The sequence below is a fragment of the Streptopelia decaocto genome (genome assembly GCF_964273445.1).
Source record: "Streptopelia decaocto genome assembly, chromosome: 7".
NCBI classification, from domain to species: domain Eukaryota; kingdom Metazoa; phylum Chordata; class Aves; order Columbiformes; family Columbidae; genus Streptopelia; species Streptopelia decaocto.
This window is the reverse complement of record NC_138661.1, coordinates 33,500,743-33,632,377: the sequence shown is the minus strand read 5'-3', so window position 1 is coordinate 33,632,377 and position 131,635 is coordinate 33,500,743. Positions and strand designations below refer to the sequence as shown.

Here is a 131,635-nt window from a genome sequence, read left to right as displayed (position 1 = left end):
GGAGAATCAGTGGGGATTTTGCCATGTACATTAGGAGTCACTGGGAAGGCACAGAGAGTAGCAATTGTTTCCAGCAATCTGCTGGAAATCTCTGGTACATTGTTCTGTAAACATGCTCAATTTTGCATGGTTTCTTCATCTACTTAAGTAAGAGGGTTTGGAGTGCAATAGGAATAGACAACAATTTTTCCACTTTAAACTCAAGATTTATGCAAAATATTAGGTGCTTTGACCACAATTCATTAAATTCAATGAGCAAAGTGTTGTCATACTTTGTTAACTGTATTGCCCTTTTCCTGTTAATCCTTCATTTTTTTTTCTTCTAATGACAAAACATTGTCTAGCTAGATTTATAAAAAAATTATCCACCTATTAGTCTTTATTGGGAAGTAATAGAGAACTCACTATTAAGAACTAAAGCAAGCTAACAGGAGTACGTGCAGTAAAGAGGTTGCATGGAATGACAGGAAAAGGGCAGCAGCAGCTTTAAATTAGGAAAGGAAAATGATGTAATAATGATTAAACCACAAAACAGAACTCCAACACAGTCAATGAGCAACGAAAATAAGGTAATAAAAAGGAGTACTGAACTAGCTCATGAGACATGTTATTACAGTGAACATTACGCTAGCACTGTTTATTTTGCTTAGCATTATGGCCACCTTCAAGGTTGCTATGACAAATGTGTGTGAGCGTTTAACGGAAAGTGAACATTTTTTTTTAGCTAAGAAGGCATCCACCAGCTCTCTGCCTACTCAATTTCCTAAATTACGTGCCACATAAATTTAACTTTATTGGCACTAGACAAATGTTAACATTAACCACTTATGGGTTAAAATAATTTTGGAAACATTCAGTGTGTTTCTTCGTTGACATTCCTCAATTCATACGTTGAAATCTATGCAGTTATGCAGTTTTGCTTGAAAAAAGTATTCACTCAGAATGTATAACCTAATAACAGCACCTCAATAAGAAGTTCTAGATGAAGGGCTGATGCAGAGATAAAATTAATATATACAGCTTCTACTGGATTTAAGAGAAATTAAAGTCGTTTTCATAACTGACCTTTCAATGACATTTTTTTCAAGGTCCTGAAAGGGTCTTATTCATGTGTGACTAAGTGACACTAAAATTTATGCAAGCTTTTTGCAGCAGAGGGGGTTAAGGAGGAAAAGCACAACAGGGTTTCTCCAAGCAACTTACAAAAACATTATCAATGTAGTTCGTTAATTGAGCAATGACAAACTCAGAGGCCTGTTACTACCTGCAATGGATGTAGTGGACCAAAGAAAGAGGGAAAGTGGAATTGGAACAAGCACAGCCTGAAAGTCAGTTAAAACCAGAGCACAACAAGGCCATTGGAACACAACACGCAGGAGGGCCGCACATCTACGGTGCCACTTTCCAGGTTGTTATGTAGGGATCCAATTTATAAAGACTAAACTAGGTATTTGAGGGCTTTGGTGATATAGGAAGCAGGTGAGGGGTTCCCACCTGGCCTATCAGGACCTGTAGGGGGGGGCAGTAGAAGGCTAGATTAGCTCTGCGGCATTTGAAGCTGTGCAGGTAGTGCTTAAAAATGTATTTAAATAATTAAATCACTAAATGGAAATAGAATAGTGTCACAATGGAAGTTCTGAGGCAAGAAGAAAAGCTGGTGTGGAAAAAAAAAAAAAAGAATTTGAGATCAGGGAGCCTGTCTAATTAGATCTCATCATTTCAAAAGGAATGGATCCACTTCCTCTGCTGGGACCTCAAGCTGAAGGTACACTGCCCTCTAACGTGGTAACTAAAGAGTTTTGTAACATTGTTGGAAACCTTGTTATCCGCTTTCTCTTTCCTGAAACGTTGGTTAGGAGATGGGTTTTTTTTGTTTTTTCTCTTTTTTTCCTAGGGGATGATGGGTAGAAGACTCTGTCATGGCCTGTACATCTTAGCACAAGATTGCAGTTTCATTGTTGAGGTGCCTGATGAAACATAACACTGTCACTGCTCAACTAACAAAAAGCATCAGGAGGCTTCAAGTCACACCACAGGAACCTGCAAGACTACAAGTCATATCGATTGTGTTCTTGTCTAATGCTTGTTGTCAAAGACTCAGGCTCATACCCCTCCTAAAGAGCTGTCCATGAACCTGTCAAAAGGACTCGAAAGCAGCAGGAGACACTTCTACAAATGTTCTCAAAGTTCATGTCCTTCTAATGCTACATGTGGCAAATAGCGTAAGAGCCTATGTATAACTATGTACATTGCTGCTCAGGGAACAATATATGTAAGCAAACAAGGGACTGAGAACAAGAAAAAACCAACCAACCAACCAACCAACCAAACAAACAAACAAAAAACACTTTGTGAGATGCCCTTGGTGACGAGAGAGGAGCAGAATCACCTGGCTGTGGAGATTTTGCTTGAGGTACCATATTCTGTTTCAACATGGGAATGAATATTTTTTCCATTCGTGGGGACAGGCTGTGGTTCACCAAGCTCTGCCCCACCAAAAAGAAACTTTTCATGGCATGTCTCTGCAGAGTGCTGCGTGAGATACTTGTGGTGGTAGAAAAGCTGGAAAGGCTGTGATCAAGTTGAATGCAAGAGCAGAACTAATGCAGAGGTTGAGCAAGGCTGAGTATCAAGCTGCCAAGGTAAACACTGTCTCAGCTCTCTCATTCTAGTCCATTAATACCTTGAAAAATGGAAGAAACATTACACAGTTGATGCTTAACATCAGCCCTCAATAACTCATCAGGAGCTATTTCACCTGAAGATGAATGTCAATAAGCCATTTTAAGATCTTGTCTACAGTGTTACCCAGCTGACTGATAAACTGCTGCCTGCTCTCTGACATAGCTACAGGACCTAAAAATCTTCAGTAAGCTGAAGTTATCGAAAGAAACCAAGACTGTGCACTCAGCAATTCTTTATGTTCACCACATTGTGTATAAGCCCAGTTAATTTCTTATGCAATTTACATCCCAAATGCCTAATATCTATGACCACTGTAAGGTGCTATATTCCAATGTATACTTCACTTACAGGATGCTACTAAAAAAACAAACCAAAACAAAACCAAAACAAAACCAAAAACATTTGGGAAGAATCTTTGCTTCAGTCCTGATTTGACATCACAAATTACTGTCAATTGTCATCTTACAGTCAATATCATAAGCAGAGAAAGGTAAGACACTTATTTTTCAGGTATTGTGATGATACATGATGACATGGCAGGCGTTTGCATACTTCTGCATTCTAGCTGTGTGCACTGACACTATGAAGCACCTGTTGATACTTTCCTCCTCTTGACTAGCTTTCTCCACTTTTGTAACAAATCAAGATGAGTCAACTGACAATCTTTCATTATCTTCTTTAATCTGTTGCTGTAGATCTGTTATTGACAACCTACTTACTGTCCAAAAAAGGAAGCAAATAACTCACTGAAAAAACTATATCAGCATGTTGTTACCAGCCACATTTCAGAAGATGTTTAAAGTCTGGTGACTATCCAAATGTGTTGTCAGCTGCTGAGATTACTGCAAGTAGAGTTGATCTTCCAAGTCAGAGATACAGTTGAGCCCTTACTACACCATGTAGTAGAAACAGAAAAAAAAATTCTTTGCAAGATGGGCTGTTGTTGATGAGGTGCCATCTGATCAGCCATGTAAATATGCAAACTGAAATTCCCCTTGGGATGCATCACAGATGTCAAAGTTCCACCAAGTCCTGGCAGCATGTTCACCAAATGCTCTGACAGCCAAGACTTTCATCTCAAGTGATGTTGTGGTAGTATGTCAGTCGCTCTGTTTTTGCAGACATGAATCACTCATGATGTCAACCCTTCCTAAATGGCCTTTGCAACACATGGGAGCAGTTTCATTTAAATGTTCTTACATCCAGTTACCACACACAATTTTGAACTGGGCATGCTTAAAGATCTTTTCTACAACATAATTATTAACTACGCAAAGTGAGATTTCTCACACATGCAAGATTTTCAGAAGGCACATAAGCCTAGAAGAGGTCCACACACATAGCAGGACCTAGTTTGCCCATTTACAAATCTGTATCACTTCAATATCTGGCAAAGGACAGTTCTTTAACCAACAGCCTGATAAAGAAGCCTACATTAGCTAAAGGCTCGTTTGTGGATAAATGATGGTAACATGAACCATCACTGATTTAGTACATGCTACTTGTCAATTGAAGAACAAGCCCATACGGTGTTTCTGTTGAGGTCTACAAAAATACTCCACTCTATTACCTAAAGAGTGCCTGCTCCATGAAGGGGAAGGCTTCTATATCATCCTCAGGAGAATAAAAGTAGATTTTTCAAGTGCAGATGCTTGGGAAGGGAGTGAAAACATACAAATCAAGGGATCAGGGACTTGGAAAAAAACCCGCAGTTGCCAAGTGCAGGTAGCTTTGCACTTGAGATGTAAGTGAAGCCTAAACCCTAGGAGTATGTTAAAGGTAACTTCTAGATCATGCTTCAGCAGATTTATAGCCAATTAGAAATACCTGCACCAGACAAAGCACATTGTAAATGTTAGTTTGGAAGATCTGAAACTACTCTAAATCATCTAGACTAAAGCACAACTGGTTGATTTCTAAATTCTTCTAAATAATAGTAACTGTCCTAACACACTGTTACAATACCAGTCTGCTACCATTCTCACCCTACTTTTCCCACTCAATGTAAATGTGTATGTTAAAGGAATTGAACTGCAGAAACAGAGAAGCTGAACAGAGAATAGAGAGAAGTGTTGCAGTGAAGGAATTTCAGCAGATACATGTGTGCCACAGTTTAGGGTGTGAAGTCAGAGTGAGTGTTACAGCTCTGGCAGTCACAACTCTGGTGCCTGTGTGTCCTCTCCTCCTGCCCAAAGCTTTGGTACAGTAAGACTGGGCAGTCATAGCATGGAAAAGTACAACCAACATGTCCACTCCCACCTTTCCTCAGTGTACCTCCCACCTTGCTGGAAGGAGAGACCAAGTTGCTTTACACGATTTTGTTTTGTTGATTTTGGGGCAAAAAACCTTCTACTTTCCTGCCACTATGGTAAGGCCTCAAGGCAGGGTTTACCAAGAAATGAGATCTGCCATTAATAAATATAGGAAGACAGTATTGTCAGTGATCAGAATTGCTGCCACAGTCATGATTGTTCGAGTCTGTTTAGAGGTACCATGCTGAAGGAATGAGGACAGAGAGGAAAGCAAAGAGGTGACAGGTCAAAAGGGAAGAGAGACTTCAGCAAATAATTAAGCGTATTTTGGAAAAAACAAATCAATAGAGAGAAAAGCTACAGATAGTATGAAGTCATCAAGGAAGTACTTGAATCATGATCAGCCTGTTAGTGAGTAAGCTGATGAGCCAGAGTTACTGCTTCAGAACTGGCTGGAGGTAAGCTAGCAGGCATCCATAGACAACTAGATACCTGATGAGCAAATGATGCAGTTCAGGTACTTCTGGATTTTCTAGAAACACAAAAAATGCCGAGGTTTTAAGAATATTTCAGTATTCTAGACTTTATAAGAGAGAAACAGGACCAAGAAATGTGAACTGGCAATTACATGGTTGAAATTTATTCTAGTAACCACTTGAGCCAAATGTCTGTCTAAAACCGGGATGGATGCTTGTGTGCAGTAAAATTAGTGTGGTTTTTTTAGGATGTGCATGAAGGAGAATGACTCAGTCTTCTCAACTCCCCACCCATCCTTTGGGCCTGGCTACTGAGCACCACATAGATGTTGCAGTAGCTCCAGGGTCCCAGAGGCACAGCCATCTCTACTTGGTGGCTCTGTATGCACAAGGGCACTGGTGACCAGGCTCACCCTTTGTGTGATGCTTCAGTCTGAGCACATGCATGTGCCTTCTAAGTATTCTCTGCTCAGGCATTTTTGCCTGGCTTTGCACAGAAAACTTGCCTCAGATTCCAGCCGGGTTTTAGAGATGCTCTTAAGATAGACCGGTATATCTAGAAAAGGCTTGGAGGGCCTTTTTTTTTTAAACTAAACTATCTTAAGGTTAGTTAGAAATTCTGGGAAAACATTTTCTGTGCCAAAAGAGCATGTGAAGCAGCTGTTCAGTACTTATGCAAACACCTGTGCATATTTTTAAGCTTACTAACAGTTCAAATAACTTTCCCCCTCACCTCAATACTGTGCTAACACCTATTACTTATATTGAAGCCTTTGTTCATTAACTATATTCATATTTTAATAATTCTGTCAGTGAAAAATATTGAGGTATAATGATGACATGACTAAAATGACAATCCTTCTATGGTACTCAAAATATTCAAGATTTAACAGTAGAATTTGCCTCCAAATCAGAGACAAGATTTAGCACAAAATCGCATGTTTTCTGAGACTGCTCTCTTGCTTCTTCAAAATCTTCATTTCCTTGAGAAACAAGCCCCAGAGTCACTGATGTTGCGACTTCTGGATACTGCCTAGACAGCCCCACCTGCTCAAAGCAGGGTCAGTTTGAGCAGGTTACGCAGAGAGATGCCTAGGTGAGTTTTGAATGTCTCTAAGGATGGAGACTTGTCCACCTCTCTGGGCAACCAGCTCCAAATGCTCTAAAGTCTTCTAGATACTCCTTCACAAACATGACTTTAGAAATATAAATTTACTTTATTAACAAAGCTAACACAGAGATGTCTATGCAGGTCTTCCACAAGCTAGAATTATTTAGAAGCCTGAATACCACCACCACTTTGGAACAGGGTGTTAATTGAAATGTCTGGAGAGCAGTCAGCCTTCAATATCAATCAATTAACTGTTCATCTCTGTGAATCCCAGACAAGCACTATTTGCAAAGAGGAGTGTCCTGTACTATGACCTAGTGGATTTCAGAGACAGTTCCTATTATGGAAGAGCCAGGACCTGGACTGTAACAGACTTTACATATTTATTCAGGTACACAATGAGTCTCAAAGGCTCATTGAGGCTGGGGAAGTCAGAACCCACACAGCTGTATTCAGAAAGTTTGAAGTCTCTTGTGATTACTGTATTGCTTGTCAACTCATCCTGAATAAATTAATTTTGTGAACAGGGCCCAGAGGATGCTTCTATTCCTCTGCTCTCCTTCTCCATTCCCATTATTCCATGCACACAGAAAGTTTAACCTGTGTCCCACACCGTACCTCTTCAACTCAGGGATCATCATTCTTATATCTCCTGCCTCCACCAGTTTTCAGACTTCTAAGAACTCACTGAAGACCACCAGGTCACTTCATCATCCTCATGACAGAAGTAGCCCTGAAAGAAAAAGAGCTCTCTCCTTCATAAGCAGCATTTTTAAAACACAGCTGTAATGTAATGGAAAACAAGAACAGAGGATCCTGCACAGCTGGTGACTCACCAGCATTTTTGGTGCTGTTGAAGGCTAACAGTGACAACCCTCCCAAACTAATTTGTTCCACCATATTGGTTTCAACATTGTTTCAACAACTGTTAAAATCGTTTAACTGTATTACTGATGTTATTGTTAGGGCAAGAGAGCAAACCAAGAGTTGCTCAGAGCTTCAGGGTTTGGTTTTCCCCCTCCCCTTGGAAAGAGCTGCCCAATAATGTACTGGAGACTTCACTCCATTACCTATCTTATAGGCAGTTAAATGCAAATAGGCAAGACACAAATGAAAATTTAAATAAAAAACACTATCAGATTCAAAACCCAATTAATTGGATTGGTCAGCCTGTGGCTGCATGCCCACACAACAGAGAAGACTTCTCAGCATTACTGCATTCAACGGAGATGCGATATTTCAAGCTTTCTTGGCGCAGCCCGTAAAAACCCTATATATGCTGGCAGAGAAAGCTGAAGAAGACTTCATGCAACATAAAAGGAAAAAGGAACAAGTTATGGAAAAAACATGGGAAAGATCGAGTCATGCTAACACTTCCCTCATAGGCAACTTAAAGCACATTGGCAGGTACAAAGGGACAGTCATCTCTGGCAAGGGGACAGTGATAGCTGCTGACAGCAGTAGTATGTTTTCACAACCCCCATTTACTTCAGAAATAACAAATACAGTCTCATATCCTCAGTTTGAAAGAAATGGTTCACTCTGGTACTTGCTGTTTACATGGGATACAAAATTACCTACGTTGTGGGCTAGGAGGTCTTTAATACATGTGAAAGGATGAGTTTTCTACAAATGTAGTAGTGGAAGGAGAGAACTCATACAGGAATGGTTTGGCAGGTTGCAGTATTGGAGGAGATCAACCCATAATTCAAGGCCAGTTTTGCAACAGGAAGTTTAACCATCTTAACAGACTTTCTTACAGCTCATTGACTGGAGAAACAGACTTGATGGATCGATACTGGATCTGTGCTTAAAATGATAATTCTTTCTCTTTCAAACATTTCTTGTTGATCCCACTAAATATAGTTCTACCATCACAAGCCCCTCAGTATTTTCTATTGTTAGCAAGCTCATTAACATCTGCACATTTTCCTTCATGGTAAAATCAGAACTATCTCATAGCAAGTTTGCTCATTATCATGGAAAACAGCTAAATCTTTCTATTAAGTCTCCATTTGTAGACAGGTCATAATGCAACAGCTTTCATATAGGAGCTGTTTCATAATCTTCATAATCTACCATACAGCCCTGAGTAGGAACTAAAAAGAGCTTTCCTTTTTTTGTTTTGTTTTGTTTTTTTTGGTTAGCTTGCCTTACCCCAATACATATTACTCAATATCAGAATGCAGAAGAGTTTTGTTGTTGTTGTTGTTGATAGTTAAAAAAAAAAAAAAAAGGCAGTAAATGCCAAACATGAAACAATTGTTCCTGTGCATTACACTTCAGATTGACATAAATAACCATACACTGCTAAAAACACATCAGATATAATTTGGTGGGTACCAAGATGTGCCTGGAGTCTGCCAAGTCACCACTTAGCTGAAATCACAATTCATCTGTGTAGCTTATTCTCTCAGCGAAAGTCATTATTTTCTTAAATACTCCAAAATTTCTCCAGTCAGGGCATGGATATCTAGATGTACAAGCTTCTTGAAGAACTTGACTTCTCTCTGTCTTTTCCTTCTAGGTAAAAGCAAATACTGCTAGTCATTCACATTATGCAGCACTCAAAACATAATTTAATCAGAACCCATCATGTGTGCATGCATGCACTCTCCAACCTCAATTTAAAGGTATGAAATGTGGGATTATATTTTATTCTCATCCATTTACTCCTTATGTCAGTTTCCAAGCTATTGAATTACATGTTCCCAAATGATGGAAGTGATGATATAACCCCACAGACTAAAGTCTTTCCATTCTGTTTGCAGGAGCACGTAGTGATCCATGACAGTAACCCAAAAGGTTTAAGACAGTGATACAAAATGCTGAGTATTAATTACTGTATGACAAGGATTAATTGGGGTATTTTGATGAACTCACTTCAGAAATTGGCCATTAGCTCTGTGGCCTACAGACTATAGTCTGTGGATTAACTTCAGTTTTTGATTTGATTTATAAAGCCCAGCAATGGAGTTTGACTTACTTGTTAAAAACAAAACAAAATAAGACAAAAGAAAAAAGAAAAAAGGCAAGCCCCTTATGCACTTTTTCTTGTTCCAAACCAGAAGATTGTGCATTAGGCATGATGTTAAGGTGGATTTGACCAAGATCTAACATTAGGTTTTTATGAAACCATGTTTAATGCTGAGTCACTTTCTCCTATGTGGTCTTCACATAGCCTTAGAACATTCTCTCTTAACCCCGCATCTTGTCAGTCACTTAATTCACTTGTCTGTTCCCTTTCTCTGGTAGAGCTGCATTTTCAAATCATCAGTTAAAGGCTCAAGCATCAACAGTTAATAGTCCATGTAATGATTACACCTGTCAATGATAAAATTCAAGTTAGAAACTGATAGGATGAACAGTGAGAATTACTTTATTGGTTGTAAACAATAAGAAAACATTTGCAAAAGCTGGAGGCAAATACAATTCAATTTGGAATAATCCATCCTAAACCCTGACCACTGAGCTTTCAAATTAGTCTTACAGATTTCTGTTTATCTTAATTTTTTCTTCCTGGACTGCTTAGTTTTCCTTCCTTTCCTGATGTATATCTTATTCTTTAACTTGAACAAAGCTTAGAATTATATTCAGAGATACATGTTTGTGGTGGGATTGAGTGGGAACTTAAATAAACAAACATGATTTATATGATGCAATCTTGAGCATGATGTCAGGGAAAGGTTCTGCTGTAGATACAAAGCAAGCTGTTACAGGCACATTTTTCTTTAAAACATTATAGCAACTCTTAAAGATGCTGGAGTTTGAAGATAATACAATGTTTGTTTGACCAGTCTTAAAAATCATAAAATGATCCAATGAACATTTTGTTCAACCAGTAAGCAGAATACTGTGGCAAAATTACCTCTATTTACATCTTTTTATTCTGTTCTTGAGCTGCAACATTTTATTTCATATGCACTGTTCTGAGTAATCCCAACACAGAATTGAAAAAAACATGTCCATTGTTTCATTTCAAGATAGTTTTAATCAGGTAATTACAGGGAAAAAAACCAAAAAACCAAAAAAAACATGTAAACATTTTTATGGTGTTATCTGCTATATCAACTTACAAGGATATGACGTAACAAAGCAGTTACAAACTTAAAGGCATATTTACATTATGTACTCAAAGTAACAAGCTATATTCATATTCATAAAGGAAACACCTATGGGATGAGTAACTAAATTACACATCATTTAGTAGAAATAGCAGTTGAGGTTTAATGGAAACAACATACACGAGGCACTTTGAGGTCATTAGGGTGGAAAGCAAAGGGCACCACACGAAAGAAGGGAAACTATGTACAGCTTATCCTGCGTCTTTGAACATGAAGGGTTCCTCTTCACTGAATGCTTTGATTTCTTAAATTAACCACAATTTTTGTAATTAAGAAAGAGAAGTTTTTCAGGAAAACCAAACAAAATGACCACCCCGCCCCCCACCGCCTCCCCCTGCAACCCTCCTCGAATTTATCAGTGCACTGAAGGAAAGGGAATTTCCATCTACCCAGCTGCTGGACCAACAGTACCATAAGGCACCTTTTGAAAGTTATCAGTCAAGCCACCATCTGTTATTGCCATTTTATTAATATGAATGTATCACTGTGCTGGCTCCATACTGTGCCATAAGCTCTGAAAAGATTTAAAATCTAATTTAAACTTGTGCATTATTTACATGGGAGTTCAACATTATCCTCCAGGTACAGGTGAACAGATCGTTCTGGAAAGAATACATCTGAAATGGGAATGTTATAGTCTAACATCATTCTGGAGAGAACACATCTGAAACGGGAATGTTATACTCCAACATACAAAATGAAGACATTCTTCAAAATAACTTTCTTTTTCTAGAGGAAACTGCACTGGTTAAGGCAGTTTGGAACATCCCTTACATAAGCTCTGGAAAGGCATCCAAGCTTTATGCCATCATTTGCTGCTGTTTACAAAATATTTACCATAGTAATTGTAGATAATTATCAGAATATTGCTTTAATCCTGCACACAGCTGTAGGTATACCCGTCATAACTACTGAATTGCATTTGTGAGGGCAAAGACCCACCTTTGTGTACTAAAAATTTGATTCATATCCCAAACCGAAAGGCCAGATTCCCTCTGCATGAATAATAGAACTCCATCACTTTGCTGTGGGAAACACTTAAAGGAGAAAAATAAAAAAAAAAAAAAAATAATCTTTCTTATGAACCCAGTGACAGAATCTGAAGAATTTTCATTTCATTCCTGATTTTTATGCTCTTGTGTAACAGGGACCGCTACTATTTTAAACCTAACAAAATGTACGGTTAAAGCATTTTTACTTTCAGTCAATGTTAATAGTGAAACTTAAGAAGAATAATGAGATAAAGAATCACAGTAAGAGTCCAAATTACTGTTTTGTAAATTCATAACTAAAGCTTAACATATTTTTGTAGCTTCAGTAGTGCACTGATATCCAGTTAAATTACTATGTAATCAAATATTGTGCCTGAATGCAGCTGAATGACTTTTCCCCCAGTAGATGGTGTCCGACTGCTGCTTTAACTTCTTCCCTCACTTTCAAGGGGAAATACTTGATTTTCACAGTAACAGAGGCTTTCAATAAGCAAGGGACTTAATATTCAACGATGGTTTCCCACAGCTCCGGTCTCCCCTCCAAGCAACACAAAGCTCTGCTACTACATGCCTGACAAACTGCAGTTCTGGTGTTAAGGGCATGGGGAGGAGTCAGGTTTGGGGAAGAAATTCCTCTTTTCCTAAGTGCTTTAGAAATTTATTTCAGAAGAGACAGAATAAATGTTAAGTGCTGTCAAAATTGAAAGAGGCACGGATGCAACAGCCCATTCTGGAGCAGGTGAGCTGTACGTCCATCTTCCACTGCTCATCTTCAAACTAACAACGGGTAAGATCCCCAACACCAGAAGGAAATATATGTGTGCATCCTACTGAAACCAAGTCCTATGTAACCATGGACCTTTGTGCTTCTTCTAGTCACTCTCAAGTTGGGCACACAGGCTGCTGCCTCCAGCACAAGAAGAAAAAGTGAAACCGTGTCAGTTCAGTAAACCTTTTTAGATGGATGGATCAAGTCTTCGAAGAGGAAAGCAAAAGGTGAAAACATTTTAGCAGCAAAGTGATTAAATGCAAGGTGAAAATATTAATGCACACATTCAATAAAAATATTAAAGCATCTGTTTCATATAAAATACAGTACAGGACCAGGAGTTTCACTATGTTGTAGAGTGCTCAGGGCAAACTGTTAAAGTAATTTCTTTCTGAAGTATATACACAATATGATTCTATAGCATTTTCCTGTACAGCCAGCAAGTTCTTTTCTTCGGTTGTTCATAACTCTCTTCAACTTGAATTAGGAACCTCGCTAGCACTCAGAAATATTAAATTCTTCTCATTCACTAGAAAAACATCACCATTTTTTTTACCAAAGTTGTTTTTAAAGTTAACAGTCTATCCTAGGCAACCAAGTTTAGCTGAAAATGTGTGAAGCGTGAAAATCAACCAGAGTAGCAGCTTTCAAAAATATAAACAGTAAAAACCACGACTGCTGCTACCGTGTCATATTCTTGGACTTAATTCATCCAATCAACTCTTAATAGAAAACTAGAAGCTTTTCCGTAACTTCTACAGTTATCAATATATTTGTCTTCTTTTCAATGTGAAATAATACTTTGAGATGATCTATGTACAGAAGGTGGTCAATTCAAGCTGTAATATAAATGTAAATATAAATGTTTTCTTTTTAAAAGTATTTTACAGACAGACAACGTTATATACATTTGCTCATTTTACTTCTGGGCTACAAAGAAAAACTAAGGGCAGGATACATGCAGAAAGAAAAAAATACACAAAATCCACTGAAGAAATGCATATGAAGTGAGGAAAAAGTAAATCATACGCATCTTTTAAAATCAGTTAGTTTTTTTGCTCATTTAATGACAAAGGTGTAACTGAGGACAGTCTGTCCCACTCCAGCCAGGGTATCAAATAGGCACCTTCTCTAATTATAACTGGTTTTAGTGTTTGACACATCTTTAATGAGGAGTGTTTCTCACTTCATGACAGAGGAAGGCATATAATGTTTTAAAAAATTCTCTGTGGGTTAATCAGTTAATTCTTACCTGAAACTTAAACACTTAATAAGTACAAAGCCATAACAAATACACACACTATACCACCGTGCATACACATACACACACGCACATTCTCTCTCTTTCCCTCCCCCATCCTCCCTCCAAATTTCCTCAATTAAGAAGTTCACTCCAATTTTGCCTGGGCTGTAATTTATTTCTCAAGCTAAGCCTTTTGTTGTTGTTTTTGAACAACACACACAGTACTTTTGTTCTTGCCCATTCAAATAAGAAAAAGTTGCAGTTCAAAATAATGAAAACAATTTCACTTTTGTTATTAATCTTTTGTTTTAATCATAGTACTTGATAAACAGCTGAACAGGATCCTAGTTTAACAGAAGGATAAACAAGAACACTGATGACAATTTGTTACAACTGCCTTAATGTACCTTTCGCTTAATGAACATTTGAATATGCAATAAAGTATTTTTGGAGGACACCCCAAAAGAAAACAACTTGCTGGTTGAGCAACAGAAACAACTTCCTTTTTGCTATGATGTTGAAATCAAAGTCATTTATATATAAAAATAAATGTTATGTTCTAAAAAGAACATTTTAGACAATTACATCTGTGCTTAACAAAAAAATATTGGTCACTCAAGACTAGAATAATTAATATTTTAAAGGTTTTTAGATTATCAGAATGTATGGATACAACTCAACACAAACTGTAGCTGAAGGGAAAACAGGACTGAAAATATCAATTTGTCCATCTGGAATAAAAATGCAACTAAATTAACTAATTAAATATTTAAAATACTACCATGGAATGTGGCAGTAGATATGGTCCATACCTACTATATCAGAGGGAAGGAAAGTTTAACATGTAATAATTCGTACCTTACACATTTAGTTAAATATAAACATTTGTTATTTATACATAAAGTCGCTTCCAAAAAAACTATTAATAAGTGATTTAGTTGCACTTAAAATCAGTTTCATTTCTCATTTACCGAGTATTAACTTTTCTTAATCTTAAATCAACTGTCACTAGTGCACTTTTAGTTAAAATTTCCCCTCAGGTAAGTTTTAATCCTTTTAAAAGAGCCCCCTCACCTAAACCATGAATGTACAAAGTGGCAAAAGTTAATCCCTTTTAGTATAATCATAGTTTATATACTCATTTTATAGCCAATAATAAGAATAGGCTTTCCTTGCAAAACCTCCTTCACATCTTGCAACAAACGCCACGCACTCAAAGGAAATAGTTAGGCATGGCTAGCACTTGTAAAACGCCAAGGTCTGGCAAGTCTTGTCGCTTCCTCCACATCAAGCATCTCTTACATGAAAGACGACTCCCTTCAGCTTGCCAAAAAGCTTCTACAAATCCAAGTTAGAGGCTTCCTGGAAACAAAGATTTTTCAGCTCTGTTTGGCACAAGACCGATTCATCCCGCGGCTTTATGCTTTCCTCCACAGCACCCGCACACCTCACCGCAGTGGTGGCACGCTCGCAAGGGGAGGTAGCAGCACATACAGGGAGCGATGAAGGAGAGCGCCACCAGCGCCAACCAGCGCAGGCAGAACTTGTCATCGCTAGTGTCACACGAGCAAGGATCAGAGAAATCTCCTTCAGAGTCCGACATGCAGTGATAGAGCATGCTCTCTGCGCAAAGCATGCAACTAACTTGGTAGATACATCTTTTAATAGGATCTGGCGCATCTTGACATTTTCCTCTGCCGTTATCTTCATGATTAAACCTTTCCTGGCAGTATATACAGCGGGAACGCTCACCATCCTCTTTCCGTCTTTTCGAGTTTTTAAATTTCGATGAGGAAGGCTGAGTTTTAAATATCACAGAAGTCTTTGAGTCTTTCAGGGAATTCAACTTAGTTCCATCCCCACATGGGTATAAATAGTCAGATTTTTTACTGTCTGATTTAGAAAATGGTATATTTGAGTCTGCGTCATCCCTCTCCAGGTCGTTCTTCCACATGTCAGGATGCCTGTAGTCTGCATAACGACGTATCAAAATGTCACGAGGGTTTATTCTAACAATTTCATCTTCATCCTGAAAACTAACGTGTCTGATTGACTTCAGTGGGACCTGAAATGGTGAAGCAAGAGAAGTTTATTATAGTGAAGTCTCGAATTTATGTCCACCTAGAATGTAAAACTTCGATTAGAAAATTAAAAAAAAAACCCAAACAAACCAGGATGTTTTTCCTTCCTGCCTGAAGATAAACATTTCAGCTTATTTTCTTACTAGTACAATTTACAGACTTCCCCACAATAATGAGCCTTTTGCATGATATTAGGACCATGAGCTTTAGTATTCTTTCCTGACGTTTCAGTATCTCGTAAGAGCTTTGGATATTCTGGTACCTGCATAAAATTTGATACTGGTCTTTGAATTATGCTCAAAATTCAGGTTTTAACATCTTACAGTGGCAACTAATTCCACAGATTTATTACACCTTATGTGCGTTTGCTGATTTCACATCGGTGATGACCCACTGCTTTAGGATTAAACTCCCTGATACATTCACTTTGAGTCACTCATGTTATCTAGGAGACGCTTTCCTTTATCCCTGCTCTATGTTTTCGAACTCCCTCCACTTTTGCAACAAGAGTACTGAATACAGGTTACATATTCTCAAAGCTGTATTCTAGAGAAGTATTTTGCCATACGAAGAATAATACTCAGTAGTATGATCACTTAATAACAGTGGCTTCTAAATGCATCTCCCCTTAGCTAATATACAGTACCTGAATCGATTAGTTTAGGACACCAGCAGGCAGACACCTAAGCACTTCTTAAATTCTCAACTTGTAATGAACTGACGATAATTCAAGACCTTTTACCTCAAAAGGCAAGTAAGAAGGAACGTGAAGAAGAGGTTTTTAAATTCTGCTTTAAACTGCAAGGGCATGAGGGCAAGGAAAAGTTGTTGAAGATGGCAAATTTGAATAATCCAAATTGAAGTACTGCAGACCTTAGATACGTGTAAGATAGCGGACAGCCCCTAAATGTTAGTGAAATCATATTACAAGTGACTTTCAAGAAACGGTGCAAATAATGACAGGACAAAAATTTAACAGATGTGCATGGAAGAAGCTCCCAAAAATAGCAGATAGCGCAGCAAAAAAGCAAAAGTCTCAGTATGTCCCAGTATTCCTGCCTTACAGACAGGCAATTATTTTCCTACACTGTAGGGCTATTATAATCAGAGCCAGAATATAAACCAGCTTCAAGTCAAATCCGCCTTTTTATCCTGTCAAGTGTGCAGCCTACAAACCATCTCACTGAAAAGACTGGAAAAAGAAAAAAAAAGAAGAATCACTCCCTAACCCATCAGCCTTAAAAATTCTTCCAGAATCATGAATTATTTGGGAATGTCGCTCTGGCATCAGTACTGTTGCTTTGAGAGTGTTTACCTTATTAGTACTGATCAAATTAATGAGAATTAGTGTCACCGTTCCATAGTCTAGGAGGACAGCTGAACTGCATATTCCTAATCTGTTGCAGTGCATAACCAAAAACTACTGAAGATGATGTTTTAAGTTAACACTCCTATTTCACTGTGCACGTGTCTATACTCCTACTGCACTGAAGATTGCATACCCTGGCTTTGGGGTAGGAGGCAGAGGAGGGAAAAGGGAAGGCAGCTGGAGAAAAGGAAGGAATGGCTTCTTAAAATATGCCACCTTCTGATTATGTAAGAGTATCTGTAACCTTCTCTAACCATCACTTCCCTGCTTGATAATCCTTACGTGATATATTTGAAGTACAGAAGTGTAATTAGAGCTGCTTTGCCCTGGGAATTTCAACTGGAGTATGCTAACAGGAGTATTTTTTTTTTCCTTGGCTCCAAGCCACATAGTTGGACTTCCACAAGGTCTAAAGGATACAGGGTGAAGAAAGGTTATATCCTATTCAGCTAACATCACTGCTCTTCCACACTTCCCCAGTCTCTGATGCAAGCAGTTAGGCCTTCCCTTTGCTTCTCAACTCTATTCTGTTTTCAAACAAGAGAAAGAGCCTATTGTTTTAGCATCAATAACTAGCTATGGTTAATTGGCTTTTTGAATGGTTAACAGCACAAATTTATTTGAGGGAAAAACCATCAAAAATGTCAATACAATTCTGTATGTTACAGGCAGAAAGTAACCACTGTCCACACAGAATATTGCATATGCATTTGAGACATTAAATAAACCCCATTGTTTGAAAGAAAAAAAAAACAAACCGCAACCAAAACCTCAAACCAAAAAAGCCACCCTCAACCTCCCATTTGCAGACAGCTAATGGCCATTAAAGATCACTACAATTACAACTCTAAAATCTGACCCCTCCTCAGTCTTTGAAGGCTTTTTATTTGCTTGAGAAAAATAAGCCACATACATAGAACTCACTTCTGTTTTTCAAACCCTCAGCCAAACACCTACTACAATGCTTAAGGTCTGATGTTACAAACAAGGCAGCATCATATTCTTTATGAACTTATATTAAGAAATAATTTTTAGCAGAGTGAGTAGGAAATTCTGAAAAATAAGCCAACAGGAGAAATGTTGGAAAAGCTTTACTTATAAAGTGCTTACATATTGGGTGTTTAATGGGACCTATACAAAAGCATGAGGTACATGAAACCTTAAGAACAATACACAATCAAGTTTAAGTTAGGTACAAATACCAACAAAATTCCGTAAGAATAACGCACATAATTCTCTAGCCATTCAAAATTATAACTCAGTAGGAAGTGCCACGTCTGTGCAACAGTTGAAGCAGGAAGGCAGGAAGAATATTACAGCAAACTGGAATTCCACAGAGAATCTCGTTATAAACATAATTAGCCAACTGGAAATGAGGCAGAAAATTTTTGTTGACATGACTGAACTTGCTAGCATTAAACCTTACTTGAAGGGGTGGACCTTCGAACAAGGCATGGATGCTTGCTTGGTATTGCAGCCTTCACTGTCTCTCCTCAGTGAAATACACCTGACTTCGCTTAGCTTGCACTCCACAACATGAGGACACCGGCAGCTGAATACATCATCACTATGTATTATACTAAATTTAAGTTAAATGCACATCAGTGTATCTGAAGCTGAAGATCTGAGGGACTTGGGTATTTTTTTAGTAACACTATTACAGGTAAAGATCTGGATGGTCATGAATCACTTCCTTAGTTTGAGTTTGTATTTCTTGAGCTATTCAACTTACGAGCACAGTAAGAGCGTTCAAAATTACTTATACGAAATTGAAACAAAATAGGTATTTACCTCAAGGCCTGCTGTGCCACATGGTCACATGCGTGGAGTTCAGCAGAGATAGTGCAGTGTGTGCAGTTATTGAATGTGAGATTCTGTTGACTTGCCTATGTTCTAAATGTGTGCACCACAGGACCATGCAAAAAGCATGGAGTGTCAGATGCAGGTGGTGCTACAATATGAGAAAAATATTTTAAAGAATATCTACTTATATTTCCATGGAATCTCCTGTAACTTCAGTCTACAAGAACATACCCTCTAACACTGTTAATTCAAATAAATTCTTAAGTACTTTCTATCAGGCAGGCACTACCCAGTATACCACAGCTTAAATTATCATATTCTCAGTACCCAGTTCGGTATGTGCTCTTAAAACAGACGGATATTTTAGGCTACTGCACTTTTCGTTACAACTCAGTGAAGACTAAGAGCACATACCATCACTGGTTACTGTAACTGTTAAGTGTGCAGTTGTAAACTGCAATAATCTAATCACCCATCTATTCTATTCTAAGAAAATTCTAAATTCTCTTTGCAAGTAAATGGGAAGAAGGAATAATATTCATCTCTTGAACAGAAGAAAAATATGAGGTGGCTTATACAAAGCAATAATTGGAGCAGATCAATGATTAAAAATCAGAAGCTCATAATTTCAAACTCTTCAGTTAGTTTTCCAGATAACACTGTTTACTTCTTGTGCCTCATAAAGCTATACGAAAACAGCTGATAAAAGACTTCTAATACAATCCTACCTTTCTTTCTAAGAATGACTGAGGGTATTAAAAAGTCTTATTTCAAGGAGCAGAAATATTCTCCGATCAAGTGTTCACAACTACTTGAACTTGCATTCTGCTTCTGTTATTAAGCTTATTCTAAAAAGCTTCCCATGTGTTTGCTTCTAGGCATAAGACCGTCAAATTAATTCTTATCCAACTCACTATTGTCCTACAGTCTACAAAAACTGTCAGGTCTTTGAGGCTGAGAGAAAAGCAAGATGTGCAACATTGCCTTTCCAATCTACTGCTGTAGGAATATGACCTCTCTTAAAAAACATCTGTGTATGAGCCTTCCTTGTGTTAGTGTTGTGGGTTTTTTTCTCTCTCTGTTTTAGGAATCTGTTTACCAATAACTTGATATTTTTCATGCATAACTGATATACTGTTTTCCTTTCTGTACCAAGATGGAATATTTCAGTTTATGTAGGCAGTTAGAAAGCATAAACAAAGTTTCACTAAAAATATTTAGCAAAAGTGCCCCACTGTAATGCATCCAAGATATCCATTTAAAATATACTTTTCAATATTTCAAGTAAAAACAATATTAGTATACATGTAACTGAGATTGAGCTCACGGCCAATTGATATTTTCTGAAAAAATTTAAACAACTTTTCAAGGTTGCAGATACAGCAGTCTGTACTACAAAAATCTCACTTCAAAGAAAGTGAAAGATTTATTCATGTAGTCTGCTGCACTACAAGCATAGATAAATACCTTCACAAAGCTTTACCTCTGCCATAATAATGCTGTAATATTTCAGCTGCGAAGCTTATATTGATCATTTCAAGGAGCTAAGAGAACTATACTACATCCTGGGATTCAGAATGAAAGTGCTTTCTTGTCAGAAAGTACATACTGTGCCTTTAATGTAGCAAGCAAAGTAAGAACTGCTGCTTCTGTTGGTAGTCTTACCTGGTTAGGCTGGCTGGAAAAACAGGCTCTCCTGGTGCTGAAATCCTCAAACGCGGAAGGCCTTAAATTTGCACTGTTGTAAGGTTCACTGGTTACTACAGTTTCGTGTTGGAAAAGTTGATCTTTCATTAATGAACCTGATGTATTTTCTTGAGTAGTCTAGAATACAGAAAAACTCCCTTGAAATAATTTTGCATTTATACAAAAACCACACTGAAACCACAAAGTTCGTACATAAATACATTAATATTCTAGATAACATGTTAGAGGAATCTATAAACACAAGTATTTTTAAATAAGCATTTTTCAAATACTTATAAGTAGGCAAGTATTTTCTTTACTATGAGGTAGCCTTGGAAAATAAGAGTTCCTTCTCTGCAGAGCACATGCAATTTGGGCATTAGAGATAAATGCCTTTGTAACTCAGTTGCCAATCAGACTGAGGAAATTCTTTAAGGAAGGAGAGATTAGCCCAGTCTCTGAGACTATGCTTACTCTAACTATCCACGAGGCTGCCAGTGTTTACAAATATGCAATTAGAAGAAACAATTTCTGAGACTAATAAGGCAAAAGCTAGTCAGACCTTTTAACAAATTAAAAGCAAGATCAGCTAGAAAGGAAGAGAGAGTCATTTTTAACGTATACTGGCTCAATTAAAATATCTACTTACAGTCAGTGTGGATTAAAAAAACTGATTGTCTTTTTAAAACTAAGTTTATATCTGGCAATTTGATACAGAAATGAGACCAGGTGGCAACTTATAATGAGATATCTGCAGGATGTGTGCCAGTCAGAATAAGGAAGAGCAAGTATGTTTGGGTGCAATATTGGCTTGGGAGATTATCCAATTTCTGAAAATAATAGAAAAAAACAAACTTCTCATTCTTTAAGCTTAACTGACTGGGATACACTTAGGATATAGAAGAGCATATCGATACAAATTCCACTGGACTGACAAAAATGTACTGTACAATGTTTCATTTGTATTAAGAAGCATTGTAAAGTTAACTGGTTGTCATCATCTGATAGCACTGAGAAAATTCTGGCACCATCCAACTTCCAGCAAGGAGAATACTTCAGCTCTATTATAAGGATTTGTAAATATCAAAAAAACATCAAGGGTAAAACAATAAAAATACCGCAGAAAACTACTGAGGCAGAGGCAAACCTGAAGTTTTGGCAGGTTCAGTACTAACACTGAATCATTAGTTTTCCTTTATCAAAATACTTAAGGAATTTATTCTGAGATTATGTTCGTACCTTACATGCATAAAAGCCTGATGTATCAAGTTCTAAGACATCTAGATAAAGTAGATGTAGCTGTTTTGTAGCTGATCTTTAGGAGAAAGAAAGTCAACAATCACAAAGAATTTATATATTGTTCAGAAGCACTCAGGTTAGTAATTAATTAATTATCAGCTTTAATTAATACTGAAGAGCATATATGCCATGAAAGACAATAGCTCAATCAGGTTAAAGTTCCACTGAAAAATTTTGAAGACAGGCAAAACTACAGAAAGAAGTACATTCTGCAGATCCTTGAGCATGAACACACCACTAAGAAACTGACCTGTTGTCAGTTTTCTGGTCAAACACTGTTGGGAAAGGAGTATAAAAGAAATGTGGAAATGACTGGCAATAGTCAGATTTCATGGATCTGTACTTATTTTAAGAGCAAAAAGCATCAAATATTAGTACAATATCAAATACCTTCCTAGCAGGAGGTGCTCCTGCAGGTTCATTGCCCAATGACATAAAAAGCTTCCAAAACACTGGTTCAAACCACAGGAGAGCTGCGTTCAGAATGAGGAAGAAATACCTACTACTGGTTTTGGTTTGAGCAATGTTATAAATGCTTACAAGCAAAAACTATTTAAGCTTAGAACATGCTTAACAGCTAGAAGCCATTTTACAGAAACCACAGTGATAAGCACTACGTAAGCACTTAACCCCCCAGCTATTATCAATTTGAGTGGTCTAGGGAGAAGGATGAGAGCTGCAAAAACTACTGCTCCGACCTTCCCAGGGAAAAAACACATCGTACCCACATGCCGGTCTTTACCTTTGGGTGAGATTTGCAACAGCCTGCATTATTTCTGTCCCTGCAGGTGATTCACACCTTTTCCCTTTGGAAATAAACTACCTACACTATAGAGCAAAAAGGACACACGGTCAGACAGACAGATAGACACACACACACACACACTTCCCTTGGCAGTCAAGAAGGGCTCCATCTAATAAAGGATACAGGCACTGATCATCTATCATGGTGCTAACTAGCAGTGCCAGATACTGATGTATGAATTACAAACCTTTATCTTAAAGCAAGCCCTTGTGCCCTACACAGAGCAATTATAAAGGAACGCTTTTATAAAATTCCAACACAGACACCACAACTCAAGCTAATTGACTTTAAGGACAAATTTGGGGGTGGCAGGAGACAGAGAAAGGAATTTGACCTTTGGAAGACAAGAACTCATGAGACAGCTGTTCGGAAAGCACAATGCTCAGCATACCAACCTAGGCACTCCAGGTAAGTATACACAGCCTAACTTCTGGTATTTAAGAAAAAGGAAAAGCAATCCCATCAGTTATGATTTTATTTAGCCTATAAATCTTCACTATGCAGAACTACAAAAATGCCAGATGAATATCCTGAACTCTATATTTTTAATTAAACCAATAGTTTAGATACAGCCAAACCACCTTTATTAGTATCAAAAGGCTTTATCTGACAGACACTTCCTGCTCCAATGTGATGTTTTATGACAAGGTCATAAACAGTTGAAAACCCACATTTATAATGGAAACACTGACAACCTGAATGGAGAGGCCCCAGAAACAAAAATGCTATTGTCTTGAAAATGCATTTAAGTAAAAAGCAAACATCTAAAGTTTTCTGCAAGAACTAAGCTTGGTATATTAAATACACAGAATGTTACACAAACACAGATGCACACATCCCCCTTTCCTACTGTCCAAAGCAATTACACCGCCCACATTCAATATCCTTTAACCACAGCCTGCGAAGTACAGTACTGGCATAGGTTATTCAGTATCATCTGTAAAGTAACCTACGCCAGTTTTTAATGCACAACGGAAATCTGGTTTGCTCCCAGCTGCTGGTATAATAATTACTGTCCTATGGTTGCTAAGAGATACTCTGAATTTTTTTCCAAGACTACTAAAACATTTCTGTGCGCGCAGGCAAAAGGATGCTGGGTAAAGCAATAAAATTACTCCAGCTGTAGCTCTCCAGCAGAATTCAAAGCCAGATGACAGCTGTAGAGAAAATGAAAACCAGACTGAGCTTCTCTTATTCTTCAAGTTTTCTCTCCTTACTTCTCCCAGTTTGCCAGAGTTAAGTCTGGGAGAGAATTCAACATTGTTCTGCAAACATTGTTAAAAATGTTCTGCTCTAAGTAAGTTTAATGATTACACAGAAGGATGGATGAGAGACCACATTTCTGTTGCATCCCAGTTCTTGTATTTACTTCCCATGAGGCCTGAAAATCCGTTGTTTGATGCTAACCAACATAAGAAGAGTTTAAATGTTTTTTCCTTAGTTTTTTAATTGTGAATAAGTGATACAGGTTTCAAAAACATTTGAATAACTTCCTTCTGCTTTAGCTATTTCTAAGTCTGATGGAACAACTATTTTCATATTTGGCAAAGAAACTCTGTTATAATCAGGTATGTATTTCTTACATGGACTGAAATATTACCTAGATTACTCTGAATGGTTTTTACATTTTTAAGTAAAAAATAAGGCATTTGACATGCCTCTTTCTTCCAGGGCCGTTCTACCTGAATACATAAAGCATACTAGAGGTTTTTAGGCATTCCAAGGAAGGAACTAATAAATTAAAACACAAAGCATAACTCTGAGGAAAGAAGACTTGAAGATGTAAACAGGCTGTTACAGATACTGGTGAGAAAAAAAAAAATCCTGCTCTGCTGAATATTACTACTACTACTGCACAAAAAGGCTTAATAAACTCAAATAATTTTAGCATTACATACTATTAGATCTATTTTAAATGGATAATATAAACTAGCACTAGTTTTAGCAACTACATCTATCCAATTTATTATGTGCACTATATACTGCTGATCTTTACTGTTTTATCATGTAGTATTTTCTTCTCCACACAAACTATACAGCGTCAAGAGTAAATTATTTCACATTTCCTTATAAATCATAATGTCAACTTATTATTGTGAAACAAAACTTCTGCAAATCTTTTGTTACAGACAAAATAAATGGAATGGTCACTAAATAGCACATTCACGAAGAGATCACTTTAGTGTACTTACAAAGAGGCACGTGAACCATTTATGCCCTCCCTGCCTGCACCAAAACCACTGAAGATGTGTGTAAGTTGCAGGTCTTTTCCCTTTCATACTAACAAAAATCCCAATGTGCCTATTTCTGAAAGAACAAGGCAAGCGTGGTGTTTGTTTGGTTTTTTCTTTTTTTCCCGCATCCTTACAATTTATGAGCCTTCAGTTTTCTTCTGCCAGTAGTAAGAAACTCAAAAGCATAAATGCTCCACTTTTGATTACTTCAAAACTCTTCAAGTATGTTGGTAGCCTATAAATAGCATCAGTATGGCTAAAGCAACAAAACCTGAAAGAAATTAAGACTCAATTGCTCTATTTTTTCAGTTCTCAAAAGCAGGACTTACACGTTTCAGTATCCAAAACCCACATAAAAATACTTTTAAATGCATGAGCTCCAGATTTCATTTAGTTAGATTTACTTCTAAGAAAAAAAAACAAAACAAACCCAACCCAAAACACCACAGTTTTTAACTTTTTTTTTAGTTAAGCTAGATGAGTTTTAGAGCAAGTTTATACTCAGTAGAGGAAAACAATCTGAGCCAATCTTTGAACGAACAAGCAAACGGACTTTAAGAAGCTGCTTGTCTACTGCATTCAAAATGCCTGGTTTTACAGCAAAAAATCCAAATATCCAATGAAAAAAGAAATCCCCAGTGTATATTTCCATATAAGTCTATATACATTCCCAGGATCCATTTACAAACAACACAGGAAATCATATAGCTCTGCATTAACTCAGTTGTGTATTTCTATTTGAAATTGACCTAGTAAGACTAAGGCTTATTTAATTATATAAGCCATTTGAATGTAACATGTTCATTAAACAACTAATAGTAATTGTCATCATTTAAGCAACCTCAACAAGCAAGTATGAACACCCTTAAATGATGGCATTTTTTTTAATACTAAGATTTTAACATTATTTGTGAATAACAGAGCATCTAAGGAAGCTATAATAAAGCTTCATCTTCTTAAAATGATATATTCGATCCTCAGTAAAAAGGACGCTTTATCTGGAAGATTTCAGTTAAAGAATGTGAAAACCCCATAAAAACCCAGTTAAGCAAGATACAATACAGTGAGGAAAATGCTAGCGTAGAAAGCACAAGATAAGAGTTCAGTTGTTGGATTTGCATTTAAGAGTTGCACAGTTAAATTTTGGACAACCCCTGTTTTTACTTGCTACATCTATATATTGCGGTCATAGTTATTACAAGGAGCCAGGAGGTTTAACAGCCGTGCAAAAGACTAGAGCAAAATGTTAAATGTTTTGATCTTATTTGGATCATTTTATTTGCTGTCTGTAGCACTCAGTAAAATAACTTATGAAGCATGTTTTGCTTTCTTCATCAGTAATCATCTTCATTAAAAAAGCCCCACTATTAATTAAATTTATGTACAGAGCACACACTATATTAATAGTTCAAATACGCACCAAATACAGGATTTCTGCTGTGTAAGAACAGCACAGGCAAAACACCTTGATGGCAGAGGATGCAACTGACAAGGACCTGGTAATCTCAGTATTTTCAAACATACTTTTATGACATCCTGGGGCCTTTACCTACCATACTAACTAAACAAGAAAGATACAAACCCGAAGAATACCAACACACGTGATAGTTACTACAGTGTATAGACAAAAATAAAACATATAGAAGCGTGTAACACATATGAAATGAAAGAAACCTTTTGTCTTTTCGCTATTCTGCTATTTTAGAAACCATTCATGACCACTTAATATTTTTAATTAAATGGAGGAGCTCCACTGCTCGATCTGTCGTACTTCTTTCCTTAAAGGTTACAGATTACAATTCTGGAAGATTGTTCCGATGAAACAAGAAACATCCAATCGCCCTCATATCCAAGTGTTAACCTGTTCTTTAACAGTCTGTCCAGACTCTAAAATGCTCTTGCACAGATATACTCAAAAACAGCTTAAAGAATAAACAGGGAAAAACCCCCAATCATTAGGCCATTTAAACAAAGAAGGGGGACAACTCAACACAACTCTTCAAATTCATAATACATTAAACAAAATGGTCTTACCAGTCTTTCAAGTTAAAAAAACACTGAGGTATCAAGTTTCACTTACAACAGCATCAGTCTTAGAAAGGGGAAGGAATTAATCATTTGCAGGAGAATGTAGACTATTTGCTGTTTCCAAGATACTTTTGATGATTTGAGCTGGTGCCAGAAACTAAAATGCCACAGCCTTTCTACACTGACAAATTATGGATTAGTTATTGATATATAAACCTTATTTAGATGAAGCATAGCTGAACTAGGGGGGGTTCAGCCTTACTTGCATTTATTCGCCCCCCCTCCCCCCCCTTTCTGGTATTGTTATCAACAGGCAATTCTGGTATCATTTATGTTACTTCAATATGCAGAGACACAGTGAGAGAGACTGGCTGGCTTTTTTGCCTCTAGAAAACAGGTAATTCTTGCTATCTATCCACAGCATGAATCCACAATTAAGCAATGTGTGTTGTGGTAAAGTCAAGAAATATGATTTCCTGCCTGGAATGTAACAGATAATTTTACCAGCAGTTTGCACCAAACTGGATTGTTTGTACCTGCAAGTTATATACAGAGTATTTCTTAAAATATATATATTTGTTTTTTAACAATACCTATAATATGAAGTAAATTGACATAATCTATTTACATATCTACTAACAGATCTATATTTACATCGATATAGATGATGTAAATATACATTTTTCCACTTTCCCAATAAGAAAATTTGTAAATATAAAGAATCACAGATATTTGCTTCAATTTTGGCATCCTTATATAGAAATGTGATAACTAGGCAGCATAATCAAGAGGTAATTAGTTTCCTCTAACCTCATTAGGCCTGCAGAAAATGCTCAATTATTAATCCTTGCAACAAAGCGTGTTTAAACAAGGCTTTTAAAAGCTGATTAAGGACTGCATTAACTTTGGCACAAATTTCCTCCATCCTGTCAAAATCTCATTCCTATTTTAAATGCAAGGTATCTAATATTTACAGCATTTTACTTTAAAGTGCCTTAAAACAAAGCACTGCAAATAAAGAACAACAGGTGGTTGCATAGCCAATTCTTACACAAAGACATACATTTCTTCTATTATAAAACTGAAAGAAAATCAGGAGAGTCTTCTGCATTTTCACTGCATTGCAGCATCCCTTCTAAGTACTTGACTCTCAGGCTCCTATCATAATTTGATTCTTACCCATACCTTCAAAGTAGGCCCCTTATGTTCTTGATTTTATGTTGTAGAGGTTCTACACTACAACTATCACTACAACAAGCACACATAGACACAAGTTGGTTTTTACTCAGTTATATTACAGCTATTTACTGTATATATGCATATATATACTCGTTTATACTAGCATGTACATGGATTCATGTACTATACGTGGATTCTTGGATATTATCAGGCAGGGCTGTTACTTGATAAGGTATTTGTGTGAAGTATTATAACTCTGAGGCAGAATAGGAGGTAAGTTTTTACCTCTTATGCCACTGTAACCTATAAAAATTTAAAGATGTAAATAATGATCAATAAAAATGTAAATGACACGTGACTGCTTCAATGTGTTTTTATAAATTATGTGAACTTCCGCCCTTGATCGGACTAGATTCTTTTAACCATCACTTCAGCATATTTTCAACTCTAATGACACAATGTTAGAAAGTGTCTGTCACTGCAGAGTAAAACCTAGGGAAAGAAATAGGATGTGCATGTAAAAGAAGATTCCTGACCCCTTCTTTTTTTATTCCCCAGAAGAATCTTTCGTGTTCCCATTAGTTCAATGAGGACACATAAACCAGAATAGACATTGTAAACTCAAAACTTAAAACTCAGGATGGTTAATCAAATATTGACTAAATATTGACTGCTTAGTTTAGGACAGACAATACTGTAAATCTACTAGATAACTGTTCTGGAACTTAATTCATTAACTTGAATTTTGCTATTGCTCTTATTTTGCCCATTGTCACTAATGAAAACAAAAAATATTCAATTAATTTCTTCAAAAAATAACTGCACGATTAATTTAAAAATGTAAATACTCACTTGAAAGCAGTCATCTGCCACTTCAACATCATTTTGGGAGGGTGGATAACCTATAGAAAAAGTAAGAAACAAAACAAAGCAATGGACAAGGTTATTTTATTTTATTCACAGTTTACTGCTTCCAGTAGTCCACACCATCCTTCAGTATCCAGCTATGATGATATAAATATGCTTTACTTTTTTTAACTAGTGGATCACTGTATTTTATGTGGATTTTAATAAGTACTATTCACTTCTACATTGTGTATTTTATATACTGAGTACTCTTAGCCACACTCCTCTATCTTGTTCAGATCTTTCTTGTAAAAGCATTTTCAAACTGCCATCAGAAGTCAGCAGCAAGGAAGTAAATTCTTCTTAATGTAGCATTTTGAAAATTAAAGGCAGAGACATTTGGTTGGCATGAATGCACGCTGTGGTATATTTTGCTATAAATCAGCAGAAATTGGAACTGTGAGACTCTAAGAGAGAAAAGAGTCATATGTTCTCTAATTACTTCTCTTGCAGGGATATGGATGGTACCAGCACAATCCAGAAGAAGTCATTCTAGTATGTCAAAAAGTGAAAAAAACACGAAACATGTTTCTCCCTTTGCACATTAAATCCCTAAATTTACAGCACATTGCAGCACAGGATATTTTGTTTAAATTCCTCCCTTTGAATTTTTACAAGCCTGAAAGAGATGCTTTTCCATTCAATAGACAACTGTTCTCTTCCCTCCCTCCCTCCCTCCATCCAGCAATACAGTTATCATATTTTTATCTGAGAATTGAGGCTTGATGATCTTCAGTTTGCTCACTGATTTCCATGAGGTCAGTGAACCTCTGGAACCAGTTAGTCACTTCCTACTAGAGCAAATTCTTCTACCGTCCCATATAAACCTGTCCTCAGAACTACTGTGTCAGCTATTAGCAAAGAAATAAAACTATTAACTGAAAGTATGTGCAGATAAAAAGAGAACTCAATGCGTCTTCAAATCATTGAGCTTCATAGCACACCCTCTAAGAACACAGAAGCTGTAACAAGCTTCTGAGAAGAAGATCCGAGACAGACACTACAACATTCTAGCTTCCTCCATTTCCTCATTTCTTAAAAAAACAGAGGCAATGCTTCATTACATATGGATGTTGCAGGGAATTACCTTATTAGTGTTTGTGAAACAATTTAAGACACTTAGATGAATGGCACTTTAGAAATGCCAGAAGTACTATTTAAAAACTGGTAAAATCTAAATATGACACAGATCAATCCACATCCCTAAATGCTGTTATGCAAAGTGCTTTGACTTATCTCATTTACTAAACACTCAACATCCCATCTCCCCTTCACCTGAAATAAGTACCTTGAGAAATATCCTCTACTGCTCTCCGAATACCTCTGTCAAACGCTCTTGCATCAGCAGGACTCTGAAATGTGAGGCCAAACTTTTTGTCATCAATCTTCCAGTGGTAAAAAGTAGGAGTAACTTTGTTGTAAACGAGGTCCTTCTTTAATGTGCATTCCAAGACCACCTTCCAGAAAGAAGACAGGAGGAAAAGATATCACTGACTAATGTAACACATCTGAGAACAAAATGTAGTCTTTGTGAACTACCTGAAAACCTACATCATAAAAGCAGATAAACCCCTCTGTCTAAATGTCTTCCTCTTAAAAGGATGTTACTTTAACTTTGTTTCCATCACGGCCAAATTATTCACCAACAGTTGCTGACACATGGTATGGGTTAAGGACACTATTTGTAAACCCAGAGAATCTTCCCAGTCCCAAAAGCATCTCATACCTGAAGCAAGCACTTAGGTCAGTACAGGCTTGCTAGAAATTCAGCAAATCAAATAGGCCACAACTCAAAAAAACCCCACATTATTATGCTAATATCAAGTATTATTGTATCACTGGGAATTTTATTTGTATACTTATTCTATAAAATTTTTGAGCACTTGACTAACTTGATGCTGCTTTCAGGCCATATCAGTTTTGCTCCAGAAACACTACTAGATGAGAGAAAATAATACAGGAGAAGTGTTTTAAAAACTAAAATTTATAAAAACTAATATTTTTTTGTATATATTACTATCTATACCTAGACGCAAATGTATTTATGGCTCATGTTCAACTATATTGAAAACAGTAATTAGGAATAATTAATTGAATTATTTGGCTACAAAACCATTACATGTACATCTACACATTCAGTTATGAAGCAAAGTTGCAGTCTTCACATCATTTCCTCACTGTAAATTGGCTGGTTTTTAAAATACATTTGCATATTTAATTTACCTGCAAAAATTATTTATGTAACATTGTGACATTGAATGTCCCTTGATGAAAAAAGTCCAAGGTGAACATGAAAATACAGAGGAACTGGCAGTGATCTGCTCCTCTAGCACTAGGTATAATAAAACATACAGCAAGACAACCTGTATCTTTGTATTATTACTAGATTCTGAAAACCTCCACTGAAAGGTGAATTAAGAATTTTAATATCCTATTATTTTAACAATAATGTATTTTTAGAATTTTCTTTTTTAATTTTCTTACATGTGCAGCTCTTTGAGAGAAAAACAAAGAATTTCTTATAGCATGTGGAAAAATGAGGTTAATCATAAACATAACTGAGAAAAGAATTCCAAACTTTAAAAAATTTTCTGCATGTACTTAAGATTATTCTTACATATCCTTTGTATTCTTCCTCACCTTTCCTTGTATAATTTATTACATAGACAAATAGGCTTTTTTCTCCTGCTCTTCATTATTTATTCCCCCTACCTTATACCCCCACCACTAATCATCTCGAGTTTTACTACCTTTTAGCTCTGTATCCAGACGGATGACATTCTTTCTGCACATATCAACTCTTTCAGCATTAGAATATTTTTTGTAACTGTGCTCTAAATTCCCTAAATAGTCAACAATAGGTAGGTACAACTGCCTACTAGAAATCATAGGAAGGAATCTGTTTGCTGTAGATGTGCAGGAAAAGGCACTGAAGAAAACAAACAAACAAAAAGGTATCTTTCTGCAGTTCTATGGTGTCTTTGTTCCTTTTCATCATTTTAAACTCGCTTCCTCCAAAAAAGAGAAGGAGTTAAAAATGAAGATTTCTCACATCACTGCATTTTCTAGGTCTGTGAGTACTTTTGGGGATTTCTACTATATTAAACACCAACTATTTTCACACTATATTACGTGTGCAGTTTCACCCAAAATATCAACAAGAATTACTGCAAGACTGATTTTACAGCATCTCAATGAACAGCTGCTCCCAAAGCAGTTAATCCAGATTACTTTATACTGAAAATTCATACCTGGGATGACAAGTACTTTTACAAGATAGTAACACTGGAGATAAACTACTAGAATAAAACTTTACTGAGTAGAAGCTATGATTAAAAAAAAAAAACAAAACCAAAACAACCCAGAAAACTCCCAAACCAGCTCCTCCTGACCCAAAAAGCAACACCACTACTACCTGCCCCCCATCCCCCTCATAACATTTTAGACGACAAGCAATCATTAACTAAGCAAGCAAACATCCTATCCAATGCTGTAATTGTTTTCAGCTTGACTTAAGGAAACAAGAAATTAGACATGACAACATTGAATTTTCAGATCTAAAGCTGTAAGGAAACCGTCCAGTAAACACAGTAGAGATGTATGTGGTTAAGGGCATTGAAAGGGGACAAATTGGTTGCATCAAAATAAGACATAAGAATCCACACAGGCAAGACTTTATGCCTGCCCATGAGAGAGAAAACTCAAAAACTGTAGGTCAGACTTAGCACTGGTACACAAATCTACAAACATCCAGCCTTCAATAGATTTTGTGGCATCCAGAAATACTAAAACTCCAAACCAAACAAAAAACATACCAACCATCTATAAAGCTTTTTTTTTCCCCTCCCCAAAACACTCCTATGCTTTGCAGCAACAACATACTTTTTTCCCTGTTAAACATAATGTGTAAGGCTTCTTTGTGCTGAAGCATGTAAACTCTCATTGGGACCGGGGAAGAAGTCTCCCAATATGCGCACCTCCAATGTCTGGAAACTGAAACCAAGCTTTCAGCAATACAGATATATTTTTTTTTTTGGTCTTCAAATAACCAAAACTCCAATTATTTTTGACTGCACTTGCTAAGATTTGGAACTCTACACATCATCTGTGAGGATGAGATCATATTCTCCCACATGGTTGCCAAAAATCTGCTTTCCCAAATATTCTTTGGTAGACTTTCCCTAACATTTCCAGTGATAAACACAAAAAAAACCTGCAAAATTATAAATTAAGTGACTATGGCTTAAAAAAAATTGCCTTTTTAAAAATAAACACGGGTTACCATTCTGAAGGTTTGGAGAGTTAATATAAAACTTCCACACCAGTATAAAGCAGCTACCTTGGCACATAATGGAAAATGCTGCAGAGTTCTCAGACTCAAGACAGAAGAGCCCAGATCTACATGATCAAGATGTAATTTCTCAGAGCATACATAGTGTTGTATATCTACTTCCTACTATTTCATGAAAAAAATATTTTAATATCCAGATGTCATTAAGTGCAACACTAATGAGTTCATGGCTACTCATAAAAATACTTGTTTGCTGTGTGTTTCTTTTCTCACCTCTATGAGCTACATTCTTTAAAGATATCAGAAACTATTTGGTTTGTGTAGACAAGATGAATCTCTGAAGTCAGAAATTTCAAACTTCAACACTTAAAAATAAAATATTTTTAAATAAAAATAAAATGAATATTTAAGATATTGACATCATAATCTAGGGCTTGTTTTGGAAACAAATATGAAAAAACTGTTACTGCATTTGATATTAATTTCTATTTTGATAACAAACCGCATAACTGAACATTTCTAGATACTGGATACTATTTTACAGGTTTCTAGCTGTACTTTCAACAGCTTACGACATTACATGTAGATAGTTTTACAGTTCTTCATTCACAGCCCAAATCTATAAACACATGAGCGTATAGTTTTGACAAAACTTTTCAATGCTTTTTCTGCTAAATAGAATGAAAGCTTTTTCTCTAGTCTTGGGACCAAGCAGCAGGACCTGAATATATTCATGCTACAGATCATGTGGCCCCAGTGACATGATTATTATTCTATGTGCGCTTTTTTTAATTCAAAAAGTAAGATCAAGTAAGGATTGTACTACGGCCCATCAGAATCAACCTTTTCTCAAACTTTAAAGCCTATTTAGAAAGTAAATGATAAATTAAGTTTTTGAATAGCAGATTTTTAGAAGATAACAGTATTTATATTCAGTTTCAGCTTTGTATCTCTCCCTTTACACAATCACCTGTTCTTCAAAAGAAAGATTTTAAACTTTGATTTATCATTCCTGACTCATGATCCAAAAAGTACTAGTCACTTTGTTTTTTCTTTCAGTAAAAACTTGCATGGCGAAGAACTGAAGAAGAAAATAAAACAGAGAAGTCTATTACATTTTTAATTCAAGAATGTAAAATTCACCAAAGCCTAAAAACCTGTAACCTCTGAGCCTAATGTATGTTTAACACTACTGCTATTAAGATAAAAGAGAGCTACTGTAAACACAGTAAAAGAGAACAGCAGAGCTGATCAGGTTAGGAGGGAGTGCAACTGTTCCAAGCAGATTGGCTGGAGACAGATCTAAGAGGTGAGCATAGTAAAGAAGGAAATGTGTAATTATGTCAAAGTCTTCATGAAATACTCTTACATTCCAACGCAGAGCTAAACAACCTGAGCAAACTAGCAGGGAGCATTCCCTCACCTAAATTAATTCAATTGTGCCACCACTTTGATTTTCTTCTCAGATAATTAGGATGCTTTCTGTGATTCCCCATGAGATGTTTTAAATAGCTCAGTTCTGCATGACAACTTTGGAAGATCTACATGTAGCCTGAAGCTGGTTTGTAAAAGGGCTGATTGCAACCTAACTCTCAGGTATATAAAGAAAGGACAAGAAACCCCCCTACCAGGAACTTCAATATTTTGATGTTCAGTCCCAAGTTATTTAATTTACACAGCTGACTTAGACTGAGATCTATAGTCCTAATTAAATGCCTGCCTATCCTATAAAATATGCACACAGTTCTGGCACATTGGAATGGAATTGCAATGTCGTGACAGAAGAAGTACTTGGAGAAGCAGCAACAAAACCTAGTTCACAAGAAACAATAAGGTAAGAGATCAAAGATTTCTCATTGCTTTTGAGTATAACCATTTAAGAGGCACCTGGAAGATATCTCGATCAAATACCTCACCTATGGATTTCAAGTTGCACTGGAATAAATTCCACCTTTCTACTGACACATAGACTGAACAGTAATAGTGGCATTATGATTCCCATGTATCTTAGGTGAAAGCCAAAAATCTGAATTCCCTTTGCTCTCTAACTTGAGCTACTTCATCACTCATGCTTCCCTGCATCCCAGAAAAATGCTCCAATTTCCATGCTACAGATTTTCCGGGATAAGAGAATTACTGCACCTTTTCTGGAAGCTGAGACAGTTCATAAAAGAAAGACTTACTAGCCAGAGGAAATAAAAATCTAGTGTAACGTGTGTAACGTGTGTAACGTGACCTGAGGTGGGGCGGGGGGGGCAAGATAGTGCGGGTGGCAGGGTAGACTCCTTTTGTAAGGATTACTTTCTTTTTGATCCATAGAAGTATTTTCAGATATGGTTGTGTGTACCTTGCAAAAAAGTAAACTGGAAATCATGGTCCAGCTGACAGAGATGTAATGACTTCTAGATACTACAACAGATTAAACATGCCCAAAGCCGCATGTGCTCAAAGTCGGAATAACTGAAATGGTCAAGATAGTTAACAAAGCTTTTTAAAAACAATATTGCTACTTTTTATTTGCAAATACAGTGGCACAGCAACCAACTAAATGGCATACAACTAACTTAAAAAATCACTCAGGTATACAGATTTACACACCAAAGCCATTCTAAAATGAGAGTGGAGCGATGTTGGAGCACAGAACAGCAGATTCATTATAACTCTTACTCAAAATCAGAAGGCAGTCAAAATATTTGGCCCCCACTCAATAGCGAACACAATGAACCCGTAACAACTTCCACTTTTACTTTGTTTTTAAAGAAAAAATAAAAGATAGCATTTTATGCCACTGCAGTAACCTTCAACAGTCCTTTTCAGAGTTGCCTCTGAAAACACAGCCTTCTTCCACTCTTTCAGTTGAAACAGACAATTACATTTCAATTTCTTGGTATTGTTTTTATTGTTCTTTTCTTTGTATTATGAAATATAATAGTCACCTGTCAATTCTACTAGGACTAAAACCCAATTGTTTGTCTTTGTTAAAGAAAAAGTTAAAAATTGTGCTTAAACAGTTAATCCACAGGAATATCCTAAGAACAAATGTACAACCATTAATTATACTGAAAGCGTAAGTATTAGAACAGTTTCAGAATCAGTGACTGCATCCCTGTCCAACAGAATTTCTCTTCCAGTCCCTGCTACGGTCCTCCGAAAAAGAGTCGTGACCTAATGATGTCCTCACATACCTGGGTGTAGGATCCTGTTTCTTTTATGCCAACGGGGGTCTGTCTAGCTGCATACTGTGCATCTTTGGTATTAATTCATTACACATTACCTGTTGCTTACAAGCATGATATTTCTGTGAGGAAATATATACATAGCTAGCTTCCTTTTATTCCATCACCAAAGCATCACTGGATCTACAGCATTTTTCCCCACAGCCTAAATCTGTATTTGTTAGTTCCCTGAGATTTATTCAATATACACTGGATAGATGTTCTTCCTAGCCACATTTCTTTCATATTTTATCCTGTGTTTTTGAGGGGCTGGCTTCCAACAGCAACTTCAGTTTTATGCCGTAGGATCAAAATCTGCCCTGATAGACTAGTTGGCCACGTTTAGGGGCAGCAGTGGGGGGACAGATGGACACAGGACACATCCACAAACAAATAAACAACTACAATGACAAACAAAAAACAAAACAACAACAAAATCACCATGCCCAAACGAAAAAAACTTTCAGGACAATAAGGGTTTGGAAGACATACTAACATGAGCTCGATTCTGGACAGGAAGAGGAACAGAGACATTTAAGCCTTCTACCAGAAGTGGAAACTAAACAAGGCTTGCCCAGAGGAAGCAGGGGAGAGAGCACAAACAGATCAGGATGCTGATGGCTGTGACGTTTTCATATGCATGCAGGAGAAACATTAAACCAGTCTTCACTTTTGAGCATTTTATTACCCACAGAAGGCAAGCTGTGAATGTTGAAAGAACTAAGAATGAAGAGAAAATTGTCAAGTATCTCTAAATGCAATTAAGCTCCTCAAACCCAGCCTCAAATAAGTCTAAAAAAAGTTCTCAAGGGAACTAGTGCAAAGTGAGGAAGGAACTGCAGGTGCACATAGCTGTGCGGGAACACAGGGTACTCTGCTAATAGCACTACGCCTCGCTCAAACAACTGAGTCAGCACAATGTCTATTTATATGCTCTCTTCCTACAACAGCCACAGTCAAGGCACAAAACTCAGCAGTCCTGCCTCAAGGGAGAAACGGGTATGGTTGAGAAAGAATCAGCAGTACAGTATAAGAAGTAATTCTACCTTTTAAGCTTACACAGGAGTCATAAATTATTGGCAGAAAAGAGTAAGTTCTTGATAGAAGTCATTAAGATGGAGGTTTTGTGCTTTCTCTGCTTCTCTTTTTTTTCCACAGCAAGACACGGCCCCCCTCCAAAAAACTATTTGGCATTAGAGTAACCAAGTAAGCCTTAGTAAACAAATTTTGTCTTCCATAGATCTGCATGTAGAAATGGCTGAGACTCTACACCAGTTTTCCTTTTGTGAGGCTGGCTTTTGTGATGCTATTTAAGACAAGTTTATTACTCATATTTTATTTAATGTTGCTAAGAAATCAATACTGTCTATGCGTTCATTAAACCAGATCAGTTCTTGGACCTGTCTGCTTCATGCTTTCTTCCAATACAAAAGTTGTTCCCAGGTAAAACAGCTACTCTTTGTCATAGCCAAATTCTACAACTAACTGAAACATTACCAAGGAATTTCTTCAGGTTTTGTGTTTTTGACAAGTTTTCATTTTCCACCACTCCTATTAAACACAGTATCGTTGGCGTATAAGCAGGTTAACAGGAAGATTTAACTTTAACCTTCCATTGGAAAAAAAAAAAAAACCACAACAACTGAATGGCAAAATATTTCCCCAAATGAATGGAAATCTGCAATGAAAAAAAAATGTTTTAAAGTTTCTAAAAGATCAACACGCTTAATTCTAGAAATGCAAGTTATTACATCTAAAACAAATAATTGGCTTTTTAGGCATGAAATCATTGATTGGATAAAAGCTTGGCAACAGCATTAGACTGAGACTATAAATTTACTTTTTAGTTTACATGCAACAAAAAGCAAACTTCTATTCTTAGGTCCTATGTAGTTTTAATAGGAACACTAAACGGATGTAAATTGTTACCGTTTTATCCCTGAGTCGTTCTCCATGGATAAGAAAATCAGCACAGCTATTCTCTTCCTGGGGAATGACTTTGAAGACTGTGACACAGCTTAGTCCACCCCCTCCAAGTGGTAACCATCCACCACTTGAGTCATCCCGGGTCATCACCACAGCTCGCACTCGTGCATAACTATTACTGGAAGAGATGCAAAAGAAGAAATTAGTTTTCCATAAATGCAAACCAGCTAAGCCTAGTTAAAAACCAAAATAACAAACACACAACCAAGATCACAATAATTAACATTGTGGAAGTTCAGTCCTTCCATAACAGCCACCTAGAAGAAACCAGTCTAAGAGAATCCTCTAAAAAAAAATGTTCCTCTGTACTTTTTTGCCTTCATTAGGACTTTTTGGAGCTTACATGCAATTCCTTGTACAGAAACTCAATCAGACAATATAGTTCCTCAGAGTCAAAAAAGATATTCTTCTAAATACTTTACAGTCACTGATCTAGCTAGAGAGGGCTGGGGTGGGAAGACAGTAAGAATCACTCTCTGATTTATTTTAGACTAATCATGAATCCAGTCAGCCACCATGAAATTGCACAGAAAAGAGAACAAGGAAGCAGAAAGAGGTCAGGCCTTCTGCCACTGAAATCTAAACAAGAACAGGCTTCTAGCCAGAAACCTGCTTCCTTTGTCCCTCCCTCCCTCCCTCCTCCCCATGCACAGAGCCCGTCCTTGGCAAGGCTTGCTCAGGACACTTGCTGTGGGGCTCAACAACATGACCAGTTACAGCTACTTAAAACCTAACATTTGTAGTGTCCACTAGCTGGTTCTCTCCTGTGTTTGCAGTATGTGGAAAATGACTTACATTTTACATTTTATCAGCTTTTTCCATCTTTTAACATATTTATAAAATAAACAACTGTGTATCACCTCATTACTTAAAAGCCTAACTCCCTTTTCAGAGTCTGAGAAACAAATTTTTTGTGACCTTCTCTCGCTCTCTGCTTTTATTTATTTCTCTTAAATTAAATGGCACGTTTCAGTTTTGGTTATGAATTTGCTGCTACATCAGCTGGAAAAGCCCATGCCTTACCTAGGATGTTTTAAGATCTTACATTCAAAGTGTGGTTCATTGCATGAATGTAATACTCCATGAATGAGCATTCCAATACCTTAAAAGAAATATGCTTTGTGATATCTTTTGCTACGTATTTCTGATTTAGAGTTTAAGTACTTATGTCAGTTAGCATTACTGATGTCAAATTTAAGAACTGAACAGGAACTATTAGATGAGAACAAAGTTGTTCCTTCTGTACAAAATTATTTGTGATATAACCATTCGCCAACTGTTGTATTTAAAAATGATCACTGTTTTATTTTTTTTCTCCTTAAATGTCCCAAAATAAGTGAAGGTAGGTTTTTTTTTGCGTAATTAATATATTACATTCTCTCTCACACACATGATTCACACGTATGATTCACTTATATATATCTCTATTAATAAAAGAATTTTCCTGCAGCACCTAAAGCTTAAACATATACTGGTTTGCAAAATGGAAATAAAACAAGACTATCCAATTTCAGCTTATAGGCAAGTGAATTTGTTTGTAGAGACTTTGTTTGCCCCCAACCAAAAAATCCAGCCTCCTCCTCCCCCTAAACATCATTGTTAAAATGACAGTTCAGACAGGGTTTCTCACCATTTCTGTACCAACATCTTTTAGTAACTACTCCCACACAGCAGACAAATATAATAAGGAAAAAGCCAGTCCTTCATTATATGCATCTATCAGTTATAATACTTGCAAATAAAAATGGCACTAATTGGTTAAACCTTTCTTTGCTGTTCTCCATTCAAGCGAATGACAAATTTAACTTTAAAGGTATTCATTCTATAAATCTGGTTGCAAATCTAAATATTAGAGCTTTCTTTCGTATACCAACAGACTGCAGCAAGAGTTCAGTAAAGCATCATTTAGGGATATCACAGAACTTCACTTAGGATACATGAGAACACCTGAACTACACCAGATATTTTTTTTTTTTTCCCCCTGAAAATGAAAGTTTACACCCTGCATCCATTTTCTTTTCAAGAATTGCTAAGGAGAAACAAAGATGGATGATACATATCATACTTCCATCACTTAGCTGCTTCCATTTGCCAGAAGTTTACTGTCAGTGTTGGGCTTTTCCCCCTGCTTCCCTATAGGGAGATGACTAGTCTGGTCTAGTTAACAATCTTGTGTTTTGCTTCTGTATTTTCTGTTCTTTAAACTCTCTTAAACAACATTTATCCTTTCAAATATTATAGGAACTACTGTCAAAACCATGGCATTAGTGCAAGAACTAAACTAAAATTCCCCAACAGGTAATATCTAATGAATAACCTCTTAAATTGAAACAAAACCACTTTTCTAAACTAGAAAAAATAATTACTGTCCTTGCAACAATGCCAAAACTATACAGAGATTGCTTAATTTTGTGGTTTTGTTGTTGGTTATTTTTTAATATTATTTTTTATATTTTAAAGGAACTCACAACTGGTTAGACAGCTATTTTAAGTAACAATACAAGCTGCTTTGCAACTAGCCACAAACCAGCAGCAGGACTTAAAGTGATTTCCATTTCCAGAATCCTCTGCAAACAAACCAGCATCTGCCTGTCAGACTGCTGGTGCTACCAAAACCACCCAGACATCTTGTATCTCTAAGCGCTATAGTCCCATCTACTTTTGGGAATTTCGGAACAAATTGCTAAACTGCCACTGTAGCTCAGCTGCGGGAAAAACGGCAGACAAGGCTCCAGTGTTTTCCACCAACATCCCTCCAGCCTGACATTTTCACCTACTCTTGCATGTTTACAGCTCTGTGAGGAATAAGAAGAGAAAACCAAACAAACTGGGCAATCAGTTGAGCATTGCTCTTATGAAACCTTTTCCCAGAGCTACTACAAGCATGTAAAATGTAGCATGAAGGGCAGCATTGCAACAGCAGGCCCAAACCTCCTGTATCACATCCAACCTTCCCCAAGATCCCCTGATGCTGGTTATGGCCACTGGAAACTCCCGAGACAGGACAAGATTTACAGGAAAAGCCAAATGGGACCCTGTCCATAGGAGCTTGCTGCTTGCCAAGAGATAGTCCTGAGCACCAGTGAAGACTGGGGACAACCACACCAGAATCCAGGATCAATTCCTAACAACTATGCAACAGCTAAGTACCTCAAGTAAGGAGATGATAGTACAGTGCTCTTATGTCATTACAGTGAGTTATAAATTGTGATGAAGCAGGGGAAAAAAAAGGGGGGAGGCAGCGATCAAACCATAAGTGGACAGGAAAAATGTAAGACTTACAGTCCTTGCCTGCCATCAACTTTAAGAGTATGAAGCATTAAAATCTGACTAAAGGTTTTAGAGGCTCTCCTCCCTCCACAAGCTCTGTGTTTGTATCATAATGCTCTTGGGCCCAAACTGACTTATGACGTGAATGACCAAGCTGCTGTTAAAGCCCAGGAAACTCTCCACTGATCTTGACAGCCTGGGATCTTCAGCTCAGCAACTAATGAACAGTCCTGCTTCTGGTGGCTGGTCGTGTCATCTCTATGGCTTTAAAAAAAAAATAGATTATTTTGATAATTTGATGTATTTCTTATGTGTAATACCAAGCCAATTAAAGATACCAAACATTATTACATTTGTCCTTTCTTCCATTAGCAATCCAAAAGAGAATGAAAGTTAAGAATTTCCTGCCAAAGTATTTTTCCCAGAGAAAAAGGGGAAGAGATGTTGAAGGGGGAAAAAAAAAAAAAAAGGCAGCAGTTATCTTGTTGCATTATATTTATTTTTGCCCAGTTAAACAGTATGCAAATCCTAGATTATATATTAAGCACTACCATTCTTTTATTTGTAATGCATCTAGCACATATCTATTTTAATATAGGACTGGAAAATCAGAGAATCACAGAATAGTTGGGGTTGGAAGGAACCTCTGGAGATCATCTAGTCCAACACACCTGCTAAAGCAGGTTCACCTAAAGTAGATTGCACAGGAATGTCTCCAGAGAAGGAGACTCCACAATCTCTCTGGGCAGCCTGTTCAGTGCTCTGGCACCCTCAAAGTAAAGTTCCTCCTCGTGTTTAGATGGAGCCTCCTATGCTTCAGTCTGTGCCTGCTGCCCCTCATCCTGTCACTGAAAGGAGTCTGGATATAATAACAACAGTGATCTCAGAAAAGCTCATTAAGACAATTGAACTGCAATTTCAAATCGTTTTTTAGTACTATAAAGCTACTACCACCACCATCAAGAAACTTAGATCTTCAAGTGGAATTAGAAATTCCATACAGGAAGCTGATGCTCTTAGCTTGATTATTAGTATTATGAGTTCTTTCATATCTGGAAAGCACATTTGTAGAAAAGGACCTCAGGTTTCAGGTGGACACCAAGTTGGACATGAGCCAGCAATGTGCCTTTTGAGACAAAGAAGGCCAGTGGTGTCCTGGGCTGCATTAGGAGGGGTGTTGCCAGCAGGTAGGAAGAGGTGACCCTTCCCCTCAGCACTGGTGAGGGCACACCCGGAGTGCTGGGTCCAGTGCTGGGCTCTCCAGTACAAGAGACACGGAGCCAATGGAGGGAGTCCAGTGACGGCCACTAAGATGATTGCATGACTTGAGCATCTGTCATATGAGGGAAGGGTGAGGGAGTTGGGGCTGTTTAGCCTGAAGAAGACCCTAGGGGGATGTATAAAACTTTATTTATATAAATAAATACCTGGAGGGTGCAAAGAGGATGGACCCAGGCTCTTCTCAGTGGTGCCTAGGGACATGACCAGAGGCAGTGGGCACAAACTGAACCACAGGAGATCCTGTCTGAACATGAGGAAACTCTTACTGTTAGGGTGACTGAGCACAGGTACAGGTTGCCTATTGAGTCTGTGGAGCTTCCATCCTTGGAGCTATTCAAAAGCCACCTGGGCATAGTCCTGGGTAACCTGCTTTAACCGGCCCTCCTTGAGCAGAGGAGGTAGACAAGATGACGTCCAAAGGTTCCTTCCAACCTCAATTATTTTGTGATTCTTTCTTTAATATAATATTTCAAAGCACAGCAATTTCAATAAAACACAACTTCATAAATATAACTAATATGGGTTAATTTATGAGAACTCATGATACTTTGAAGTAGGAGTTGTCACTGTGCACAACTGCTATTTAAACACTTCTGACAAGGCTGAGGGAAAAAAAAGGCATTCTGAAAAATCGTGACACACTCTGCTATGAAATTACACTATCTTTGCTGACACGCAAGTAACAGCTCCAGGCTGATCTCTGAATGTGAACTGGTCATGGATCAAGGCTCTTTACCTTTGACTGGCACTTTACACACGTACTTTAACCCCTCCAACTTCTGGTGCAATTTACTTATTTGTTTGTAGCCTCACTCAAAGCGCATACATGAATCAGACTTGGCTTTTTATGGTTCTTATTATCCAAATAGCTTAGCAGAAGATTTTATGACTTCCAGCTAGAGAAGTGCTCATGAGTTCATGGATGCCTAGAGTACCAAAAGGTAACACCGGACCACTGAGCTAAAGTCTATTTTACCTGCAGACAACATTTGTTGAGTATTGACTCAAATTGGAAAAGAATAATTAATATCATCAGTATCACATGAACATATTGGTACATTGCTGATACAGAGCCCTTTGTTACTTAAGGTTTAGAGAATGACTGCCACTGGCACAAAATATTAATGTCTTATCTGCAACAGAAGGAAATGCAAATATAGCACGAGTACTAAAGAAGACAATTTATATCAAGAAAACATTTGAAAGCATATCCTATTAATTTTTATGAAAGGGAAACCACTGTGTGTATATATATATATATATATATATTTGACATAATAACAGCTACTATGTGAGGCTCTGCCTTACATGACTGTTACCTTTCTCCTCTCAAAATTATACCAGCAGATCAGAATATACACCAAAACATTATGCTGGTAGAAGGCAAAAGGTATTCTTCACAGTAAAGACAGGAGGTACAGCAACCACACACGGCTACTATGCCTAGGAACTCAGCAAGGAAAGACATGGATTTCTAGGAGAAACTATAGACAAATGCTGTTACATTTAGGATAGTGGGTATCCACATTGATTTACTGAAGGGCTTTGGACTCTGCCAAAAGATCTAAATGAGACATTCTTGCTTGAACAAACAAAAAATCTGCTTACAGAAACCTGAACCAGGATGGTACAAAAGTAATTGCTGTTTTTGCATTGTTGAAATTTGCCATTTGATACTGGAATACATTCTTAAATAAATGTGCTTATGTTATATATAATTTGAATGTGTTTTTCTCGCTTTATGTTTTTTGGTTTTTGTTTTGGTTTTTTTTGGTTTTGTTTTTGTTTTTTGCTACTGGCTTACTGCTTGCTGTTTATTTTATTTTATATTTATTTTAGACTATGAAAATTATGTTAGACAAAAAGCAAATTCAAGTGATTTTCTTATTTGCATTCAAAGTGGGTTGTAAAGCAGCAGAGACAACTCACAACATCAACAATGCACGTGGCCCAGGAACTGCTGATGAATGTACAGTGCAGTGGACGTTCAAGAAGCTTAACAAAGGAGATGAGAGTCTTGAAGATAAGGAGCATAGTGGCCAGCAGTCGGAAGTTGGTAACGACAAATGGAGAGCAATCAAAGCTGATCATCTTACAACTTCATGAGAAGTGGCCAAAGAACTCAACGTCAACTGGTATACAGCTGTTCAGCATTTGAAGCAAATTGGAAAGGTGAAAAAGCTCAATAAGTGGGTGCCTCCTGAACTGACCAAAAAAATTAAAAAAAAAAAAAAAATCATCATTTTGAAGTGTTGCCTTCTCTTATCCTTCACAACAGCAATGAACTATTTCTCAATCAGATTGTGACATGTGATGAAAAGTGAATTTTATATGACAACCTGTGACAACCGCTCTGTGGCTGGACTGAGAAGAACCTTCAAAGCACTTCTCAAAGCCAAACTTGCACCAAAAAAAAGGTCATGGTCACTGTTTGATGGTCTGCTGCCAGTCTGATCCACTGCAGCTTTCTGAATCCCAGCAAAACTGTTACATTTGAGAAGTCTGCTCAGCAAATCTATGAGATGCACTGAAAACTGCAACACCTGCAGCCAACACGGGTCAACAGAAAGGGCTCAATTCTTCTCCACAACGCCCAACCACAGGCCACAAAACTGACGCTTGAAAAAGTTGAATGAATTGGGCTACAAAGTTTTGCTTCATCTGCTACATTCACCTGACCTCTTGCCAACCGACTTTCACTTCTTCAAGCACCTTGGCAACTTCATGCAGAAAAAACATGTCTGCAACCAGCAAGATGTAGAAAATGCTTTCCAAGAGTTCACGGAATCCTGAAGCACAGATTTTTATGCTACAGGAATAAACAAACTTATTTCTTATTAGCAAAACTGTGTTGATTGTAATGGTTCCTATTTTGATTAATAAATATGTGTTTGAGCCTAGTTATAACAATTTAAAATTAATGGTCCAAAACCACACTTACTTTTGCACCATCCTAATACCAAACAAAATAGCTTTTTCCTTCTGCCATTTTGGGTTCAAGACACGTGGAAAACTGTATTACATAAGGATGAGATAACTGGTATCCTGAAAGAGCCAAAAATACTTGATTACACAATTACTACTTAGCAGGAGAGGCTTGTAAAACCAGGTGTTTGACAGTGCACCTACAATTCATGAAACACAAATGAATAAGTGTCTGGAATGGGAAACTGTCAAAACAGTATATTGCTGTTATGAAGTGTTCTCTTGGATGCTACATCGGGGAAGGAAAAAGGGCAGTACTAGAACTACATTTCTATTTGAATACAGACAAATTAAGATTTGTGACTGCGTAAAGTAACTGATGCTGCAAGTAAGAATGGCTACTACCAGAAGAGCTTTTACAAAGCAAAAGAGCACATAAAGAACAGAGAAGCTGTTAAAAAGATTTGAAAACCATGACAATTACACAAAGTAGGTATTTGACATTTCCATGAATAATATTTTAGCCCTGCTCCCCAGCACCTCCTCTTGTTTAATAATTGTAGCTAGTTTCTATTGCTTCTGTATGTCATCCATGAGGATTGGTTACATGAAGTAATCTTTAGCAGATTAAAGGACATCAAGACGCATACTTGGGTTCCACCTCTTTTAACGAAACTGCCTTCTGAAGGCCTAAGTTTTCATAATAGTCTGGATTCTGTAACACCATCTGGTCAGGGCATACCACTTAAAAAATTGCATCTGATATCAAATACACAAGCAAATAAAAAACCCAAACAAGTTTATCTTTCTTTCTATCCTTCCCCACAGAAGTTTAAAAGAACCAAAGTAACATTCAAGGATGGGTCCACAGGTTTTGGAAATGTATAACAAAACTAAAAGAACAGTATATAGTGTGTAGTTTCCTTTCCTAAGAGTTGGTGAGATAAGCCAGATACGGAAGATGCTTTTTGATGACTTCCACAGATACCTGCTTAACAACAGAGGATAGCTGGTGTCATGGACTCCTGGATTAAATTCCATCCAATTTTAGGCAGATGGGATAAGAGAATTTGAGTGGTCAGATCCTGCTACTCATGACCCCCAAGTTTAATCGGCTTCCTCCAGAAAACCTTAAATTTGCCTCATTTTCTCAAGCTGACAGCCATGAACTCCAGAAATATCCACTCTTCAACTCTGCCTGGCTTCTCCTCTCTCTATATGTTCTCATAGTTTTTTCTTCCTCCTAACACCAGAATTTCTGAAGATCCAAAGGAATCTCTTCATTTATAGCACAGAATTATTGGTACCTTTTCTAATTTTGCGAAGTCACTACTTGTTTCTTAAAAAGTAGCAATCAAGCTATTGGGTTCTGATGCCATTTATTAATTGTGACTTCCTTACCATGGAAACATGTAGATAAAGATTAAAAGGCCCACAAATCAAACAAGACAGTTTACTTTTTAGATAAGTTATCATTTCTTTCTAACCTTGCAAAAACAAAGGAACATCTAAATAAATTATGGAAGACAAGCTTTTAAATTTCTCAGGCACTTCAGCAAATTTAGGACGAGCACAAGTTTGTACCCTAAGGCAGATTCCACTGAAACTAAGGCAACTTGACACTTCCAGTAAATGTCGTCAGACAACATTCATCCAGTCTGGAACAATTTTTTTTTTTTTTTTAATCAAGGTTCAGTTGTTCCTTTTATTTTCCTTGGAATAGCATTGCTTACTACAGCTTATAATACATAATTTCAGGAAAGTTTTACAGGTAATAGTTATATCTGAACAAGTCAGAGTTCTCTCTTCTCTGATCTCAGGGCCATTTTCCTCCAGCCTTACGTACTGAAAAAGTCCTTGTGCTTCACTCAAGTATGCAAGTGCAACAAGATCACCCTTATAGTCAAAGCTATTAGTCATCTAGCCATCAAGATTAGGAATAGCAAGATTCTGGAAACCCTATTAACATGAGATGTGAATGCATTAATCAAAAAGTCATTTTTTAATAAAATTCTTGACCACTAAAATAAGATGAAGGTAACTAATATATTGAAAAAAGACCGTAAGAAGATTCCTTATGAACAATTTTAGCTGCTCTAAGAAGGTATGGCAGGCTGTACCAAATATTTTCAAACAAGCACCTGTGTACTTTTTATTCCACTGCTCCTCGCATTTAAGAATAGTGCTCCACAAATGTCCAAAAAGCTATTATTCTCCTCCTAACACAACTAAGAACTTAATTTAGCAAAAATAAAGGACAAACCAAGCAGACCCTGCTATACTTTCTCTAACACACCAGAAAACACTTTTATGTTTCCTATGCCTGAATTTCTTTCAGCTTGTCCTGGACTACATTCTCTTTGAGACAGGGACCATCTGTAACCGGTGTAATTCAATAAAGATCTAAGTGCATGTTGATATATAGTACACAGAGCTTAGCTGGTAAGTGGATACATACTCTTAATCTGGCTGTACATCTGTGGGAGAAAAAAGCATCAGTCCCACTAAGTTTACTCACCTCAAGCAAAACTGGTATTAGGTAGGCAACCAGAAAAGTTAAATAAACTATATCCACATTTATAAAAATAATCTTCCTTTAACTGTCCTGCTGAATGTTGTACAAGAAACAGTGTTTTAAAATTATGTGAATTAAAACTATAGTATCATTTGTTGATACTGGTAAATCTAAAGCTTGTCTCAACATTTACACTGACATGGCTTTTCAAGGATTTTAATCCGCCCATACGAAAGTGATCTTGTGTGTGAAGTAAACTATATTCTAGTAAAATCCCTAATGCTAAATTGCTCTTTTCAACATAATATGAAAACACCATGCATGCAAAAGGGTGTTTCAAACACACAAAAGTGTACAGATCATAAACGTCCACACCACACCAACAGAAAGACTACATGCCAAAGTGGAAAATGCTTAATAAATAGCACCAAAATCAGAGTAAAAAAATAAAATCTGAACAAATCTTAAGATAGCTTGTGGATTTACAGGTCTGTTTTAAAGGTTCAGTGACCAAAATGAAGCTACCATTCCCTTGCTAGGCAGCATGACACTTCATGGTTTGAATCAGTCTTTTTGTAGTTTAACAAACCATGTATATTTGGCATAGAGGAAATAACCTGAGACAGACAAGTGAAAGACAAATTCAAGTACTTTTATTACAATAATCCATCAAAGGAGAAGAAACAGAGGATTAACAAGATCATGCAAAATATTTCAATGGTATGCCCTTCATATCTGCAATATGTCAGCATGAACAATGTGACCTGCACAGCCAATATACAACTGTATAGAATCATAGAATGGTTTGGGTTGGAAGGGACCTTACAGATCTTCTAGTCCAACCTCCCTGCCATGGGCAGGGACACCTTCCACTAGGACCAGGTTGCTCAAAGCCCCATCCAGCCTGGCCTTGAACACTTCCAGGGATGGGGCATCCACAGCCTCTTTGGGCAGCCTGTTCCAGTGTCTCACCACCCTCACGGTGAAGAATTTCTTCCTTATGTCTAAACTAAATCTACTCTATTTCAGTCTGAAGACATTAGCCCTTGTCCTATCACTACATGCCCTTGTAAAAAGTATGATCCGTGTTTGATAATCTCAGTAACAATTAGCATCCTAGTCAGCAGTCTCAGGCATAGAAATAAGGTCAGAAGACACAGCAGTGTTAATAGTGCATCAAAGAAGTGTAAGCCTTGTGTAACTACATTGCCTGCTTCAACTACTGCTAAAGTAATACTTTTCACAAGTTTCTATGAAAAGCTGTATGTAATGAATACATTGGTCATGCATGAACATAACATAAAACAAAGTAGCACACTAAAAGGCCTCTCAGTTCAAAAGGAAGACTGATTAAGTTGTATTATTTGCTGCTGCTCCAGAAGTTTAGAAACTAGTAACCAACCACGCTGAAAAAAAAGGATACAAGGTTTCCAGCCCTCCCAAAATATGTAACAAACCAAAAGAAGAATACATTCACAATTAATAAATGATAGTTGGTCATGAGAACTCCTGCAATAAGCACTAAATCTCTCAGTCTACTCGGTAACTGGAAAAGGATCTACCAGCTACATTTTCCTTGCTTTGGCAACAACAAAGTCCTAAACAAAGGGTTACAATGCTGAGATCATGTGATGATTTAGTGTTATGATTACATCTCATTGCTTCCTCTTTGGACTTTTCAAAACCATTAATACCATTAGAAGTTATGGGTCTGGGGTGAGACTTCACTGTAAGAAGGAAGTTCTGAAAAGGGTGCTGGAGACAGCCAAGTCGAACTGCACAAAATACATGATTAGAGTATCACGAAAGCAAGTGCAACATGACACAATGCAAGCTCAAACCAGTTTTTAGACAGTAGAATCCAAGCAAGGAAAGAAAGCTCTTACTGCTCCAGTCAATCTATCAGACAAAAATGTCATGTAAAAGCAACTAGGCAGATTTTTTTTTTTTGGTGCAGTTCTGATATCTATGCTGCACAGTTTTACTACACAAAACAGATTGTTATCCACCCTAAAAATGTTTTAAGTGGCTATTTGCCACTTCTATTACACAAAATATAGTACAATAAAGTAGTTTATAAAATACTGTATAAAGTACAAAGTTGAAAGATCTTAGTAAGTCAATGAGATATACATGAAGCCATTCCACAAATATTTGTGTTCCTTTATTTAACAGCAAGGAAAATGAATCCTGACTGCATAATTGAAGAAATACAGACAGAAAATTAAATACCTTAAGAGAGCCAGAAGATGAGATTATATATTCAAAAATATAAGGAGAAATTAAACTGGTAGAAGGGACAAATGGGTATAGATGGTGAAGATAACATTCAAGAAACAGGAAATTGGGCCATTTAATTTGTACCCACATGTGTAGTTATGCACTTTTGCTCCTGATTCCAGCAACAGAAGGACCTTCTCTATTCATATCCCAAGTGCAGGTTCTATTATTGAAACAGTAAGAATTACATATAATTTTCTGTTATGATAAATAACAAAGAATTTTGAGCACTTTTATCTGCAATGAGACTGTCTAAATAATCCAAATAAACCACAAGATGCCATTTAGCTTTACTAGCTAAAGAAAAACAATCAGCATCTTATTATGCATCCTGAAAAGCAAGGTCAAAAGACCAAGAACATGTAACAAGTAACTTCTTTAGTGATGCTAACAAAAAATCCCTTAATTTTTGAGCTGAAATTTTCACTATTTAGGAATTTAAGCCTAAAGTACTGGCTATACTGTAAAAGTTCACCTAACAGACTTTGTTCACATCCCAACATTGGGAACACATTCATCATGTATGAGCTTTACAACGGCAGGTATACTGTGCTTTTGAGAGCTCTGAGTCCTGAATTCGGTTGCTCTAACACCAAACAATTGTGTTTGAAGGGAAAAAAAAAAGAATACTCCATAGTCATGCCCTAATTCCTAGAAAGAATTCATTTGCCTGTAATTTTTATCCATTCTTCCCAGTGTTATTAGACTTATTTATTATTATTTTTAAAAACTTATTGACTAAAAGAAAAACAATCACTTCTCTCTTGATTTGAGTCTAAGGTTTCTAGAACCGTCACTCTGCAATTTTAACTATCTGATGATTAACGTAGCTCATCCTTGTTTTCTTCACCCATATGTTGACCAGGATGTGTTGTGTGACTGGTACTCAACACAACCATCTATTTAAGGCATTTTCACAAAAGACTGAGTAAAAAACTGATATTGATTATTCCACATAAAAAGCTGATGTTTGAAGAAAAAAAGCTGACACAGTTGTTTCTTTAGGAAACACAAAGAGGAAAAGATTGCCCAAGAGTTATTTAAGGGGAAGACAGGGGAGCTAAAAACGCTAGAACTCAAGTAACAAAAATGAAGTAATAGATGTTTCAAAAGTCAGTGACAGGAAAAGATCAGGGTGGGGAAGAATACTGCTTGCAAATTTTTCCCTATGAAGTAAGTAACATTAAATAACAACAAAAAACAAAACACAAATGAACAAACAACTACAACAACAAAAACACAAACATACCCAAACAAAAACAACAACAACAACAAAGGAAAGAAAAAAATGGAGGGGAGGAGAGAAGAGGAAACAGCATCTCCTTTTCCCAAACAAGAAGCAGACACATGGGGAAAAACTGCATGCAGCACAACATATTTGGCTTTAACCATATGAGAGAAGCATAACCACAAAGCATATCAGCTTTCAACATGCAAGTCTTATGCTATGGCTTTCTATAATACACTGATTTTTTTTAATGCATTAAAAGGGAAGTATGAAATCTTGTAGCTAAATCTAAACAAGTAAAAACTTGGTTAGATTAGTTTCAATTAAAAAAAAAAAAAAACACAATGAAATACTGATTTTTTTTTCATTTTTAACTGTATAAGGATTAAGTAATTTCCAGCAGATACAAGCTATTGTATTACAATCTATATCGTATTAATAGTTTTAAGTAACAGAGGTGGAAAACTGCTAGGGATCATGAAGGAGTGGAAAGGTTCTAAGAAGCATTTCCACAGTGAGTAAGCAGACACAGATGGAGATGGGCAGCAATCAGATTTCTTCCTCTTTCCTGTAACCACTTTCTGCAGCCAGATTTCAAGAGGTACTTTAATGGAGACTGGTGGGAGAATACAAAATTACTGACTGTTCCACACTGTCTTCTACTAACAAGTCCACGGCAACTTTCATACCTGCACTACCATTATTGTTATAAGCAATTTAAAGTACCCTGACTTGGCATTGTTGCCAGAAACATTCTCCATCCTTCTCTTGCCCTGGTCATTTATTCCTGCCACACACTTTCTTCATTGCTTCTGCAATTTTGCAGTGATCAACACTAGGATACTGATGTGAATCAAGAGTAATCTGGAAGAAAGGTTAACCTCAATCCAGAACAATTATCCAACCTTAATCAGTACATGTCTGATTTTAGTCACAAGGCTATCTCATAACTGCTCAAAGTGGTTCTGTAGCTATTACACTTCAATGCAAGTTGCAAGGTGGTGTCTGAACATGTGTGTGTCTCTTTGCTTGACCATCAGCAACTGCTGCAAAACTCTCATTCACATAATCCTGTAAAGACCAGGAGAAGAAGGGATCAGGCACATTACAGCCCAGTTGCTTCTCTACGTTATATACATGGTTTGAGATGAAGCTACAACTAGCAATATGAGTACCCAGGATTTAAGTCACAAAGTCTGGCACATTTGACCACTTTCTGCAGTATCAACGCAACTTAAGTCTTAATTTTTCTTTTTTTTTTTTTTTCTTCTTCATGCACATGGAATGATGAACACCAAACATTTAACAAAGTTCTAAATAGTTTTCTTCCTCCCAAGAAATGTACGTTTTCTTTCTCTAAACTGTTACTTTGAGAAGTTTTGGCCCTCTTTGTATTTAGTAAAGCTAACAAACTGAATTTCCTTTACGCAATAACTGAATACACAAAGGGTGATTCCCCTGGTGATTCCAGAGGATGCAAGGGGATTAACTCTGGTAGAACAGAAAATGGATATTCTGAACACTGCAAAAGGTTTATCCCACAATGTGATAAAATCCTCAATTTTCAAAAAATACAATTGAAAATACATCACAATATAAGAATCAATGATAAGCACATGTAAACTGCACGTAGCTTTTAATTTTGATATCATTAATCCAGGTAAAACCTAGTATTTTCAACAGGGCAATAGAGGAATTGAGCACTATCTTGCTGCAGATTAAAACACAGATACAGCCTTTCTGGCCAAACTTTTACACTCATGAAACAACAATTTTACAATAAAGTAACACTAAATATTGTAGTCTGACTGTATGATTTTAGAAGTCTGAATGTAAACTTTAGTAAGACTCAGCAAGAGTTGAAGGTACTCAGTCTGGATCTTTTTATTAGAAAGGAGTTATAGCAACCTGTATTTGGAAGAAGTTTAACATATACCAAACAAGTGTGATTGGTCTGAAGTGATTCATCAGCTCATCTTCATTGATACATCACCAACATTCAAGGAAATGTCATGCCCCCCAAAAAAGTTTTAAAACAGAAAAGTAGCCTTTAAGAACAATCTAGAAAAACAAACAAACAAACAAACTAATTTTACAGCTGAACTTTACTTCTACAAAACATTTATTCATTTTAAGGAATAAAAAAAAAAAAATCAATGAAGTGACTGTATCACTAACTAACTGCTTGTAATGGATGCTCTTTAAAATTTGAGACTAGTAAATTTAGTGGTACAGTGTATTTTCCAAACAGCAGTACTACTGGCATCATGAACCACTGTTGCTTGTTACCACTTTTTCTTTTTTTTCTTTTTTTAGTCTGTGCTTCTGCATTATTATGCCAAGCACATAAAAGGAAAGGAAATACAAATCTCCCCTCTTCAGAAGAGGAAGAAGAGAAAAAAAAAAAACAACAACACAAAAAAACATGAAAACCCTTCAAGTTTTGCAGCTATTCGTCCTTTAATAAGGATCATTATTTACAGAAGGTTACTCAGTATTTGTTGAGAATGCAAGGAAATACAAAATCCATGAATTTCAAGCTTTAAATACTGGATTTCAGTACACTGGCACTCAGAAGAAAAACAGCTTCCAGATTACACTCATGCAAGCATTCTGACACAGACAGATGATGCATCTCCATGAGACAAATTAAAGGGCAATACTCCCTTGAATGGTTATGCGACAGGTGTACAGTACACTATGCAATAGCACATAAATGCTACATAGATCTCTCATTTTGTGAGCTCCTTATTAATTGCAAGGTTTTATTCATAGGAGATGTCTAAATAGTCATACACGTAGAATTCTAACAGTGGTGCAGCATCTGTAGGTCTGCAGTATTTTTTTTTTTAATTTTGTGGGATAACTAAACCTACTCACTAAATCCACTCTGAATCCTTACCCCCTTCTTCTCCTCCAGACGTGGGGCACAATTCTGCTACCTCCTTTGTGTTAACTCAAACCATTATGCAACTGTGAGGTGAGCCAGCTGTGCAACCAAAACAGAAAATCCATCATCAAAAAAGATCGTTCTGACAGACCAGTGCCCCAAATCACCTGCAGTCACATGCCCCTTGGATCTAAGGCCAAAGCTGTGCAGGTGAATGAAAACTTTCCTTGCTAATGGTAGCCCCAAACAGTAGTTCATCATTAGAAATGCAGATTTACACAATTTTAAAGACTTACCTAAACTATTCCTTGGGGGAAGGGGGAGGGGCAATTTATATACAAAGGGCCATTTATATATACATTTATCTTTAATCCAGAGTAAAATCATAAATGTTGTTCTCTAGTCCATGCACAAATTTTAATTTTAAATAGTTTGCTTTCCTGTTTGTTTTGTTTACTGATTTAAGCTCTGTGTCAAATCAGCCTGAAACTGATGACCAGTAGCATAGCAATTTGTTCAACATAAAAATCCATTTGTTCCCATACTGTGCAGGAGGAACAAATAGACAAAATTACCCCTTTGCTTTAAAAGACCCAGAAACCAAGAAAAAATTTCTGTTGCATATGACATATTTCAGTCACTGAAGATCTTTTATACATACGCTTCCACCATCAGGTGTGAATTCAGTCAGGATACTGCTACAGCAGTGCTTTCCAGATATAGGAAGTAGTACTTACATTCAGCTGTACATAAAGTTTGGAAAAAAGTAGAAATTAAAACCAAAAAAAATCAAGCTATAATTAACTTCACACAACTAGCGGCTGAGAGCCTCACAGCCTTGTTTCAGATATGAAATAAATACTTCTACAATTTTAATTCAAAATTAGCCCTGTAAGTCTATTGATGTATTTACTCTTGAACCTCATGTTCCAGCTTCCGGAACAGCAGTTACATGGTTAAACACGATGCCTATTAGAATAAACTTCTGGTGGGAAGTGCTAAGAATTCACCCCGCTACCTACCAATCTATCCAGAAATCTGTTCTCACTCCTACTTCCTCCTGTCTGTTCCTTTCTGAAACAGCAGTAGGGGGCTGGGAGTTTGCCTTTCTTCTACTGGATCACAGTTGTGTACATGAACTATACCAGACCATATGGCAATCTCTTTCAATTCGTACGAGGCAAAACAAGCTCCCTACCAACCCAACCCAAAGAGATTCAGGTAATAGAGAAAAACCTAGAGATATCAGTGTTCACAGAAACAAGTTAATAAACTCTACCAATTTATTAAAACGACAAGTAGAAACTAGTGGAGATGTTGCTTCAAGGATAAGAGAAGCCCTGCTCACACTCACACAAGGATTTATAGCGCACTCCAGCTTCTCTCTCCACCAGACACACAACTAGCCAGCTGCCTACACGCAACTTTGAGTAGTCTGGAGAAAAAACCAAAGACTCAGATGCATTATTCAGCATGCAGGAAGGTTTTGACATAAAGAAAATTACTGTATTGAAGAAAAAACAGAGCCTGTTTAATGAGCAACACGTGCAGAGGAGCCTATTCACAGGAGAGTGAAACTCAAGAGGAGAAAGGTTGAAAGCTGAAAAGAAACCTCCATAGCTGCCTGGAAGCTGCCAGGCAGAAGAAGCCCAACCAGAAATGTAGCAGGGATAGATTTTCCTTTCGTGAGGGGAAAACATTAAAATTCTATTGAACACCAATGTGCAAAAATCCCATGGGAAAACAACCACCAGACACAGCACTTCAGGGACCAACCTTTGGATACATGAAGTCGTGTTTAGCTCTTCAGTAAAACTAGGATTGTCTGATCAAAGACACTGGAATAGGATCTTGCTCATTTTCTTTTCTGGAAAGTTAAAGCAGATTTTTACAGAGACTTTATTTTCAATCTTACAAAATAATCATTGCATTTTACAAGAACTTTTAGCCTAGCAACCAAGTTCTTGTGTAAAACAGTACAAAATTTTGCCTAAGTTTTAGGGAGCACAACTTACCTGAACATGCAAGGAACTGACTTGACAGAAAATAGCTCCCTCAGCTGGAGTTGCATAACTTTTACTTTTTCATTTGATTCAACTAGTTGAGTCATTAAGCATGTAACTAAATTATATTTGTATAATAACACAGTCATCTAATTTTCTTATTTTAACTTACTGTTCATTTCTATGTTCTGAAGTTCTTTATGAGCACATAGATAGCTTCTTAAGAATAACAAGAAGCAACTATATCAGAGGGAGGAGGAAGCAAACTGCAAGCAGCATAAGGCATTGCCCACTACTTGCACCAAAGAAACATGAAAAACACCAAAGACAGACAACTGCCAACTACCTTGAGACATATCCAGGATCTGCCTATATTAAAACATAACTACAATTAAAAAAACAATAAATAAATCAAAACTAGACTACAGTTTGCCATTGCAACATTTCTTCTTCAGCTTTAATATTGTACACAATGTGGAGCCAGACATGGGCCATACAGGGTCAGATTGAAAAATATTCTGCCTTTAATTTATAGGTGTTAATGCACCTGCAATCACAGATCCATGACATCTGCAATATTAATACCAGAAGTGTTATTGTAAAGAGTGTTTCACTCCTCATGTTGACGTCAAATATTCATTCTTCTCAATTTAAGAGATTTGAACATTACTCTCTGTCCACACTTCATTAAAAAAGGATATAAGCAATTAAAGAAATAAGGAATGAGGTAGCCAAGAGATTTTAACAAAAATCTCTAAACACTAAACTAAGAGGAAGCTTGACCACATCTCTATTCGCCTTAGAGAGAAAAAGTCATCCTTTACTGAAACACTGCTCTAAACATGACTAAAAATTGCCACTTCCATAATAACAAAGAAAAACAATTTTCTTTTCATTGATAAGCAGCTATGAAAAGAAGACACCTCTGTATTTCTTTGTTCTGCTTTATGTCATAATTGCATGTCATGAAGATTAAACATTCAAAATCACCTTAAAGGTTCAAATGTTAGCATGAAGAAGTTGAAGGGTTGTAACTCTCCCTCACTTAAACCATACAGTGAACACTGAAAAAATTATGTCAAAGATGCCACTAGACTTCACATTTTCAGCCTTCAGAAGACAGCTGTAAAAACAAACAACTCACAAAAAAACCAAACAAACCCAACTTTGAAAGAAGCTTCTAAATCCATGTTTAACAGCAATGAGTTAAAATACTAAAAGTTAAGTCTAAAAGTTAAAATACTAAAATCTTAGAGGTCCTACAGGGCTCACAGAACCTCTTTAGGAATAAGGTTCTCTAACTCACGCCACAATAATTTAAGGTGCAGTTAGTATCGAGCACCATTATTTCTTAAGGGCTTTTCTCAGACAGATTATATGTCAAACAGATTTAACCCCAGAGATGTAACATGATCTTATAATAGTTATGACTAAATTACAAGTTTTAAAGTAGACAGCCATCAAAGTAAGGAGAACAGGCAATCGTGGATCCAGGAAATGCACATTCCCCCATAGTCAGCTAATGGCAACTTTAATAGGATGTGATGGATTTCTCTCCACCAGGAGAAAATACTGCCTGCATTTCTGCTTCAGCAACCCACGCCAGCTGACTAATGGAGTTATATTTTTGTCTTGTATGAGGACGGTTACTTGCCCATCCTCTAGCAGTTGCAGAATGAAACATTAACAGCAGCTGTGGGGTGAACAGAGAAGCTGCTCTATTTGGTAACCAAGATGCAAAGCAAAGGCCATTCCCTCCAACCAGTGGAGCTCATTTTCTGTCACAGGGTGAAGAAAAGACACAGCACAGAACAAGGCCACTTTCAGGGCTTAAAGTAGCTAACTGAGGACACTTCTGAGGAGCAATAAATCTTCACAAGAAGGAAAAGTAAAAGATTCAGAGGAATTAAAAATAGGGTTCCTGGACAGCAAAGAGACCCTGGGAGCTTAAAAGAAGTTGTTGGAAAGAAATACTGGTGGATCAGAACAGGTTTATTAAAACAACTCTTATCAAATACTATTAAATGTAAAAACTCTTTATCTTGGCATAACAACAATCCTAATCGTAACAGACCAATCCCAAAGAAACACTTCTGCCACACTACTGAATAATCAGCATATGCCTGCAACTAGAAACATCTTCTAATGCAAGCTCTTGGGCTTCAGTCCTGCAAAAATTTAAATATATCACTCTGAGTAGACCTACAGATCTCTGCGGAAGTCTGTAGAGTTTATCACACACATAAAAGCTAACACATAAGTCTTGCAGGATAATTGCTTTTGGCAGAATATAAATAACATCACTGTAATGTGTTTCAGCATCATGGTCTCCTGCCTTAAGAACCAAGCATTCTGGTGAAGCCTGTCATTCTTCATACAAGGAGTGGCAGCTGCATAGCCCACTGAGACATTTAAACTTCTCTTTGCATTTCCTTTAAAGTTTCGGAATAGCATTTGGGCATCCTTTAAAAGTAGCAAGAAAGCTAACAAGTGAAGCCGATAAGAATTGCCTAGAAATGCTTTCTTACTTGTACCATGGATACCACTGGTAGGACTGGAAGCAATTCTTAGACAAACTATCAATAGCTTCCAGCACTTCCAAACTGTACATCAATTAGGCTGTGGAGTTTACTAGGTATTCTTCCAGAACCCAATGCACTGGGTGACAGGGAATAACTCAATATGAGAGGCAGTCTTAATAAAAGACTCTAATGTTCACTTTACTGTACTTCAAATGAAAAAGCTTAAAAATCTGCTACAAGGAGAGCTTTCAAATAGTGAAACAGACATCTGACATAATTTTAGAAACTTAATGCCAGTATTTTGCCTAATTGACTTTTAAATGCATACCAAAAACTAGGCCTTAGATTTCTCTCCTTGTCAGTTGTCTTCATCTTTTCAGCATTGTCTTACTGTCTCTATTGCCTTTAACTTCTAGCAAGGATAATCTCAAGCAAAGAAAGGGAACTTTGGTAACTGTCAATGCCATTGAGAATTAAAAGAATGGTGTATATCACCTCCTGCAGTCACTACTGCTTCTGCAAGTCCCAGCTGGAACAGCAAATCTGTCTTGGCAGAAGGCCCAGCCCTAATAAGGGGAAAGTAATTAATATATTTTCTAGACATAGGTAGCTCTTACAGCAGGTTTACTTTTGCCCCTCCATCCCCTCTCCCCGCTTATTTTCATTTTGTACCTGCATCTCTCTAATCCCACCTTGAAAAAACAATACAGTTCCACTGATGATATGTTACCGAGATTTTTATAGCACAGAAAGTAGTGGTGCAACAAGAACAGCCCTGCTGTAACTTACTTCTAAGAAGTTGTCTACAAGAAGCCCAACAACAGTGACAGCAATGAGAAATAAAAATTAAATACTCAGCAGCTCTCTCAAACCCATGATTTCACATTTACAGTTTGTATTGCTTTGTCCCAAATAACCAGATAGAAATTCCTTGCATTCAGTTGATTTAAATTAAGCACATTTTGGTTTGTGGAAGAAAATGACAGACAGACTTACAGGTAAATGGAACACATAGACACATTTTAAAGTATTTACCTAACTTTAAATCAAGAAATCCTTTGTTTGCACCTCAGTCATATCTAGTGTAAAGAGGCATCTTTAAAGAAAAAAAAAAAAAAAAAAAAAAAAAAAAAGGCAGCTTCCAAGTATTAGTGAGGAAGCCATGACTGAACGGAAACTGGTGATCCTCTCCCCAGTTCATGAGGTCCCTGTTAAAGGCCAAAGCCCAAGAGCATCAGCAACTCCCAATCCTCTTTTCTCCTTCTGCTAAAACACTACTTTAGCATCAGAAAGCAAGCAGGTGACACTGACATGACCATAAATTCAATGCATTTCGTAACAAAGCTGAGTTGCTAAGTTTTTCCCCAGAACACCATGCTTACCGTTTTTTCTCATTACGTTATTCACATGGTTCTTGTGAGACAAACAGTTTCAAGAACAGAAATACTCATGCAGTGCACAATGCTCTGAAATACTTTGTTTAGATACTACCACTAATTTCAAGTTCTAACATGCAAATATGGACAGTAAACTATACCAAAAGATTAACACTGAATAATCTGGCATAGTAATTTGAGTTCACTTCAACTTCAGAACTCCTGAAAACACAACACTTGTACTGAGAACAGATAAACCATCCAAAATTACATGGCTGCTAAAGTAAAATGAAATCCTATCAGACAACCACATGGTAAAGTTTTCCGAAGAATCAAGAAACAAATAATATATTTCAGCTCAAACTTCCTGATGAGGAAACAGATGCACATGGAATGTAACCAAGCATAGCAAGTGGAAAACTCAGAGAAAGGATGTCAACAAGAATTTTCGCCAGATCCTTTTACTGCAGTTCTTATGTTTTTATGTAAAGCATTAGTATCTTCAGGTAAGAGCAGCATTAATAACCTAAGATAATAAAATATAGTACGAAATCATTATTAATTTGTGATGCCCTTGAAACACTTTGTGCAGATATTAATTGCATCTCTGAAGATCTTCAATATCTCAGTTATCAAGTTTCCTGAACACTTTCAAAGGGAGATTTCCCATCTCACAAAAAGGAGAAACTGTAGCTGACCCCTTTGTAGTTTTGAAGTAGTTCTGAATCATCATTTGCCTTGTCACAAAAACTTCCCCAAACTATTTCAAACCACAGATCTGCTTTACCATTAAAAAGCAAACAAGTGAGCAGTTAAGTTCAGTGGATTTCAAATAAATCTACTCCCACTCTCCTTCATTAACCGATCTCAACTGTAAATTTGCTTCAGATGCTTTAAGAGGTAGCTATTAACTGCATAGAGACAAAGTTATTTTGTGTGTCAAAATGACAGTCCCAGTGCTATTTATTTAGTGAAACTGGATTTGTCAGTGTTGGTAAAATGCAGGGTATTAATAGTATTAATGGAATTCTTTTTATTTCTATTTTAAATGGCTTGTGTACCTATGCAGCTTCAGCTTATTCTGAAATACTTCAATACTTCACAGGCTGACAGAAAGGAACTGGAGGAAAAAAAAAAAAAAAAACCAACCAAAAAACCAAAAAACCAACCACCCCCCCGCCGACTCCCCTCCCCCCCCCCCCCAAAAAAAGTAATTCAATTATGTAAATAGTTTGTCAAAACCCACTAAAACAAATGTGCCCATAGCATGTATCAGCTATACCACTACAAAACTTCATTCCATTAGAGGGGACATTTCAAAAGAAGTTCAGATTTACATTCCTTAAAAACACCCAGAGAATTATGAAGATTTACTTGGATCCTTTTCTGCATGGTTTTACAAAGGCACATCAACTTCCAGATCGTCAGAGTTCCAGACAGATAATTTCAGGCCACCTCAAACAGTATTATTAATACTGAATTCAACTTAATTCCTGTGGATCTTGGAACGTCACTTGGTAGCAGCCTCAACCACCAGACTGGGCAACTGCTGCTGCAAGGCTATGTATTGAAATGAATAAACCACACACAAAACATTTTCCTTTGTGAAGGAAATGGTACATAATGGAGTTCAAGAGAATGAAGATGAATGAACAGAAGTTTTATCATGAGGAAAAAACAAATCTTCAGAAAATGATAGACAGAAGTAATACATGATCCTCCAACTTCTGCTGTCAGATATTAGGGCAATTTCTGATCGTGCTCTCTGTGGAAGTTAAAGGCATACAAATACTGCCTGGCCATTTAAACCTTGAGAATTATCAATGTAATCTTCTTGGGATCTACGAGAATAATGCACCAAGAGAACCTCCTACTTTTTGACCAGCATTGTCATTGCCAAAGGACATATCCCAAAGTTAACCAGAAGCCATTACTGACAAAATTATTTGCTGAGCTATTATAAAATAAGAACTAATTGCAGAAGAAAGCAAAAATAGTCCTTTGGAGAATGGAATTTTCCAGTGTAAATAAAGACAACAGAAGTTGCATTCTATTGAAAGCAACTAAACTGATTTTCTTGGTAAAAAGATAAAAGCTTGAACAGCATCTTTCAATTCAACTGTTAAGACTGCATTTCTGAGGAATCAAATATACCATTTTACTATACAGAAAAAAAAAAAAAAAAAAAGGAGTATTTGTCTCAGACAAGGAACACCAAAGCTGCAAAAAAACCTCCCTCAACAAATACACCCTAGATCACAGATATTAATGCTGTAACTGGGAAACGACAGTTATGCTTTCTCCACTGTAAAATACCTAAATTACACAAGAAACAAAAAATGTAGAAAGTAGATCCTTTCTGCTGTAGGATTTGGATCATCATGCCTTATTTGGGTTGATACACCGATCAAAGATCATTGTTTGCACCCTCAGCTGGAAGGAACATGAGGACCTTAAAGCTTCCACTTCATCCATTGAGCTTCAGTTGTGGGAATCAAGCTCATGCAGCAGAGATTTGCTAAAAGATAAAAAAGCAAATCCTATACCTCCCAGTAGCTGCTCAGGCCTAAAAAATGAGTTGAAATATGATTTGGTAAACTTCCAGTTATTCCACAAGTCTAATCCATACATTTTGATGTTTTTCACAAAAGAAGCTATACAAATAATTGTAGTTCTACTTCAGGAAGATTTATTCACAAACATCAAGAAAGTTGAATTTTCTCTACTGGGGACCTCACTCAACATTAATTTTCAACATTTCTGTTATATTTTCTTTCACTGCTGAAAGGAGAATGATCTTGTAGTCTATGGGAAGCATTCTGTCTGTCTACAGAGAAGGAAACACATGGTTTTATTTGGGTTATGTTTTTGTTGTCCCAGAATGGCAAAAAACAGGCTCCTTGCTAGCAGAGCTCAAGGGTGAAACCTTGGTATTAAGACCTATAAAAGGGTGGTCAGTGGGCCAGTCAAAATGTCTCAAAGAGACACTAACCAACATCTTAATTTGTGGAGAAGTTTTTCTGGAGACGCTGTATGAGAGCACTAATACAGAGAATTACTCAGAAAAAGGCTTCCTAAAATGCTAAAGCCAACCCAAAACCTACAAAAATGGGTCTCTCTCTAAAAACCAACACACTTCAAAACACAGAAACATACACAAGTTTCAGCAAAAGTAAAAGAAAAAAAAAGAAAAATACAAATAACAACTAACGCAAGAAAACTACAATGGTACAGCAGAGAAGGAAAGAGATGGGAGAAGCTGAAAAGCTCCTCTAATTAGACAGATAAGCTTATCAGTTTTCCTGTAGTATCCTGAGTATCACAACTTACTCCAGAAGGAAAAGAATAAAAGGTCCCCACAGGAAATTACATCATAGTAAAGCATAGCACTCTAAATTCAGGTCTCGTTCTGCAACAGCTTCCTTGACTAGACCTGATCTTCATCCAGAATTCAACCAATAGATGAAGAAGAGCTCATTTTTTCTACTTTGCTTCAGGGGAATGAACATGGACATATTCACTCTTTGCAGGATTTGCACGCAGCCATAACACTGAAATAAAAGGTAGTGAATTCCTGCACTGTCAGTCTGGGGAGTTCAAAGACAAACAAAACTGGTTTTGCATCAGTGACAAACATATAACATGCTTGCACAAGCATCTCCTTTGCACTGTGCAGAGCATCCTAAGTATAAGATGTAAGATAATTAAAAGCATGTGACAAGGCAGTACTACTTCAACTTCTCCTGAAACCATTTCCCAAAAGTCCTCTACACCCGCTGAACAACCTGCAAACAGAGAAGCATCTAATCCCACAACAAGATTCCTTCAGCCTGCCTCTAGCCAAGACGCTGGGGTGGAGGTATGGCCACAGACTCAATTTTCACTGCCCCAGGCAAATGCTTAAGTGATTTCTCCAAATCCTCCATTACCTAACACGGGGTTGTTAACATGCACGATTCTTTTCCATCACCATAGTAACAAAGCACGTACATTTTAAGGTGCATATGGGGGCTTTTCTAGAGGATGTGTCAAGTTGAATACAGCTAAGACAATACAAGATATTTTAAGCAAGGCTCGTTCAGTACAAATACAGAAAGCATGAAAGTACTGTGCTAGAGATCATCACAGGACTGTTTAAGCAGCGGTTACACATCCATTAAAAAGTTTTCTGGAGGCTGAAAGCAGCAGAAGATGAAGAAAGACTCAGTCAGGACATTTATGGGCTTCAACACATAAAACCAGCTGTGTAACAACAGCCTGATTTTAGACACTCTAACTTCTTCAAGAACCACGGAACAGAACGTAGTAAATAAAAAACAAAACCAAAACAACAATACACTTTACCTACCAATTGCCAAAAAAAAAAAAAAAAAAGGGTAGAAAAAAGATCTAATTAGAAAAACATATTTACTGATTAAGAAACGACAAGCAACAGGCATATTCATTTCAATGAGAGCTGCAAGTACTTTGCACTTACATGCCTGAAGTGTAACATTATTCCTGTAAGACATATGAGTGACACCACAGAAACCCAGATTTAATGGTAATCCATATGTTAGGTGCCTCTACAGTAAATATGTCCATACATGTCAACAGCCTAACTGGCACCCTGCCACTAGCATGCCAGACACACATATCCCATAGTGGCATGACTTCTCGTAACAGATGTCATCATCACCTTAAAAGAAACAAACCAAAAGCAAGTTCAACGTAACAAATGCAGTCTTCCCTCAAATAACTTATCATACCACACTAGAGAGCTTCCAAACTGGAGGAAAAATAACTCAAAATCACAACTTTCAGATAAGGATTAAGAAAATCATGCAAACAGAAAAAAAAAAAAAAACAAACAACATAAGAAACAGCACACTACAAGCCTGGAATAGATTGACAGCAACATTACCAACATCTGAAATATACCCATAGTTGAAATCTGAAGATTAAAAGCCCAAACCAGACTAAACTGCAGAAACAAACAAACAAAACCCTAGCAAACTTGTTAGAACATTGCTTTACTTTTCAGTATTAGTATTGATAGAATTTTAATGCTTATTAAGATGCAGTCTTCAATTACACAACATCATCCATGTGCAATCAGAAGGTACCGTCCTCCTCTCTGGCACAGGATGAGCAGCAAATGAGGCAATAGGCTGAAGAAAAGGAAACGGGCATTTCCTAGTACTAAAGGTTTCAGAGCAAAACACAGGCAATCTGGTTATATTCCTGGCTCTGTCTCATTATCAAAATCATCAAAATTCGTACCCCATGACCACATGGATTATGTTTGAGCAAACGATTTATGTTCTTAGGTCTGAAAATTCCCAAGCATTTAATTTTGGAACTTTGCATTCACCTGGCACGCTCATTATGTACCACTGGTACCAGCCATCATAATTTATTCTAGTTTTTATTAAAATCTTGCAAAATTGAAGAGACAGCAACCCCAAAAACGTTTTGCATAACATCAGTAGCACAGATCAGTGGTATTTGAATTACAAGTGGAACTTGTGATGAGATATATAATTGCCCCCAAAGAGAGCACAAAGATACTTAAGTCTACCCTACAAGAAAACTTCCAGTCTATTCTTGGTTCTAAAGGGAGCAAAGACCAGTGATTAGCAACAGTAACCAGTGTTTAAAAACATACATGTTTGCTACACAAGGTTAGACACTTTACGTAGATTTAAGAAAAAAAAAAAAAAAAAAAATTTCCCATTTTAAATGTATAGGCCTCAACTCTAAATCCTGAATTAACTTCTTTAGAACTTTCAGAAATGTGTTCCTCTTCAAGGCTCAACATATATTGGTGTCACAGACTTCACATTAAGGCGCACTGTACTGGGATCCAAGAGTAAGCACGCCCTACACTGAAAGAAATACATAGTACTTCATCGTGTTTGTGAGGGGCTGAAATGTTTCTAGGAAGTTACATAAAAATGCCTAAATCAGAGCAAGCTCTATACTCCCACCTTCCACTATGCTTACTTAATCCTTTTAAAAGGTTAGAGAAATCACTTCTGTCCTCAAGGTTTATACCACTCACGGAGAGCTATATTTTACCAACTCTGGGTTTATTTAGGGAAGGCATCCAGTTTCGGCAACAATTTTTAATAAACCGGACACTAGTTTTCAGTGATTACTTGTTTTATCAATGAAATTCTTGTTTATTCACAGAATTTGACTTTAGTAAAACTGAAATAAATCAGTTTCATTTTTGCTTTGACAAACTTCAGTTAGTGTTGCGACATGTCAGTCCAAGTCAAAGAAAAAGAATAATTGTCAACAGTTGTCAGATCATCTAAGGGAAGACCAATTTATTTGGTACTTAAAAAAGGAAAAAAGGACAACTCTTTCATAGACTTTAATGACACCAGCTCTCACAAACCATTCAAGCCAAACATCAGCTCACAGAATTTCCTTAGGGGTTCTGAACAGGTGAGTGTTTGATTTGCTGTAGCAGAAGCATGGATTACAAGACTTCCTTACCTAATGAAAATATCACAAACAGCAGTAGTCAAGATTTTCAAACACAAAAATGAATACATCTGGAGGGGAGAGGGGTAGGAAAGAAGAAAAAAAAAAAATCTTTACCACCTCATTTTTAAAAAAGGTTTAGATGTTTCAACAGTACACATCTGGGTAATTCTTATGTAGCATACATGTGAAAAATATTTCCTTTTGAATGGAAATTTGGTATCAGGCAGCAATGCAGAACAGAGTACAGTAACTGCTGAAGTTTCTATGGCCTATTTTTCCCTGTTTGAACTGAAGTATTTACTATCATATGACAGCAAGTTCTTAGAGAAAAAATGCTTGTGATCTCCTTGGAGATACATATATATATATATATATATATATATATATACACACACACATAATATATACACATATACATAGATATACGCATATATATATATATATAGCATTTATCATCATTATATTGGGACTTTTAAATTATTATTGCTATTTATTTTCTTCACCTTATTTAGACCACTGGGAATTAGGGTCTGCAACTGTGTGTAGCAAGTGAGCTATTTACTTGGACACACATTTATAAACAATTTTAGTACTCAGAACACTTAAATGCACATTTGTTGTCCCTCAGCATATCTAAAGATTTGTTGGTCATTTTTAAAAATTATTTTCTTGTCATAAGTAGGAGAAAAACAGTTAATATAAAACACTGAATATAAATAAATGAATATATATTCTTTTAACAAAGTGACATCACAAATTATCAGCATGAACATTGTGTGAAAGATAAGATTGAAAAGATGTGAAAACACACACTTAAAATGTCTGCTTGCTTCCTGCAAGTGAGTGCTGTTCAATACCAGCATAGTCTTAGTGACTGATCTTGTGTAACCTCATCTAGGTGTTCCTGCTCCGGCAGGGGGATTGGACTAGATGATCTTTTGAGGTCCCTTCCAATCCCTAACATTCTGTGATTCTGTGTGATTCCTATTACAGATTTTTCAAGTAGCAGAGATACCATGTTTACCCTGGTACTATATCCCATGAAATCCACTACCATATACAACATGATACCACTTTATGTATGAGGAAAACCACAGAGAGTAGTGTTAGCCAACAGATTTTAATAGATCATAGTCTAAGCACTAGCAAAGAAAATCTTCTATTACAGACTACAGGAAAAGTAAGTACAACAAAAGTATGTATTACTATTGTCTTCAGTCTAAAAATACATGTTAGCACAGCATACCAAAAGAGCATTCAGTCCCCTTCTTTCCCTCAAAAAAACAAGAATTGCTGAATATTATTTCTGCTGAATAACAAGACTGGTTAGAAGACGAACTTACCAAAGTATTAGAAAGTATAAAAAATGTGGCAAATATGTTTACATCTTATTGAATTTTCCTTACTCACCATTAATTAAATAAATACTTCACAACTAGAATGCTTTCAGAAAGAGGAATGAATATTTTCAAGGGTAAGAAAGGAGGAATAAGTTTTACATTTTCAGGGACCATTTAATTTTTGGGTACAATGAGCTCCAGCCATTCAGTAACTATGTAAACTGTGCTAGTTTAAATTTTCTCACTTTACTGTTGTTGCACATTAGAACAGAGAGGAAAAAGACACAGATAGCTCCTTTTTAATACAATCATAAAGAAACTGGGATACTCAGCAACATGGCAACTCCCAGCCATCTTTCAAATTCCTGTAAGGAAACTGCAACATGTTCCAATCGAGAAAAAACAGTAAGAGGGAGAAAGCAGACATTGAACATTAGAACACCACCATTTAAGACCACATACACTGTATGCTGTATCATAGTTGTTTTTTTTTTTTAATCAGGGGAGTAAAAGCCAAAAACCACAAAAGTACTTCCTTTGTCTCCTTTTTAAACTTATGTCAATATTCTGAAAAGTATTTTTTGTTTCTGGTGTTTGCCATCAAGTCATCACCAATGCATACGACTTCTCTAGATGTACACAAGAATCGGTAAATAACAAACAAAAATGCCAGTGTTTAGCCTGAAAACCACTCAGCTTTAATCCTGTGACTTCTGATCCTGTCAAGATATATTCCTTTGAAGAAATGTCTCTACTTTCAAAACATACACTGACAACCTCACTGCCACTTTAACACTTCAGGAACATTAAATTTTAAATGAATAAACAAGGGAAACACTAGTCATTTTTTAATTCAAATATTATTGCTAGCTCCAGTTATGCTGAAACATCCAGAAAACATTTTTCTGCAATACTACAGTAATCAAGAATGTTGCTAATGTGAACCTGGTTTTTAAAATTAAAACTAAAAAACCAACCAAACAAGAACAAAAAAACAGACTCCCACATTATGTAACATGCAAATTCAGTTTCACCTTCAAAATAGAGTCATGTAACATAAAGCCAAAGAGACAGCAAGAAACAGTTCATAAGACTGGAAAAGCTTCCCCGGGACTCTACAAGGAACAATGCCCCAAAAAGAAAATATATCAGAATAGCAAGGTTTTAATATTTTAAAAGATATTTTCCTTAAAAAAAAAAAAAAATATTGCTTCTTTTTACAAATTCCTTATATTAAGAGATGAAGAATTCTCAAGTCTATACATGCTCTAAATAGTAGAAAGAAAATTAGCCTGCTAAAAAATGTTAAAATCCTCCCAGAACTAATAACATGAAACTAGCTGGCTTAAATTTTTGTGATATGATTTCATGTTCATCTTTCAGTATTTGGGCTTGTAATACAAGAAGTTCTGAAGCACAAATGGAGTATAAACAGTATTTTCCTAAATATTGAAGTAAGACACGAACATATCAACCAAATATTTTATTTTAAAAATTTAGTTCAGCTTTACTTGTTCAAATCAACACTTCAGGACATTTATAACATCATAATCTAGAAGCTGTTAAACACACAGCATTAGTACACACTCACTGTTTCCGTAATTTATAATCTCTTGAATTAAATTATCCAGGAAAATTACCCATATTTATGTAGCAAAACAATTAGCATATGCCAGTCCAAATCTATAAAAATACAGTAGGTAAAACCAACTCTGCATATAATTCAAAAGCACAAGCATTCCCTGAAATAGAAAGAGGCCACCTGCAATAGAGGGAAAAGTAAACAAGCCAATAAAGCAGTGCTCCTACTTTTCAATAGCAGACACACAGACTCCATCTTAAGCCTGTCATCATTCATCCCTACTGAATGGGGACTACATAACGTAACAATTACTCTGTTCTACCTAACACTGAAATTCAGTAGCATTTCTAGACTGCAATAAAACCTGCCACTGAAACAGGAATTCAGTACAGTGCTTGCTGACCTGTCTGTTTTGATATTATTATGTTGTGTGACCAGGGAATTGACCCATGAGTCCACAAATCCTACTAATTTATTCATTTAAAACTGACAGTATTTGTGAACACCACATTGTGTTCATGTGGACCACAGAGATTGCAAAACACTGAGGGCTAAAAAAAGAAAATTATCTGGAGGTTTAGAAATACTCTACTTTAGCTAATACCTAACTGACAAATACAATAACATCATTATAAGAACAATGTAAAAATCACCAATGAAGATTTATTTGTGGCAATCAGAATTTTATAAGGCTGCCTTCCACATGTTCATGACTGACAAGAAAGCTAGTAGTCCTTAACACAGCTTTTTAATAAAACCTTACCACCACCACTGAGAATTTAACATTATTAACTGAGGTCAAACTCTAAACACTGCAAATATTTTTATCTTACTCCATAAAATGAAGTTTTATAAGCAAAGAATAAGGCTTAATTACGAGAATATTCCCAGCAGCCACAATGATACAAAATGCATTGCAAAGTACCCGTATAGCCCTTATATGCCGAGATATTTTTTTAATGAATTCAAGGCCACTGATGTCATCAATTATACTGAAAAAATTAAATACAGTGAACTTTAATAGATTATGAATTTCAATTGGTATATCTGCCCTACATTCACAAATGGTTTATTTGGAGTTTCAATCATATTTTGTAATCATTTAAAGTGACACGCTTATGCTGTGTGCAAAATCAACCAAAGAGGAACGACGAGCCCGGCCTCATCAAAAATGGTGTTAAAAAGATGCAAATGAAACCAAGAAACATTTTTCCTATTTTTCTTTTAATATTCTATTAAGCAAAATAAAAACAAAAAAAAACCAAAAACAAACAAAAAAATCCCAACACACCAAAAAAACCCAACAACTTTCTTGAGAAAAAGCACTGTTTATTGTGCTTTGTAAGGTTATACATATTTAGCTCTATAATAACACTGAATTAACTCAAACCAAATATTGTATACGAGCTTTCCTTTCTCATTTTAAGTAACGCTTAGTAAACTTCCACATATTCTCTTAGGTTGCATAAACAACACCACCTTCTCCACTCCATTAATGTATAATTAAGGATCACCTCAGTGCAATCTGTTAAGATAATGAAATAGTGTTTTCATAAGCAGTGAACATCACAATTTTAACACCAGCAACCACAAACCAGTTACATCAAACAAACAGATTTTCTGCTTCAGGGAACCTTCATTACTAAGTTTCATTCAATTTTATTTTTGAAACATTTCAAAATATTGAAAATCAAAGCTAATATACTGGCCTCTAAGCAGTTTATGCAATACTAAAACCTTTCTCCGTTATTCTGATATTTCAGGTCTCTTCAGCACAGCATAGGTTAAGGAGAAATGATGACAGCTAATTTGCTATAGAATTCTCAAAGTAAACTGACAACAACTGCAGTGCTGATTACTATCAATGTAGTTGTCTTCACTGTTACCTGTACTTCATAATAGGCAGATATCTCATTAGGTATGATTGACTTCCCTCTACACTACATTGATATGTTGCAGATGTTAGACAATATTGTTCAATAAAATGTAAATTATCCACAATGGATTAACGTAATCTCTTGAAAACACATTCATAATAACGAATTTGATGTTCCGTATTTTATTTTCGAGTCAGTGTTTCTGGAGGGGAAAATATTTCAACGTTTTCTGAATAAAACTCTTCCCTGCTCCAATGTACAGCAAGTAGGTACTTCTGAACGAATGCTCCTTTATAGGAAAAAGACAAACACAAACCATAAAAACAACTCCTCCCCCACCTTTACAGTAACTTCCCATGCTCGCAGCCATAAGCCCTTTTTCTGCTGCCCTCTCTGATAAACCTGCCGGCCTGGCTGCCTCTCCCTTCCCATGCAGGTCTGATCGGCGAGGCAGCTGAATGCAGACACTGTACTGCACTGTGAATGGACAGCCAGGTATTTTATGAATGGAGCTGATCACGTGCTCCCAGCACCTCCCCGAGCTGATATTTCCCACATAACTGTGTCAACAAGCAGCGAACAGCACATATTAATACAGCAGGTCCTGAAGACCTTCCTCCGCCAGCCGCTGGCTGCAGGCTGGTCCTCAGCACAGGAGCAGCAGCTTTAGGCATTCTGCAGGGCAGGTTTTGCCGCAGGTCAGCGGTGGTGACAGCCAAATTTTTTTTGATTTTTTTTTTTTATGAATGGAGATTGTGGTATGCAAATGAGAGCGATTCACAAAAAAGGAAACATGGCGGCGGCGCCGGCTCCGGCCCCGCGGGCGCCGCAGCGGCTCCTGCCCGGCCCGGCCCGCTCGGCGCTCAGCAGCGCGCGGCTTTCCCGGCTCCGCTCCCCTGCGCGGCTTCGCATCCACAGCCCCCCGGGATCGAAACGCCGTGTGTTGGGGAGCGCACAGGAAGGTGCGCAGGCTTTGCCCAGAGGAAGGCAGCGACACGGGCAACCCGCCTTTCCTGCCTGAGGAGCCCCCTCCGCAGCCCCTCGGCCGGGCTGGGCTGCTCCGCATCCACCCACCGCTACCTGCAAGTACAATGGGCGCAGCGCTCCCTCCCCATCGCCATGGCCGCGGCCGTCGCCCGCATCATTCATAAAATCAGCCTCAGCAAACGCCGACATCGCACATCCGAACGCTAAAGCTCGGAGGCTGCAGCGATCGACCTAAAACTGCGCGATAATAGAAAAGTTTCAAAATACTTTATATTTGATTTTCAATGCCATAAAGAACTCGGACGTTTTCTGAGAAATATTTATCTCCTCCGACCCCAAACGTGTTTCAAAGACAGATTACATGCTTGGGGATACAGCCGCTCACACACATTCTCCTTTGGATTTCCTCCAAACCAGTCACATTAAAAATATTAAGAGATCCTTGCATGTCCCCTTCCTCTTTTTTTTTTTTTTTTGAAAAAAAAAAAAAACAAAAAAAAAGAGTCCCAAGTGCTTATTAAAAGGAGAAAAAAAAAAAAAAGGCTTCAGGGTAGGTTTAAGCTGTATTTACACTGACTGACTCATCCAATTAAAATTCAGGAGCAGTTTCCTGCAGGATGAAGCTCCCACACACTAGTTTCCATGTGAAATATCCACAAGTAATAGGATATTATCAGAGGTGGTACGTGCCGATACCTCTCCGGGCATTGAAATACCATCCTCCTCCTCCTCCAAGACACCATCGTTACCTGCACCGTTTTCTACTGGGCTTTAACTAAACCACGCTTTTCTGGCCGCTGGCTCGCAGCCCTTCTAAACCTAGCTCCTTCACAAAGAGGCAGCCTCTGGGCTTCCATGTACGCGAGCAGAAATGCGCAGTACGCGCACGGCGAGGCCGGGACACGTACATGCGCGGGCAGAGGCCCCCGCGGGTCGCAGAGCCGGGGGGACGCGCCGAGCCCGATCCCCAGCCCGATCCCGAAGCGCGGTGAGGGGGGAACGGCCGCTTACTCGTTGTTAGAAGTCGCCGTCTCTTCGCTCATTTTCTCCTCACCGCGATCCGACAGGGAGACGGAGCAGCACCGACGCAGCCAGGGCGCAGCCAGAACTCACCAGAAACTTCACCATTGTTACCCCCCCGCCCGGTCCGCCGCCCCCGGCCAGGGCACGGGCAGGGTTAGGAAGTGAGGGAGCGGGAGAGGAAAAAACGATGTTTATCCTGGAAACACCAAATCCTGTTGTCCGGCGGTGGAGTGTTATTTCCCGCTGTCTTTAGAGATGGATGATGATGAAGGTAGTGGTAGAAACACCAGCAACAACCACGGATCTTCTGCTCTTCAGCTGCTCCCAGTTAAAGGGGAACAGAGTGGCGGAGACCAGGGAGGGCTCCCCGCCGCAAAAAGCTGCACCGCACCGTCCGCCCGCTGCAGCTCATCTCCCGCTGCAGCCGCCTTCGCTGCTGCCCCCTCCGCCTCCTGCTACTGCTCGGCTGCCTCCCTGCCCGCCCGCCTCTCGCACCCAGCCGGAGCAGGCGGCGGCAGAAATTCCTCCAGACACCGGGGCCGCCACAAGCTGGGGCGGGGGGGGAAGGGGGAAATGGGCAGAGCGGCTCAGCTGGGTTTTCCCACCCCCTCCAAAGCGACGCCGAGCACTGCGGAGGGAGGACGAGCCGGCCCCAAGGAGAAGGCTGGTGACGGGGGGAGGGAGGCGTTTTAAACCAGCTCGGGGGTGGGAAAGGGAGGGGGAGAACAGAGGAGAGAGAGGATGCGTCACGGCTGTTTGTGTGCAGAGCGAGCTGGGAGGGAGGAGAAGAGCTGCCAGGCGAGAGAGGAGCCCCCGGCCGCAGCGACGAGGGGGAGAGGAGGGAAAAAGCCCGCGGGGAAGTTCAGCGGCAGCGCTCCCTCCCCGGCAGCAACTCCATTAGCCGCCCCCGCCGCCTCCTCACAGGAAAACTGGGCGGAAGCGTTGACTTCAAGCTCCTTCCGCCGCTACAGCTTGATCCAAAGTAGCCACGGGGGAAAGGGAGGAAGGCGGAGAGGGAAGAGCGAGGGGAAGCAGCGATCCCCTGACTCCCTTGCCCGCAGCCGGACGGGCCCGCGCCGCCGCCCGCTCCCCTGCGCCCGGCGGCTGCCCCGCGCTCGAGTTTCCTGAAAGTAGTTCCCCTCCCCCCCCGCCGCGGCCTCACGCGCTTCCACAGGAGACGCCGCACACGCACGCACGGCGCCGCGGAGGGATACGCGAGCTGGCCCACCGTCGCCCTCCTTCCTGCTCGGCGGGCGCGGGGCAGGGAGCCGGGGGAGCCGCTCCCGCCCTGGGCCCCGTCGGCCCCAGCCCGAGGCGGCGGCGCAGGGTCGGCGCGGGGATGCACAGACCCCCGGGACAGGCGTCGCCGTGGGCCGGGACAGGCATCGCAGCGGGAGCGGGCCGCTGGCGGAGAGGGGGCCTGGCCCGGCCCGCCCAGCCCAGCAGCGGCTGGGGGCTCGGGGAGGGCGCGGCTGAGGGACAGCGGGCCTCCGCCTGGGCTTCCACTGTTTTCTTGCTTTTTTAAGTCGGACTGAATGTAAACACAAAGTGTGCGCAGCCTCAGGGGAGTGCGGGGGGCTGGCGAAGCGGGAGCCCGTGTCCCGTTCCCGACAGCTGGCACCAGTGTCTCCGGCCTGAGCCTGCCGTTGGCCTCCGCGTTCAGCTGGAATACGGCGGAGAAGAGGATGGACTGGTGAGCCAAGGGACGCCGTCACGTTAACCTGGATCTGCTCTGCCTTACGTGGTGCCATGTGGGGCTGTCACCAGTGCCACCTGGGAGGATGTGGTGCGCGGCTCGCCATTGCCCTTTGAAAGGGGAGCCCTTCTGTAGTTAGTTCCTTAACACTGTAAACCTGGGAGCGGTTCTAAGTGGGTGAAGGCATGGGAGGGTGTATGAACCGCTGGCTTGCTCTCTCTCTCTCTCTAAATGCACACTGAAATGGAAGCGTTTGTGCTTGATCCAGGTAAGCAGTGAAACCAAGAAGCAGCAGCAACCCAACCCAAATCCCTTTTCAGGAACTTACATGGTAGACGTACTGCTTGATCTGATGGAAAAGTGAGGCAGTACTGCAAACCCTGAGGACTCTAAAATCATGAGTCAGACCATCAAGTAAATTAGATTATAATAAAATATTATTTTGTGGTTTTGTCTGTTGGTTGGATTTTGATTTCTACCTGCTTGGGTTTTGTGTGCATGCTTGTCAACTGATACGTCTCCTTGTCTGAAATCTGCGGAGTAAAATACCGTGGTGCTGCTCTAAGAGACAACACTTCCCTGATGCACATTCGTTATCCCTGGCTTTTTGTGTGCTTCCTCACTTTTTCACAGCTGCTCTCCAAAAGCCTTCTCTGTCAACTGTAATCCCATTTCAGTTTTTCCTGTAACTGTAGGATTTCTTCCCAGCTCTGATGGTGTCATAGGAGCAGTGATGAGCTGTTCTCTCTTCCTGTTTGAAAAAGATGGAGCGAGCTCCCTTGGTGATAATGGCATGTCTAATTCCCACACTACCGTTGGTTGCTTTTCCCAAGGAAGGGATTGACTGGAACATGGGAAATCAGGAAGAGGGGTTTTCATTGTTTCAGGGGAACCTGGAGTACCTCACATGACTGTAGGCCACACTACAAACTTGCAGCATCTGTCTGAATGCACATAAGCAGGACTGTATTGCATTTATCAGGGGTATTTGATGAGGAAATTATTTCTTTCTTTTCATCTAAGGTTCAAAGTACAATTTGTCTATGGGTCTTAATGATGTCCAAAGACTTCTCTTGAAGACTTTTTCTGTGTGATTGAAAACTACAAGAAAATGTTGACAGGAAAAAGCATATACAGTTTCAGTCAGGCTTATATTTTGGGGGGTGGTTGGTTAAAGCATTTTAAATTTAGATATGTTTTTATATAGCAAGCAAGAAAAGGCACATTTTGTTTCTAGATAGCTTATGTTCATTCCAGTATTCCTATGAACTGAAATTCTATGTTTCTATAAGAGGGTTCTACCATAAGCATAATGGAACAATTACAGTAAACTGCTGTCAGGGTCTCTGATGAAGGTTCAGTAAGACATGTTCAAAGCAGCACGAATCTCAAACCTGCCATAATAATGCTTGCTTCTTTCTCTGGGAGGAAATTTCCAATTATCTTGTTAAAACTTTTTTTTTTTCCCCTAAAAGGGTATTGTAAAAAATGGATCAGTTTTTCAGGGTGCAACCTCATCCAAATACTAAAAATACATTAGAAACTCAGTTTTGTACAATTTTACAACTCGCATGAATCAAATTCAGTATTTGAATCAGAGAGCATCCCCCTCCCAGGTGTTTTGCAACTCAGCTGTGCGAACACATTATTCTACTTGGCAATGAGAATCCTCTCAGGGAACTTCCTATCTTGTGACTGCCAGATATTGTGACTTCCTGCTAATTTAATTCTTGTTTTCTACTGGTTTCAAATTTGAAATATTTAATATTCTGTAAGCTGACAGTTTATTAAGATAATTTGATTAATATGATCCTGTACAAAAATGTGGAGGGATCAACTCAGTTTGTCAGATGGTGGTATAGCTCTATTCAGATGCACTTGAAGAGAGAGACATTATGACAACAAAAAACATCTATTTTTTTAATTATTCCCTAAATATATTTAATGTAAAAATGCTTTTCACCGTGGCAGTTCAATAAAATGATCTGCTTTGTAATACACCACAAAAAATTCAAGTCACTTCAGTCTCCTTAAAGTTTGAATGAGTGTCTTTATTAAGAATAGGATGTGTATTCAGCTGTCAACTGAAAATGTGAAAGTCATCCTGCGACTTTCAGTCGTTTGTGTGAGGGAGGCAAGGGCAGCGGGTTTGACCACTTCTTCACCTGGGGTGGCTCTTCAACTTCTGGAACCAGCCTCATGCTGCAGTGCGGATAGCAGAGGTCTTGCAGACAGTTTCTCTCTCTTCATCTGAATACTATAAAGAGGACAGAAAATCTGCACTGGTCTGCGTCTTGTTTTTGAGATCATGTTTGTTTGTTTATGTCTGCCTGGGTTGGAAAGATTGGAGAACACAGTCCTGGAATATTTGTGTCCTTTTGCTGAGCATAAAATGTTTTCAGGGCCTTCCAGGTCATGTTTGTTTGTTTTTGTTGGGTTTTTTTTTGTTTACGTTGGTTGTGTTGGGCTTTTTGTTGTTTGGTTTTTTTTTTTTTTTTTGAGCAGAAATAAATGTTCAGGTGTTTTCAATGTAAATGGCTTGTTTCAGAAGTCTGTGTGAGCTTCACCTGTGCAAACAAGGCAGAAGCAGGCTGGGCAAGGGTGGCACCATTCAGAGACCTCAGGCAAATGACCACCTCATGTTCCAGGCACCACATGTTTTGAGATCTTGCCTTTCTTTGTACATTCTGTGCCTCTTTTCTTTCTCTTGTTACAAACTTTACAATTTAAGTGTCCTGAGTTGAAATCTGGCTTTCCTGCGTGTGATCTGGAAAGGATAACTATAAATATGGAAGCCTCTAGTACTCTTCTCTAGACCTGCTGAGTTGTACTCACTCTTTGGTGTAGGCTCAAGGGTGACTTCTTAGCTAGAGAGAAGATATGCCCAGTATGGAATAGGATAAGTGTGGTTAAAAATCATTATGTTTTACATTGCTTTTGAAGTTTTCCTACATCCATTGCCTACTTTAGTTGCACTTTACAAAAACTAATTTGTACCTCAATGCCATTGCTCCATTCTAATGTTTTGATAGCTGCGGACCTCTCAGGTGCTAATATTCTCTTGCCTCATTTCCAGAGACCCTTTTAAATGAGAAATGGGGAGGCTAAAGGAAAATGAAGGCAATGTATGTAGTCAGGAAGCCAGGAGAAATCTATGTAAATGAAATAATAATCTGTATTCTTAATTTCTCTGTTATTTTCACACATGTATGCATCCCAAACTCACCAGCTTTTGTCCTTCTGTGACTAATGCTAGTCTTAAAAATGCTCAGTTAACTAGGAGAAAATACGATGAGGCAGCTGTCTACTCTATGTTACAAAATATATTTACTTGACTAAGTGCAACCAAAGGATTTCTCATATCCATACTACTACTGAGTATAGAGCCAGTGTACATTTGGCCCAGTATGCTTATTCACCATTCCTTGAAATGGTTTCGCGTGTGTCTGTGAATGTGTCTCATGAAAGAGCTGTCAAGAGTGGCCATGGAGCATAGCAGGACTCTGATTCCACGGCAGAAAAATTATATATAGAAGATGTGTTAGCAGGTTAGGTTGCGTAATTCTGATTGGCATGGCATTCACATCTTAAAATTCATAATAATATCAGTGGAAGTTAAGTAATACCATCCAGATTAGTCAGTCATTGCAGAACTTAAGTGATCAATTCTTAGTTGAGGTTTAACTCCTAAATATAAAAGTTTTGAACTCTTCCTTCACAGAACACAGTGATGCTTATATTTGTACCCAGATAATAATGATAAATGTACAAAAAATGGAGGTTGGATGGATGTTCTGCTATTTTGAGGAAAATTATTAGAGGTCATTTGGGAACTTCCTTTGTAATAACTTTCATTCAGAATCCTCATGTGAGTTAAACTTTGAGTGGTCATTACACATATTCTAATAAGGATTTAACTGAACTGAGCTGATTAAATCTAAATTAGTATTTCAGCAAAGTCAGATTTTGTTAAGTTCTAACCAGGAGTCCTTTTACTGCATATGGGATAAAGAAGTTTGTTTTGCTTAAGGCTACTCAAAAAATGTTTTCCAACAAGATACAAAACCATGTTAGAGTCAAATCTATATCAATTCAAATATATTGGAGATGGATCTAACTCATTGGAATATCAGAGTTTCATAAATTGTTCTAGTTACCAATTTGTAATAACCTAGAACTCTTTATAGTGGATAGAAAAATGCTGGCAATGGCTGCTACATGTTGGAAGAGTGGAGGCTCAGGTGGGAGAATGGGGGGACATCTTGTTTGTTTTCAGATGTTTCAGCTGATGTACCTCTGATGTGCACAGCAATCGCAGTGGTGATCTGTGGTATCAGTGGTTTAACTATTTTATCCTTTTTGAGCATGCTCACAAGGTGTTTTGGGATAAGCATGCATTCAGTTTTTGTGACACCTTATGTGCCTTAAGGTACGGCCGGCTAAGGCAGTATTGCCCTGAAAGAAGCAGCCTCACCTTCCCTCCTACTCTACTCCCTTCTCTATCTTGCACCGTAGGTGGCCCAGATATTTGTGTGTTGAGCAATGAATTGCGCTGGGCAACTCACCCAGATTAAAACTAGTGTGGGAAATCTGATTAGTCTTTCAGTATTTCCAGTTAACCATGCAACTGGGAAACACTAATACTTGTCCGAGACTGGATAACATGGAGTGGGGAGCAAGAAAATGGTGGCAGCACAAAGATGCTTCTTATGGAGCAGTGCTGATTTGTGCCAACCTAAAGTGTGGCTTGGTAAAATACTGCAAAATTGGGGTAAATAAAAGGAGTAAAACAAGAGTCTTAGTACACTGAAAATTACTGCAATCTCATTTGTTCACTAATGGTTATGTTAAGGCATATTCTGTGAAGAACGTGCAAAAATCTTATTTAGAATCTCATTCTAAATTTAAGATAATCTTACATATGTTTCTTTTTATGGCCCATTATTGTCAATAACCACCTAGAAAATCGCGCCCCAGGATCCCCTGAAGGGAAAGTCCCAAATATATTCATGAATTACAATGATACCTGCTGGCTAGCAACTGTGGACAGATTCATTGCAGTCCATATAAAATAGGAACCGGAGACACATTTCTGTTCCATATGCAGAAGTGTGTTGTCTAGGGGAAACTGTGGTCTAATGCACCGAGTACAGAATGACTCGTCAGCAGTTCTGGTTCTCCTCCCAGCCCCGCCACCCCTGTGTTGTGCGATTTTTGGCAATTCATTTAAAAATCTGCGGGGTATGGCATGATTGAACAAGAACTTGCTATAAAGTCGAAGGGATTTCAGCTGAGACGCTGTGGTCAGTTGTATGCAGACTTTTAATTCATTTCAGGGCACAGCTGGGAGATTAGTTTCAACCTACTACTGCAGTGAGTTAAAGCAAACCTGTTTCTTTTGCAGTAAAATGAACAAGGAGCATTTACACAACTGTTTGATGTGTTCAGCCATGAGGAAGTAGGTTCCTACAACACTTCAGCTCTATGGTAGGACAGTTCTTACTCCACCCTAACTTATCTCACTTCTAGAATGAAGAATGGAAATATCCACTGTATTTTTAAAGGGTCCTCAGAAATTGAAATGGATACATAACTCTCTCAAGCTTTTCCATTACAGTACGAGCAGCAGGAATGGATATGCAAGGTCTGAATGGAGTGTTAGCTCAAGCGCAAGTGAATGTTGCACATAATTTTTGCTTTAGAAAGTAGACAGCGCGGTACCAGGTTTGCAAAGAGACAAGTTATCCCACACCACTTCAGGTGTCTACTTGCTCCAGTATCTTCTTCCACCATGCTTATCACCATTTTACTGAAATAGTTTCATTTAAAAGATTGTTAGAACCTAAGACTTTCTGCATTGTACCTGTGTTGCTTTTCCTACAAATGGGCTTGTGCTGCAAATCAGTGTGACAACTTAGCTGTAGATGCCATTATTTCTAGGACCCACACAGAGTTGTGCTACATTAACTAATGGCATGATTATACCATCAAACAAATTTGATTAAATTGTTATACATGCATGCTGCCTCTTGTAGAAAAGCTTTAACTCAGGGAACGAGAGCAAAAATTTAGAACAGCAATATAAACTGATTTTAAAATCAAGCATCAAGGAGGATTTTTTGGTATATATATATCTTGGATGTTTCCATTCCTTTTTGTTTACCGTGAAGCAAATTCATCCCTTTATTTAAAAAAATCACTGTTTTTCTTCTTAAGTAATGGAGGCTATGAATATCATTTTAGAATTGTAGTGTACTTCAGGTCTGGGCTAGTTTTAATTCCAAATGCCAACTGGATTTTTCTTTTGCCTGAGAATCACAGAATCACAGAATGTTAGGGATTGGAAGGGACCTCGAAGATCACCTAGTCCAATCCCCCTGCCGGCACAGAAACACTTAGATGAGGTTACACAGGAAGGCGTCCAGGCAGGTCTCCAGAATAGGAGACTCCACAACCTCCCTGGGCAGCCTGTTCCAGTGTTCTGTCACCCTCACTGAGAAGAAGTTTCTTCTCAAATTTAAGTGGAACCTTCTGTGTTCCAGTTTGTACCCATTGCCCCTTGTCCTATCATTGGTTGTCACTGAGAAGAGCCTGGCTCCATCCTCATGACACTCACCCTTTATATATCTGTAAACATGAAGGAGGTCACCCCTCAGTCTCCTCTTCTCCAAGCTAAAGAGCCCCAGCTCCCTCAGCCTTTCCTCATAAGGGAGATGCTCCACTCCCTTGATCATCTTTGTTGCCCTGCGCTGGACTCTCTCCAGCAGTTCCCTGTCCTTCTTGAACTGAGGGGCCCAGAACTGGACACAATATTCCAGATGTGGTCTCACCAGGGCAGAGTAGAGGGGAAGGAGAACCTGTCTTGACTTACTAACCACCCCCCTTCTAATACACCCAGAAGGTCTTGAAGCAAAAAGTCCTCTTGCTTACTTCTCCAATTCAAGCTCAGTGTGTGTAACCCTAGAAACTCACTGCTTCTAGTTTTCGGCACTCAGGAACTAGCATGTGTCTCCAGTTTAGTGCCTAGCTTAGACTAGACACCCAACTTTTATATGGCTAAATGAACCCTACTTATGAGTGATTTCTGTACTTATAAAAATGGTTGGTCTAGCAAATTCGTCTAATACTCTAGGGTCTCTCTGATCCTGAATTGCTCTGATGTCTCTCAGCTGAGAAGTAAACCAAGGTCCTGATTAGTAGTGTTTATTAAAAGCCCGGTGGCACTTTTTGCCTGAGCTGACTATAGATGTGTAATTGCATCCACGGTTACATAATGAAGATAAACACTTCACGGCATTATAAACTCTCCCGCTGTGAAGCACAAGCCACCCACCAACTGCCTGATTTTAGGAAGAACCCTCTCTATTACATAAGTGTTCAGTATGGGGGTTTCTTGCACCTGCCTCTGAAGCATCTGGTACTTGTCACCTTCAAAAACAGGATTCGAGACTCGATGGACAACTAGTCTGAGCCAATCTGGCAATTTTTATGTAACCAAAGGCTCTTTGTGACAGGAGGACGTGTCATAGTTCTCGCTGATGTATCTGCTGAGTTCCCAGGACTATTTAAAATGTGTTTTGTATTTTCTTCCTTGAAAGTTCATTTTTAAGCTGCTTGATACAAGGTAATATTGTAGGGATCGCTATATAAATGTGCAAACGAGTGGGACTATACACATATGTGTGATTGTGGGTGACTTTTAAGTATATTGCTGTTCATGAAGAAGCAATGAATTGCTACAGAGAAAGTGGGAGTACTGTTACGTAAGGTAGAGCCATCCAGGATATCTTTAACTTGTTCTCATATGCTTTGTGCATTTTTCCTTTCATCACAGCTAGGGCAGAACAGGTGTAACTATTTGACATTGGCCGTATCTCACCCTAGATTCAACTCCTGCCTACAGTGTTTAGCCAGTGTGGATTCCTGGTTGCTCTCACAAGCAGATCACATAAATGCTACCAAAATGCTTGTGAAGGAGTTTACACAAGAGATCTGTATCAGGGGATAGAAAGAAAAATGGTAAATACCTTTTACTGAAGTAACATCTTTGATTGCAAAGCATTCTTCAAATCCTATGTAGGAAACCTGTTATTTTTTATGAAAATGTATTAGGCTCTGGGATGGTAAATGGTCATGTTTAAATCAAAGTGGTTTATTGTTTGGTTTTTTGTGGTGGTTGTTTTTTGTTTGGTTGGTTTCTTGTTTGTTTTTTTTTGTGTATGTGTATGTATGTGGTGTTTGTTTGTTTTTTCTACCTCATATTTTAATCACACTGACATTTCTAAGAATGAAAAATAAAGCTAAGCACATTCTTGACCACTTTGCAGCTTTAGGATAATGTAACTTGCTGCCTGTATTAAAACGTGCCTAAGCATTTCCTAAACAAAAATCTCATCATGCACAGCAGCACAGCAAAACATTTTATTGTGGGACTTTAACAATACCATATCTAATTGAAATGTAATGTTCTTTAAATAAAAAATTGGCAACATTAGATGCTGTATACATGTTCTTCAGTAATGATCTTTAATATTTTAAACATCAGATTAATCTGAAGCTCTCCAACCAATAGACTTCGTGAAAAGCTTTCCAAACATTTTCATCCATCGCTCCAAATGTATCGGCTCTTTGTCTTTTTCCTGGTTGCACTGATTGCAACTGTCACTGAGTCACACAGCTTGCTTCGGGCTTGCAGCCAAGTTGATTACAACAACAACTTGTGAACCATAAAAAGGTAGTCTCAGATCTCAAAGGCAGCTGAATTATAAAGAAAAAGGACACACTAAACCCATCTGAAAAAGAGTGGACTCAAAAAATATTTTTGCATCATTCTCACTACTTTCTCAAGAAAAAAATTTGCTACCAATGGTAAAATTAATTCTCTCGAGGCATCACAGGCAGCTACAAGTAAAAAAGATGTTGAAGCTGTCTGTAGTCTATCAGATGTTAAGGCAGTACCTGTTAGTGCAAAGACCACTGACACAGAGGTTTAGGGGCAAATGCACCAAAATAATGTCTTAGTTACTTTCAGTGTATTTCAGTGTTATTTATTTCTCAGTAGAACAACCGCTCACCAGCTATCTTGAAATATTTTACATCTTCAGGGTATAAACAACGAAACTAACAAATTTCTTTATATAATATTTACTCTTTGTACAATGGATGGTAAACATACCAAGTAGGAAAGAACTAAGCTGTTGCCTTTGAGAGGCCCGGGAAAGCACTATTATTAAAAATAATATCACAGCCTTTTTAGATGATTGACTTAAAAATTCAGTCCCGATCTTCCACAGCACAGCATGGCTCACATAAACACCTTTTGAAAAAAATACCTGAGTTCCCAGTGTTTTAAACCATATATTTTAATTGCATGAATTCAGTGAGGGTTGGGTATATAGATAACTTTTAAATGTTTCAGTCCATCTGGTGAAATACCACTTCAATTTAAAAAGGAAATTTTGCACCAGGTAAGCTGAGAGTATTCTATAAAGTAATAAGGAGCAAGACATTGATTTGACGCATGTGGCTTTGCTGACGTGAGCACCTATGTTATATAATTTTTCTTCTGTAGTGAACAAACTTCTTGTTAGAACAAGCCGACTTGTTTCTCCTCCATACTCACAGTGGGAAGCTGATCTGTGTCTTCATTCCCTAATTAGGAGAAGACATCTTAATTTCCAGCCTAAATTTACTCATGATCAAATTATACCCACGTGTTCTCATGACAACACTGTCTACTAGCTTAAATAGTTATTTTCTCCCTTTATATATTTATAGTCCATCATGATATCAGTCCCCATACTCTAGACAAACCAAACCACAATCTTCCATTTTCTTCTCATACGCGAGGCTCTCCATTTCCAAGACCTGTTGAGCAGCCCATCTCTGCAACTACTTCAGCTTGAATTCATCATTCTTGAACATAAAACACAGGAATTGTGCAGAACAGTTTATAGGAGGTATTGCCACAGCTCTGCATTAATTGTATTAATCCTTCCATATCACTCAATCCGTGTGAATGGATTTCTCATTTTCTTTGTTTGTAGCAGATTGGTAGCTCAAACAGTTTTATACGCAGTTCGTGTATAATGCCATCTCCTCCTGAGTTGCCTCTAGCTGAGGAGCTCAGATTTTGTAATAAAACTTTTGTTCTTAGATTCTAAATGCTCAATTTTGGCCTTTGAATTTAACTTCATTTCTGTTACTGCAGTCCTTGAAATGATCCACTTTTTCTGTTGTGATCGCTTGGCTTTGTCAGTCCGTCTTATAACCACAGATGTTTTCTGTGACATCTACATCCATCCAGATGCAAAGACTGATCCAAGAACAAAGCTTGAGGAACCCCACAAGCTGCCTCTCTCCAGCTTGGTGCTTTGCTTTCAACATTTGATGACAAACATCTGCATTTTGTAAGGTGACGTGTAGACCACTGCTCCTGCATCTATTTTAAAATGAAATCTTAAGATGCATTTTGTAAACAGAAGAACTAGACACAGGATAACTGATTTTTATTTATTTATTTATTTCCCCAAAGATACTAGAATCCTCATTCAAGGTCTTAAAGCTATTTGGGTCCATCAGAGTTCCCCGTGCTTCCTCAGACTGTGAACATTTGCAGGCACTTCACTAGTTTGTATGAGAGCATTTTAACAATTTCAGAACAATTAAGGGCAAATAATATTAGTATTCAGATTAAGTATAAAGTAGTATAATCTAATTTTGATGCTTCATTTGATTTAGAATTCAGATTAGAAGGCATCAGAAAACCTACAGCTTGTCTCCCCTTTTATCCAAGTTTGAATAAAAACTTTGAAAATAAAACTAAAAGCCTTTGTGGGAAAGAAGGTCGTCAGGTTCATTCAGATCCAGAAATTCAAATACATCTTGGAACAGTGAGGCAGAAACCATACTTACTGTTTCAGTTTAATCTGCAAATCACAAAGCTGCATCAGAACTAGCAATAGTTTATATAATTCTTTACAGTTTCAGTATACATGGCAAGACATAACAACTAAACTAACACCTACTATCTGCTTTCTCTCATTTCTTAGATTGTAAATTGTTTGAAGTAGGGCTAGTTTTAAGATTATTCTGTTTCCATAGTGCTTAGAAAAATGGTCTCTTAGTCGGCACTATTGTAGGAAACACCATTTCTGAAGAAGTATGGACAAAAACTGCCCTGTTGTCAATGAATCATGGATAATAGTAGTGCTTTACATATTTCCTCTTAGCCTCCACATTCTGTAAAGATTTTTAAAAAATCTACTGTAAATAACAAAGTACATGCATTTGCTATACAAAGAGCAGTGTTCAGTTGGTGTAATGACTAAATCCAATTCACAAATATACAAAAAGTGTAGTCAGGTTTCAGAACCTATTTTTAATTATTTCCATGAAACACACAAGCTGCAACGCATATGATACAACATTCCTACATCCTGATCTGTATAAGAGGAGAAGGAGATTTTAAACCCTATTCTTGATTTTCTGAGATTGATTAAAATGCTTCAGCACAGCTGAATTGTGCAGGTGTAAATTGTCTGTGTGTGGGAGGAAGATACAGAATTGCTTCTCTTCAGCCTGATCTGACTTACACTACAGCAAACAGCCTTTTCTCCTTTCTGAAATGTGTGGTAGTCAAGAAGCATCCTGCTCCTCTTGTGATCTGGGGTACTGACAGAGTGTTTCCAGTTACTCATTCTGGATGGGAAATGCAGACAAGTACAATGCAGAACACATGGTTGGAAATGTGCTCTGGGTTTTTGGTGGAATTCTTCCATCACTACATCAATCTTTTCCTAAATGTGTGTGAAGTGTCTTTGTTTTTAATCTGTTTTACATACTTGTTCACAGAAACACACACATGTATAGCCATACGAACATACACGTGTGTGCACAGGTATGCATACATACACATTAACATAGCTCAGTTGTTCCTGAAAAATGAAGCAACTTTTCAGCTATTTTTCTTTTACTATGTTATACCTACTTTGCAGTCTTTGTTGCTGCTGGTGTCAGCATGTCTGATTGTACTGATTCTCCATGGTAAGACCATGAATTGATTCTGGATTCTTGCTTTCAGTCTAATATGTTAACCACACATTATTCTCCTACTGTTACTAGAAAACATGTACCTGAAAATGCTGTGTATAGGTTACCAGGAGCTGTTTTTGGCTTGACCAGCTATGAATCGATTTAGAACAATAAAAGTGTGCATATAAAAAGTGGATTGGTAAAGCATTTTGGGAGATTAAGAAGCTGATTGACATAATATTTTATAGAGAATGCATATCTATCTAGTGTGCAAGAGCAATTGTTAATGTAAAAGCAAATAACCTTTGTTTTTTCAGTCACTTGACTAGAAAGAAACTTGCTGTTCACAGGATGCAAACTACATGGACAGCTGCAAATAGTCATGCAGTGGAAAACACGTATTGAGGATGTTCTCTCAAGTCTTGTCTTTCTCGATTCCTGTTGAGGAAGTCTTGACATATCAGCTCTTTGCTGATATGCCCTTCTGAATGAACGTAGTAATTACCTCTATTAAAGTAGTAAATTCCACCTGAGCAGCACTCCTATAACCACAGTTGGGGTTTCAAAAGAGGAAAAGAAAGTACATTTTCAGGAATGATGAGAAGTAATGAAAAACAGTCATTCAGCACTTTTGTCTCTTTTATGTCCCTGATATTCTGAAACCATCAGGAAGATTTTACTGTGGTGTGTTTCACAATGCTAATGGTCCAATAGGATAAATGGTATTTTTTAAAAAGATACAAATATTCAAACCGCCAAATATACATATGTTTACATGTACATTTTCAATTTTGCTTTTACAAATGTTATTGTGTTTTGTATGTCTTACAAAAGGTTTGGGATCAAATTTCTGCCTGGTGTGAGAATGTAAAATTATATTACTGGATAATCACTAGCTTACGGCAGTCATAAGTGTATGTGAAATTGAAAGAAAACATATTCTTCTAGATTAAAGAAAATATGCTCTTTGATATGTTCTGCTAACCCAGCAGTGCAATGGACATGTCTGGAGGAAAGACATTGTTACTGGGAATACATGGTTTTGCAATAATTTGCTAACAAAGCACTCTTGATCTTGTGAATTAGTTATAAGTTAAGGCAAACCTGAAGCAATCTACCCTTCACATCAACAACTTTGGGATCTGGGGAATGTGAAAGGAACAGCCTCTTGCCTCGACTAGTCCTCTGAAGATTTCACCTGCATCCAGCTAGGTTCAGCTAGATAAGGGTGTTTTTCCTTTGGCCTTTAATCTTTCTACAACTGTTTTGCCTTCCTCTAATAATGTCAGTTCTGTTGGTTTTTAATTTATTTTCCATTAGTAATAGAGTCATAATCGATGACTTTCAGCATTGATGAGCAGCTGACATTTGCTTTGGGATTACCCGAAACTGTCAGACCATTACTATCTCCCGTGTTTGCCATGACCATATTTCACTGCTCACGTATACACTAGCTACTGTATGGTGATTACTTATTTGAAAAAAAACACATGGTAAAAGCTTTGCCAGCGTCTTAATGAATCTTCTGAGGATGACTCTCTTGTATTTCAGGTGCCTTGCTGAAGCGCCCAGATCTTTCTATTTTCAAATCTACAACTTAGTTTTCCGCAGACTTTTGTCATTTGCTCCGAGATAAGGCAAAGAAATGTGAAGTCCGAGAGCTGGTGCATGCTATTGCTTTCCAAATCCCACAAAGATTCTTCAAACACTGTAGACCACAGTGAATATCTTAGGAAAATCAAGCAATTGTAAATAAAAAAAATCAGATGCAAAAAAGGCTGATGTAAAATTATATAAATTTATTATTAAAATGCTCTTGTGGGATACAGAAACACACAATATATGCTGCTCTCAAATTACTCAGGATTGCTAAAGAAGTCATCCTGCTATTCTTAGAAACAGTTCTGAGAACATTTCTTTTGCTGTACAATCACAAATCCTGTTTCATCTCAAAACCCACAGAGATTCAGGAGCCCTTTCTGTGCCACCTTCAGATGGATCAAGATTCCCCATTCCACGATTTTCAATGATTCACTGAGTCTTTTTGAACAAGATTGTTACTATCACATAACTACCACCCAGATAACAGAGATGATGCTCTCTCTTCTTATTGCTGACTGAATAATCACCAGCTGCAAAAAGCAGTAGCTGGTGTCAGGCAATACACAAAAAGCAGGGCAGTCAATATTCATCAGCTAATGTGATGAAGAACTGAGCTGGAGTATTCTGTAGCTTCAATTGATTCTCATTATTTTTAATATATTTTTAACATGAGATTAAATAAATGTGCAGTTATTCATGTGGAGGCTCTTTACATAAATCATGGTGCTCAGCCTGCACATTACAAAGTGTGATCAGCATTTACAGTAAAAACCGTTTCTTGATCAGCTTGTTTGCAAAAAGTATTTTAAGGAGAGATCCCCTATACAGGAGACGACTTCTTCTACTCCTGTTTGTACCCACTTGAAAGCTCTCTTTCTAGATTTCAGAACTGTTCCTGACTTGCCTTAACACTTCTGATTTCATATTCTGTTCTTCCCATCCTATCCATTTCCTAGTTTTAGATCTTTCTCTCCTTTTTCTGCCCTTTTCTTCTGTGAATCATTCTTTCATGTGTAGTACACATCCCTGCTTCTAAACAAGTGTGGCTGGTAATTCTTACATGGAAACTAGAATTTTTGAAAATTGGAGTAATGCTTCTGAAAAAGCTCCAAAGTTTTGACCTTTTCCTAATGGTTTCAGTTAAGATCTTAATTTCTACTTTGGACACGCTTTCTTTGCAATATACTAGTGTTTTAACATATTAAGTGTGATATGTAAATCTGTCAGGTTTTGTTATGCAAAAATACATGAATAAACAAGCTCCTAACAATCAGAAAAATGAATTAAATCTTCACAGAGAACAGAAATATCCACTAAGACTGGCAGGTACGCTAACGATCCCTTAGACTTCCATCAGACTATTTTAATGAGAAAGCCTTCCCTAGTAAAGCCATGCAGTCATACAGTGTAGAATATTCCTATGAGGCATCTGCTTGGGGTTTATTTTACCACTTTCATGTTGTGCTATTTTGGCATGACCATCATTAGGCTTTTGAGGTCTGAAACAACCCTACAATAAAATGCTAGGGTTTTAGTATAGTTATGAAACACTACAAGTTAGGAAATGGTGTGGGATCACATTTGCCTGTTGCTATTTTCTTAATGTAATTTCTATTTTTTTGTTTGTTTGTTTGTTTGTTTTATTTGCAGTCCTTGTATTTTCCACAGAGGAGGGTGAGATATCCGAAACCAACACACAAAAAGCTATTTGAGATATATGAGAAACAGACAAAAAAAGACAAGTCTGAGGACACCAGTGCTATGTTCTGTGAGAAGTCAGCAGTGAAACACACTGATAAAAAATAATGTGTCCATTCTTCTTCCTCTTGTTTGAAATGCAGTATTAGATGCTATCTGAGATTAGGAAACACACAAACCCAAATCTACATATGCAACTAATTTAATCAAAGGGATGGGAGGGTTGACTAGAACAGATCAAATGCCAAGCCCATACTTTGCCACAAGAAAAAGCGTGGAGCTGGGAGTGGAGTGGGTGAAAAATTTAGTCCATATGGTCTAATTATTGATGTTCAATGCCTTTGTCATCTGCCAAGCACAAGGAGATGAAACTGGAAGTATGCTGTCCTGGCTGAACTTCCTGATGGTTGCTTTCTCCATATTTCTGTTTAAAGAGTGATAAATCACCAAGGATTACTGCATAATGACACTTTCTTCTTATTCAAAGCAAGGCTGTGCCTCCAGTCCCCTCCACTTATAGCTTGATATGGAGTCTACAGAGAGAAGGACAAGAAAGCATGGGTTGTTCCTTACTGTGCAGGGTGGTCTGCTTTCCTGTGGCACCTAGAAGGGTGCTTTAACCAACATATTTTTTCTTTGGATCCTGGCAAAGATTCAGTATTAAAAGCATTGTCCTTGTGAGAGCCTCTGGGACACACGCACAAGGCCATAATCGGCTTGGCCAGGGGAAGGGGTAGGAATTCCTGCATTTAGGGAACTGGGCCAAGCAAGCTGTAGAAAATGAACCTTACAGTTATGAAGAGACTGATATTTTTGCACTCATCAGAACTGTTCACAGTATCCCAGATTCTCTTGGATTTGAAATAAGGATTGTGAAACAGAGGGGCAGGCTCTTTGATGCAGTTCCCCTGGGAACAGGAAGACAAAGTGAGCAGGAGGTACAAAGCAACCTAGAGTTCATGGGTTTAGCTTTCAAATAGTGGTTAAATAGTTGATACCATTGCAATTAGTTTTCATGAGCTACAACTTCAGCCTGGGAGTTGTGCAGCATGGAAACATTGCCTGCAGTCTCCTTGTGATTTGATTTGGCACAGAAGTGCGGGATGGAGAATGGAGGGGTCGTGGTCCTTCATATCCTCTCATTGTTTTATCACATCTGCGTGGGATGTGTTTTTCCCCACTATGAGAAGGAAATTTAACTTGTAGTACTCTCATTACTCAAATGAGGTGAGGCATACCTGTTTAGTATCAGTGCTGGCATTTTTGGAAAGCTTTGTAGATTGTGCTTGCTGCTGTGTTCAGAATTTTCATCTGCTCAATAAAAGTGTCTACCCCTGTCCACCACCACCCCAGCAATCACAATTGCCAATTTTCAAATCAAAATATTCCAGCTCTTTTGAGCTGCTTCTTCTTAGAAAAGATACATCTAGTGCCAGTACTAATAAGCATATTTAGTGCCAGGTTTCTCCTTGGTTCAGTCACACATTTTAATAAAACTTTCAGAATCGAGTAAAGCATTAAGCACACCTCTTCCACTATTATTTTTTTAGTGAATTATTCAGTATATATAAAGCAATAATTGGCTACTGTATATAGTGACAGATCGTCTCCCCATCCACTAATATACAAATATGAATGTTGGAGGAGCCATCTAACTCAGGCTGTTGATGTATTGTTATACAGATTTTTTTTCAGGTGGGCCAATAGCTGACATCTCCACTTGTGGGCAAGAATGTTTTAATCCACAAAAGGATTAAACATCCAACTGATGTTTGCATTAATTTTACCAGCAAATTATATAAGATCAAGATTAGCTCTCCAACAAACCATTGGAATCCAAGCAAATGCACTTTTACTACCCAGATTTGTATCACTTCTGTGTTATTAGTTGCAGATAAGTTTGAGTCAGTGAAAGGGCAAATAGCTGTCATTTAGCCCTCTAAGAAAAGTGCTTGTATACAAGCTAAAATTTACACCTACTTACTTCAATAAAAACAATATTAATAGCTCTGATCAGTGCAGGGAGTCATGTTGTGCTCTAGAGCACTCTAATCAATTGCCAATCTTTAGTTTCCAAATCAAAGCTGTTTACTAGACATCCAAGAACAGATCTATATGCATGCAAAAGTCTATTTTTTAAAGGAATTCAAGTAACTTGGAAATCACTCTGCTTACTAGGAAAAAAACCAAACCCCAAGCCATGAAAACCTGAAGTAACAAATATGTTCCCAGGCTGAAAGTATTTTAAGTTTGCAGGGAAATTTAAATATTGTCTATAATTTCATGCAAAGTGGTTAAAGTATTACCATTATAGTTCCAAATGTTTGCCCTTCCTCTGCATGAGTGTAACAACAGTCAGACCTACACTGATCAGAATAATGAAGTCATATGGTGATAATACAGTGAATAAACATTAAAAAGAAAATAGTTTAATTTGTTTCATTAATTCTGCATGGCATATTCTCTGAGCAAGTATGAAATTGTAAATGAAATGCATAACACCTTTTCATGAAAATATTACACGTTAAATGAATTGAAACCTGGTCATTCAATTAACAATTATCTTGCTGTATAAAAAACTTTAACCACATCTGAGTGTAGTAAAATATACAGTAATGATTTCCTAAGTTTTAAATCCACCTTTCATGCGTCAAGTAGGGAATAACTGCTTGTGTGTCATATTATTATCCTGAAACTCTGGCTTCCTAGCAAAGATCAGACAGATTGGTTGTAATGTTAAGACTGAAGTGTTAGAAATTTGGGAGGGCCATTTGCAGATTCTATATCTGTGCATATTTACCAGTTTTCTTCTTAGTGCATGCATGTGTTTCTGTATCCCTCCCCCCCCCCCCCCACGCACATATATATATATATGCATAGGACAGAAGATAGAGAGTGATATTGTAACTTGTAAATAAGTAACTTGATAGGACACCTGCATACAAAGAGACTCTTACCTTAAGGACAATGCAAAAGCTTTATTTATAGCTTTGCCATAATGGAGGATGCTGTGTTGATTGTGTATTTTTTACAACGAGGATAGGCAGGTTCACATAAGCCTCCCTAAGGTAGATTTAGACAAACTCATCAAAGGAGTTCATGTGCTGCAGAGAGTTCATTCTCACCATTAGTGCCGAGGAAAAGAGAACGTAGTTGTATCAGGTTTGGAATAGCAGCTGTACCCACTTAGGCACAGGTAGTAAAGCACTGAAGGTAGCACAGGAAGTGCTTAGTTTTGGTTAAAGAATGGAAAACAGGTTAACTGATTTTATTCATGAATGAAAAAATCTCAGGCTGGTAATATATCAAAAAAACCCCAAAAGCTATTTCAGAGGTTCAGGGTACAAACCGTCACATTTTATAACTGAACACAAATGTATTGTCAGCTATTGTCTGACCAGTTATGTATTTCTGAAACTGAGCTTTACAGTCCTGTTGCCCCACAAGAAAAGAAATACAGAGATAAAAGTTTTTCTTACTCTGATACCTGCCATAGTCTCCAGCTTAGTCACTCGTCTCCTAAAGAGCAGCATCTGGCTGCTAATGTGTTGGCACTTAACATTATTTTAAAGAGTTCAGGAAATACATCCTACAAAACTGCTGCTGGTAACAGGCTTAGTTCTAAACAGAAATGCACAACAGTACATTTCTCTGACAAATGTCAAAGAACCAAGCTAGGTCTTGGTAATTCTGTAGCCTCAGTAACCTATGTGCTTCCACAGTGATGTGAGTCAGTATGGGTTAGCTTTTGTCCAGTAACCTGATTTTCCTTAGGTCTAGGATCGTGAATATTTGGGTATTCTTGTTTTTCAGAAACTTTGGTATTTTGCACATGAAGGAAAGAATAATAACAATAGACAAATGCAAAAACTTCATCACTGAGGTAAGACTAAAGATTTCCAGCACTGCAAATGGTTCCTGAGATACATAGAGTTACAACTCTGAAAAGGCTGGAAGCTTGAATCCAGCCAAGCTGGACTCAACACCTTCCTGGATGTTTTCCTTGTTAACTACAAGCACATGGCACTCTTCAAACTATTTTCTTCTCAGTCCTGGGTGTTTTGGTGACAACAATGAGCAGTGAACCTAGTATATCATAGTGCTCTTTCTATACCCTGAACCCATGCTGTTACCAGTGTTTGATGCTAGAGTTGTAAGATTTAATTTAGAATATTCATACAGCCCCTTAGAATTCCCTTGAAGTTTTTATGCAAAAGGCACAGTGGAGATAGAAGTTACTTTCAATAATGAAACTTTTGGGGCAATCCTTTGATACTGTGAAACATTATTTCCTTCTACCTTCAATTAAAAAGAAGAAATTAAGTTCTGACTTGTGTGCTGACTACTGTAAGCACTTACAACTCAATAATGATGCTATTAACAAAAAAATAATGAAGCTAGCCTGTTAATTTTTTTTTTCAAAAGAGGATCTTTCTAGAGCAAAGTCAGCACTAGTAACGGTTTTCAAGTATGTTCCTTTTCTTTTTTTCATAAACATAAAATCCTTTCTAAACCCCAATTAATAGAATCTTTCGCCTAAAGCAACATGACAAATAATGAAGCTGCAAAATAAGTAACAGTAAAAAATCCTTTGTTTGTGTGTGAATTTGCACATATTTTATCCCATAGAGCATGCAATATAAGCAGAATTATACTTGCCCTGACTTTTCTTCTTGAAGTCGTGCTCACCATTGTGCTTTATCTTGAATAATGATTTACACTTGAACTGAGTGCGGAGAGTGTAAAATAGCATCTCCACACTTAGGAGCATTTTATACCCAATTTAGGCTGGCATTTGTGCAATTTCTATGCAAGAAGAACAATAAGTGAAGCCCTTGAACTGTAAAAATGGATGATTCAGCAAACTGTTCCTTATACGAGTCACCCTTACGCTGCTGAAGAGATTTTTGATCTTAACGACTCTCTACACCATCCTGAGAAAGCATGCTGAAGTAAAGTTGAAAAGAGGGTAACTCCTACCCATTGCACTGCTACTTTGCAGGCAAAGAGCACATATTATGTATAATCGGTGTGTCTGGATCTAGCTGAGAGGTTATAAAGCCTCTGGACACATTCAAATCCAGATTTGTCTTGCTACAACAAAATCCATATTTTCAGGTTTGTTGTTCACATATATAAACCCAGCACTGGCAAGTAAATCTGCAGCACAGAATGGTTTTATTTAGCTAAATGCTAATTTATCACTGGGACAAAGACCATTCCTACTGTTCTGATTTAATCTGGCAGGCAGCTAATCACCACATGGCCATTCGCTCACTCCTCTCCAGTGGGATGGGGGAGTGAATCAGAAAAAAAAAAATAGTAAAACTCATGGGTTATGGTAAAGACAGTTTGATGAGGCAGAAAGAGAAAATAATAATAATGAAATAACAACAACAATAATAATAATAGAATATACAAATCCAAGTGATGCACAGTGTAGTTGCTCACCACCTCCCGACTGATGTCCCGCCAGTTCCTGATCAGCAGCCCTCTGACTGATTTTCCACCCTAGTTTATATACATCATATGGTATGGAATATCTCTTTCACCAGTTTGGGTCGGCTGTCCCAGCTGTGTCCCCTCCCAGATTCTTGTACACCCCCAGCTGCCTTGCTGGCTGGGAAGTATGAGAAGCTGAAAAGTCCTTGACTTGCTGTGAGCGCTGCTTAACAACAACTAAAACCTCAGTGTGTTATCAACACTATTCTCATACTAAATCCAAAACACAGCACTATGCTAACTGCTTGGAAGAGAATTAACTCTATCCCAGCCAAAACCAGGACACCTATCAAGCACTTAGAGAATTTTAGCTGGTGACGTTGTCTTTGCACAGAATCCTAGGTGAAGGACTTCTTATAAATCTCATATAGCATGAAAGAACAGGAAAGCTGAAAGAAAAAATTCAGAAAATGTTCTAAATGCTTTTTAGGGCCAGGTTTAACTGCTGACACCTGACACTTTAACTCTTTAGTTACAGAAAAGCATTCTATAATTGTCCTATTTGTAAAATATTTTCTGGAATGACCTCTATGTAAATTGAATTCCCAAATCAATGGTTGCCTCCATATGAGTGAAACTCATCAGTTGAAATTGTGGCTTTTATTCTCAAATAGAAGTTTCCTATGCAGGTCATGAAAAGTTCAGTCCTAAATGAGAAACTTTTCAAAGGTTTCAAAGGTCCAATTACAAACCAGTAATTTAGGCCAGCATGACTGTGTGTCCAATTTGTAAGGCAAGATGTTGCAAGGACTGGGTAACTTGAGTTGCCCACAATATTTTTTTTTTTAAAATAAGCCTCTTTTTCCTAGGTTGGTTATTTCTGTATTTGTTAAATTATTTATCCTAGTAAAAAGCACTGCCCAGTCTAAGATTCTTTGGTTTCTTGTCTGCCCTATTTACATAATTGGCAATAGCCTGCATGTGGAGAGCAGCAAAGGATTAATTCATTGTCCTGTGCTGAGAGGCATCTGCCAGAACTGCATGTTGCCTTTTTAAGTGGAGGTGCTTTCATTATTAAAAAGATGCTTTACTTGACAAATTCCAGTTTTAATGCTCAAAACATACATACAATGTGGAAACCTTTTAAATACTCTGACATTTCATTTATATGCCAGATCACAGAGTAAAGGTGAACACGGGTATCCATTTTGCTAGAACACATTGGATAGACTAGTCCTTCATGCCAGATATCAGGTAGCAGGTATGTCTCTCTCTCATGACTGGGTAATTACTGGGAGGGTAACAAATGTGGTCTAGCCAGTTTTGACATCCACAAAAATGCTTTATTTTTGTGCCTATGATGAATGGAACATCAAAAAAGTTTCTTCTTTTCTTACATGGTTGGGATCCTACTTCTTACCTTGATGTGTAAAAATTGTACATACCTCAAGCTTACAAAACAGTTTCAAAAATCTGTTGCCTTACTACCTAAATAATACTTTGGAATAGTCTTTAGACTGAGTCCAGAGGAGGTTGTTTTATTAACCAACATCTCTGAACAAAAGTATTTTGCTTATATTCAGGGCAACTTTAGGGTAATATATTTTCAAAATCAAGTACTGATCACGTTCACTATAATAAACCTCAGGTACTACAGAAAAATTTAACCAGTTTATCTCATAATTAGTTACAAATAAGTAAGGCTTAACACTGTTTTATAGCTGGAGAAATTGGGTGTGAGAAAGATAAAGCAACAAGACTGAAGCCACAAAAACAGCTAAGCAGAAACAGAAAACAATTGATTCTATATTGTAGTACTTCAGACACATTACGAGGGATTTATATAATTTTGGATAGAAGAGATTAAAACATTGGGTTCTCCTCTGAGTTTTGGAATTTTGAGTTTTAATCTCAGCTGAGATCAGTATCTAACTGATTTATGGTTATTTAATGCTAGGCTGTTTTTGGAAGAATGAAAATATATATGTTGTGTCTCATATATTGGCTAACACTGAAACATGCTTGAAGTCACAAGGAAGAGAAAGTAGCTTAAGAGGGAGGTGAACACAGCTAAAAAAAAAAAAAAAAGTCATTGTGTTTACTAACTCCAATTCCACCAGAATGTGACAGGTCACGTTTTCCTTCAAATGAAGTGATTCTGCAAAAGAACAAAGAGTGGACAAAGAAAGTACTTTTCATTCAGAGAAGTTAAAGGACCACATCTGGAATATTGTGTTCAGTTCTGGACCCCTCAGTTCAAGAAGGGCAGGGAACTGCTGGAGAGAGTCCAGCGCAGGGCAACAAAGATGATCAAGGGAGTGGAGCATCTCCCTTATGAGGAAAGGCTGAGAGAGCTGGGTCTCTTTAGCCTGGAGAAGAGGAGACTGAGGGGTGACCCTATTAATGTTTACAAATATATAAAGGGTGAGTGTCACGAGGGTGGAGCCAGGCTCTTCTCGCTGACAACCAACAGTAGGACAAGGGGTAATGGGTTCAAACTGGAACACAAGACGTTCCACTTAAATTTGAGAAGAAACTTCTTCTCAGTGAGGGTAACAGAGGACTGGAACAGGCTGCCCAGGGGGGTTGTGGAGTCTCCTACTCTGGAGACATTCAGAACTCACCTGGACACATTCCTGTGTAACCTCATCTAAGTGTTCCTGCTCCGGCAGGGGGATTGGACTAGATGATCTTCTGAGGTCCCTTCTGATCCCTAACATTCTGTGATTCTGTGATTCACTACTTAAACACCACATTTCAGGTGGAGATGAGTCTGACAGGACCCACTTCCTCCCAGGGAGCTGCTTATGCCAAATCTTTGGAAAAGGGAAAGCTGGAGATGTTGTATCCACTGAAGCTACTCTGTGGCCACCTGAAAATTCTCTTTATATAAAGCATGTCAGCAGTTAAAACTGTTTTGTTTCACTAGAGTAGCGCAGAGCTGCTAACTGGCCCGAGGTTCAGTGTCTTCATATTACAGATGAGAAATTAAGAGACTAGTCAAACTATAATATCACATAGTGAAACCTGATTTGTAACCTTCCTAAATCCCGTCTTCTATTTAAAGAAAAAAAAAAAAAAAAGAAGCACTTTTGGATTGATTAACCGTGCCAAGGAGGGATTAGAAATACCAGAGTAGAAACCTCTAGCATTACTCTAGTTCAAAAAGATAATTGTTAAGCAAACAGAACTTTCAAAGTGAGAGGTTTGCTCTGCATAGCAAATAAGCACTTAATCAGGCATGTAAATGGAAGAGAGGCATCTCAGGTATTTTCTGAAGGTAAGTTAGAGGCACTTAGGACTGCTGTTATGTGCTCAAGTTAGTACACCTTGTAGATTTATAGAAGAGTTCAAAAGAAATTTTGAGAAACTAGATAAAGATTCTTTAGAGCCACACAGAAGACTGAAGATCACCCTAGAAAAGCCAAAATTGCGGGGAAGTGCTTCAGATTGATTTTTGCATGTTACTCTCAGAAAAAAGGGCTCTGATTAGTCCCATGTTTGAGGAACATGGAAAGATTCTTGCTAAAGCAGAAAAAGGGTAATAGGAAAAATCACAGAAGCAGCTGTATAAAAAAGCATTGAATTATGTGTGCATGTGTTTGAAGTTCTATATTCAGAAAGAAAAGATGACAATGAGGAACATGAGGAAGTACTGGGAAGAGGATGCAAATGTTCTGAGGGGAATTACTGTTGCTCATTTCTCTTCCTCAGCTGGTTGGTCTGCTTTTGGGTGAATTACTGAGAAGATATGTTACAAATTACATCTCTATTGCTTCAGGGATTCTGCTTAAAGGTGGACTTGACATGCACAATTTGCTCAGGTCTGCTGCTAGTGTAGGGATGTTTGGGAAAGATGGGGTTCTAGCTGAGCAGAGAACATGGCACTGCTGGGATCAGCAATGGTCTTTGTCAGAAGAGCACTGGGTGCTGCACCCCCGTACCTGCCTGCTGGCACAGTGTTGATCTCTGTGGGTCTGCACACTTAGCCAGCCAACATGGGATCACCTTCACAACTGGAGCTCCATTGTGGTTTGGGTACTGTTACTGGAGAAGGAAGCAATGTGGATGTTCTCTATGGAAAGGACTAAATGCACTTGTTGTCTGGTAGTTCTCTAGTCAAAACACAGCATAAATTCACTTGGGCAGCTGAGGTGTGACTTCTGGAGGCTACTTCATCATGTTCTGTCCCCTACCATGTGTTTCCTGCTTCACAGAGATCACCGCCAATTTCCATGAATACTTAACAGGATGCAGTTTAGATATTTTTTCCTAGGCATATACTGATCATAAACCTTCTTTTTTCAAGTATTGTGAAGAAAAGTGATCTCACCTCCAAAATCGGACAAAATTTGTCAAACTTTTATTTTTTCCAAATTTTGACTTATGTATCTGTAAAAAAAAAAAAAATTATAGCAAAACTAACAGAATTCTCTTGTTAAGTATTCACATTTCTGAATGGAAATAAATTGCTTTTAGAGGCTGCCTCTCAAATAAATAAAACTAAATTCAATGGAGAAATTGAGTGATATTTTACACATCTCCTCAAACAAAAACATCTTTTGTGCAAAAAGTGAATAATGAATATAAAAAAGAGCACTTAGGGTAGACACAAAGATTTAAAACCAGACTGAGCCTTTAGCCCATACAATAAAATACATGTACCACCAATATAGGTACTTAAAATTACCATCAGCTATAGTGTGCCAGTAATTTCCTAAATCTGCACTCAAAGCCACAATAAGAGTATAAGAGAGGGGTTTTTTGTTTTTTTTTTTTTGTTTTTTTTAAGCAGTCAACCTGTTATTTTCATGACTTAAAGCCGTATGGTTTCTCTCAGACTTTCCTCTGCAGCACAAATTCATTTGTAATATTGAGATTCTCTATTCAGTAAATGATTGTGAATCACACCTTTATCCATCTGCCATCCTGTGTCAAAGAAGTGGTACTCCAATATCTAGAAACATTTCATTCACTTTGTTTACTTGAGTACTGTGCTCAGACTACATGTTCCATGGATCTTATTTTAATTGATTCTTTGGTTTTATATCTGTCTATCTCATGTGTTCAGTTTCTTGTGGTGGATACACTAAAACGTGATTTTAATGGGTGAACTCACCAGACTGCTGACCTGATTCAAGGTAGATTTTCTGAGATCAGGCCAAATGATCCCATTTTAACAGACAATAGATCACAAATTGCTCCCCACAGAAGTTCTTTGCATTGCCATTAAGCAGTTTTGCTTTTAAATGTGTAAATATTTATTTACATGTTGTAATTAACTTTATTTTGCCAAAAAAATATTTTCTGTCCATATGATAATAATGTCCTCAGGATGTTTGCAAAATAGTTTATAGATGACAGTACTGTGTTGAATTTTGATTATTTTCAGAGCAATTTTTGGCAATGATGAGTACTTTACAGTTTCCAGTCTCATAGTGAACGAAATAGGTAAGGTTGCTCTTTAGGGAGGAGACGCCCCTTTTCTCTGTGTATGTACGTATACAGAGCCTTGCATAGTCCTTGGTGATGTCAGTTTTTTGATGGAGTTTGCAAAGCAAACTGCATAATGAGAATAATATGACAGTAAAACAAGAATAAAGAACACAATTCAACAGCGTTTTATGTTCCTGATTACTGGTAGGTTTTAACAGATACAGGTTGAAACTAAGTTGGCACCACCCTTAAAATGTCCCAAGACCTGGTTTTGTTCCTGTTTTGGGAGGTTTTGCCACTGTTATGATAGAAGTAGAAACTGCTTGCTTTACTCTCCATGCCTTTTTTTTTTTTTTTCCTTTTTGCTACGTAAAAGGCTGCTGACATTTCAAATGACAAATCTAGTTTCCTCCAGTTCTCAAAAGAGGAAGCCTGACTTCAGTGAACATGTGAATCAAATACTGCTGCCAAATGGAAATGGTGTCTTTTTGGGCTAAAGCTTCAAAGAAAAGATCCTGTATTAGCGGCACTGAGCTTTCTGCATATCTTGAACACAAAGTCAGATAATGACCTTCAAATCTGAATATGCAGAAGGTACCTTTACTAGTAGATCTCCCAAATTCTGCAAGAAAAGAGGGTTTGTCAGCTAAGAGAATTCTGCAATTGCTCCTATGTCCATTAGACGAGGAAAAGCTGTGCTGAGCTAAAAAAGGGCAATTTAGATAGGTGGTAAGGTGGAATGAATATTATTTTTAACTGTCCTTTCAAGTGCTAAGAGGAATCACTGGATAAATGATCAAGTCACAAGCCACAAGCATCATTTGGTGATTCTTTCAAGTTTGTTAAAGCTAAAGTGGCAGGGAATCAGGAGTTCAGTGTGTTTGTGCATTTATAGAGATAAGTTTACCCTTCAGTTTCACAAGGAAAGGGTCTTGGTATCTGAAGAGAGAAAAGTTCCCTTGTTCTAGTGGAACAGCCTGCACTGTTTCTCTCTTATTTCTCTCTGCAGGGTTCTCTTTCACAAGCTTTACTATGATTGGGATACAAATTAAAGGACAGGATGGGGAAACATAAATTATGACCTATGGCAGAGAAGTTTAAAGCAGACAGAAGTTTAAATACAAGTCTAAATAAAAACAAGGCACTATAAATAAAAGTAGAGGTCACATCTACTCAGCACAGTCACTGTTGTTTTTATTGTGGGAGCAACAAGGGACTCCTGTAGAAGCACAGATTCCTGCTGTGTTCACTGCTGCTCAAAGACAGAATGTAACAGGTATGTCTGCCCCCAAGAGTTTCTGAGTACAGCCTAATTTTATTCAGCATCTTTACAGAAGAATGTGTTCTAAAAGAGTCACATGTCTTTGAAAGAGGGAAGACACCGTAGAATATTATGTGCTGTCACTAAAGGAATTGTGTCAGAAATGCTTTCACTGGTTCCACTGCAAAGAGAACAAACACACATCTTTTTTTTTTCACATAGATCTCTTTAGAGATCATGTTATTTGCAGTCCTCAGGGAAGTACAGCCTTTCCCAACCCCTCTTTGAGAAAGCAGTATATAATTATGAAACAACACTGTATGGCTTTAAAGGAAAACTGTCCACTGTGCTCTGAAAAAAAAACCCACTACATAATGTTTAGGTCACTATATGAATCATCTTTTTATCACAAAAGGAAGCATCCAATTAGAAACAGACATCTGAAATTTTGAGTGAGGGCATGGTAGACCACAGATATTGGTAAAGTGAGGAAAAAGCATAATGACATACTTATGTTAGGCTGTTTAGTACCAGTGCAGCTGTGGATCAGAAAAATGTTACTTACCAAATAATGTTTTTGCTTTAGTGGACTGGATACAGTTACAAGGTAACTGTGAATTACAATCTTGGCATATAAATGGTTAGCAGACATTCATTCCAGAATTTAGGCAGCTGTCTGGTGCAACCTGATATATTTAGTAAGTAGTTTTCCATATAAAATATCTCACAGAAGGCTTTACAGCTAATCATCCTTTGTATATGCATACACAAGAGGATACCAGTTGCAATATAATCCATATTTGGCATATAGAGACATAGTATAGGCAGAGGCCAATGAATTAGGATCTACTGTAAAAGCAGACACTCATAAACAGCAGCTAATTAAGAGTTTATCAGCATGTCACTATGAACAATAAAGTCTAATATTTCGGTAAAGTATAATAGTGTGTGCAAGCTCAGCTGTCATATCCTATCAGATTGGAGGCTTATTTGAGGTGAGGACATGATACTGCACATAGCACTGTGGTATGTGGGAGTAGCTCAGGGTAGAGCATGACAGGATGGTTCTGCTGTAAATCCTCATCACTGCTTACATTTTTCAGAATTAAGACATTACAAGAATGGTTACTCTACACAACCTCTTACCTTTGGCAAGGTAAGACATTGAGTTCTTCCTCCTAAAAACAGAAAGTGAGAACTAAGTGTAAGGTAATATGAAAAAGCATCTTACATTATCAAAAGACAGATGATTTCACAACACTAAAGAAGCAGCTGAACACAGGAGCAATGTCTTTAATTGCTGCTGGACATTCAGTGATAAACATATGATGTGATTGTATGAAGTATGTTAGCACATCATTCTTTCAGTGTGAGAAACACGGCAGAACTAAAGTGGTGCTTCTTATGCCAATATGAAGAATATTCTCATTTCCTTCCATTTTCTGTTAGTCCTTCAGAACCCCTATTTTCCTCACCACAAAGTAGCAAAGATCACACAGCAACAATATGAAACAGATACTTTCTATTTAGTGCTTTAACTTGTGATCTCACCATTGTGATCACTAATTGTGCAGCTTAGGGCTCATTCGAAGCGTCACAGCTTTGCAATGTTGCTGAGGAGTCAGCTGGGACAGTCAAAGTATCCTGAATGATCAGACTTTAGTTTGGCAGCAGTATTATTGCAAAAAGTCTTGTTTCCAAGCCTTCCAGATCTGTTTTTCCAGAATCAGATGAAGATTCATTACTTGTGCTTGAAAGCTTTCAAGTAGACAGCCTGGCTTCTGGATTGCCAGGGACATTAGACAGAAAGTGCTGCTGAAATCCAGAAACTCTGAGGGAATAGGAAAAGCCTTTGATCTGGAAAACCATAGAGAACTGAAAGAGACCATCCTTTCTGTCAATGCAAAAAGTAGACCTGTTAGAGCCATTTGCATTTCAAAAGGGGAAATGTGATTCTGAGATACATCAGAATCCAACTGACTGTATTTTTAATCCTTCCAACATTTATTAACAAGGACCAACTGTTTACTGCCTCTATCAAATGCAAGAAGTAATGGCCATCAAATTAAGATATTAGCAGGAGAGTTCAAATCAGAATGCTTAGTAGACCTGTGGAAATTGTTACCAAAGGACAATCTGGATGCATGAAGTTTGCAGGATTCCATGGAAATATTGGTTAACTGGGAGAGAGATCTGCTGGTGGATTACTGAAAAAAAGTATCAGGTTTAGGAAGGTTTCCAATCTGAAAGAATCAAGAGGCTAGGAGAGTGCTTGAGAGTATATGTTTGATCCATGTTTACTAGGTTTTACGCATCTAGTTATGGACATTTTTTGAGATAGAATATGGGGCTAGACAAACCCTAGGCTCTTCTGTTCTTATGTAAAGAAATTTCTGAATTACAAACTGCTGGTTATCAGGATCTTCCAAATATCAGGGAATGCTGACAATATAGTCATCCTTTTCTTACAGTCTTCTGTAGGACCCTGCTGTTGACCAGTACTGGAGACAGGATATGGGACTATGTGGACCTTCAGATCCAGTATAGCTGTTCTCATGCTCAAGAAGAGCAACTTAATTTAGGGTACTACTATTTCAGCCATCTTTTTTTAATCAAGACTGTTCAGAGGCATCTTTTGGCATATCCTATTGCTTTTCATCTGTCAAGTAATCTCTGTGGGTAATTCCAGAAAAAGGAAGTAAAAACAGGGTCCTTAGGAGAATGACTGTGATTGTGGCTTGGTTCCACAGCTGCGAAGCTTTGAAACTCCCCACTATTCCTATTCTCACAGAATATAAGACCATTACAATTGGTCTCAAGCATTTTAGGAACAGTTGTTTATATAAACAACCCTTTTATCTTCAAACAATGTCTTTTGGTCTGAATACTGTACCTATGATCACAAATTTCTGCTTGTTATGTGGGTTAAAATAAATAAACAAAGGACAATAGAAAAATTGCAGTAGGCCCTTTTGCCTAATTTCCTGAAAATACAGAAGTGGCTTCTTGGTGGGACTTTCCAGACGTATGTACTCAAGTCAGTTTTCTCTGAAACCACAAAAATGTCTCAAAGTTTATGCCTGTTTGTAATTGTACATTTTAGAAAATTTCTTATTCTCTGTTAGTCAGAACTTGATGAAATATTACAGGAATTTGTGCTTCATTTTTTTTAATGCTAAAGCTAACAAAGGATGAGTTTCAAAAAATAGCCAAGTCAGGCATCTAAGCTCTTCTTCAGAAGTAACTTTTCCATTCAGAAGCCCAAGTTCCAATGAAACTTCATGAGATGTTTAATCAAAAAAATAAATGTTTTAAGTAAGCAACTAGGACTGTTTTCATCCTGAAATGTAAAGTGTCATCTAAGGTCATGAACTAAACTTGTAGGAAAGTCATTTTTCTACCTATATAAGTACTGCCTGCAAAACACATGGAAAAAGCTCTACAGAAATTACCAGAATGAGAATTAAATACAATTTTAATAATGTCAGAACAGAGAGATTAGTTTTTTCACCATCTTCTACATTGTGAACCTCCATACTTAAAAACACAGTGAGTAGGAGTAAAGGTTTCCAAAGGCCCATGATGACTTTTAATGACCAGAAGCAACAAGATAGCCAATGTCCAATATCAGCATCCTCTATCTACATATCACTGCTTTCCTTTTCACTGAGTCACAGTGGAATGTGGAACTTCCCTGATCCAATGAGGTTTATGTATTTTAGGTGCTGTTCATGAACATGTCACAAAGTTGTGGTTGCATTTCTCTGGTTTCATGTCAGACACTCTAAATCTAAAATGTAAGTGTCGAACTTTGTCCTCAACATGTAAAAAACCCTGTTCTTCATGCTCAGAAGAGCAAGCATTCCACAATGTAACTGTTTTTATTAGTCGTATGCATTTATAATTTCATTGAAGATATGTAAAGATTTTGCAAGAAGGCACAATGAATGTAGTTTTTACAGAAGAGACTGCTAAACTCAGTGACAGGAATTTATTATACTAAATGTCATTCTTCACTAGCTTGCTCCTGTAGTTTGAGTACGTGCTTTCTAAAAGTACTCTTTATAGTGACCTATGAAAGGAGTTCCTGGATTCCTTTAATGAAATGTATTAGACCATGAAAAGAATCTTGAGTTAAATAGGAAAGAGGGAGAGTGTAGGTAAAGCATAAGAACTGTGTGGCTGTACTGTGGGAGCGTGTAACAAGTGTCACAACTAGGGAACATTAAAATCCCTTAATCTAACTGAATCTGCATCTGATTTTATACATAAATGATACAAAGACTGAGTGTCTAGTTTTCAAGAGGATCACATAGAAGATAATTTCTCAGTAACGACAGGAAGAAAGGAAGGAACTGTGAGCCAGGAAGGAGGTCCATTAATGGCCTTTTTTTTTCCTCCCCTCAAAATAACACAAGGGAAATGGCAGCTGAGAGAAGGAATTAAGTCTAAGAAGTTTTTGGGAATTTGCATGGCAATTGATCAGTTGTGAATGAATGTACTTGTCAATTTTTGGTACAATTTACTGGAGGAAGATGTAAAAGTACAGTCATTTATAACTCTCATAATATTGGAATGCTTATATTCATTTTGCTATTTCAGCTCTTGCTAGCTACCTCTAGTTGCTGATAAAATTCCAAGTAAAATCTGGACAGAAGGTCAGATCTCAGACCAGAAAACTTGAGCCATTTTTGTAGATTACACTTTCAGTCCTGTTTTTAAGCATTTCAAAACATGTGGCTCAGATTTTTGACTATTTTACAAATATCTTGAGAGTATCTGGTACAGAAATGGTCTAGTTCATCTGTGAGATGAAAGTTAAAATAAAGTTGATCCTGAAATTCAGTTTATCTTACAGCCCCATTTATAGAATAATCACCTGAAGTAATGAAGAAGCAGGTAATCTGCCTCCAGAAGAATACGAAGCAAGTTGGTCTCTTCTAAAATGAAAAAGGACAGATTTTCCTAAATTTGCAAAAAATGATTAGTCAATGCTGTATGTTTTTCATGTGTCTTGACAGAAAACTGTTCCCAGCTGTTGATGTTAGATTTTGACTTCTACATGCTCACTTAAAAAGGGAAACCAGTAGACTGATGAAGGAATTTATATTTGAACAGCTAAGACAGAGGTGATTCTTAAATAAAAACTTTGAAAATATTAAAAATTGAGCCTCTTAAGGAAGTGTTGGGAAAATTCTGCAGTCCAGTGGGTATGTAACATGCCTCAAGGATTTCCAGGAACCAGACTTGTGTACTCCTTGATGTCTCCTGTATGTCCTTCATAGAAAAAATATTTCTGTGACTTATGTTTTAGTCACCGATGTTTACCACGTCATTGAATAATTCTGATTTTTTTACAAGAAAGCACAAACATGGTGCTGTCTGCACATGTGACATCCATGTAAAAGCCATCTTAATATTTTTTGGTAATATCTACCAATGGCTAGACGGAGCAATACAGAATACATCAGTAAATATGAAGGTCTTACCAACAATATGTTGCATGCTTCATCTTGAAATGCTAGAATCAAGATTTTGTTTCTTTGTTATCTAAAGTGTGGCCATTTATTCCTATATAAGATGAATATGAGTTGCCACCGAACCAGACTTTCCCTTTGATCACTGAATGCAGAAATTAAGAATGAATTTTTGCTCCACCTATTCCTAGGTTAAATTTCCCATCAATCCATATTGGAAAGTCTTTATTCAGGGAGGGACAGAAGGGAAACATCTGGAGCCAAACTAAGGCAGCTTTTAATAGATGATTCTTACAGACAATGGTGAATTTATAGCCATCCAGCCCTGTAGATTGTGCAAACTGAAGTGAAAGAGACCCTCAATCTGTGAAGACAATACTTTGGGTCCATTTGCACTGATCTTTACCATCGTGCTGGTAAGTCTTCTTGGTAGTAGCTGCAGAGGTAGCTTGAAGGAATATTATGCTTCTGCTCTGTGTTATCTTCCTATTAGTTTTTTATACAGAAACCCAGAGAGGATTGTGATTCAGAGAACAGCTGCTTCCTTGATTCGCCTCTTCCTGTGCTCACTCAAAAGCTGCTGTACGTAAGCAGAAGGGCATCGGTGGGCTTGCAGGCAGGGAGGGGTGGAAGCCATGCCTAGAAATAAGTGCTTCTTCCCTCCAAATGCAGCCAGAGAGACACTTAAAGAAAATACCTGTGTCTTTTTGTCTTCAATTCAAGGAGGAATTTGGCTTGAGTGCAGCATAAAGGTTTTTGGACACTGAGTAATATCCCAATTCCAAAGTAAGAAAGTAAGAAGACATAGTGCCATTATATCTAATGACTCCTACATTTCAGAATATCTGTGAAAATTCTTGACACAGTTAGTAAGGAAAAATACACTAATTGTTCAGAAATAGAAATAACCTAAAAATCTTCACGAAAATCTGGGTTACAGTTTATATCCCACTCAAAATGTGATTTCCCTATGCTTCACCAACACCTGGAATCTAGTATGTATTTGACTACCTGTGGTAGGCAGAATTGTTTAATTTAGCTTTCTATATACAGCCTGTAGGTTAGGAACAGCAGACAGTACTCTGCAATTTTAGTGATTGTTGCCTGTTTACAACAATTACAGAGTTATTTTAAACTTCCAAATTTTGTTGTAGGCATAATATTAGGTAGGGAATAAGAGCAGAACATTTTGAGTAATCTGTTATTGTGGACACATCCTGAAGACTAGCTGATGCTATATTTAGTCACTATGTGGTTAACTGTGACTGGACTGAGGATGTTATTTTCTGTTTTGTGTTTGAAGTTGCAAACATTGATTTTTGCAGTCTGAAACTGCTCAGTTAAAGAAATAATAATCTCAGTTTTCCTTCAAAACTGTACATATGCCCACACACACATGCAGATTATTCCTTGTACTTCCTGGTGACATTTACATTGCTGTAGCTCAATTTAAATCAGTTACGTTTCTCTTGAAGCAAACGACTTGTATAATAGAAAAATATTCATCCACAGCCAGCTCCAATATCACATTTATTAAGGATATATCCTTAATATATTGTTTACATATATGTATACTGATCCAGATTCTGTATCCTGATCTTATTCCCACTAAAGAGAATCAAATAGAGAGCACTGTAAAGGGTCAGAAGTTTAAGAAAAAATATAAATCAAAGTTTTTCAGCAAGTATGTTTAAATTGATAAGTCATTAAAAAACCTATACAGCTTAAAAAAAAAATAAATTGGTAATATTCTTAGGTGCAAGGACCTGTTTTAGCATTTTGGGTTAAGCTGTGACTGCCATAACCTTCTCTTAGTTTTGTGGCTACTGTAAGAACCAGCAGCAATTGCAGCCTCTGCTTGGGGAAGTTCAGGAATTCCTTTTCCAGGGTCTGGTGCCCAGAGGCACGGAAGGACAGGGAAGAATGCAGAATCATGCTGTTTCCTCTGCACAGGACAATACAGTTAGTAAATTATAGGCACTATTTGCAAAAAAGCATAGGCAAACTGTGAAACAATTTAGATTGGTTTTGGGCTAAGTATAATGTTCTGTTTTTATCAAATATTCCATTTATTGCCCCGAAGCCACAAAGGTGCCCTGAAATGTGACTAAAAGAGATGTGTGATTAATAAGTGTTTATATAATTTTTTTATGTGTGTGGAGCCTACACCAATAAGATGTCTTTGTTTCTACTGCTTTTTATTTTTTTTTTTTTTTAATGAACAACATGGTTGCTCTTAGTAAGATGTACAACATAACTTTCTTAAGACAGAAAGAATCACCCACAAAAACTGTGGCTTTCAAAACCAGAATCCAACATCACAAAAAATAGAGAAATATTTGTTTTACAGCCCTCCGTCAATGCTTCCAGATATTATTTTTCCTAAGTTTGTCATGGCCTCTGGAAGAAATTCCCCTTCCTGCTTCTCTAACAGTAGAATGGTTCACAGGGATGCTTCCTCATCCTCATCAGGCAAAACCAGGAGGCAGATTCAAGTGTCACCTAAAGTAGTCTGCCTGTTTTTAATACTGTGGGTTAGGGAGTGCTCCAAGGAACCTCTCTGCTGAGAAGCAGTGAGGACCAGCAACCTCAAAAACAAGGGAGGTGGTGTAGCTGGAGATACAAAATCTATGTAATAGCGTAAGAATTGCAAATTCCTCCTACCCTTTTCAAAAGAGTACATGTCTGCTGCTTAAGTCATGTAGGTACCTCTGGAAGTCAGTAGGAAATGATCCATGTTTCCAGGAGATCCAAGCATGTTAATTTTGGGAAGATTCTAGGCATTTCAGGAGGACACCCAGTGTTTTCCAGTTTGTAGTATGTATTCAATTCAAGGGACCAGTCTAGAGACACTCTGAAACAGTATCCCTTGAAATACACACAGTATTTCAAATCCTCAATACCAACTGTTTCTTTTCTCCATATCCCTGCTCCTTTTTGGCCTCCCCACTTACTGGTAGCAACTTCAGCTCTGAACAACTCAGAATTGTTTTGTCAGCTTTCTTTCAAAAATAGTCTCTCAAAATGCAATTTAGACAGCTGCTCCTCTGCATTTTTTTTCAGATTTATGTCATAACATTTTCTTGCTCATCCATATGCCTTGAGCCTCTTTCAGATACTCATGAACCCTGTGATCTTTGGAGATCTATCTCTGCTCCCAATGAAAATAGTTAACTGTTTAGCAAAGACTATGGGGCATGCTCACAGAAGTTGACTTTAGGGATACACAGAGCCTCAGTCATCTACTGAGAGGCAGAGAGAAGGCCTCAGCAGTGAGGAGAGGACTGAGGGTGATGAAGTGATACAATTGTCAGCTGTCAAATCTCAAAATGTCAAATGTCATCCCCACATTATATACAGATGAGAAAATCCTGCCTTCTGAGATATCCATAAACCTTTTCACATGACAGACAAAGAATGCTCTGTATTTTCAGGCAAATCTGCAGTAATCATCCTAAACTGTTTTGTAAAGTACAGGTAGTAATAATTATCCTCATAGAACATCTTGGGTAAACCAAGGCACAGAAAGATTTAATACTTATTTGAAGATATGAAGCATGCCAGCATCAGAAAACATGGTTGTTTAACTTCATTGTATCATTTGACCCCCTTACAATGCATACCTTCTCAAGGCAAAAACTACTACAGTAGGTAAGACAAGAATACAGTTTTAGCTAACCAACGTTATCTGGTGAAGAGTCAGCATTAATAATAATTAATACTGCAGCCACCCAGATCCAGCTGTCCCACATTTCAATATAAAATAGATAATATCTTCATCCTATCTTATGTGTTGGCCACACCCACATGACCTTGTGATGATCCCTTGAGCAGATTCTAGAAGAATTACAGAATGGTCAAGGTGAGAAGAGACCTCTGGAGATTATCCAGTCCAATGCCCTGCTCAAGCAGGCTCAATTACAGCAACAATTACAGTTTTAGTACCTCCAAGGATGGAGACTCCATGGCCTCTCTGTGCAACCTTCTTCATGGTAATGAAGTTTTTCCTTATATGTAAATGTAATTTCTTTTATTTCAATTCCTCCCCATCACCTATTGCCCTTTCACTGAGCACCACTGAGAAGAAACTGGCTCTGTCTTCTTTACTGCTTACCCCCAAGTACTTATACACACTGATAAGATGTCTCATGAGCCTTCTTTTCTCCAGGCTGAAAAATCCCAGTTGTATCAGCCCTCCTTGTAGGGCAAATGCTCCAGTACCTTAATCGTTATAGTGGCCCTTTGCTGGACTGGCTCCACTAAGCCCATGCCTCTTGTACTGGGGATCCCAGAATTGGACCTAACACTGCAAATATGGCCTCAGCAATGCTTTAGGAGGTGGAAGGGATCACCTCCCTCAGCCTTTTGTCAATGATCTTCCTAATGTATTGATAGCCCAGGATGGATGTTGTTGGTCTTCTTTACTGCAAGGACACATTGCTGACTTATTTTCAACTTCTTGTCCATCCATATGCCCAGGTGTTTTTCTGCTAAACTGCTTTCCAGACCATTTACCCCCCGTTGTACTGGTGTTACGGGGTTATTTCTCCCAAGGTTCAGAAGTTTGCACTTCCTTTTATTGAACTTTAGAAGATTCCCGTCAGTCTGTTGGGATCTCTCTTAATGGCAACAGAACCACCTGGTATATCATCTGCAAAGTTTCTTAGGGTACATTCTGCCCCACTATCCAGATCATAAATGAAGATGTTAAACAATATGAGGTATTAGCACTAATTTGTATGACAGCACTATGAAAAAGATCAGTCTGGAAGCGGCTGCAGTGATTTACAACAGTCTGCTACTGTTCGTGGTGAAAAACATTATTTTATAATTGCTTCCTAAAAATAATGAGATGGTATCATTTTTTACACCATCCCCCCTTTTCTCCTTTTCCTTCCTAGTAAGAAAACACAATACAGCCCCACTCCTATCTGAGCAACCTTTTTCGTTTTTCCTTGTAGTTGTTCTTTTTCATGGTCCATCTCATTTATTGCACTTGGCCAGCATGCCAGTGTCTACCAGCTGCCAGCTATTTAAAGAAAATAAAGAGAAGAAATGTCCATACTAAACCATTTCTCTGTCTTTCGTGAAAACAGTTTTCATTCTGAACAAAAAATTCCTTCGTGGTGTAAGGGAATTGACGTCAGTACTGTTACACCCAGGATGATTTTGGCCCTGCATATCTATTAAGCAATACTTTCAGATGCACAATTCTGTGATGAACAAATGACTGCCAGATGTGAGAGTAGTATTTTCCCCTTTTCTGAGGTCCATGAGCAAGGACTCATGTGTGGACTGTAAACTTCCTCAGTGTATGTATGTGCGTATACTTTAAGAATAATTCTATAGAAAATATTTAAAATGGCAACATAAGAAACAATAACACAAGAAACCCTGCATTTTTTTCTCTTTAAAAAAATGGAGCTCTTTTAACTTCCTTTCATAATGTGATACAGGCTTCTCCTTCCTTCCTGCCAGGCAACTGGCAACTTCAATGAAAATAGTGACCACATCCAGCTTTGGGAGAGAAGCCCCTGGAAGGAAGAGAAGATATAATTGGTATCTTGGCCTTCTCCTGAAGTCATGATGGAATGCTGTATAAAGAGACCTGTAGTTACAGATTATAAAGTTCCAAGACATGTGGAAGAATCCAGTGGCATGAAGCCATCCATCAGCTTTCCAAATATATCCACAATATTTTTCAATGAATCATAGTAAAAAACCATGGTAATGTCAAAGCTGTATTTCTGCATTCAAGCCTCTAAGTAAGGACCTAGAAGTCCTGCATATTCATTGTTCTCATGGACTTAATCTTGATTTCATGAGATCAGGTCACTGCAATGACATGCTTTGCAAGGATACTTCACCAAATACTGTTTTCCTTCCCTTACGTTGATTTCCACCCTTTATGACAAATGTCTTGGATTGCTGGTTCTTCTTGAAAGATGTTCCCATCTAAATAGTAGATTTTACAACTGCTTCTTTTGCCTACTCTCTAGGATCCTAATGTTACTGATATTGTCTCTAGCAGTTTATTGCAGAAAATCAATAGCTCAAGTAAGGAAAAAAGTTCCTTCTAGGTCATGTTTTCACTGCCTTTTATTGGAATCTCATCTTCTACAAATGTGGGTGATAAGTAGAAGACATTTGTTGCTTTATTCTTTCCTATATCTTAATTTGCTCTTTGTGCTAACCCTTCCCCTGAGTGCCAAATACATTGGACTCCCAGTATCTATGGCTGGGACCGAACTCCATTAACACGTATGGAGTTAATTCCCACTCTGAAGAAACTGCATGCAAAGGCAACGCACTGTTACACGACTTAGGTTCTCTTTGCAGCACATTCAGCACTTGAAGCTGAGTCAGTCTCCTACACAGACTATCAGTACTGCTTGATGTTAGCAGTGAACTCTCCCTCCATGCACTAGACCACTCCTACTGCCCCACTGTTTACTACATGTGTTGTAAAGCCAGCCTGACAGAAAAGATTTTTACAAGTGGCAATATTCATGAACATCATATTCAGCAAATGGTAATTACAACAGCAGCATGAATCAGTAAGAAATATCTGATTTTAAGCCTTTCTCAGACTTATTAATAGTGGATTTTGGCCAAAATACCCAACCTACCAACATTAACCAGGCATCCTAGGTATGTACTTCCCATGTCTGCCTTGCAGATATTGAATGTGTTTCCAAATTCAAGAAAATGAGTACAAGCAATATTTTGCTACTGAATAGCAGTAGGACAAGTCATAGTATGACTCTTCAGTTTCTTGTCCTACTATATTTTTATTTCCCTGTTATCTTTCATCAACAATACAATGTCTCCCACTGTATTTCCTCTCCAAACCTGCTTTACAACTCAGCATATTATTTTATAGCCTATTCTTAATATGATATGCTTCAGCTCCTATATCTGTTATATCTGTTGTCCCAGTGATTAAATCCCTGTTAACTTTTAAAGGTTTATGTTCTCAGTTTTGGTAAAATACCTCTGTGAATTTGCCTGGATGGTTGAAATGACATAGACCATAAAACGGAAGTAGCCTTATCTTTCTAAAAATAGAAACTTCCAGGGGTATCTGGTCTGAGGTAAACTGAAGATTTAAAATAAACTGTTTAGCATTTCCTGACCTTTAGGACACAGTCTGAAAATGAGCCAAACTTTATGTCTATACAATCCTATCTGGAAATATTTTTAGTTTTTAACCAACCTTGGAGAGCTGGACCTGACTTGAGTTGTATACAAAAGCTAAATACAATATAATTAAGAACTTCAGGGTTGTGATGAAGTTGCATCAAGAGATCCTTTGAACAAGAAAGAAGGGGTTTGGCACAGATTCCACCTTTTTGGTTTAACAATCAGGTAAGAGAACACCTGAAAATAAGGCTATGTATTTCTTGGTCTTTCTGAATGTTAGGCCTTCTTCTTTGGGATCATGTCAGATTTCCATCTCCAGTCTCCATTAAAGCTAGGAGAAATTGTAGAAGCTCATATGAAATAATGAAAATAATGTCTCAGGCACGAAGACATTTACATCTGCTGTAGGAAGTCACAATTGCTGCTGTGTGTATATTTTCAGACACAAAATATCTTAAGTAAAACATGCTTTCCCTGTGAATCAGGATTAACTATTTGCTTTTCTGCTTTTCGGTTGAGGAGCAAAATGCATTCTTTTTGTGACAGACAGGAGGCAAGATTCTGTATGAAGCAATATACATCTACAAGTCATATATGGAGATGGTGGGGGGGAAAGACTTATGGAGGACAATAAAATCTTCTCTTTGTCAATAAGAGAACGGGCTTGGGAGATACAAAGCAGCAAAGTCAACAGGAAGGGTGAATAAAACAGAATGGAAGAAGCAGAAACAGTCTCCAGGTGAGAATCACTTTTGGGTGGCTCAGCCCATTTTGCTTTTCCCCTTGCAAACACAGAGGACTGGAAGGCATGGAGATACAGAAAGGCTCAGGCAGAAGAAAGTCAACATGCCTAAAGTGGAAATCATCTTGAGATCTATTTCAAGTCAGCGCTCCATACCTGTATGCATAACAAAAGGATGACCCAGTTCATCGCAGAGTTAACAGCCCAGAGCTGTTCATGAGTGATCCCAAAGGAGAGAAGCGGAGGAATTGTGAAAGAAGGCAGAGCAATAGAGCTGGGGGAGCTGGGGAGCTTGCTAACACCTGCTTGCGATGCTGCTGGCACTGGCTACCACTCCAAAACCATTGCTTTCCAAGTTTTCTAAAAAAACTGTAATATAAAAATCTTAAGACAAAATGAGTGGAATTTCTCTACAACTCCCTTTTATTATTCACAGCTGTGATATACTAACCATTTTCTGAGATTATATATTCAGTATCCTGTGGAACTTTTATTAAGTCAATGAAGTTATTTAGGGTGTAAATCAGAGTCAGTTTTGCTCTGGTTCCTTTAGATTTTGTGTGCTTATTACCCTCAAAACTAGCTGGTCCCTCCTCCTTTTATTTCTGCAACTCATTTCCCACAGCTGTAGAATTTATTCAAAATCCTTGGCTGCATGTTTTGCCTCTCTTTCTGCTGCCTGAATAATTAGATCCTCCAGAGTATACTACTTAAAACCGTGTTGTACACACCAGATGACGGATATTGTTGCCCCTCTTTTCCAAGGCCAGATTAGAAATGAAATTATTTCTGTTTAGATAGCTAAATACTGATCTCCATCTTTTCTTTGCTCAAGTGTGTATCTGTCTTTTTTAGTATATACATTGAAACACAGTCTCTGACATCGTTATTAGGGCCACAGAAGGGAGTTGAATGGGAGCCAGAGTATTACTTATGAAGACATTCTGAGCAGCCAATGAGGTAAAAGCAAATAATGTATTTTGTATATCAGGCTCCTTGATGTTATTTTTGTTTGCCTTGCTAATATTGTTCTAGATCTCTGCCATGTCAACTGCAGTCAGGAAACTAGGCAAGAGTAGTATGTCCTTGACAAAAAGTACATTTAGAAACAATAAAAAATAATTACTTTGAAGATGCAGTAAAAGCAGTAATTGTTAATTTCTGAGGTCCTTGTGGAGATAACTGTCTGTAGAACCACTAGCACTGAAACAAAATAACAGTTTCTTGTCGTCTCTATTTATTTAAATTCAAGAAGGAAAATGTTCAAGATTTATGGACTGGACAAGCCTTCATTTCAGTTAGTAATGTGAAACAAGTACAGATACTTAGCTCTAAATGTAAGAATTGAAATTTCTGTCCTCTTTTCATGTTGACATATTTTTAATCACCCTTCATCAAAACATTCCTGCATGTAGGGTAACTTTTGATCTGTTTCCTCTGAACTTATTATTTTTATGTATTGGTGGCTCTAATCCCATAGCTAGTGCTTCAGGTCAGTCAAATTCTGGATGAAACTTAAAATTGGGGCTTTCTTTCTGTCAGTTTCGTTTGACATCTGCTAGCCTGGATTCTGACAATATGTTTCAACTAAATAGTGGCCTGTATCACTAAGCTCAGAACTAGTACTTGGAATGTAGTTTGCTGTGGATAAGAACGGGAGACCACACATACCGGCTCAATTAGATGATTAAAAATGTTTTCACCAATGTTTATAAGAACCTCTGATATTTTGTGGAGTTTTTGTCCATAGTCATATTCTTTTATGTATATGGTTTATCCATATTACGTATATCTTTATATTGAAATATTTTACACACACGTGTATATATATGTATACAAACATGCATATAGATATAATAGGTATGACAATTTACTTGTTGTGACTACTGTAACAATTGCTTGGCACTGTGGAGGTCTGGTTTAGTCCGGAACAGAAAAGTCTGTAGCAGCAGTCTTCTCTGCCCCCTTCCTGGGAGAATCTTCCTGATTCTCATTTTCTCTTGACAAATACTGACATCTTCTATCAGTTTGACCACTTCTGTGATGCCTGTGAAATCTGATAGACCTCTCTCTGCTTTACAAGTTGGATTATTTTACAAGTTAGCAAACTTCCTCTCTAGTTATATTGTTTTACTCTGGTTTTCCCTGGAAGTAGTTGTGAAGCGAAGCTGTCCATTTCCCTACTCAGTTTTAAATTTTTATTAGTCAATGTATTTAAGCTCAAATTATCTCTTCAGTCTTCCGTGGGACAAATGCAAAGTGGTGATAATCAGCAACTGATTGCTCAAGGCTGTTAAAAAAAGCACCATTAGTTTTATAGTGGTGGTGAAATCCAGTCATGGCTTTGGACACTCAGAAATCAATTGTTGCTAGTTACTGGCCAAGGCACAGTCTTTAAGCTGTAGCAGGGATAAAACATGCCTTAGGGCATGCTTTGATCTCTGTGCTTCAGCCAAAACGGAACATGAGGCAGTACCAACAGTAAAGATATCCCCTTTAACTGGCTAAAGAGCGTCTTTTAAATTTGGAGCAAAGTTTCACATTAAATGTTTCTCATTACCATTGTCAATGCAAAGCTAATGTTTAAGACAATGGTTAGCACATTAATCATCCAAAGAGTGGAGGAAGTGTCCTAGCTGAGCTGACTAAGTGGAGGCATTCTGGAGAATATTTGCTCTAGGAGTTAGTCACCCTTCCACAGTCACAGAGCTGGCTTCCACTAACAGAGGTAGCTGGCTGTGGGGCTGACTATTTTTAGTATGAATACATAAAGATGACTAACACTGCATCATGCCTTGGAGTGAACACATAGCATTTGTCAGAAATACATGTTTAATGGAATTTAAGAAATATAAGTGACTGTATCTGTGTTCAACATATTTACCACAGAGAGGAAGTGATTGAGCACACAAAGCAGCATCTAGGTATGAAGAAATAATGATTTCTGTGAGCAGAGAGGAGGAAATGTGTCTCGCTTAAAATAATCATCAGGGAAAAGAAAGTAATGAAATAAGCCAGAAAGATTATCCTATTACAAACTGTCCCACCATGTATTATGATACTAGTGAAAAAGAAGTCCAGTGGAAACAAGTATATATATGAGATTGGCCAAATATCAGCAGGGAGGATAGGATCTGAGAACAAGGAATGAAGTTAAGTACACAAAAGATGTAAAACGTGTATAGCTGTAAGATGAGTTGCTGAAGGAGATATGAAATATATCTCTTTGTGTTCCTGTATTTTTTTCACATAGAAGAAATGCTATTGTGAGAACAATTAGTGGATGTATAAAATTGAAAAAAAGGAACAGAAAATCAGTATAAATAGTAGAGGAAACCCCTACATTACCCCTTCTTCATATATGCACACAGTGTATCTTTTCAACTGTCAAAAGGGGAGTTTAAGTTCAGCTTCTAGTGCACAAAGAAGTACAGCAAATACTCAATCCACTTGCATAAACATCAGAATATAGCAGGGTAAAACACTCAGCCAACTGGTATCACAGCATGAAGAGGAAAGTAAGGAAGACTAAAAGGAGTGAGCTAGTTCAGAGCAAACAGATAGTAGTCTGTCATGCGAATGGAAGTATTCTTTCCTATTTCACATGCAGATTTGTTTCACCTCCAGATTTGTTTCCACTGTTGTACTGCATTCACCTATTTCTAACTTTTATTATTTGAGGAAAAATGACATTTTATCTCCAGGAAGTACTATCTACATAAAGGAGCTTGTTCTCCACATGTTGGCATACTATATTGTGCGTGGTGAATAGTACACGAGAACCCATGGTGCCATTTTGACCTTAGGACCTTTGCAGCTTTTGGCTTGATAAATTGCTTGAAACAAACCTGGTGGAGCTACTATTATATAAGCATCAGACACAAAGGCTCGTGGATGCACAATATCCACGTGTAGTTTGCATATAATGAGGATCTCTAGTTAGGGTCTGAGGGTGGCTACGTAAGGTCTGGTGAAATTCAGTGACTTTTGTACCCTGGTTAAAATAGGTATTAGAGAGAACATGGTCTGTAAAATCCAGTGTGGAATCATGGAAATTTTGATGCTTTCCACTTACTGTGAAGGGTCCTGAAAGTTTTATTTTCTCTAAAAATTAATCTGTTTTTCAGAAATAGCACCAGCTGTCCTCTCGGTATGTGAGAATATAGTTATTTTTATTAAATGAAGGATGCTTCTGTTTGAAATTACATAAATAGGCCATCTTTTTTTTTTTTTTTTCCTAAAAAAAAAAAGATGGGCTACAGACTGTCACAGATGTGATTGGACGATGAAGGTCTTCAGTTCTCATTAGGATGCTTGAGTGCCACATAGGAAACACGGTATAGTGCATTGTAGGGTTGCACCTGCTATGAGTGTTACAGACTGTGTGAAAGACCACATAGTGAATGAAATTTCACTGTAAGTTTTCTGTCTTTCTCACATAGGTCCAAATGTGTCTGGTGGAAAGACAAGGGGAAGAGATATGTTTTACAATTGCTTCACCTTTGCAGCTAGGAATGTTTCAGCTACAGCAGAAAGTGGGGCTTTTGAGAGCAGACGTGCCATCTTCCCACACAGGAGGAAGATGACCAAACACAACACAAATTGAAAATATAGCTCAGGCAGTGAGTCACTCGTTTGTGACACTCTCTGCTACGGTATGAGAAGAAACTTCATCATATTCTTTTTCCTGTAATCTTCACCCACAGAGCTACTTTCAAATGAAGCCACACACATACATATCTGACACACCCAACCTGATACTTCATTATGAGGGACATCCCATGTTATAGACCCAAATTTATATCAGTCATATAAGGACACAGTGTTCTCTTTTCAATTATAGTGATTTACTTGGGTGAAAAACACTGAATCATAAAGCTCAGGTTAAAAGCCATCCTATTTAATTTTAACTCAATTTCACTCCTTGCTTGGATGTTCATTTTAGGATTAGGGCTATGTAACCAGGCTTGATTACAAAACCTCCCTAAACCTTACAGAATCTTAGAGAAAATGCCTTTATTTATAGAAATTAAATCAGGAAATAAACTATCTTGTAAGCAACCTTCTGGAAAAATCTTGCCTCAGAAAATACATTTTTTATCCTTAGTTTAATCAGTATGAAGTAATGGCATTTGAGCTTACTGGGGACACACACACTTTTCCAATTATCAAAGAAAGTTCTATAAAAAACAGGAAGGCATTTTTGGAAGAAACATTCTAGGGCACAGTATTCTACCCTTGAAGAAAAATAAATCTATTGACTATTTGCTGTTTACTTCTTTCTTTTTCTGTTTTCTGAAGAAATATTTTTGAAAGCAAGTTTTGTAAATGGCATTTGTTCTGGAACATTTTCTATAAAAACACTTTATTTGTTGTAGTAATAGTTATATCCTCTTTCGGAATATGCTTCATGACCAAAATTTATATATATGTCACTGCAATGCAGCCATCTCTGAGGTGAAATACAAAAAACTACTCTGGTAGAAAATTGTTCACTATTAAATTAAATGAGAATTCCTCTATTATTGCTCCTGCCTTAATCATGTATTAGTTATTTTGATGTTTGTATACTGAGAAACATCTATTAGCACAATTTTTCAGTAAATCAAAATCTGTAAAAGTAGCTGGCCTCATCTTGCTATAAATGCTCTTTGTCAAATTTAAGTCAGCTTTTCACAAGTCTCTGAATGTCCAACTTATAAAGAGTTCACTGTAAACTCACACAGCTGTGATTTCCTGAGAAACAGATGACCCAGAGAATGTAGTTGTGCACAATCTTAATACACATTTTTAATTTTTGGTCCTGCTGCTCACTTCCTTTTGTGTTAAACCAGTCTATGTTCCTCTTTCTGACAGGAGGTGCGCCAAACTGACAAATTTGGATACCATCATCTCTCAGGATTCTTTGTGACTCAGAGACGTACAGTAAAACTGGTATTGTACTACACTGCCTTTAATCTTGTTAGAAAAAAATGAAGTGTACAAAACAGGGCCAAAGAGATTAACTGGAAAAGCAGAGAGGAGTTTGATCATGTTGGTCTGACAGTAAATTTATTGAATGATGTAGATTCAATTCATTTGTTATAATCTTTTATCTCAGTGAATAACACACTGTGCAGAATTTGAGTATATTGTGAAATCAAAGAAAGAGCATCAGCTGAAATGTAATCACATTTCTGCCTTAAACACATATGCTTGACAATATGAAACGTAACACATCACTGAGTCATTGAGAATGGCAAAACACATACATTTTTTCCCTGTTTTAAATTTGTTTACATTGGCTTTTGACAGCATTTTTCCTTTTTCTCCTACAAAGTCTGTCCCCCCTGTTGTTTTGTGGATCTTTCAGACAGCACAAAGAATCTTAAGGGGAGAAAAGGGTTATGAGTCATACTCCAGTACCTGGAATCTCTTTAAATGTTCTTTATTGTTAAAAAGCTGAGGTGTCAAGAACTGTGATACTTTATGTAACAGATATTAGATGTATATGCACATACAGTTACTCCACTAGAATAATGCATTGTGCCTGGTTTTTGCTTATTCTCATGCTACTAATATGTCAACCACTTTTCATATTCAATTTATTCATCTTGAATGCCCACCTGTGAGATCAGTCAGTGTTGTCATTTCTTTCTCCCACCATTGGAAAATGAGGGTTGAGAAGTATCGTATCACATCTTATCCAAAGCTACAATTGATTTCATTGCATTCTCAGACTCAGGAAAATTCTCTGGATTTTAGTCTTCTAAGTGAATTACAATATTGAACTTCTTATGGATCTTCTTTTTTCCCTTGTTTAGGTGCCCTGGAGTTTCTAGACCTTCTTCTAGTATCCCCTCCCAAGAATGACCTGGCCAGGATGTAGACTACTACAGAAATCAGACATATCTGAAATACCAGTTTCTTTCAAGAGTGCTTTTAACTACAAAGAAGCCATCAAGTACCAATTAAACTGACCTACCAGTTACCTGGAAAAAAAAGAATTTGGTGTTCAGTTCTTGAAGTAATTACCTGGGTCTAACAGGCAGGACTTGGACTGAATCCTGCCTTGGGCAGGCTTTTTTTAACAGAAGAGTTAGCACAATGAAACAAACAAACAAACAAACAAACCCCAAACCAAAAACCAACAGATATGAGCAGTCAGAACAGAGAAGCTGAAACTAGAGTGGAAAAAAGAGGATGGCCTTGTTACAGTTTTTAATTTGTAATTTCACTTTGTTATAAACTTCATAGCACTCCATAGGCAGTGCTGTTGATTTCTTACTCAGACCAATATAGATGAACACTTCCATTCCCCTAAAATTAAGGGGAATTTAAAAGAGAAAAATCCTTTGAGTGCTCCATTTGCTGGACTCCATGAAGGTACAGGAAGTATTAAGACAACTTTGCAGTACTATACCATATTTTCCAGGCCACTAGAGTAGGAAGCATCAGTTGGCTGACTAGGCATACTCTAATTTATGACAGGTATTGTAATGCACTATTAGACATTAAACTAAAGTTTGGAGTATTGCCATCCTTTCCTACTCCTCCCTCTATGGTAGAGGTAGAACTGGAGAATATTACTAAAGAAGTGTATGGCACTCAGACAGAAGTGGTATTCTAGAATCTAAAATATTATTTTAAATAATGGTGAAGATTTTGAACACAAGAACTCTCTACAGATGAAATCAACTGCAAGACCATTCTGTGGTGTGAAAAAAGACACACAGATTCTGCAGCCAGAAGAGCCTGGCCTCTAACACTGTCACCATAGCTGCATAAACTTGGAAAAGTAATTTGTCAGCTTTTCTGTTCATGACTGAGGATGATGATATTGTTCTAATTTCACAAGTACAAGGAGATGACTAATTTTTAAGTTTTTATAAAATACAATGACCATAAAACTACCATGTCTGATGGGAAACAGTTGCTATACAGCTCTTAATGTACTTAAACAATTATTTCTGTTTAAACATGTGATCTTATGCTGATGAAAGTTTCAGATCATTGTGTCTAATATACAAGGCTGCTAGATGCTTCAGATATCTAAATAATATCAATTTTGTCTTAGAATTATGTGAACAGATAATTATTTTAAACTGGTTTTATTGCTTTGCCACAGCAGTCACAGCATCACTTTTACTTATGTCTCTCTACTTACAAATCAGGCTAATTCAACTAATTCAATGCTGAAAAGTAACTTGAGTTTTATACTGTGAGGGTTTAGTGAGTTTTTTTCCTATGTGCTAGTTCTGTGATATTTCAATATAACCACATCTCATCCAGCCTTGTTTGTCAGGAGATGATTACAGAACTGCCACAGAGAGGAGGGAGAGGTAAATTTCAAAATCCTCAGGCTGAAAAAGACATCAGTCCTCCATCTCTTATGCCCTAAATAATGTAACTAACCATTATCACAAACATAACCGACAGTGAGCCAACTTCTGTTTTCTGTGTAAGAATAAGTATAGGATCATCTATTTTAGAGGAGGCTCATGTTTCTTGTGTGTTAATGGACAAAGACTGAATTTTATTATAACATACAGTGCTACTGCGTATCCTAAAGAGGGACAAGGTTTCTGGAAGATCCAGGAAAATCAGAGCCATTATTGTGGGAAAACACTGAGAACGTGGCAGTCTGAACACTGAGATTTGTAGTTCATCTTAACTGATAGAAAGACTCAAAAATCCCTGCATAGCAAAACCATCAAGTGTCACCTGACCTAAAGCTACCTAAGGAACTTAAGAGACCTGCAGATCATTAGGAAGTTGAATCTCAGTCCATGGCTAGCATTTGTTGCTGTATTTAGTTTTAATAAGGCACAGTCAATAATAATATATTCTTATTCTTGGTTGTTGTTTTTCTTTTTTTGTTAGGCAGAAGACACAGCCAGTCCTGTCAACATATTGCATTGCTGGTTTTGCTGTTCCTCCAGTCACTTAAAATCTCTAAATTTCACCCCTCACAGTAGGGTGCCCTTCATGATTGATTCCTGTAGGCTTCCGTTTCATTTGTTTTAGGTGTCTTTTAAAACTGCTCCTAAGTAGAAAGTGGGAAAAATGCTGTAAGCATTATTTCCTTCATTAGGTCATTAGACTCTACAAAGTAAACTGCCCTTCTTGAAATTCGGCAAAAGATAGGCAGAAAAGGAACTGAACTCTTTTCTGAACCCCTTTAGATGAAAGTATTGCCCTTTTTTGTTAGCTGTGTTGCCACAGGACACATGTTTATTTTTAATGTGGGTATCCTCCTTTTTTATGGTTACTGCCTTACATAAACTATCCAACAGCATCCTGCCAAACATGAAAAAGTTAAGGCTGCTGTTCTTGATTTATTTGTCAGTCACAATATTAGTCTTGGGAATTTATCTCGTCAGAAATCCGGTTCCTTGGTGCTACAAAAGAATGAAAAGATGGCATTTTGCTGCTGCAGAGTGGTAATAATGATTGGCACAATGGAATCTTGAGTCCCACTTCTTGGGTAAGTTTTGCCTCAGGAGAACTTGAAAATTACTTGACAAGAACAAATAATGGTAAACATGAAGTGCTTTTCAGAGAAGTTTGCTATCCTTTGAAATAAATCTTTCTCGATACTTGAAAATAGGGGAACAAGTGAAAGAATTTCAATCCAATACTAAGAAGTTCACTCAAAGCAGCTTTTAATACTAGCACCAATAAATCAGCTGATCTTTATAAAGTTGCTGACAGTTACTTTTTTTCTTGGAATGATTGCAGACCTTTTCTGAAAAAGAAAAAAGAGGAGAGGAGAGGAGAGGAGAGGAGAGGAGAGGAGAGGAGAGGAGAGGAGAGGAGAGGAGAGGAGAGGAGAGGAGAGGAGAGGAGAGGAGAGGAGAGGAGAGGAGAGGAGGGGAGAGGGGGAAAGGGAAGGGAAGGGAAGGGAAGGGAAGGGAAGGGAAGGGAAGGGAAGGGAAGGGAAGGGAAGGGAAGGGAAGGGAAGGGAAGGGAAGGGAAGGGAAGGAAAGGAAAGGAAAGGAAAGGAAAGGAAAGGAAAGGAAAGGAAAGGAAAGGAAAGGAAAGGAAAGGAAAGGAAAGGAAAGGAAAGGAAAGGAAAGGAAAGGAAAGGAAAGGAAAGGAAAGGAAAGGAAAGGAAAGGAAAGGAAAGGAAAGGAAAGGAAAGGAAAGGAAAGGAAAGGAAAGGAAAGGAAAGGAAAGGAAGGAACGGGCCCCACCACCTAGATACATTACATAAGATGCAAACTAAGAAAAATGAAGCTTTCTGACATCTTACATTAATTTTTCCATAGAAGTCCATGATTTCCGTATGGAGGTTTAGAAAAGTCTCATCTTTAGTCTTCTAGAGTTTGAATTAATATACTTCATTTAATTTGGCTTGGGTGAGGAGTTAGAGGCTTCCCCAGAATGTAGTGATATTCCAACAGTCTTGTCAGGGTATCAGAGCCCATGTTTCAGCATGTCTAATACTAGAATGAATACATAATAAACATAATAAATAAATATAGTTTTGTGATTAAATTTAGATGTAATGATAATTAGGCAAGAGCTTGAAAGAGTCCAGACTAAGTGATTAGCAGGGTTTTTCCCCAAGCTGACTTTCTATATTTTTGTGAGTACAAAACTGTAAATTAATGAGTTTCTAAATCTCATCATCTTGTCTTGATTTTAAAATAAGATTAATAGTAAAAAAAACAGAATCAGATTTCAGACCTTGAACAAGGCACAGACCTGTGCCTTACTACTGTCATCTTACATGAGCTTTCATCATTCATCTTCCACTGTTTTGAAAGAACATATTGCACATTTCCTAGGGAGTGCTAAGCACCTGAAGTGTCCCAGAAACCAAGGACTTAGTATCACAAGACAGCATTTTCTTGCTAGAAGTGCTCAGGACTATCTAGATCAGGGCCTACTGTGTCCTTCTGAAAAAGCTTGATTCCATATAGTGCTAGAACATATGATAGCAATAAAGAAGGTATTACAAGTTTGATTGATAAAAGTTAATAACATTTCTAGAACAGTCTTAAACTATTACAAAGCCTTCAACTGAATACTGAAAAAAGTAAGATATCAAACAGTAACATATTGTTCTGTGAGTACCACAATTAAGGAAGCTTGTTTTTCTGTGAATTTATACATTGATAGATACTCTTAGCTCAATACCTCAGGCTCCTACCTTCATCTTATATCACATCATTTCTCACAACAGTTTCTATAGGCTATAGTGCTGTGCCATTAATGTATTTCCTATGGCTCTGCTTCTGTCTTGGATATCTTCCGGCTATCCTTTCCTAAAAGATACACCTTAGATCAAACAAGAACTTGGTCAGTCAGAGAAGTTATCTATCCTGCATTGTTAACAAAGTAAGACTAGATAATCATAATAGTTCATCTGAATGTTCAACCTTGAGAAAAGAAGGCTTAGGGGAGACCTCATCACCATGTTCCAGTCTTTAAAGGGTGGCTACAAAGAATATAGAGATTCCCTTTTTACATGGAAAAGATGAAGGGCAACGGGCACAAGTTACTCCTGGGAAGATTCTGACTGGACACAAGAGAGAAGGTTTTCATGATCAGAACAACCAACCATTGGAACAATCTCCCCAGAGAAGTGGTGGATTCCCCAACACTGAACGTGTTTAAGTGTCAGTTGGACAGGGTGCTGGGCTGTTTTGTCTAGACTGTGCTTTTGCCAAGAAAGGTTGAACCAGGTGATCCTTGTGGTCCCTTTCAACTTGGTATTCTATGAAAATTTCTGAATCAATAAATTTGGTCACTAGAATATGTCATTATTTCAGTGAAATCAGTTGTAACTGTCAAAGAAACTAAAAGAGGTTAGTAAGAATCTGGAAATATTGAAGAGAAGAAAATTGTATTTTAATAACAAAACAATTAATTTTACTCACACTATAGAATAATATAGAAACTTTGCTGTTGGAACTGTAAGGACCCACCACATCCTGAAATTAAATGAAGAGATGTTTGCAAATGTAAAATCTCCAGAAAAAAACCAATTTCCTATGGAAACGAGTTAGGATGAACAAGCACAGAAGAGACACATGAATAAACATAAATACAGAAAGTATTTTTTTCAGATATAAAAAAAGTGAAACCAAGAAATAAGACATATTTCATTTTAAAACATGGTAGCTCAATGTGAACAAAAATACTTCTGCACTTGAAAAAAAATTAAACATAATTACAGCAAACTTACAATTTCTTACCCTGATCTATATTCAGAAGAAATAGTGTATCTATGTCAATGTGAATTCAGATGATAAGTAGGTAAAAATATATTAAACTAGTAAAAGCTGGGAAAGAAAACAGTTCTATAGAAAATGCCTCAAAGTAAAGCAGTCACTGAATTTATGCCATACATGATCAATAGGTATTTAAAATAAGATGAGTTATATATTTAAGAAGTATTAATGGATGTTTACCAATGCACTGCCTTCTAATTTGACAGTGTGACCTAAAACCACAAAACAATCATTGAAAAGTCAGCAGATTAAAATTGTATCCTATCCTGCGACATAGCAATTAAGAAGTTAAGTTGAATTTATACCGATTGAGACATTCAAATGATAAAATCCTGGATGCACTGAAGTTGTTAACAAGTTGCTATTGACTTTCATAGAACAAGTGTTGATCATTTGCTTTAAAGTCTTCATAGCGCCAGAGGCATCATTATTAACATTAAATCTAATCTTTTGTATAACACAACTATGAAATTTAAGCAGAGAGAAAACCTTAAAAATACAGAGAAAGATAGTCTGCTACCCTCTGATAGCTTATAGCCCTATTTTTTATGAAATGGCAAATGAAAGAAAAAAAAAAAAACAGGGGAAATAAGAGGAACAATAATAAATCTAGCTGGTTTTTTAGTTATGGCAATGTGCATAGTTTCAGGCTTCTATCCTTTAAAGAAATTTAAAAATATATAAAAATAAATAACAATTCCTCAAACGTGCAAGCTATACATATATGAAAAAACAATTCCTTAGGGAATATTACAAAATTAAGAAAAAGTGGGTATTCAACATCTACAAAGTCATTGTAGGTTGTATTGATGACACAGGTGACATGGAAGTGAAGAAGTGTAAAGGTGGTTAGAAAAAAGAAGAGTTTGTAAGATCTCCCAGCTTACACTGTCAGTTCTACCACTTGCTTTTTTGTGTGGCCTCTTGCACATGCTCTCCATTTTTATAATAACTAGAGAAAAGTTATAAGAAAAGCTTTAATCTTGAAGGTGGGGTTTTTGTGGTTGTTTTTGGTTTTGTTGAGTGTGTTGTTTGTTTTTTTTTTTTTCTTTTCCCGAATGCTCCCTGCAACACAGTCTGTAAACCAATAGTCAAAACACAGAATAGCATATGCAAACCTGAGACCCACATAGAAGTGAAGGCCTGATAGTGAAGTTTCATACTTATGATCAATAACTGCCTTTGATGAATTCCAAAGTCATTCGCATACTCTGTATGACAGTTGAGAGCAGGATTTATCTTAAATATTCTATTCATTAATATGTAGTATAATGGTAAATGAAAGTGATCCTACTCCCACTAAAAAAAATACAGTTTTATGGAAAATAGATTTCAATCACTAAAGTGTATATTGAAAAAATTGTGATTGAATGGGGATACAAAAAGGTGTGTTTTGATCAAAACATGGTATTTGATAACACCTGATATAATAACATAAGACACATTATGCACTGTGATTTTCTTTGTAGTATTAAATCAGTTACAAAAAGTTTCCTTATTTCCCTCTTTTGTAGATACCGGAAAGTTTTGTGTGTGTGTGTTTGTTAGTTTGTTTGTTTTGTGGTGGTTGTTGTATTTTTTTATAAATTTTTTTTTTTTCTTTAAGATGTTGAAATCTCTCTGCATTATTTCTCCAACACAACATCTTCTTTTAGTTTGGTAACTGATTTTTGAATTAAACTAATGAAGACGACTTGCATAACTTGGAACCACAATGCTTCTTGGTGTGGCCAGCTATATTTTATTTACGAGTATCATAGTTCGTTGTCAAAAGCCATTGGAAGTTAAATTCAGAACTACTGAAATGTTAAGTTCAATTTGTTCAGCTTGCAAGCAAAGAATATTTTCCTAGACATCAAGTAACTTAAAGAGGAGTTTTTGCTATGCACAACTACATTCTATAAAACTGATCATCCAAAAAGCTTTTTTCTATCTAGTCCCTTCTTTGTTACTATTGGAACAAGAGGTACTGCTGAGTCAGGTAGTATCTTTGAAGAACAAGGCATATTCTTCTATGTAAGCAAAGAACACTAGTGAATTTCGGAGTTATAAAAGTTGTTTTGAAGAGAAACCATATCACTTTAGTCAACAAAACAAAGGACCTGTACATTCCATTATCAGTCAGACATGGGCTTAAAAAAATGTGTCACCATAAAATTAGAGGATGATTTTGTACAGGTCAGATATCTGAACATTGTCCTTAGTGCACAAATAATTCCACTTACTACTGAACATCTCCTCTTTTTTACTATCCATTTTAATTTCATCCCTTGGAAGCTTAAAGACCTCACATAAATGCCCTGATCAGATAAGGATTCTTTACTCCAGTAACATCATAGAAACTGCATTAAATGCTATCTGTATCTTAGGTATTTTTTCTTTTCTTACTCAAACTCTCTCTTCCTTCCTATAGCTCTTCATTACAATACCTAAAAAGAATTGAGTTGATCATTTAAAAGTATGAGGGAAGAAGGCAAAAAACCCAAAACAATCAGACAGCTTTATAGCCACGGAAATTTGCAGGCACTTGTATAGCTGGACAGTACCACCTCTATTAAATTCCATAAGAATTTTATGACTGTGTCTGTGCATCCTGTAAGTATAAGGCTGCCATATTGCAGAGACTTTCTTTAACAGAAAGTGTTATATCTGGATTTTGTTTGGACACTTGGGGGAGAAATCACTGCTTAACAGCTGTGTAGGTGAGTGCATTTCTAGTGCAGGCTGCAGAAGGTGGATTTTGGGAATAGCAGTTCAAAGACGTGTGTGTATGT

At 37.6% G+C, this 131,635-nt stretch overlaps 1 protein-coding gene across 2 annotated transcripts; it reads right to left on the bottom strand.

The window, feature by feature from the left end:
• Positions 1–13,784: 13,784 nt before the first annotated feature.
• On the bottom strand, positions 13,785–76,371 carry SPRED1 (sprouty related EVH1 domain containing 1). Of its 2 annotated transcripts, XM_082059187.1 has the most exons (7): positions 74,099–76,371; positions 56,700–56,790; positions 38,478–38,652; positions 30,331–30,499; positions 28,989–29,038; positions 20,571–20,729; positions 13,785–15,717 (listed from the first exon to the last, which is right to left on the bottom strand). In XM_082059187.1, the coding sequence occupies exons 3-7, from the start codon at positions 38,619–38,621 to the stop codon at positions 15,058–15,060; spliced, it is 1,182 nt and encodes a 393-aa protein (XP_081915313.1). In that variant the 5' UTR covers positions 38,622–38,652; positions 56,700–56,790; positions 74,099–76,371; the 3' UTR covers positions 13,785–15,057. The 2 variants fall into 2 exon arrangements, with proteins under 2 accessions (XP_081915313.1, XP_081915312.1); XM_082059186.1 differs by lacking the exon at positions 56,700–56,790.
• Between the last annotated feature and the right edge of the window lie 55,264 nt (positions 76,372–131,635).

Bases quoted from the DNA above. Each gene is read 5' to 3' on its own strand.
- SPRED1 (XM_082059186.1), bottom strand. From the start codon at position 74,130: ATGAGCGAAGAGACGGCGACTTCTAACAACGA. The intron at 38,653-74,098 runs GTAAGCGGCCGT...CATCTCTTCCAG, and splicing joins ACGGCGACTTCTAACAACGA to TAATAGTTATGCACGAGTGC. The intron at 15,718-20,570 runs GTAAGACTACCA...TCACCATTTCAG, and splicing joins TTTCCAGCCAGCCTAACCAG to GTCCCACTGAAGTCAATCAG.